This window comes from Vipera ursinii (assembly GCF_947247035.1).
Source record: "Vipera ursinii genome assembly, chromosome: 12".
NCBI classification, from domain to species: domain Eukaryota; kingdom Metazoa; phylum Chordata; class Lepidosauria; order Squamata; family Viperidae; genus Vipera; species Vipera ursinii.
The window spans coordinates 17,160,662-17,303,608 of NC_139525.1; the positions used below are offsets into that span (position 1 = coordinate 17,160,662).

The 142,947-nt window shown below is 45.7% G+C and overlaps 3 protein-coding genes across 13 annotated transcripts; all 3 read left to right on the forward strand.

Annotated features, from left to right (window-relative positions):
- Positions 1 to 5,577: 5,577 nt before the first annotated feature.
- On the forward strand, positions 5,578 to 87,840 carry EDA (ectodysplasin A; the record flags this gene model as incomplete). Its single annotated transcript, XM_083371778.1, has 7 exons — positions 5,578 to 5,943; positions 60,826 to 60,967; positions 78,361 to 78,540; positions 79,679 to 79,713; positions 80,625 to 80,676; positions 85,694 to 85,824; positions 87,517 to 87,840. The coding sequence occupies 7 exons, from the start codon at positions 5,578 to 5,580 to the stop codon at positions 87,766 to 87,768; spliced, it is 1,158 nt and encodes a 385-aa protein (XP_083227904.1). The 3' UTR covers positions 87,769 to 87,840.
- Positions 87,841 to 94,603: 6,763 nt separating this feature from the next.
- Positions 94,604 to 101,675, forward strand: IGBP1 (immunoglobulin binding protein 1). Of its 11 annotated transcripts, none has more exons than XR_014493642.1 (7): positions 94,604 to 94,817; positions 94,908 to 95,216; positions 96,054 to 96,246; positions 97,507 to 97,641; positions 97,799 to 97,911; positions 98,242 to 98,401; positions 98,672 to 98,868. XR_014493642.1 is itself a non-coding variant. In XM_083372344.1 (7 exons), exons 1-6 carry the CDS (start codon positions 94,624 to 94,626, stop codon positions 98,861 to 98,863), a joined length of 1,026 nt encoding a protein of 341 aa, XP_083228470.1. In that variant the 5' UTR covers positions 94,604 to 94,623; the 3' UTR covers positions 98,864 to 98,894; positions 101,496 to 101,675. The 11 variants fall into 11 exon arrangements, 4 of the variants coding, with proteins under 4 accessions (XP_083228470.1, XP_083228471.1, XP_083228472.1 ...); XR_014493644.1 differs by having other exon boundaries at positions 97,507 to 97,636; XR_014493646.1 differs by having other exon boundaries at positions 97,562 to 97,641.
- A 13,722-nt stretch (positions 101,676 to 115,397) lies between these two features.
- On the forward strand, positions 115,398 to 140,560 carry ARR3 (arrestin 3; the record flags this gene model as incomplete). The annotated part of the gene is made up of 15 exons (XM_083371845.1): positions 115,398 to 115,423; positions 116,880 to 116,910; positions 118,784 to 118,844; positions 123,998 to 124,042; positions 125,742 to 125,941; positions 126,743 to 126,802; positions 127,800 to 127,867; positions 130,244 to 130,379; positions 130,792 to 130,876; positions 131,791 to 131,863; positions 132,560 to 132,697; positions 133,454 to 133,537; positions 134,469 to 134,492; positions 136,383 to 136,435; positions 140,001 to 140,560. The coding sequence occupies 15 exons, from the start codon at positions 115,398 to 115,400 to the stop codon at positions 140,240 to 140,242; spliced, it is 1,326 nt and encodes a 441-aa protein (XP_083227971.1). The 3' UTR covers positions 140,243 to 140,560.
- Positions 140,561 to 142,947: the final 2,387 nt, after the last annotated feature.

Consider the following 142,947-nt stretch of genomic DNA (forward strand, 5'->3'; position numbering starts at 1 on the left):
ACGTTAAGCTCATTCTTGTATAGTTCTTCTGTGTAATTTTGCCATCTCTTCTTAATCTCTTCTGCCTCTGTTAGGTCCCTGCCATTTTGGTCCTTTATCATGCCCATTTTTGCATTGAACGTTCCCTTCATCTCTCCAATTTTCTTGAAAAGATCTCTGGTCCTCCCTATTCTATTGTTTTCTTCTATTTCTTTGCACTGTTCATTTAAGAAGGCATTCTTATCTCTTCTAGCTATTCTCTGGAATTCTGCATTCAATTGGGCGTATCTTTCTTTTTCTCCCTTGCCTTTTGCTTCCCTCCTTTCCTCAGCTATTTGCAAAGCTTCCTCAGACAGCCATTTTGCTTTCTTGCATTTCTTTTTCTTTGGGATGGTTTTGGTTGCTACCTCTTGTACAATGTTGCGAACCTCTGTCCATAGTTCTTCAGGCACTCTGTCTATCAGATCTAATTCCTTAAATCTATTTGTCACCTCTACTGTATATTCAACGGGGATATGATTTAATTCATACCTGACTGGCCTGGTGCTTTTCCCTACTTTCTTCAGTTTAAGCCTAAACTTTGCAAGGAGAAGCTCATGGTCTGAGCCACAGTCAGCTCCTGGTCTTGTTTTTACTGACTGTATAGAGCTTCTCCATCTTTGGCTGCAGAGCATATAGTCAATCTGATTTCTGTGTTGACCGTCTGGTGATGTCCATGTGTAGAGCCGTCTCTTGGGTTGTTGGAAAAGAGTGTTTGCTATGACCATCGTATTCTCTTGACAAAATTCTATCAGCCTGTGCCCTGCTTCATTTTGTACTCCAAGGCCAAACTTGCCTGTTATTCCGGTTATCTTTTGGCTTCCTACTTTAGCATTCCAATCCCCCATGATGATAAGGACATCATTTTTTGGTGTTAGTTCTATAAGGTGCTGTAGGGCTTCATAGAACCGGTCAATTTCATCCTCTTCAGCACCGGTGGTTGGGGCATAGACTTGGACTACTGTGATATTGAATGGTTTGCCTTGGATTCGAACTGAGATCATTCTGTCATTTTGAGGATTGTATCCCAGTATTGCTTTTCCTACTCTTTTATTGACTATGAAGGCTACTCCATTTCTTCTGAGGGATTCTTGCCGCAGTAGTATACCTGATGGTCATCTGAATTAAATTCACCCATTCCTGTCCATTTTAGTTCACTGATACCTAAGATGTCAATGTTCAGTCTTGTCATCTCTTGTTTGACCACGTCCAGCTTGCCTTGATTCATGGATCTTACATTCCAGGTTCCTATGGAGAAAAAATCTTTACAGCATCGGACTTTCCTTTCACCACCAGACATATCCACAGCTGAGCGTCCTTTCGGCTTTGGCCCAGTCGCTTCATTCTTTCTGGCGCTACTAGTACTAGCCCTCTGCTCTTCCCCAGTAGCATATTGGACGCCTTCCGACCTGAGGGGCTCATCTTCCAGCGTCATATCGTTTTGCCTTTTGGTACTGTCCATAGGGTTTTCATGGCAAAGATACTGGAGTGGGTTGCCATTTCCTTCTCCAGTGGATCACATTTTGTCAGAACTCTCTGCTATGACCTGTCCGTCTTGGGTGGCCCTGCACGGCATAGCTCATAGCTTCATTGAATTACGCAAGCCCCTTCGCCACGACAAGGCAGTAATCCATGAAGGGGGCCAAATGTCCTTAGGTGAGCCAATGAAGGTTTCCTTCCATACAACATGTAATATGGAGTTTCATTGATAGCAACACTTCATATCCTGTTTTTATGGCTTCTACCCAGTACGTGTTACTCATTCCTGCATCTGTCAGCAGTGAGTTCTTCATGGCCTGCAATATACCATTTCTCCGTTCAGCCACCCCATTTTCTGCTGGTGTGTATGGATTTGTGCGTCTATGCTTTATGCCTAAATTTCTCAGTCACCTTTGGAAATGGTCAGACATGAACTCTGTTCCCCTGTCTGTTTGCAGCTGGCATACTTTATGGCCATACTTTCTCTCTACAAAGTTCACCCACTGCTTAAAACGTTGTAGAACTTCAGTTTTGTTCTTTATTAAATAGCAGAACCCATACCTGGTGTAGTCATCTACTAAGACTAGGTAGTATGTACCTAGCTCCTCCAAGAGAGGGTGCCATAGGACCAATTAAATCAGCATGTACTAACTGCAAAACTTTGTTTGCCTTGTGCTTTTCTTACTTACAGGATACATGCAAATAGCACAATCTAAATATGTGTTGCATTTTTAAATTTTAAGTCCCTCAGTTAGATCTGGCATCCTCTGCAGCACTTTAAAACTTGCATGTCCTAACCTTCTGTGTAATAAATGTACACAGTTATTATGCTTGGGAGTGTTTGTGAACAACCTTCCTGCTGCTTTTTAGTACATACAAATTATCCTGTTTAATACCTTGTGCACAAATCTTCCCACCTTTCCTAATAGTGTACAGACACTTTGCAAACAGTAATTCATACCCCAGTTTATCCAAGCTTGAAATACTCAGTAAATTATAGTCTAACTCTGGCACATAAAATACATTATCCATTTCTCCTATACCAGTTACATAAACTTTACCTTCCCCTTTTACAGCAGACTGTTGTCCATTAGCCAAGCCAACAAATGCTTGTTTAGCTGATCTCAGGTTGGAAAATAATTGTGGGTCATTTGCAATATGCTGGCTGGCCCCACTGTCCAACAACCAAGTGGTTTTTTTTCCCATTAATGTCACTGCCAGGGAAAATGTCAGTTGTCTCACTGCTCCTCTGTTTCTCTTCTCAGGGCAGCATCTCTGGAGATGCTCTGTAGAACCACACGTGAAGCAGCGTTTCACCATGCAAACTTTCTCAGCTACTCTGCCGGCACCCTGGGATATAACAGTTCTAGGCTTGGGCTATATGTTGTCGTCACCCCCTCTCTGCTGCTTTTCCAGATGTTTCTGTTCCTCCTCCAGCAACCAGCCAGCCAGTCAAATAACTCATGGCTAAGTCCTTCTCCTGCGTGGACTCTAAACTGGTCACTAGGACATCCCATGAATTGTCCAATGAACTGAGCATCACATACACCTTATGTGACTCAGTACAAGTCATCCTTCTTTCCTCTAATTCTAGGATTGTCCTCCTCATGGACTGAAAATATGTAGATGTGGTCTCTCCCGGCTTCAGCTGTGCTTTATCTAGCTTTCTTGTCAGCATAAGTTTGCTGCTCGCAGTCTCTCTCACATACACACTGTGCAAAGTTTCCCAGCACTGTTTAGCAGACTGGAGACCCCTCACGTGTATCAGCTGGCTATCCTCTAAACTCAGGATTATGCTGGCCAATGCTTTCTCATTCTTTCTCTGGTCCCCATCATCTAGGACTACAGGTGGATCAGCAACTATCATCCACAACTCCTCCCTTCTCCATTTTCAGACTCCAGGAGAGGTAGTTTGTCTCATTCAGCTGAGATACTCCTCCCATTACGCTGATGGAAACCATGTTGCCTGCTTCTTTAAACCACCACAAACCTCGACTCCTCTGGCTCTGGATTAAACTCTTACTGGGTTTCTCCTCACTCTATGCCCATAACCTGTCAAAGCATGCACAGTCTTGTTGCACTGAGGTAACCCAGGAGTAAGTACAGTAAACAGTGGTTTGTATTAAATGGTGGTTTATATTACAATCATACAGTAGAAACAAAATACATTCACGTGGTAATACAGCAAACCCCAACACACAGCAATTACAGCAGGAAATGGACGAGAGAGAGAGACTCCAGCAAAGGCTTCCCTTTTATACTCAGACTCTTAAAGGGATACACACACTTGTGTCATTCCTATTGTTGCATCATCCACCTTACATTTTATTACATCATTACATAAGCTGTTTAGCCTTTAAATCCTGATATGCTGCAACAGTCATAAGTGTGAAAAAGCTCAGAAGTTACTTTTTTCAATGCTGTTGTAACTTCAGTCACTAAGCGAACTGTTGTAAGTTGAGGACGACCTGTATTTTATTACTTTTTCCCTTTTTTTGGTCATCAAGTTTTTGATACCTTGCTACGTGTCTGGTGGTACTCGAATATTGCCATATCCCGAAAGTGGTGAAATCTGTGAAAAGGTTGAAAAGCCCTAGAAACGAAGTTCTCTTGATGGCACCAACCCTTAAGCCAGTAGTTTATTTCTCAAATTGTTTTTCCCATCATTGGATGTTAATCTTTTGTTGGAAGTACAGATGAAAACTCCACCCGCTGAGCTGACGTTGCTTTTGAGTGCATTGTCATGTTGTTTGTCCCCAAATGAAAGAGAAGAAAGGGCCAGAAGAAACCCACACGGCCTGGAGCAATTCTCCCCAGCAAATCCCAGCCAGTCGCCAGGGGCAACTCTGATCCCCGGGCTGAGCATTTTCAGAAGGCAGAGGGTTCCAGGCTGCCATTGCAGCGGGAGGCCCATCCCAGTTAGGGTCCGGGCCTCTGACATGAGGAAGAGGCACCAGACATAAAGGGAAGCAGCCAACGTTGCTCTCAGGTATTTGGGTTTCAGGAGCAACTGGGCCTCCTGCAAACACAGAGGCTCTTTCCAGTTGCTATCCGGGGCAGCCCCACCCCCACCCCCCATAAGCACTCCTGGCAATGCAAGATCGTTATATGGATGGAGGTGGCCAGTTTTACAGTTTGGTGTTTTGAAGGGAACCCAAAAGGATTTGGGGTACTGACTCTAGTCTAAACGCTTCAATTTCCTTCACATGAAATGGGGGATTTCTGCCAGCAGAGCACAAGGCAGCAGAAATTCAGAAGCCCTAATTCACGCGTCTTCAAACTTGGCCCTTTTATGACTTGTGGACTTCAACTCCCAGAATTCCTCAGCCAGCGTGCCTGGCTGAGAAACTCTGGGAGTTGAAGTCTACAAGTCATAACAGGGCCAAATTTGAAGACCCCTGCTCTAATTTGTGGCGGTATCCTCCTGCCTGATGTTTTTCAGGGGCATCTTTAAGTCTGGGGTGAAAACTGAAGCTGAAACAAGCGCCTCAGTTTTGACCACGTGACCCTGGGGAAGGCTGCAAGGGTCGTTAAGTGTGAAAAACGGTCGTAAGTCCCTTTTTTCAATGCCGCGCTAACTTTGAACGGTCACTAAACAGTTGTAAGTCGTAGACCAGGGGTCTTCAAACTTGGCCCTTTTATGACTTGTGGACTTCAACTCCCAGAATTCCTCAGCCAGCAAAGCTGGCTGAGGAATTCTGGGAGTTGAAGTCCACAAGTCATAAAAGGGCCAAGTTTGAAGACCCCTGTCGTAGACCGCCTGGACCTTCCGTGGGCTCGCAGGTGGCGTGAAACCTTCCGGGCCGGAGCCGCGGGAAACGGGGCGCCCGGGACGCTGCACGGACCCCCCCAGCCGGGCAGGAGGGGCGAAGGGAGGCGGGCAGGCGCGCGCACCCAAGCGCCCCCCCCCCGCAGAGGCGGTCTCCCGCCGGCCCCGCCTCCGGGCCTCCCTTCCCGCCTCCGGGCGGGGAAACTTCCAGCGGCGGCGGCGGCAGCTGGAAGAGGCGGCGGGCGGGCGGGCGAGCAGCGCGGAGTGGGCGCGGGGCGATGGGGCGGCCGCAGTAGGGCCGGGCCGGCGCGATGGGTTCGGAGCGCGGGGCGCCGCTGCCGCTTCCCCGGGCCGGGCGGCCGCTGGAGGCGGAGCGGGGCGGCTGCGCTTGCGGCCGGCGGGGCTCGGGCGCGTGGCGGGCGGTGGCCGGCTTCTTCGCGCTCTCGCTGGCGCTGCACCTCGTCACGCTGGGCTGCTACCTGGAGCTGCGCTCGGAACTGCGCCGCGAGCGGACGGCGCCCGAGGCCGGCTGGCAGCCGCGGGGCACGGCCCGAGCCCAGGCGGACCCCGCGCCCCCCCGGCCCGCCCGGGCTCTCGCGCCCGGCTGGCGGCGGCAGCAGCAGCAGCAGCAGCGCGTGCCCGGCGAGCCCGGCAGCGGCGGCGGCGGCCCGCGGCAGGTGAGTGCGGCGGGCGAGGGCTGGGCGAGGGTGCCGGGCGGCGGGAGCCCTCCGGGGCCGGCGGCTGCTGGGAGCCCGCCCGCGGCGCGTCTCTTCCCCGGGGGCTGCCTCGGGTCGCGGGGTCTCCTCGCCGCGGGTGCTCGGGCGGGCCGCTTCTTGCGCCTCCTCGCCGCGGACTCGGCGATGTCGGGAAGCGCCTCCGCCCGGCCCGGCCCGCTCCTCCCGGGAGGATGCTCGGGCTGGACAGCCGGGGAAAGGCGCCGCTCTCCGGGTGCGCCAAGGACGAGCCGCTCCGGCGGGCGGGCGACTCCCGGGAGGCGCGGCCGGAGCGGCGGCATCCCGGGCGCCTCTCCCAGCCCGCCTCTCCCTCGGCGGCAGGTCCGGTCCGGCCGAGTCGTGCGCGGGGAGGGCTGGGCCGTCAGAGGCCGGAATCGGAGGGAGGCGATCGGCCCGGCCGGCCGGGGAGCGTTGCCAGCCTTGGAGCCAGGGCGAGATGCCCGGTTCTCGGTAACTAGTTGTGAATGGACGAACAAGCGTGGCTTCTGTGCTACTTTTCAAACTCCGGAACACTTTTTTGCAGACAGAAAACACGGTCTTGTTCCAATGGCAGACCAAGAGTGACTGTCCGTAGATGAAGCAATGAAAGCTTCCCTACATATCGGGTTATTGAGCTAGTTGGTGCCATTGAACTGCAAAGTAGCCAGATGGGCAGTCCCCCCCCCCCATCAAGTAACCGAAGCCAGCAGCAACCAAGTTTAGCATGTTGTGCAAAGTCTACAGTTATTTGGGGGTATGTTTTAGTCGTAGAACTTTGTAATGCCTGCATTAAAGAGTTTGCAATAAACAAATAAATGATGCAATCATGCATCATTGTGGACATCTGGATGGAGCCACCATGTCTGGCAACAGACCCGGTTTAAGCAAAACAAAGGTAAATAACCATGGTCCTTGTGGAGCCCAGGGACTACAGATCCCATTCTCCTGGTCTAGGCAGGGACCATGGAGTAAGGCTCCTTCAGCACCAGGCGGGGATGCCACGGAGCCCCACAGAGCTGGGCAAAGGGGAGTTACATGCTTTCCATTTAACTATGGTCCTCTGTGATAAATATCCTGGTGCAAGTTGTTTGAAGAGTATTTAATGATCGGTGCACAGGCAGAGCAGGTGCCTCCTGCAGGAGTACCATACTAGGTGCAAGTTCCACAAAGTTCTGCCTTTCCAGAGAGGCTCCACCTAGCGCATATTAGCGATAGCAAACACACTTACACTTCTATACCGTTCCATAGTGCTTTAGAGCACTCTCTGAGCGGTTTACAAATGTCAGTATATTGCCCCCAATAATCTGGGCCCTCATTTTACCAACCTCAGAAGGGTGGAAGATTGAGTCAACCTTGAGCCGGTCAGGATCGAACTCTTGGCTATGGGTAGAGTTTGCCTGCAATATTGCATTCTAACCACTGCACCACCAGGGCTCATGCTGTTGGCAAGCTTTCCATTTAACCATAGTCGGTCCAATATTGCTTTAATGGCTAAGCCCCCAGCAGCTCTGGCTAACATGGCCAACAGTGAGTGATGCTGGGAGTTGTAGTTCAGCCATTATTTTTTATTGCATCCACTGCTGCTGTATAGGGATGCCTCTGATTTGGTTGCGCATCCGATGATTGTGCCACTGCTTAGGTGGCTGTTAGGTGGTCTACAGGGGATATTAGGGTTTGACAGGTACGGCACCTGCTCTGCGGTTCACTTTTCAGTGTCCCCCTTAAGAGAGATCTGTGTGCAGCAAGCTCTTCCCATTTCCCAGTTTTTTTTTTAAACTTCGAAGAGGTGCGGGCTCTTCCAGCACCAGAATGGTTCGGTACACAGATGCCTTGTTGGCAGAAACACAATCTCCCGTTGGCTTTCCTAGTGGGTGGCTTTATCCTGGTGCATCATTGACTGGTTTCACTCTCCCTTACGGTATACCCATTTCTTGGAAGTTTCCTATATATATTCAGGTCACGCAGTGCTTTGGATTTGGTTCCAAACTGTGTTTTGGCGCATGCAGGAAAGTAAAAGCAACGTCTGCAATTCTTAAGATCAGGTGGCAGCTGGACTTGCACGCCCTTAATAGGCAGTTTCCTCCCCTTGGAATCCTCAGAATTGCATTCCACGTCACCTGTGGGCACGATTCCTGCAAACGGGATCCTTCCCCAAAGGTGAGACAAAGTCTCTTAGGGCAGGAGAAAAACAATACAGATGGTCCTCGACTTACCCAATATTTCTGTGCCAAGTGAGATGTTTGTTAAGTGAGTTTTGCCCCATTATACGAACTCTTTTGCCACAGTTGTTAAGTGAGTCACTGCACTTGTTAGGTTAATAACATGGCTGTTAAACAGATCTGGCCTCCCCATTGACTTTGCTTATCAGAAGGTTGCAAAGGGTCGTCACACAATTCTGGGACCCTGCAACCGTCATAAATATGAGTTTAGTAGCCAAGCACCTCAGTTTTGATCATGTGACCATGGGGATGCTGTAAGAGTGGGAAGTGTGGAAAAATAGTCCTGCCACTTTTTCCCCAGAGCTGTTGTATCTTGGAATGGTCACTGTTGGGAGTCCAGGAAATGAATCCTTCACCTGCATTAAGGCCAACCTTGTGTAGGTTTTAATAGTCCATCAAATGCAGGTGGACTCTGCAGATACAAAGCAGGCTGGTTTAGAGGAGGGGAGAGAAAAACTGGGACTGCATGTCATAAAGTACAAATTAATTCAATCTGGGTGAGCAGTGACCTTCCCAGTCTCGTTTATGGGCTGATATTTCTTGTCACTATATTTTAAAGGTAGCGTTAAGCTAGCTTAGTACCTGGCATTACATGTAATCTGTTCTTGAGACAAAGAATAAGAGCCAGAAAGGCAGTTTATGCTGTAGTTGTTTCTCTGTCTTGCTTTAATGGAGTGTTTTTCTAACCTTCAGTTGGAAAACCTGCACTTTTATAGTTAAATCAAAAGAATTACATCTGTGCTGTCTGGTGGACAATTAAATCAGGTACTTCCAGCTCTGGTGCTACTAAGTGTTAGGGCTGTGTAAAGGTAAAGGTTCCCCCGCACATGCGTGCTAGTCGTTTCCGACTCTAGGGGCCGGTGCTCATCTCCGTTTCCAAGCCGAAGAGCCAGCGCTTGTCCGAGGACGTCTCCGTGGTCATGTGGCCGGCATGACTGGATGCCAAAGGCGCACGGAACGCTGTTACCTTCCCACCGGAGTGGTCGCTATGTGTAGAGCCTTCAAAACTGTGTTTTAGTTTGGCAAAGTCACCATCTCTCTTTTCAGTCTGCCCTGGATGTTTCAGAAGGCGCTTCTGGGTGTGTGAATGCCCAGACGCTTCACTTCAGCAGAGAATTTGTTAGTGAATGTTAGCAAAGAGTTTCATTAGGAGGGTGTCTTGAGCGGATGATGGACTGAGTATCTCTGTGGGATTCTCTGCACTGCGTAGGTCAGGCTGACCTTAGGCACTCCTCTGTTGCAGATACAGATAGTCCTTAACTTACAACAGTTCATTTAGTGACTGTTCAAAGTTACAACAGCATTGAAAAAAGTGACTTATGACCATTTTTCACACTTACGATCGTTTTTCACACTTATGACCATTGCAGCATCCCCATGATCATGTGATTTCATTCAGACAACTGGTTCATATTTATGACGGGTCACAGCATCCCAAGGAGTCACGTGATCCCCTTTTGCGACCTTCTGAGAAGGCAAAATCGATGGGGAAGCCAGATTCTCTTAACAACCTTGTTACTCACTTAACAACTGCAGTAATCCACTTGAGAAATGTGGCAAGAAAAGTGGGTATCGGTTGTGGCCATCACAACCTGTACTTTAGTTTGGAGTCTAGAGTACGTAAGCACCTCCTGTACCTCAAAACAAGGGGGGGCTCCTCCCCTAAATAATGCTCTCTTGATGGAGGAGGGGTCTTGATAAGATGCTGTGATGACCAAGGAGGGGGAAGGAGTGCCCACTGCTGATGGGCAAGCGGGAGCCGCCCCTGGCTAGGGAATGGATGGTCCTTGGGATGGTCAGCAGGCCTTCCTCCTTTCCTCTCTTTCTTCTTGCTAGGTCCTCATCCTGCTAGGTCCAGCAGCCCCTCATCTGCCCCCTCCCCATTTCCTCTGCCTCCATTTCCCCTTTCATCTTTTCTGTGTAAAGCGGGGGGGGGGGAAGTGGGTTGGAGGTTTTGTTTTGGGGTCTGGGATGTAGAGGAGCGCTCAGTTAAAGTTTTACAAATGAGGAACTTGACTAGCAGTGAATTCCACTCAGTGACTCATCTTTCAGGTGTGAGTGCCCTGTCCCTGTCCATTTTTTGAAATTTAGCTTACATGGATGTTCATCAGAGACGGCACAAAATGACATTTTCTGCTTTCACGAGTGACTTTTCAGGGACAGAACTTTCTTATCTTGTTGGCTTTGACACGTTTGATACCTAGGTAGGTATCTCCTCCAGGAATGGAGGCTGTGTGTGTGTGATGCTGCTTCCCAGCAGTTTCCCCCCTTGTCTGGAGTCACGTGTGTTTGGCGCGGGGAAATGCCCTTTGGGGGATTCCTCAATCCTTTCCCCACTTCTTCTTAATGCCCCCTAGGAGGTCATCTGTTGGCACAGGCCCAGTTTGCAATCTCGATTGGACAGGACAGCCATTATGGCTCTGCCCTCTGCCCAGAGACTGATTCCTAAGAACACAGATGGCTTCTGATTAAAGGATGGAGACCAAGATCACCCATCTCAGTGGGGCTGAACTTTCCCCAGGGAAAAACTGTGCATAATGTGTGGGGTGAGTGTGTGTTTGTCTCCTGGATCCTAGCTGTTGCTCAGTGGCTAGAAGTGGATGGGGAGTTGTGGAAACTAACACAGGACACAAAGCAAATAATCAAGTCTTAGTGCAGTGTTTATTAGGCAGTTCATGCTTCTGGGACTCTCCAAAGAATATAGAGCAGGGGTGTCAAACTCAATTTCATTGAGGGCCGCATCAGCATTGCGGTTGCCCTCAAAGGGCCGGGTGGGTATGGCCAGAGTGGGCGTGGCCTACTGGGTGGGCGTGGCTAGTGCGCGTATGGCCTACTGGGTGGGCGTGGCCTACAGGGTGGGCATGGCTAGAGTGCGTATAGCCTACTGGGTGGGCATGGCCATGGTGGGTGTGGCCTACTGGGTGGGCGTGGCCAGCTCTCCATCGTTGGCATCAAGGGTGCCTATGGGGTCCTGGGCAGGAGTGGGACAGATCTGAGGGTCTCTGGCAGAAGGAGGGTCTCTGGGCCAGGGCCAAGGCAGTGGGGGCCGTTCCCTCACTGTTTCCAGGATGGCTTCGTGGGCCACATGAAACCGCTTCGCGGGCCGGATCCGGCCCCCGGGCCTTGTGTTTGACATGTCTGATATAGAGGGAGGGAAACATCCCCCATAACTCAAGAGAAGGGAGCAGTTGCTTTCCTTTGAGTCAGACACTCGGAAGAAAAATCTATGGGATGAGGTAACAGATTTTGCATATCTTCATAAATGATTTAGATGGGAGGACAGAAGGGGAACTCATCAAATTTGCAGATGACACTAAACTGGCAGGAACACCCAACACCCCAGAAGACAAGCTCAGGATCCAGATAGATCTTGACAGACTTGGACCCTCTCTAGAAAATGAAATTCTACATAGATAAAAGTGCGTTTTTAGGCAAGAAAAACCAAATGTACAGGTACATATTAGGTGAAATTTGGTTTATTCTCAGTAACTGTGAGAGGGATCTTGGAGTCCAAGTGGACAATCACTTAAATATGAGCCAGCATTGAGCAGCAACAGCCAAAAAAGGCCCGTGTAGTCCTAGGTTGCATTAATAGAGGCATAGAATCAAGATCCCGTGAAGTATTAGAACCGCTATATAAAACCTTAGTAAGACCACACTTAGAATACGGCATCCAGTTTTTGTCACTACAATATAAAAAGGATGTTGAGACTCTGAAAAGAGTGCAGAGAAGAGCAACAAATATGATCCGGGCACTGGAGGCTAAAACATAAGAAGAACGGTTGCTGGAATTGGGTTTGTCTAGTCTAGTGAAAAGAAGGACTAGGACAGTGATGGTGAAACTTTTAGAGACCGAGTGCCCAAACTGCAACACAAAACCCACTTATGTATTGTCAGGTGCGTGGCCAATTGGGTGGGCGTGGCCCATTGGGTGGGCGTGACTCAACGGCACAACTTTGCGAGATCTTCCCCCCCCCCCCGCGAGAAGTTGAAATTGATTGATTGAACCTTTTTTTTTCCACACGGTGGCAGAGGCCTAAAGCGAAAAGATTTTATAAAATCCAAGTGAAGGCCTAGGACTGGGGCGATGGCCTGCGTGCCCACAGAGAGGGCTCTGTGTGCCACCTGTGGCATGCGTGCCATAGGTTCGCCACCACGGGACTAGGGTTTGACATGAGAGTAGTGTTCCAATATTTGAGGAGCTGCCACAAAGAAGAGGGGGTCCAAAGCACCAGAAGACAACAGGGCAGGACAAGAAAGAATGGATAGAAACTAATCAAGGAGAGAAGCAACCTAGAACTAAGGAGAAACTTCCCATCAGTGAGAACAATCAACCAGTGGAACAACCTGCCTCCAGAAGTTGTGGGCGCTCCATCACTGGAGGCTTTCAAAAAGAGACTGGACAATCATTTATCTGAAATGGTATATGGTCTCCTGCTCCAGCAGGGGGTTGGACTAGATATCTCCAAGGTGCCTTCCAACTCTGTTATTCTATGCTTTCTATATACTAGTTTGATTCAATCACTGGTTTTCTTTGCACAGAGCCTTTGTGTGTCAATTATGGATCCTTCCTGGATCAGGAGCTCCTTACAAACAATCCCTTGTGTCCTACTCCCCTTCTCTTTGAATTACAGCAAGGAGGTTTACTTGAGCCTAATTCAGAATGTAGCGGCTGTAGCTGTAGGTGTGTCTTGGTTCGTCTCTGTGACATATTTCTACTTTCTGAGCTGCAAAAGTTGCCAGTTGGTTTCTGGGTGGAATTCATAGGATAAATTGTCATCTGTAAAGTCTACAGATCTTAGGAACATTATTCTCTATTGTTTCTGCCTGTCTGGAAAGGTCGGTCGTATCTGGCTGGCTCCTAGTCCCATCAGCAAAGCAGTGTCAATTGTGGGGGGTGGGGTGGGGTGGGTCTCCTCTGGAGAAGTCCTCCCCTTTGTAGTGCTTTTGTAAAGCCTTAGAAATTTGCCTGTTGCAGCTGGCCTGGCAGCTCTTGTCCTGAAAGGTGTTTGTGAGTTTTGCAATGGAGTTTATAGTTTTCCTGATTTGTTTTTCCCCAGTGTGAACTGTTTTATTGTTCCTGATTTTTTCCTTTCCTTTTCCTTTTAATTGTATAAGCTGCAAAGCCGCATAGAGATACAAATTGCAGTTGAGGTGACCTGAAATACTTATACATACATTTGTCATGTTAAGTGAGGAGGCCTTTTTGTAGCTTTGTTACTGGGATGGTCACACAGCTAAAGAGGAGACTCTTTTTGCATTATGCATATCCACTTTAGACCAAGCTAAAGGGTGTCCCTTATATGCTTTGATGGATAGCTTGGCTGAATAGATGCATTTCAGTTGCTAGGACACATTTATGACTGTCCAGTTTGCCCACGAGGGAATCTCCCTCACCTTTTGCAAACTGCTGGTCTCCTCTGCTACCCTTAGAAAGAAATATTCTTTGATGCGAGGCCAACATTTTTTGTGGGTTTATGGTCTCTGTGGTTTTCTAGTAAGAGAAGAAAACCTTGATGCTTTTAGGCACAGCACCTTAAAAGTCTTGTTAATTTCTATGAATAAAAGTTGCTTATTTTCCTGGCTATTCCAGTAGTAGTATTCCAGTACTACTGGAATTACTCATCTGAGAAAGAGGGAGAAGGGTTCCCCCCCTTCCATTTAGTTTTATTTTTCATGCATGGAAGAATTGTTCATAGGTCTCCTGTCAGACTTAACACAGATAGGTTCTACATTCTCCCCTAAATTAACCTAGATGCTGAATACATATTAAGTAAAGTTGGATGGAAAATAGGCTGAGTGCAGTTTTGACACTGGAGGAAAAACATTAATAGCCTGCACTGTGTCAATGGCACTATCCTGAGATATCCAAAAATGCAAAGCATCGGTAAGGTCTAATAATAAAAGTCAAGCTGCACAGTGATAAAATGGGGCTAAAATTAAATACAAAGAAAACCGAAGTAATGACCAGCCTGAGAATTGATAATGAAAATATCAAAGTGGAGAATAACTTCTGCCTTTTAGGATCAGTCATCAACAGTCAAGGAACAAGCAGTCAAGAAGTATGTTGTAGACCAGCACATAATAGAATAGCCATGAAACAGGCTAACAGAATAACTGAGCTGAAAAGGACCTTGGAGGTCATCTAGTCCAACCCCTTGCTCAGGCAGGAAACCCTATATCATTTCACAGAAGTGGCTGTCTCTTCTTAAAAGCCTCCAGTTATAGATCACCCACAACCTCTGAAGGCAAGCCGTTCCACTGGTTAATTGTTCTCACTGTTAGGAAATTTCTCCTTAGTTCTAGATGGCATCTCTCCTTGATTACTTTCCATCCGTTGGTTCTTGTCTTGCTTTCTTGAAAACTTGGTAAAGATATCCAAATGTCTTGATGTGTCTGTAACCAGAAAGATCAGAATTGTACAAGCCATGATATTCCTTGTAACATTCTATGGAAAATGAACATTCTATTTTTAAGAAGCAGATAGGAAGAGTATTGAGGCCTTTGATCATTGGTGTTGGAGAAGAGTCTTGAGAATACAATGGACACCCAAGGAAACAAACTGATGGGTCATTGGAAAATAATCAACTCAGACTTCTCCCTTGAGGCACAAATGGCCAGGGTCAAATTATTCTACTTGGACACATGATGTGAAGACTCAGCTCTCTGGGAAAAGGCTCTGATGCTGGGAAAGGTGGAAAGCAGAAGAAGTCAGAACAAGGCATTGTGATGGGGACGTGCTGGAAGATCTGAAAGACCAAGTTAAGAGTAGATTGGCATGGAGAAAATCTATGCGGTCACTAAGGATTAACAATGACTTGATGGCAGATAATTAGTCACATTACTAAGCTTGTGGATATTATTTAGGGATTTTGCAATAATCCATAAATTGTTGAAAGCAAGGAGCAGAAAATGCCAAGATAAGATGTACACAAATTTTAATAAGAAGTTAAATAACTTTTCTCTTTGTGCTTTTATAACTTAGGAACATTGTATCCTTGTATCACAATCCACAAGGTGTTTAGATGTATTGTGAGTGAACTTTGGCTTGGATAAAATTTTCAGGAATTTATTAACAGCTGGAATTGACTTCTTCAACTTCATTTATGGAACAGTTGGTAATCTGTTTTTTTCCTTCATTCTGCTTTCAACATATATAGAAGGATACTTTTTGAATCTCAACAAGCTCTGCTTAACTGTAGCTTTTCTGCACTATTTCTAGTTGTTGCTTACCTTCAACTAATTGTGTGTCTAATTAACCAATTTATATCACATGTAACAACCCTTACAGATGTTTAATTATCACATTGCTTTTCCCCCCTCTTTTTTTGTAATCGCTTTGTTTTTTTCCTTCTGTTTTACCAAAGAGATTGAATAGCCATTTTTCTGGAATATTATAGGACCTCCTTCTTGAGCAGGGGGTTGGACTAGAAGACCTCCAAGACCCCCTCCAACTCTTGCTATTCTGTATTCTTTATTCCGTAAATATCTGTTTCCATCTCTTGGTGGAATCCTGGGTTTGCTTTTGAACCTTTGCTAGATGTTTATGTAGCGTTTGAGCTTCCTTTGCCATCCTCCCCTTCCCCATCATTGAAACAAGTTATTCTTTTAGAAGGCTTTTCTTCTGTTGGAACCAGAGTCATGATAGCTGTTGGAGGTGGAATCTCAGTTCGGTTTATTTCCAATTGTAATGAAGCATACAGAAGAACAGAGGTGGAAGGGACCTTGGAGGTCTTCTAGTCCAAGCCGCTGCCCAGGGCAGGAGTTCTTATTCTATCCTGGACAAATGGCCTTGAAAATCATGGAGCACGCACAGCTTCTGAAGGCAAGCTGTTCCATTGAATATTTGTCCTTCTTGTCAGGAAATGTCTCCTTAGTTCCAACCTGGAACTAACCTTAGTTCCAGGTTAGATGTTCCTCTGATGAGCTTCCACCATTGCTTCTTGTTCTGCCCTGTGGTCCTTTGGAGTGTAGGCCCAACCCCCACTTCTCTGTGGTAGCCTTTCAAGTATTGCAAGATGCCTCTGGGTGTCCCCTAATCCTTCTCTTCCTTAGGCTAAATATAGCTAATTCCCTTAGCTGTTCATCATACGATTTAACCTCCATACCCCTTATCATCTTTATTCCTCATCTCTGCACACTTTCTAGTATCCCAGCATCTTTTTTGTATTGTGATCAGAACTGGATGCAGTTTTCCAAATCTGGCCTTACTGGTGCTGTTTAGCAGAGGTCTCCAACCTTTCTTCTGGGACCAGAGGGAAAGGGAGGGGGAAGCATTTTACGCCATGTGTGCACACAAAAACAGGTCTGCAAGCACGCGTGATGCAAACGGGGCAGTGCTAGCGCCTGCGTGACACTCGCAAGCACCGCCCCATTTTTGGCACATTGGCACCCCATTTTCGCAGTGCAGTGCCCCAATTGTATACTGGTGGCAGTGTGCGCACTGGCCAGCCTGTTCTGTGGCCTAGTGGCCAGGAGGCCACGGTCCAGTAGTGGGCCACGGCCCACAGGTTGGGAACCTCTGTTGTACAGGGTGATACTAACACTTCTCATGATCTTTATGCTATCCCTCTGTTGATGCAACCTAAGAGTGGATTGGCTTTTTTAGCAGCTGCAGAGGACTGCTAGCTCACATTGAAGCGATGGTCCATTAAAGGACAACTAGATCCCTCTCAGAGTTACTACTGTTGAGCCAGGCACTGTATCTGTTTTCTTCTGCCAAAGTGCTTACTTTTCTCACCACTGAACTGAATCTTACTGGCTAGGGCCCAATGTTCAAGTCTATCAAGATCCTTCTGAATCTTAAGTCTGTCTTCCAAAGTGTTAGCAGTTCCGCTCAGCTTGGTGTTGTCTGCAGATTTGATGAGTGCCCAATTAATCCCCTCATCTAGGTTATTTATGAAGATGGTGAAGAGTGCTGGGCCCAACACCTCACTGCATGCGTCCCTCCACATAGATGTAGTTCCATTGAGGACCACATGCAAAGTGCCGTTGCAAAGTCTATACTTACTGAACTCTCAGTATAATATACACTAGTTGATTACTTTGATCCAATACTTTAGTCACTTTAAAGAAGACAAGGTTTGTTTGGCATGACCTGCTTTTAACAATCCAATGCCGGCATCTAGTAATCACCTCTCTCTCAAATCCTCTCAAATCTGTTGCTTGATTACTTTTTCCCAGATTTTCCCAGGTATTGATGTTAAGTTGATTAGTCTGTAGTTTCTTGGATCCACCCCCCCTGCTTTTGGAAGATTGGAAGTTCTTCTCCAATCCCCTGGGAGTTCCCCTGTGCTGCAGGAGTTCTGAAAGTTTTTGATCAGTGGTTCCAAGATCTCATCTGCCTGTTCCTTCAGCACTCTGGGTAGTAAGCCATCTGGTCCTGGCAACTGGAATTTGTCTAAAGTGGATAGGTATTTCCTTACCAATTCCTTGCCTATTTTGCCTTGCATTCCTGTTCTACTCCCATACTGCTGGCTTTGATGGAGTGACACATTTCTTCCTTTTGTATAAGGACAGATGCCAAGAAGGTATTAAGCAGTTCTGCTTCCGCCCTGCTGCCTGTCACCTTTTTGCCATTTCCTCCCATTAGTGGACTTACCATTTCCTTGATTTTCTTCTTGTTCTTTATGTGTTGAAAGAAGTTTTCTTTGTTATTTTTGGCATTTCTTGCCAGTATTAGTTCATTCTGAGCCTTAACCTTCCTGTCTCCATCCTTGCAGATTTGGGCTATTCGCTAGTATTCCGTTCTAGTTATGTGCTCCTCTTTTGTTCTTTTTTACACCTTTTTCTTTTCTAAGTTCGCCTGTCCTCTGCTGTCCAGACAGCTGCTTGGCAGCAGATCAATGAAATCCCCCTGGCTGGAGACCTCCAGGGATCTTCCATTGCTTCAGTGACTAATAGAATTAATTCAGCAAATGTGAGACTCTTTATCTAAAAGGGGGCTGTTGGTCATGCCAGTTCCGAGCACGATCACTTGATGCTAAGATGTGCAGAGGCGGCACCTGCTTGGTCTAGGACAGGGGTGGGGAACCTTGGCTCTTTTATGACTCGTGGACTTCAACTCCCAGAATTCCTGAGCCAGCATGGCTCAGCTTGGAAACCTCTCCCTTTCTCCTCAGCATAGCTGGCTAAGGAATTCTGGGAGTTGAAGTCCACTAATCATAAAAGAGCCAAGGTTTCCACCCCTTCTCTAGGAGGTCTTCTTGGGCAAGACATGGTGGGTAAGGTGGAAGTGACGGCCAAGCAGATGGAGGGGAAGGGATGGGCATTTGGGGGAAGATTCCAAATTAAACTTTGCTACAAAGTGCATTAGAGGAAATGGATTATCAGGATATTTTCCATTTGGGGTTCAAGCATGGGACTAAAAACATAGTGTGGTTGTGGCTGTTGAATTGGATAGGGAATATATTCTGGTCCTGTTGGATCTCTCAATAACATTGGATACTAGTGATCATGATATCTTTCTGGGTTGGGAGTTGGAGGTGTTGTGTTGTGGTGGTTCTACCTCTTGGTGGTGGCAAAGAAAGAGGGAGCTGATGTCCCACGGGCTGAGCCATTGTGAAGTGCTGCCGGCATCTCTTTTGACACTTGCACGAAGCTGCGTAGCGAATTCCTCTATTCAGGTGAAGCACTATCAACTCACTGAGGATACTCAGTTAACAAATGGTACGTACTCAAGCCCTTGAAGTCTTGCACTGGGGTCTAGTAGTTGTAAGGATTTGAATAGCAAGAAATAAATTGAAGTTCAATCCCTTCAAAATTGCATTGCTGGTTGTCCAAAAACATCTGTCTCTGACTAGTCTAGCAGTGGCTGTCTTCAGGGTAGCGCTTATATAACAGTTGGAAGGGACTTTGGAGGTCTTCTAGTCCAACCCTATGCTCAAGCAGGAGACCCTATACCAGGGTTAGGCAACCTTGGCTCTTTTATGACTGGCTGGCTCAGGAATTCTGGGAGTTGGTCCACGAGTCATAAAAGAGCCAAGGTTGCCTACCCCTGCCCTATACCAATTCAGACAAATGGTTGTCTAATCTCTTCTTGAAAACCTCCAGTGATGGAGCAGCCACAATTCAGAAAGCTGGTTTTAACTTCTAACATCTGGTATTGCTCGTACCAAATACCTGCAGGACTGTCTGCATCAGGTATCACCTGCCTGCCCCTCGCTGTGAGCCTTGGAAGTGTGGATGAAACTCTTTGAAGATCCATAGGATTCTTTGACCTGCTGGCATTTAAGAAAAAGGTGAAAACCTCTGTACAACTTTAAAGCCTGATGGACCGAACTTTCAGTTTATTTAATTCAGTAATCCGGTTATGTATTTTTTAATTTTGAACTCTTAAACTTTTCTCTTTATGCCTTTACCACCCAGAAGGAGAGTGTAATAATATTTTATATATATAGATAATACCAGAATAGAGAACAGAATACAGAATAACACAGTTGGAAGGGACTTTGGAGGTCTTCTAGTCCAACCTCTTGCTCAAGCAGGAGACCCTATACCCGGGGTGGCGAACCTATGGCACGCGTGCCACAGGTGGCACCCAGAGCTCTCTCTGTGGGCACGTGCGGCGTCGCCCCAGTCCTAGGCCTTCAGCTGGGTTTTATAAAATCTTTTTGCTTTAGGCCTCCACCACCATGTGCAAAAAACAAAAAAAGTTTCAATCAAACAATCAATTTCAACTTCTTGCGGGGAAAAAAGATCTCGCAAAGTTGGAATTGATTGATTGAACTTTTTAGTCCCGCTCGGTTTGCCATTACCACCGTAGCCAGGCCTACCCAAAGGGCCATGCACACCCAGCACCCAACGATACATAAGTGGGCTTTGGGTTGCAGTTTGGGCACTTGGTCTCTAAAAGGTTCTCCATCACTGCCCTAGACCATTCCAGACGGGGCTGTCCAGCCTCTTCTTGAAAACCTCCAGTGACGGAGCACCCACAACTTCTGAAGGCAAAGCTTGATTGATTGTTCTAACTATTTAACTAACTCCCTTGACTGATTGTTCTAACTGCCAGGAAGTTTCTCCTTAGTTCTAGGTTGCTTCTCTCCTTGTTTAGTTTCCATCTGCTGCTTCTTGTCCTGCTTTCAGGCGCTTTGGAGAATAGCTTGACTCCCTCTTCTTTGGGGCAGCCCCTCATGACACTGCTGTCATGTCACCCCTAGTCCTTCTTTTCATTAAACTGGATACACCCAATTCCAGCAACCATTCTTTGTATGTTTTAGCCTCCAGTCCCCTAATCAATTGTTTTGGCATTGTAATTATGGTTGTTTTTCAGTCCTTTTAAATTTAAAACTTGTTGGTAAACTCCTTTAAGATTTTTAATACTAAAAAGTAGCATAAAAATATTTTAGTAAAATTATTGAGCTGATTATATGGCTTTGTCATTTTAGTTTCTCATGGCAGAAAAAGTGGAGGACCAAATGGTCAGAGGGTGTTTGATCAGCCTTGACAGCATCTCTCATCCTGTCAGAGGACAGGATGCTTTCCCCCCCCCCTTCTGCTCATTTCATTTGGGATGCATCTCATTAGCTATAGTGGGACCCAGGATGGTGATTATGTCCTTATGCTCTTAATTTCTTCCATCTCACTTTTCCCCATTTTTTTTGCTTCTGGAGTATATTTAAGAATAAAATTTTAACCACATTGTAAGTATGATCTTAATTTTGATGTGAAGTGCAATGCTGTTCTTTCAACGGAGCGCTCTAGGGGTGGAATATAGTAACACTAAATATACAAAAGTTCACCTGGTTCTTGGCACTCCTTTTCTGCCTTTGGGCTTTGTGGAAGTAGTCCAAGAAATTTTGGAATCCACACACTCTTAAACACTGCAGGTTCTACTGAAATTTGGCAGCCATCACGACTGCTAAAGAGCCTAATCTATTTTATACAGTCTTCTATCTGAACCTGTCTAAGACACGCGACATGACTGTTTTTCCAGGTGACTCAAGTTTATTTCTCCTTAAAAATCTGTTAGAATACTTTCTTGTTGTGACTCTGACTTGCTCAAAACTGCTGTTCTGCTCTTGCACTGAAGAACTAGAAAGTCTCATCATTGCGAATACATAGAATTCTCATTCCCATAGAACCCCAGAGTTTGAAGGGACCTTGCAGGTCTACCAATCCAATCACCTGCCCAAGGCAGGAGTCCTCATACCATCTCAGGCAAATGGTTTTCTTTCCTTGAAAACCTCCATGTTTCAGTTCCTTGGGATAAGCTGTTCCATGGATTAGTTCCAGGTTTGTGGAAAACTGGCTTATCTGGATTAAATTCAGTCTTATTGTTGGCCAGCTTACAAGATGGAGATAACCATAGCTATTCCAGCATACAGCGTACCGCAGGATTTCAGGGTGTCATTGTGGTGTTGAACAAGAGACCCCAGGTTCTCTTGAGTCGCTTTGTCAAAGAAGGCAATAAGGCTTGTCTGGCAAATCCATGGTGACTTCTAGTAATTGTCTCAATCTATGATGTTCATTGGTGAACTATGTACTATTAGCAGGCTAGTTAAAATATGGGTAGAATGATGCCAGAACTAAGAGGATGCAGATGATTAAAAATGGTAATCAAAGGACGTTCATGACATTTAAAAGGAGTGTCAAGTGGAGCCCTTATAAAAATCACTACTGGATCTTTGAGTCTTCAGGTTTTTTTATTAATGACTGAAGGTACAGAGAATTTCCTATTAAATTTTCATGGGCTGAAAATAACCTAATTTTATTTAATAGAGAAATACAAAATTCTTCACTGAGGAATAAAAAAATCAAACCCACAGGGTTTAGGATGGGGGACATGCAGCTTATTAACAAAATGTGTGAAATATATATTGGAGTCTTTTATGCTTTCTGAGCTTGGCTGTTTTGCCACTTGGTCTAAGAATGCAATAAGCTTTGTTTTTGTGACATGCTTTTAATGCTGGCCTCCAGTAGTCACCTTGTTCATTTGTTGTTGTTGTTGTTGTTAGCTGCGAAGTCATGTCCGACCCATCGCGACCCTATGGACAACATTCCTCCAGGCCTTCCTGTCCTCTACCATCTTCTGGAGTCCATTTAGGCTCACGCCTACTGCTTCAGTGACTCCATCCAGCCACCTCATTCTCTGTCATCCCCTTCTTCTCTTGCCCTCAATCTTTCCCAGCATTAGGCTCTTCTCCAGTGAGTCCTTCCTTCTCATTAGGTGGCCAAAGTATTTGAGTTTTAGCTTCAGGATCTGGCCTTCTAAAGAGCAGTCAGGATTGATCCCCTCTAGGACTGACCGGTTTGATCGCCTTGCAGTCCAAGGGACTCGCAGGAGTCTTCTCCAGCACCATAGTTCAAAGGCCTCAATTCTTTGGCGCTCAGCCTTTCTTATGGTCCAACTTTCACTGCCATACATTGCAACTGGGAAGACCATAGCCTTGACTATACGCACTTTTGTTGACAGGGTGATGTCTCTGCTTTTTAGTGTGCTGTCTAGATTTGCCATGACTTTCCTCCCCAGGAGCAAGCGTCTTTTAATTTCTTGGCTACAGTCCCCATCTGCAGTGATCTTGGAGCCCAGGAAAATAAAATCTGTCACTACCTCCATTTCTTCCCCATCTATTTGCCAGGAATTGAGAGGGCCAGTTGCCATGATCTTGGTTTTCTTAATGTTAAGATTCAACCCAAGTTTTGCACTCTCCTTCTTCACTCGCAACAAGAGACTCTTCAGTTCCTCTTCACAATATTGTACCTGCCCTCATGTCCTAGGACCTCAAGCCCTCCCTGTTTATTCCATGTTTTGAGGTGTATAGATGTCAGCTGTCACCTTATGCTTGCTTGTGCTTCCCTGCGCTGTCAGACTCCCGTGAACTGTGGGGAGGTGGATAAAGAGGGGAATGCTTGGGAAAATGAAAGTAGAGGCTGTACTTCCTCGAGATGCTGCCTCAAGGTCACCTAGCTGGAAGAAGGAGGGAGTCGCATAACAACCTGCACTTGAACCCACCATTAGGAAAACATCTTTCCTGAACCCGATTGGTTACATTGGGGGGAGGGGAGCAATGAGAGAGAGTTAAGGGAGGGAAGAGTAGAACTTAAGGATTTTGGCATATGATTTTCAATTCTGGCTTTGCACTACTGCAGTACACTTGATCTCTAATAAACTATACCTTTCTCAAGAAATGAAGCCAAGGAGTGTGGCAGGTCTGACATTAGGCCTCTGAGTCCTTTATGACTGACGCTGTATTTGCTTGTTACATCTCTTGTTACATGCCTGAATGCCCCTTCTCATCCCTTACTTCCTCGTTGTCTAAGAATTATCTTAAAAATTGGATTTTTCCATTTGTTCTCGTTTATTTCAGGCCACTGTTCAAATCTTTTTGGACCTTTTCTTTTGTTTCAGAAGTATGAAGCTGTTCTTCTAATTTTGTATCCTTTCCAGATTGGATAATTAACCCCCTCAGCACCATTATTTAGATCAGCGATAACACTATCGAATAGCCCAGGACCTTGAATGGAGCTCTGTGGCGGTTCACTTAGTACAACTCGCCAAACTGACATTCATTATTCATTACAATCTCTATTCAGCTACTTATGAATCCATCTACCTTATAGTTTAACTTTTTTTTTAGCAATAACGGTATTGTGAGAATTTTTGTGAGATGTTTTCCTGAAGTCAAGGTGCCACTTTGTCCATGGCATTCTTCCAATCTGTTAAGCTAGTAAGTCTATCAAAAAGGAGGAGTTAGTTTGCAATGATTTAGGTGCCGTAAGTCTGTGCTGGCTCCTATTGTAGCATGGCTGTCCAAGTGCTCAAAAACTGCTTGGTCATCTGTTTGAAGGCCTTGCCCAATATAGAGAGCAAGATGAAAGGTCTGTCATTTCTTCTTTTCCCCTCTTTTGAAGATAGGGACTTCAATAGCAATGGCAGCAGCAATAGCTCTTAGACTTATATACCAATTCTTAATGCTGTACAGCCCTCTCTAAGCGGTTTACAGAGTCAGCCTGTTGCCCCCAACAATCTGGCTCCTCATTTTATTGACCTGGGAAGGATGGAAGGCTGAGTCAACCTTGAGCCGGTCAGGATCAAACTGCTGACTTGGCAGAGTTAGCCTGCAATGCTGGATTCGGTCCACTCCTCCACCACAGTCCTTTCTTTCTTTCTTTCTTTCTTTCTTTCTTTCTTTCTTTCTTTCTTTCTTTCTTTCTTTCTTTCTTTCTTTCTTTCTTTCTTTTCTTCTGGGACCTTGGCAGGTCTCTGACGATTCCTTGATATTACAGGCCATAGTTCTGCTTTTGTTTCTCTTTACTACCGCTAATTCCTAGACTCTTCCAATTCTGGCTCTCAGATTTAAATTAATTGGAAATAAGTGGGTTTTTTTTTACCATCTCCTGAGCTGGAGCTCCCTTCTTCCACAAGTGGCCGAATAATGGTCAGCTAGGGACAGGCACAAAATGCAGTAAGGATTCAGACTGCCTTCTTGCTGTTTCCTGTTGCCAGTTCATACTTTTCTCCTAGCAACAGACCTACACTCTCTTTGTCTTTGTTTCCAATGTACCTGAAAATCCATTTTTTTGGTGCTGCTTTGTTTTAGACATTTCCACAAGTCTCAACTCGTTCTGAGCCCCAGCCTTTCTGACATAACTGTAGAGTTTCTGGTGACTGTTCTGCCTCTTTCTTCGATATGCTACCCCTTCCATTTTTATATGTCTCCCTTTATCCTTCCAGAATTTTAAAAAGCTTATCCACATAGGTCTCGTTTACATTTTTCCTTCAGGGTTTCACAGCATTCGGTCTGTTTTACCTTTCCAAAGTCTGCTGTTAAGATCAGTATGTGTCTCTGACCCTTCTGTATTCTTCTTCTGCCCCGGTATCACGAACTCAGGATTAATGTGATCACTACCTCCCAAATTAAATGCACTTTTTGAATCCATTCTTCTCTCTTGGAAAGGCTAGAGTCGGGGAAAACAGACCCCCTTGTTTCTTGGTCCACTTTTTTGACAAATGAGGTCATCAATGATGATGATGATGATGATGTGTGGATTCTCTGTCTCTTGGCTTTCCGGTAATTAGTTTCAAGGTTGTTGAAATTTCCCATTATCCTCTCTCTCTGTCTTTTTGACAGTTTGGTTTTAGCATAGAACAACCTCTTTTGCTTGTCTGAAACAAATTTCCCTGACTATCCCTTTGGATTCCTTCTCCTGTTGTGGAAATACTCAACAGCATTTCCCATTGGTCTGTCTCGCCAATTTCCACGCAGGCGTAGGCTTTCCTTATGTTTGGTAGGGTGTTGGTGATCCAAAAGTTCATGGTGACTTGTAGGCCAATCCCATGAACACACATTGCAGGAGATTCAGCTTGAAAATTCCCATGTGCCAGTGGTAGCTACAGCGGTACCTGAACCAGTCTCTTAATCTATTGATAAGGGTGGTTGTTGTTAGCTGCAAAGTCATGTCTGACCCATCGCGACCCCATGGACAATGTTCCTCCAGGCCTTCCTGTCCTCTACCATCTTCTGGAGTCCATTTAGGCTCACGCCTCCTGCTTCAGTGACTCCATCCAACCACCTCATTCTCTGTCGTCCCCTTCTTCTCTTGCCCTCAACCTTTCCCAGCATTAGTGTTGTGATTCAGGGTCAGCCTGTGGGTTCGGCAGTTGGGTCGGATGACTCAGAGGATGAGGGGGGGTGTTGAAGACCTTGCTGAGGGGGTTGAAGATCTTGCTGATGAGAGTCCTCAGCCAGGCCCTTCCCACTTGGTCACCACGGAGACCCAGCTGTGTGAGCCTGACAGCGTGAATGAAGATGACCCACAGCTGGCCCTGTTCAAGGACGCCCAACGCAGGAGGCAATCAATTAGGAGTAAACAGAGGAAGGCAATGGGGCTTCTCGGAAGGAGGCAGAGAGAAGCCACGCCCTGAACTCTATATAAGGGGAATGTGTGGGGAGGGCTGGTTTGCTGAAGGCAGGGATAGTTCGTGTTTCTTAAAGCTCCTGTTTCTTGGTTCGTGTCTTGTTTGTTTTTGTAGTAATAAATTTGGCAGGCGTAATTCCAGCCTCTTGCCATTTGTAAAGGGGTTGCCTTTTCTGCAGGGCCGGTAGCAGGCTGGTACAGAACAATTAGGCTCTTCTCCAGTGAGTCCTTCCTTCTCATTAGGTGGCCAAAGTATTTGAGTTTCTGCTTCATGATAAGGGTGGACTTAGGGCCAAAGACTGGACCTTCTCTTTCTGATAGGAGAAGGGAGGACAACCTTGCTTGATAATATACTGGATTCCCCAACCGGTTACGGGGGCTTCCTTTATCACCGTTCCTTTGTCTTGTTGGAATTCAGCTTCTGCTTATTTCAGGTGGTCCACGACTTAATGACCACAATTGAGCCCAATACTTATGTTGCCAAGCGGGACATTTGTTAAGTGACTTTTTGCCCCATTTTATGACCTTTCTTGCCACAGTTATTAAGTGAATCACTGCAGTTGATAAGTTTAGTAAAGTCAATCCGGCTTCCTCCATGGACTTTGCCTGTCAGAAGGTCGCAAGAGGGGACCCTGCAACCGTCATAAATATGGGTCAGTTGCCAAGTGCCTGGATTTTGATCAAGTGACCGTGGGGATGCTGCAACGGTCATAAGCATGAAAAATGGTCATAAGTCACTTTTTCAGTGCTGTGGTAATGTTGAACGGTCACTAAATGAGCTGTTGTAAGTTGAGAATGATCTCTAGCCATTCTTCAGGCAGCCCTGAGGCTGGCTTAGAGCTTGGACCCCCTGGCCTGGCCCCCTTGATTCAGAAGACCCCAGATCTCCTGCTTACTGTCTCCTCTGACCCCCAAATCATAACTTAAGTCCTTGCCATTGTGGAAGGGGCTCCCCTGTAGGATAGTTCTGGATTAGATAGTGATAGTTAGAGCAGACCTCCATTCTGCTTAGATTTATTTTTATTTTTTTTGCTGCTGATATATTTTCCCTATTGCTTGCTTATAATCACAAAAAAATATTGGCTTCATCTTGTGCACACCTGTGAATTTGCATCCTCTGCCAACAATTTGTTCAATCCAAGTGTTGCCTTTTGAAAATGTAGACAGTTTGTGCCATAGGCATTAATGTCTTGAGTAAGGAGTTTCTCTCGGAGTTTGCATCTCTCTCTGGTGTAATGGAAATGGGGCTTTGTTTTATCCTGCCAGGTGAACTGTTCCACTCTCAAGGGTTTACATCAACAGCCAAATATACTTGCTTAAGTCAACTTATTGGAAGGGGTTTTTCACCCCAGGGCGAATTTTTGTCCAAACTGGTCATAATAAAAAATGGTGATGTTAAGAACTGGTGCCTCAACTTCCTTTTTTACATTTTTTTTCTAAGAGTACTATAAACCTTAGTATACGTAGTTCTTGACTTAAGACCATTATTGAGCCGAAAACATATGTTGCTAAGTGAGACATTCGTTAAGTCAGTTTTGCCCCGTTTTACGACTTTTATTGCCACAGTTGTTAAGTGAATCATTGCAATTGTTAAAAGCCAAGTTGTTCGTTGAATCTGGCTCCCCAATTGGCTTTGCATCTCAGAAGGTCCCAAAAGGAGAGAAGATGACAACAGGACATTGCAACCGTCATAAGTATGAACCAGTTGCCAAGCATCTGAATTTTGGTCACTTGACCGTGGGGATGCTGCTATGGTCGTAAGTGTGAAAAACGGTCATAAGTCACTTTTTTCAGTGAAGTTATAACTTTGAATGGTCACTAAATGAACTGTGGTAAGTCAAGGACTGTCTATATGCAAAACACTGGATTAAGCTAATATTGGCTTATACAACACCTTAAACTAAACATCAACTTTAAAAAAAAACATACTGTTGGGATTCTTCAAGATTGAACCAAAATAAAACAACCATATTATCATATTTCAGAATTAAATGTCCAGCGCAATGTACAAGCAATATCATCAACGTGCTATTAAATAAAAAGCAAAGTTCTAGGACGGGGGTAGGCAACCTCAGCTCTTTTATGACTCATGGACTTCAACTGCCAGAATTCCTGAGCCAGCCAAGCTGGCTCAGGAATTCTGGGAGTTGAAGTCCATGAGTCATAAAAGAGCCGAGGTTGCCTACCCTTGTTCTAGGACAGGGGTCTTCAAACTTGGCCCTTTTATGACTTCTGGACTTCAACTCCCAGAATTCCTCAGCCAGGCATGCTGGCTGAGGAATTCTGGGAGTTGAAGTCCACAAGTCGTAAAGGGCCAAGTTTGAAGACCCCTGTTCTAGGAGGTCCAATTGAACTGTGCTGCCCTTGCGAGGGTGGGGTCTTATCTTGCCCTCTCCTTCAAATCTCCACAGGATAGTTGGTGAAAATGATCAAATAGGGAAGAAAAAGAGATTATTCCTTCGTGCAGATTCTAAATTCAGTCATTACTTGTTCTTGGTACTGCCTGCACAAACTGTGGCCCGTCATTGCTATAAAACATTTTCTGAGCCACCTTTGCCACGTACACTCTGAAGAAACGGGGGTAACTTCTTGCAGGGCTCAACTGTGATAAACTTGTGTCTGCATCATCTTAAAACAGAACGTTGTTGTAATTGGATGCCCCATTCCTTGGCACTCCTTATGAAGGGCAGGAATGATGCAAAGTTTGTTCTTAGCACTTTTTGAGGTTTGGTTGAAAAACCTCATTGAAACCACAAGAAAGCTACCGGGAGCATAACTGAACATCTGGAACAAATTTGTTAAATCTGTTATTAGGAAAACAGCTTTTAAGAAATAATTTGCTCATCCTTCATTATTCTTCAGTCTCCCATGGACTATGAGGGGGTCTAAAATTATCAGCAGTTGCAAATAAACTTCTGAACTTGCATGATTACATTACCGGTGGCTAAGATACTGAGCAATTTGAAGGGACCTTGGAGGTCTTCTAGTCTAGCCCCCTGCTCAAGCAGGAGCACCCACAACGTCTGAAGGCAAGCTGTTCCATTGGTGGATTGCTCTAACTCTTAGAAATTTTCTCCTTAGTTCCAGGGACCTTGGACGTCTTGTTTGCACCCCCTGCCCGAGGCAGGAGTCCTTTTAGCGTTCCTAACAAACAGTTATCTAAAGTGTTCTTGGAACCCTTCCGTGACGGAGCACCCACAACTCCAGGAAGCAAGCTGTTCTCTTGCCTAATTGTTCTCACTGCCAGGAAATTCCTCCTCATTTCGATCTGTGCTCATTTACTTTGGGATAGATGTGTTTCAAAGCTCCTGATTAAATTGCCATGATTGGCTCAAATACCTGATTTATCCCAAAAGGTTAAAATAAGCATGGGTGAAAATGCTTGATGGACAATAAAAAAAAAGCAAGTAATGAGCAAGCAAAGTACATATTGTGGAGATGAATTAAGTAAAGCAAATGGAAAAGCAACAGAAAACAGACAATAAAAAGCCCTTGTTAAAACACATAGGAGTGATAATCATGATAATATTATATACTATTGAGGGTACTGTTTCTAGCTGTTCAATTTCTTTGTAATGCCAGTATCAAGATTCATCCAGAAGCTACTTACTGTGTTTTTGTTTTATTTCTCAAACTTAGGCAGTCACCATCTCACTAAGTGACTCTATAGCAGGGGTCTTCAAACTTGGCCTTTTTATGACTTGTGGACTTCAACTCCCAGAATTCCTCAGCCAGGCACGCTGGCTGAGGAATTCTGGGAGCTGAAGTCCACAAGTCATAAAAGGGCCAAGTAATAAATAATAAACCTTTATTGTCAAAGTACGTGTACATTGAGATTAGCTGAGCCTCCCTTTGTGCTCCCTCCCCCCAACACACAGTGACAACAAACCCTCCATCTTACCACACCATGTGAACCAACTACACCACACACCGGCCTCCCAAGTCAATTCTGCATAAGTTCACAGAGATTATATCCCATTCAAAAGCCTAACAGCCCACGGATAAAAGCTGTTTTTCAGCCTGTTGGTACGGCTGGCTGCACTCCTATATCTCCTACCCGATGGTAGGAGAGTAAAGAGATACCGTCCAGGGTGTGAGTCATCCCTGAGAATCTTCCTCACTCTTCCAAGGCAACGGGCCCTGGCGATGTCATCCAGTGGTGTCAGGGGACAGCCCACAATGTCTTGTGCTGTGCTCACTACCCTCTGTAATACTTTCCTATCCGCGGCTGTCAGACCAGCATACCAAACCACAATACCGTACGAGAGGACGCTCTCTATAGTAGACCGGTAAAAGAGGGTCATTAGCCATTGTTCTACCCTGTTCTTCCGCAAGACCCTAAGAAAGTGAAGCCTCTGTTGGGCCTTTCTGGCCACCTGGGTTGTGTTAACTTTCCAGGTCAGATCTTCACAGAGGTAGACTCCCAGAAATGTAAAGGAGGAAACTCTCTCCACACAGTCCTCCCCGATGTAAAGTGGGGCAGGTTCCTCCTTTTTCCTATGGAAGTCTAGCACCATCTCTTTCATCTTGCCGACGTTTAGGTGCAAGTTGTTGTTACTACACCATATGGATAGTTTTTGTGCCTCCTCCCTGTATGCTGTCTCATCCCCACCTGTAATAAGACCCACCACAGTTGTATCATCTGCGAACTTGATTATCGCAGTGGATGGGTCAGATGATACACAGTCATATGTGTATAAAGAGTACAGGTAGGGGCTAAGCACACAGCCTTGTGGCGTGCCGGTGCAAAGCTTCAGGGAGGTGGACAAGTTTGAAGACCCCTGCTCTATAGTTTTACCATTCTACGGTTTTAAGTAGATTTAAGGGGCTGTATTCCTTCTTTCATATCTGGCTTTATTTGTTTCCTGGACTCCTTTACTTGTGAGAATGGTTCACAAGATTTAGCAGTCCAAAAATGGCTGCCTGCTTCTGGTATTAGGACACCCCATGGCTTCAGCAGGCTGAGATCAGAGGCCAGCTCTCCTGTCCAGTAGTAGAACTCATCCTTTTCCTCAGTCATTTGCTCCATCAATGAGTTGCACTTAATGTTAGGATTTTTTTTTCTTACATATACAGGCAGTCCTCGACTTACAACAATTCATTTAAGGACCGTTCAAAGTGACAGTGGCACTGAAAAAAGTGACATGTCCATTTTTCACAGTTACGATCATTGCAGCATCCGCAGGGTCACGTGATCAAAGTTTGGAGGCTTGGCAGTTGGTTCATATTTATGACGGTTGCAGTGTCCCCCGGGGTGTGTGTGTCATGTAATCCTCTTTTGCAACAAGCAAAGTCAAGGGGGAAGCCAGACTCATTTAAAAACTGTGTTGCTCAGTAACTGCAGTGATTCACTTAACAAATGTGGCAAGGAAGGTCGTACAATGAGGCAAAACTCACTTAACAATAGAGATGTTGGGCTCAATGGTGGCCGTAACTCAGGGACCCTCTGTAGTTATAACCTGCCTTTCTGAAACTTGAATCTACTTTTTTGCATGCATCACTTTGGAATAAGAGAAGCAGGCAAGGCCAGGAGACGGAGGTTGCGAGGAGACTTGGGATGCACCGTAACCTGGTTAGGGTGCCGTGACGGAATCCCGAAAGCCTGTCAACGCCTTCTCCGTGACCCAGTCAAGGCGGAATTGTTCTGAGTGTCTGTTGAGAAGCCTGTGTCCTCCAGCATGCCATCCGGACAAGCAAGCGGAGAAGCTGATGTTGCAGGAGGTGGCTGAGGGCGAAGGGATTTTGGATGCAACTGCCAGACCATTTCGGGTGGGTGAATGTCCTCCCCTGCTTCCCAGACTTGCTTTGCATCAGGGCTGCTCAAGACTCGCCCTCCTGAGGAATGCAAAATATCCTCCCCCCCCTTACGCTCCTCTCCCTCGCCTATGAGACTGGTAGGGAGGGGAAGTTGCTGAGCACAGGGGACAGAGGGGTCTCCTCTGCAGAAGGGGAGGACAGGGAAATTCCAGATGTTCTTTCATTGAGAAAGGCAACTGGAGATGGAAGGCCATGGCTTAATCAGAGGACAGAGGCCAAGACCCTTTGAGTCTAATATTTTGGATGGCTGGGAGGAAGGGAAGCAGGTTTTGGGAAGCCATATCAACTCCCCTGTGGCAGTTGTGGCGATTTCTTGCCTGTGCATGCATGCTGGATCTTTGTGCACAGGCCTGACCAAATCGGATGCTCTAGAGGAGCTTTAGAGGGCAGATTAGTGCTTGAAAGGGAGGCTCTTATATGCAGGTTTTGCAATTCAGAATAAATATGGCCGCTTGTCCTGTTGACAGGGATCCAGCAGTGCAGAAATTGCTCCAGCTTAGCAATTCGTCTTCTCCGTCTGTCCATTTGATTGTAGGCAGGGGGACGATGGCAGACGGGTACAGATACTGTATATGTAGTCCTCGGCTTAACAGCAGTTCATTTAGTGAGTGTTCAAAGCTACAAGGGCATTGAAAAAGTGACTTACGACTGTTTTTCACACTTGTGACTTACTTTGCTTCTCAGAAGGTTCGCAGAAGGGGATCACGTGACCTCGGCACACTGCGACCGTCATAAATACGAACCAGTAGCCAAACGTCTGAATTTTGATCACGTGACCGTGGGGGATGCTGCAACGGTCGTATGTGTGAAAAACGCTCGTATGTCACTTTATTTGGTGCCGTTCTAACTGGTCACTAAATGAATTGTTGTAAGTTGAGGATGACCTGTACGCACATCTTTTGTAGTGACCTAGTGTACTCTGTTGTACGCTGACTTAATATTTGAACAAAACGATGTACTTTCTACTGTGTTGCTTATAATACACAATGCGTCGCTGAGGGTTTCCTCCCCCTCCTTGCCTTCTGTACAGGTGAGTCCTCACCTTACAATTCTCTTGCTCATTAGCCAGCACCTGAGATGGGGGGTGGGGGTGTCTCGCCCCTCTTCTTTCTTCTGGTTTTCTTTGGTTTAAGCCGCTTTGTGGCCTGGGCCTCCTCTGCTCTGCCCACTCGCCTGCCCAGTCGCCTCCCCCTTCAGCAGGCAATTGTGGCCCCCCAGGCCTTTTGTCCGCCTGCTCCGGCTTCTTTTGTGTTTTCTTCTTTTGAAACTTGCAGGTGCTTCTGGGGAGCCCCCCCTCCCTTTGCCAAAGTTCCCCCCCCAAAAAAAAAGCAGCACAGCTGGCAAGGAAACAAACTGGGGCGCTTGATAGCTGTTTGTTTCCAGTTAGCTGCTTGTTCTATATCAGGGGTGTCAAACTCAATTTCATGGAGGGCCGCATCAGCATTGCGGTTGCCCTCAGGGGGCCGGGTGGGTGTGGCCAGGGTGGGCGTGGCCTACTGGGTGGGCGTGGCTAGAGTGCGTATGGCCTACTGGGTGGGCGTGGCCAGCTCTACATCGTTCGCATCAAGGGTGCCTATGGGGGCCTGGGAAGGAGTGGGACAGATCTGGGGGTCTCTGGCAGAAGGAGGGTCTCTGGGCCAGGGCCAAGGCAGCGGGGACCGTTCCCTCACTGTTTCCAGGATGGCTTCACGGGCCACATGAAACCACTTCACGGGCCGGATCCGGCCCCCGGGCCTTGTGTTTGACGTGTCTGTTCTATATGGAGCATCTCAACTTTCCTATTACAGATGATTAAACCATGGTCTGGTTTACTTAACAGCTCTGCCTTTTCTTACCTACCTGCTATCAGCTTTCAATCTCTCTTGAGCGGGAAGGTACAGTATCCTGATTATGCTCCTATTCTTTTGTTTCGAAAATACTCTGAGCGTGCCATTTTGTTACATACAGCAGGCCTTAGTAGCCTTTGCTTTCTGGACAATGTTCAGTTCCAGCTACCTCTCTCTCTCGTCACACTGGGTGTCTGCTTTTTGATTTTCAGATCTTTGCCAAGTTTCTTTTGTGTAGACTTAGTGGTTTATCCTGCTGTCTTTACATTTTCGTTTTCTCCCTGGAATTGTTTGCAGATGAGCTTTTAGTATTTCCTTTTAGTATTTTAGGAAATCCCATCAACCTCCATTCTCTGTTGTCTTCTCCCGCTATGGAATCTGGCTTTTTCTGCTTTTCTGAAATGCACCATTAATTCAGCTTCAGTTCCCGTAAACGGAGAATTCCAGCATTCCATGGTCACCATCCTACCCACGAAGCTGCCACCTCGACTCCTTCTTTTTTTGTAAAAGTTTTTATTGAATTTTATAAGACTGGGGAAGGGGTAGAACCAGGGTAGGATTAAGGTTAGGGGTTAGGATCGGGATTGGGGTTGGGACAGGGTTGAGAACAACATTGGGATTGCCCCCCCCCCGTAACATTTTCAAGCTTTAGTAAACAGACTGCTGTCCTGGTACACATGTTCAGTTAACGCTAATTAATATAATAGTAAATAGCTGTAGTGAATATGCTAAACTATAATCAGAGACGGTATCTGTTGTGTATGTAAATAGTTAGCAATAAGCCATAAAAGATATTGCAAACACTGTGCAGCTTTGCAAGGTTTAAGCGGGAAAATAAGGTGCAATCATTGGACGCCACAACCAAGGAGCGGGAAAACAGACAGTTTGTATTGGTTACAGTTCAAACGCTTTCTCTATAAAAGGGTTGCAACATTTGACATTTGACAGTTGACTTTGTGTATTCAATAAACTCGTTCAGTGTTAACCACTCTGAGTCCTCGTCAATTCGAACCAAACAACTGGCGACGAAGGTGGGATTGACAGAAGACCAGAGATTAGGAAGAATTGTCGTGAAGGCGGCAAAGTCTGAGCGAGTCACAGTCAACCGAGCGGCCGCGGCAGAATAGGAAAAAAATTCTCCGAATGGCGCAAATCGGGTCATTGAAGGAATTTGACCCCAACTTCCCCGAAGATTGGGAAGAATATATTGGTCAGGTCGAAGGATTCCTGTTAGTGAACGGAATCACCGACGACCGAAAAAAAGCGGTGGCACTTTTGACAATTTGCGGCACACCGGTCTACAGAGTCGCTGTCGGGCTGTGCCAGCCACAACCAGTCTCCAGCGTGCCCTATGCCGACCTCCTTGCAAAACTAAAGGTGCACTTTACTCCCCGAAGGTCCGAACTTTTTTGGCGGCGCATCTTCGAGAAGAGAAATCAGAGACCGGGGGAGTCCATACAGAAATTCGTCGCTGCCGTTAGGGAAGCCGCAGTTCGTTGCAAATACGATAATTTAGAAATTAGGATTCGGGACAGAGTTGTGCTAGGCTTACGCGATGAACAATTACAAAACAGAATAATCGCCAAACCTACTGGCGATTTACAGGAAGTGCTCGACGAACTCGTAACGTATGAGTCTACCGGGTATCGCGACCCCCCCCGCAGTAGCATGGCGACAGCACCTGAAATTAACCAAGAGGGCTATGTGGACTGCGGGGAGGTGGATCAGCAGTGGGAGGAAGAGATCGCCGAAGTCTCCAGGCGATTTGGGAAGATGGCACCCAGACAACTTAGAAGCGAAGGGCCCGAACCCGGCCGCCGGCAACAACCCGCAACACCGCAGAGACCACCGACCGGGGCACAACGACCGTGGCGGGACACCGCAACCAGACCGCGCGACAACGACACCCAGAACCGATGCGGCAGCTGTGGCGGCAACCATCCCCGCGCTTCCTGCCGATTCCGCACCGCCAAGTGCAGGGCTTGTGGCAAGACCGGCCACATCCAGGCCATCTGCAGAAACCGCGTCCGGGACTCCCGTCTGAATGAAGTCGATGTGTGGCCAGAGGGTAAGGTAACCCCCAATGCTAGTGGCAAGGAGACCCCTAGATCCCGGGCGAAATTTTCAAACCCAGGGGAGGTGGCCCGAGTCAATCGGAAAAGGCAGGGAAGGGGGCACAATTTTCCGGACGGAAAATTAAAAATCACAGTCCTTCTGCAAGGGGTTCCTTGCAGAATGGAAATCGACTCTGGGGCTTCAGTGTCGATAATTTCCACTGAAACCCTGAAAAAAATTGAACAACTAAGTGGAAAAAGAATTCCACTTAGCCCAACAAATATTCCAATTAATGGACTTCCAAAAAAGTCCAATAATCGTAAAGGGAAAGACCAGCCTTAGAGTTAATTTTAAGGGATTTAAGGGGGTCTTAGATGTGGTAGTTACGGAGGGGAATAGGACTAGCTTAATAGGGCTTAATTGGTTTCCTGCCCTGGGAATTTGGATAGGGGGAATAAATTCTGTGATTAGAAATAAGACCCTCGAATCCGTCTGCAAAGAATTTGCAGACGTATTCGATGGATCTCTAGGCAAGTACAAAGGGCCCCCCATTAATTTTAACCTAGACCCCTCAGTAAATCAATCAGGCTAAAGGCCCGGAGGGTACCTTTTGCCTTAAAGAAAAAATCGAGGCCGAGCTCGACCGGCTTGTAGGCCTCGGAGTTTTAGAACCCGTTGAGGGCGGTTTATGGGAGACGCCGATCGTCACACCCCTCAAACCCAATGGGGATGTGAGGATCTGCGCCGACTATAAAGCGACCCTCAACATTGGAATGAAAAAGCATGCTTACCCGGTCCCGACGGTGAAGCAGGTCCTCGCCACGATCCAGGACGCCGCCATCTTCGCCAAGCTCGACTTGGCGCATGCGTACTTACAGTTGACTGTTTCCAAAGAGGCTGCAGAGGCGCAAACAATTGTTACCCACAAGGGGGCGTTCCGAGTCCACAGACTGCAATTTGGGATTGCAGCTGCTCCAGGCATCTTCAAGAAGTGATGGAGAGGACCTTAAAGGGCATACCTGGAGTATGCCCTTACTGTGATGATGTCCTAATAGCTGGAAAAGATGAAGGAATGTTAGTAGAGCGGCTGGAACAGGTACTGGGTAGATTTAGAAAGGCTGGATTAAAATTAAAAAGGAAAAATGTAGCATAGGGGTTAAATCCACTGATTTTTTGGGGTTCAGGATTGACAAAAGCGGAGTCCACCCTACCCCTGAAAAAATTAAAGCAATAAAAGGGGCTCCTGAACCAAGGAACAAGGCTGAGCTACAGGCCTTCCTAGGCTTGGTAAATTTTTATCACACTTTTGTGCCACATAAGGCTGCCATTGCAGAACCACTGCACAGGCTTTTAGATAAGAAGACCCCTTGGCATTGGCAAGACAAGCACAAAGTGAGTTTCCAGACCTTAAAAGATATCCTTTCCAGTAGCTCAACTGTAACCCACTTTATAGAAAATAGACCAATCTACCTGGCGTGCGATGCTTCGCCTTATGGCGTTGGGGCAGTAATCAGCCATTTAGACACCCAGGGAATGCAAAGACCCATTGCTTACTACTCCCGCACACTAACCAAGGCAGAGCGGAACTATGCTCAAATTGACCGGGAAGCTTTAAGCCATAGTGGCAGGAGTTAAAAGTTCCACGACTACCTGTATGGCAGGAACTTTACAATACTGACAGACCACAAACCCCTGCTGGGACTGTTTACCACAGATAAACAGACTCCCCAAATTATGTCTCCCAGGATGCTGAGATGGTCCATTTTCCTCTCAGCATATTCATTTTCCCTCCAATACCGACCAGGTAAAGACATGGGTCATGCAGACGCTCTTAGCAGATTGCCCCTTAGCACAACAGAGGAGGACCCTGCCCCAGTGGGACAAGTAATGTCCCTACAAGATATTCCTGATCTGCCCCTAACTGCTAAAGACATAGCTGAGGCAACCAATAAGGACCCCATCTTAAGGAGAGTAATGGCCTGGGTCATGAGCGGTTGGCCCAACGCCAACCCAGACGTAAAATACAGTCCATTTTTCCGAAGGAAGGATGAACTATCAGTTCATATGGGTTGCTTACTTTGGGGAACTCGTGTAGTAATCCCAGGAATCCACAAATCAGCTATTCTATTTGAATTGCATGAGGGACACCCTGGAATAGTAAGGATGAAGGCCTTAGCTAGGAGTCACTTGTGGTGGCCAGGATTGGACCAAGACATTGAGGAATGCGTTGCCAATTGCCATCTGTGCCAACGTTCTAGGCCTGAACAACAACACATCCGCACACATAAATGGGAGCTAGCTAGGAATCCTTGGTCCAGGATTCATATTGACTTCGCTGGACCTTTCCAGGGGTTAACGTTCCTTGTAGTGGTCGACAGCTACTCTAGATGGCTAGAAGTAGTACCGGTCAGTTCAGTAACGGCAGGCAGAACAATACAGGCATTAAGGGGCCTCTTTGCCACTCATGGGTTGCCGGATTTAATAGTGTCTGATAACGGGCCACAATTCACATCTATTGAATTTCAGGATTTCCTCAAGGCCAACTCGATTAAGCATAAGACTTCTGCACCCTTCCACCCCTCCACCAACGGATTGGCTGAAAGGAACGTGAGGACCACGAAGGACGCGCTTAAAAGAATCATTCGAGGTGACTGGCATCAGAGACTAGCTGAGTTCTTGTTGGCTCAACACACAACCCCTTGTTCGGCTACAGGGAAAAGTCCAGCTGAAATGAGGTGGGGAAGAAAAATCTTGACCAAGTTGGACAGACTACACCCCGACCGACTCCAACCAAACATTGAATTAGACATTCCTAACAGAACATTTGAAGTGGGGGACTTGATTTGGGCCAGGAACTACGCCCAAGGGGATAAATGGATTCCTGGGGTGGTAACTGAAATCTTAGGTCCCCTATCATACATCATTGAGGGGGAAGGGAATAGGGTCTGTAAAAGACACATAGACCAGCTGAGGAAAAGATCTAGTGGGTGTGTGCCAGCTGAGGGGGACCAAAGCTCAGTTAGGGCAAACAGTACAGATAACATTAGGCCTGAAAGTGGTGTAGTGGTGGGGCAAGATGACATATTTCCTGATGCCCATCAACAACAATTCAGTCCAATTGATTGGGAAATACCCCTGCGAAGTAGGCCAGTGACAACTGAATCCCAAACACAACCTAATACACAAGGCAGTACATCTGAAGCCAGTAACCCTGAGCCCAGGTCTAGTAGTAACCAGCATAATAACCAGCAGCCAAGCAGTCAACCAGGAAAAAGGGTCCCTAGCAGCCAAAGTAACAGATACCCTTCTAGAATACATAGGCCACCAAAATACCTAATGGACTTTGTAAAGAAATGACACCAACTGGGGGGTAAGGGGTGTTGTGTATGTAAATAGTTAGCAATAAGCCATAAAAGATATTGCAAACACTGTGCAGCTTTGCAAGGTTTAAGCGGGAAAATAAGGTGCAATCATTGGACGCCACAACCAAGGAGCGGGAAAACAGACAGTTTGTATTGGTTACAGTTCAAACGCTTTCTCTATAAAAGGGTTGCAACATTTGACATTTGACAGTTGACTTTGTGTATTCAATAAACTCGTTCAGTGTTAACCACTCTGAGTCCTCGTCAATTCGAACCAAACAGTATCAGTTGATCAATACATATCATTCTCCTTACTAATCTATATTCAAAATAACATATTACATTCATTTCTCGCTAGTTCGTTTTCCTAATCATTGGTAAAATTTATCCCATGTTTTAAAATAAATTGAATCCCCTTTATTTTTAATCTCTAAGATTAATCTATCCATTTCTGCACACTCTAAAATTTTCTTGATTAAAATCTCTCCAGTTGGTAGGTTTTCATTTTTCCAGTATTGGGCAAATACTATTCTCGCTGCTGTCAATACGTGCAATATTAGATACGCATTCTCCTTCTCATACTTAGCTCCTAACATTCCGAACAAAAACCGTTCTGCTTTAAGTTCTATCTGTATTTTAGTCATCTTTTCCAGCCATGTATGTATCTTAAGCCGACCTTGATAGGTCTTCTCTGAGGAGTCGTAACAAGTTAATACAGGTATTCCTTGACTGGCAATAGTTATTGACCGAAGTTACAACAGCACTGGAAAAAGTGACTTATGATCATTTTTCACACTTACGACCGTTGCAGCTTTCCCGGGGTCCCGTGATCAAAATTCAGATAATTGGCTATTGACTCATATTTACGACGGTCGCAGTGCCCCAGGGTCATGTGATACCTTTTGTGACCTTCTGACAAGCAAAATCAATGGGGAAGCCAGATTCACTTAACAACCAGGCTAGTAAATTAACAACTGTAGTGATTCAGTTAACAGCTGTGGCAAGAAAGACAATAAAATGGGGCAAAATTCACTTAACAACAGGAATTTGGGGCTCTTTTGTCATAAGTCGAGGACTACCTGTAATAGCTAGTGCTTTCCTTCATCTAAGAGAGAACGAACCCGGCTCTCCTCTCTGCCGTGGTTAATCTCAAGATGGCTTGATCTAGCTCCCAAAGCTCCATAATTTCAGGCTCCTGAGAAGGAAATGTTTTGGATAATGGAACCAGGAGTCTGAAATTGTGGAACTTTGGGGGACCCTGGTAGACACAGAGGGCTTTTAAAACCAGAGTTCCTAGGTCAGGGGTAGGCAACCTCAGCTCTTTTATGACTCGTGGACTTCAACTCCCAGAATTCCTGAGTCAGTCTCAGGAATTCTGGGAGTTGAAGTCCACGAGTCATAAAAGAGCTGGAAGTTGAAGTCCACGAGTCATAAAAGAGCCGAGGTTGCCTACCCCTGTCTAGGTTCCTTTGCATCTTCCTTGCTCCAGCCATTTGGCTGTCTGGGAGAAATTCCTTCCTATGACTAGGGCACTTCTGGGTAAGTCTGAGCTAAATAGTTCGTTCCTTACTTTTGCATTGTATCTCCAGGTCTGAATTCTGAAATGCTTATGTTCTCTGGGCTTTGGTGTGGAGCGTTAGTTGGTTAGAACACTGAACATAGAATAATAGAGTTGGAAGGGACTTTGGAGGTCTTCTAGTCCAACCCCATGCTTTAGCAGGAGACCCTATACCATTCCAGACAAATAGCTGTCCAGTCTCTTTTGAAAGCCCCCAGTGACAGAGCACCCACAACTTCTGAAGCCAAGCTGTTCCACTGGTTGATTGCTCGCACCATTAGGAACTTTCTCCTTAGTTTTAGGTTGCTTCTCTCCTTGGTTAGTTTCCAACCATTGTTTCTTGTCCTGCCTTTTGGTGCTTTGGAAAATAGGTTGACCCCTTCCTCTTTGTAGGAGCCCCTCAAATATTGGAACAGTGCTACCGTGTCAGCCCTAGTCCTTTTTTTCATTAGACTAGACATACCCAATTCCTGTAACTGTTTTTTGTACATTTTAGCCTCCAGGTCCCTACTCATTTTTGTTGCTCTTCTCTGCATTTTTTCCAGAGTCTCAATATCTTTTTTATATTGTGGTGACCAGAACTAGATGCAGTATTCCAAGTGTGATGTGACTAAGGCTTTGCAAAGCGGTACTAGAACTTCACATGATCTTGATTCTATCCCTCTATTAACACAGCCTAGGATTGCATTCTTGGAACTATGGTGCTGGAGAAGACTCCTGCAAGTCCCTTGGACTGCAAGGCGTTCAAACCGATCAGTCCTAGAGGAGATCAACTCTGACTGCTCTTTAGAAGGCCAGATCCTGAAGTTGAAACTCAAATATTTTGGCCACCTTATGAGAAGGAAGGACTCACTGGAGAAGAGCCTAATGCTGGGAAAGATCGAGGGCAAAAGAAGAACGGGATGACAGAGAATGAGGTGGTTGGATGGAGTCACTGAAGCAGGAGGCATGAGCTTAAATAGACTCCAGAAGATGGTAGAGGACAAGGGAGGCCTGGAGGAACATTGTCCATAGGGTCGCGATGGGTTGGACACAACTTCGCAACTAACAACAACAACAAAGGATTGCATTGGCTTTTTTGTTCCTTACTTGTGTATTGTATCTCTTTGTTCCTTAGTTCCTTAGTTTTGCATTGTATCTCCAGGTCTAAATTCTGAAATACTTATGCTCTTTGTGCTTTGGTGGGTATTAGCTGCTGCTTCTGAGTGAAATGAGCAATCCTCAATCTCACTGCAAACCGAACCTGAGATTGAACTGCTAAGGTCCTGAATTTGAATTCTGCTTCAGCACATGTAGAAGCAGCTACGGGTCTGGTTATTCAGGCATACATACCTCCAGACAAGGACTCTTATCTGGGGAGAAGGTCAACAAAACAAACCCTGATGGGAAAAATGTCTCTCTTTTTTTCAAACCTTTTTAGGAGGATTATAATATCTCCAGGTAGCTCGTGCTGTTTCCTGAACGTGAAGATATTTGGTAATTTTAGCAATTGGTGGAGAACTGCAGACAAGCAGCTCTCATTGCACAGACATGATGCCCGGCAGCATGTCACAACAACTGTCTCATCAGTCTCATTTTACTGTTTCACCTACACAACTTAAGTGACTTGTTTTTTAAGCACCTGAGTGTTGGTTGACACATTCCAGTCTGCTTTACTCATATTAAGCAGTAAATACAACACCACTTTCAAATGTTTTTTGAAGAATTGCTTCATACACATTTGGTAATTATAGGCCAATAGATTAATATATTTTTGAATGCTAAAGTTAACTACAGTTTGATGACTCTTTAATGGGTCTCCAAAGAATCATCATTGGCTTTTTAACACAGGTTTAGTAGTACATAGATGAGAATATACGCAGCTCAGGATTGATGAGGTTATCTAGTCGGATAATGAAATGTTCTACAAGCCAGCAGCCAAACTCAGAGAGGACCAATGACTCCACAAAGAATATATAACAGGAATCACAGTTTGCTGATAGGCTAATTATTGCTTCATCTTTTGTCATAGAATTCTAGGGCAGTTATTACTCTGGCATTATAGAATCTCTTCTAGCATCCACTGATTCTGGTTACAAGAACAGAATTTTGCAGTAGATCCAAGAACACCTGTTCACTTTGGTTATCCAAGCACTATTCTTAAAAAAAATGTTTAGACCTATTCAATTGATGCTTTATACTGGCACTGTGCTTATGTAGTTATTTTAAAGTATTTGTAACCTACCCTAAAACTCTGGGCAGAATATATATAAAAGACTGAGGGGAAAAAACATTGTTATGCATGCTGGATAATTGACTTCTTGGGTATTCTCTGAATTTCTCAGTATGGACTTCATTGATTACATAAAGAACTAAACCTTCAGTTGTGTCCATATCAGGGTGTGGAATGTGCTTAGGAGAATTGTTCATGTATTAAAGCTCAGAATGTCTATGGAGATTCTCAGTCATCCAGGTCATGGTTGTCCCAAAGGTGCTTTTCCAAAAGGCAATTGGACCTCCTTTGTTTTTCCCCTGAAGACTTTTCGCTTTTCATCCAAGAAGCTTCTTCAGTTCTGACTGGATGGTGGAGAATGGAAGAATTCAGTCAGAAATGAAGAAGCTTCTTGACTGAGAAGGGAAATGTCTTCAAGGGGAAAAAAAAGTTCAATGGCCTTTTGAAAAAGCACCTTTGAGAGTTCATGTATTACTTGACTACTGGAGGGAATATACTACTGGTGTATTACTGGGGCTTCTTAGGAGACACAGCCGTTGCAAAATGTTTTAGAACTATAGCAGGAACTCATGAGCTATTGAGCTTTACACAGTGTTGTGCTTAGCTTTACAGCTCTGTCAAGATTAGCAGGAAGGGCTCTTGATAGGAGCTCTGTCTGTCTGTCTGTCTGTCTGTCTGTCTATCTATCTATCTATCTATCTATCTATCTATCTATCTATCTATCTATCTATCTATCTATCCATACTGTATCTGTCTGGCTGTCTAGTATATCCATCCCTCATACTCAAAGTTCGTAACTCCATCACTCAGCTAGAGGACTGTTTCAGTATTTATGTCTGGTTTTACATATTACTTGACCACCAAGAGGATTAAAAATAGAAGTTTGGTGAGTTTTCCCCCGATTCACAAGAATCCATTTTGGCTAGGGGGAGGCTGGGCACATTCAGGTTCAATCTGTTCTTAGCCTATTGGGGCTAACTCTGCTTAACCACAGAAAAACTTCCGTGACTAGCAACATTAAATAATTCTGAGTGGAATTCCACTGGAACAAGCTTAGGGTCACCCAGAGGAATATGTTGTGTAAAACACCAGTCCACAGGGGCTGTGAATGCTTGTCCTCTGCCTCCTAGGAAAACACAAACACACAGAAAGAAGCAGTAAGCAGGAGGCTGGTCCTTGAGATGCAGAAGTTGCTGGTATTCGGAGGGCTTCATCAGCTTTTTTCCCCCCTGCAGTTAACCAAGTTATCAGAAGCTCTTGTGCCTTTGAATGCCTGTTTCCAATCCTACCTGCCAGGAACAAGTGGGACTCTAATTCCAATAATTGCTGTCTCTGGTGTAAACTCTCTTTAGAGTAAAGTGGGAGTTTACATTCTGGCACCTTTTTCTCCCACCCTTGTAATGTAATGGGCTGGAAGCTGCTTTTTGGGGGTGGGTGGGTGTAAGGAATGGTTACTTGCTCTGGCAATGGTCTAAACCAGAGGTCCCCAACCCCTGGTCCGTGGACTGGTACCAGGCCGCGGCATGCCAGCAACCGGTCCGCACAAACAAGCAAAGCCCCACCCATGGGATGCAGGCAGGACACAAAACCATGCACCCTCTGGTCCACGGAAAAACCTGTCTCCACGGAACTGGTCCCTGGTGCCCAGAAGTTTGGGGACCTCTGGTCTAAATGGGTTTTAGACTATGTTCCTCTGACCTTGTGAGAGCAAGTCTGTTGAAGGCATTGTGCATTTATTTCAGTTGTATAGTTTGCATTTTGATGAACTAATGAAATCTAGAGGAATGTCTTAACATTCGATTCGTATGTAATTTGTGAAGGAAAATTACCAGTGATTGTTTTGGAGAAAAGGGGGCAGAGAGTCGCTGAAATAATCCCAGCTTCCCAAGACAACTCGATGGGGAGAGAGGGCTGTGTACTTGCAATAAGAGGGCAGTTTCTCTTCAGTGATTCATTTGCAGAATTGCTTTTTAGCAGAGACGGCTATAGATTAACCTGGAAGCATCTGAATAAAAGAGTAAAAACATCTGGTTCCTTTACTGTATTCCGCACTAAAATAACAAACTACTTAGACAAGACAGATTTTTGTCCAACATCACACTTTCTTGCTTAACACATTGAAAATAAAGTTCTTTGATTTCTGCCAGTTGTTCTCTATAACCCTGGTGCAATTTTGCAGGCTTCTGAAGTTTAAAAGGGAAGGCCTCCTCGGATTCAGACAACATGGATTTTAACCCCAGTGGTTGCTGTCCTAGCTGACTTCTTTTGGTTTAGGGTTTGCTGCCATAGCTTGAAGATCTCCTGCAATCTGAAAGGTTAATGCTAATTCCTAAGGCCAGTTTCGTCTCCTCCTCTGGCGCAATAGAATCTCCTTTCTGAAGGTCTGTTTTAAAAAATAAGTTGAAGTTGTGAGGCCTTCCTGATTAAATGAATAGATTAAAACAGATCCAGCCACAATTCCCAAAGGAGAAATGGCTCCCCCCCCCCACACACACACCCCGGTAATCCTCCTTGTGCTGGAGGAAAGAGATCCACCCTTTCGTTGCTTCTCAGACATTCAACAGAACATGGAGTGGGGGGTGGGGTGGGGTCAACCCATAAGTGCCCCCCAGCTGCAGTTCTGCAGGCTCCAGGCTTCTCTATATCATATTGCCAAAGGCTGAGGATTTTCTGCCAACTTTTATCTTGAAAATGCAGTAAACAGATCGGCTGAATCTCTGACAGACTTAGCAGGAATCTCCCCCAAATGAGCCAGAGATTAATTTACATTCCCTGACAACTTCACGTGTCACAGATTGCACCCTCCCTGCTTTCTTTTTAATCCTGAAAAATCAGTTTGTAAGAAATGTGACTGTGGTGTGAAAAAGCTATCTGTCCTGACACACAACACGAACTGAGGGATAGCATCAAGATCTTGTGAAGAGTCATCACTGCTTTAGCCTGCTTTGGTTAAGGTCATAGTTTTGGTCATACAGTAGTGATACAAAATAAAAGTACCTCAGGGAACACCTGCTGCCGGCGTCAACTTCCCTCCGCCCTGTGCGTTCCCACAGAGAGGGCCTCCTCAGGGTGCCACCGGTCAGAGAATGTAGATTGGTGGCCCCCAGGGGGAGAGCGTTCTCTGTGGGCGCCCCGGAGCTATGGAACCAGTTACCGGTTGAGCTCCGGACGGCGCCCGATCTTCGCTCCTTTCGCCGCGATCTGAAAACATACCTCTTCGAACAAGCCGGCCTGGCCTGAGGGGGGATTGGTGGGGTTTTTACTATCATTTTATTGGGGTTTTATTAATGTATTTATTGTTTTTTTATGGGCATGTATTTAATTACTTTTAATTTTTGTAGCTTTGTGTTTTATTCTTGCCCTGTACACCGCCCTGAGTCCTTCGGGAGAAGGGCGGTATAGAAATATTAATAAATTAAATTAAATTAAATTAAATTAAATTAAAAAGATGTTGAGATTCTAGACAGAGTGCAGAAAAGAGCAACAAAGATGTCGAGGGGACTGGATGCTAAAACAAGATGGCCAGTTTCAGGGACTGGGTGTGTCTTAAGAGAAGGACTACTGTAGGGGTAACATAATAGCAGCTTTCCAATATTTGAGGGGCTGTCACGGAGAAGAGGGGATTGACCTATTCTCCAAAGCAAGAGAAATCAACCTGAGGGCACGACATGAATGGAAATTATTACCAAGAAGCGATTCAACCTAGAACTAAGGAGAAATTTCTTGACAATTGAGAACAATCAACCAGTGGTATGGCTTCCCTTCAGAAGTTGCGGTGCTCCATCACTCTTTAAGAAGAGACTGGACAGCCATTTGTCTGGAATGGTATTGGACCTCCTGCTTGAGCAGAGGGTTGGACTAGAAGACCTCCAAGGTCCCTTCCAACTCTTGTCATTTTGTTACTTATTCTCTGATACTGCTGTGATAACACATGTGCGTTCACTGGAGAAGATCAAGGTTTCAGCTTGCACAGATGAGGTTGAATAACTCTTGTCTGACACTTGGAAAGCTGACAGCATGATAAGCAGACAGTGAATTCCATTTATCCAGGTGTCTTGGCATGTGATCAGTGTGCCAGATGCATTGCGATGCACTTTTGCACCATTCCAAAAAATGTGTTGGAGGGGGTTATCACAACTTCTAAACTATAAATATTCAATTTTTCCCAAAGCAGTGTTTACAGGCAATAGAATTCCAGCCTTCAAAATTGCACAGAAAGGATACAGTGTTTTGCTTATTATTTGTTTTACTTTGGTCAGAGTATACCTAGAATTATGTTTGGGCAGGGCATTTTGGGAAGGATGTTGACGGAACTTCGGCATATGCAGAGAACAGCAATGAAGCTGTTAAAAGGGCCTGGAAGGACAAATTATGAACAATGTATGGGGGGGGAGTGGTATGCTTAGCCTGGAGAAGAGAAGAATGTGAAGAGATTTGATAGCTGTCTTCTAGTATTGTGTAAAAGACAGGGTGGAATTGTTATGAACTGCTCTGCATGAGAGGACAAGAAATAATGTGTTTAAATTACAGGAAAGCAGAAGTTGATTGGACATCAGGAAGAAGTTTTGAATAAAGGATCAGCAGTGGAACAGATTGTCTCAGGAGTGTGGAGGTTTCATTTCATTCCCTGAGATTGCAGGATACTTGGGAAACATGCTTAACAAAATAAAAGAGTTAGAAGGGACCTTGAAGGTCTTCTAGTCCAAACCCCTGCCCAAGTAGGAGACCCTGGGGTAGGCAACTTTGGCTCTTTTAAGACTTGTGGAACTCCCAGAATTCCTGACCCAGCATGGCAGTTGAAGTCCACGAGTCATAAAAGAGCCAAGGTTGCCTACCCCTGTCCTATACTATTTCAGTGGCTGTCCAGTCTCTTTTTAAAAGCCTCCAATAATGGAGCATCCACAACATCTGGAGGCAAGCTGTTCCGCTGGTTAATTGTCCCCACTGTTAGGAAGTGTCTCCTTAATTCTAGGTTGCTTCTCTCCTTGATTAGTTTTCAACCATTGTTTCTTGTCTTGCCTTCTGGTAGGTTTTGGAAAATAGGTTGACAAACTGATGTTGGTTTTTGGTTATACCTTTGTTTCTTTCTAGGTGTTTGCAGATCTGTTGCTTGATTATGTTTTCTGGGATCTTCCCAGAGATTGTGAGGCTGATTGATTTGTAGTTCCCTGGATCTGTCCCCCCCCACTTTTTATGGAAGATGGGAAGCATATCAGCTCTTTTTTAGTCCTCTGGTAGTTCCCTGTGCTCCAGGATCTTTGAAAGATACAGTTCAAAGGTTCTGAGATCACATCTGCCAGCTCCTTCAGAACTGGGATGTAATCTGTGAGGTCCCGGTGAATTGAACTTGTCTAGAGTGGATAGGTGTTCTCTTACCATTTTCTTGCTCATTTTAATTTGTATTATTATTATTGTCTTTTACAGTTATGTTTTGCTAGGTTATTATCATTTTACGTGAAGACAGACACAAAGAATGAATTAAGCCGCTCTGATTTCTCTCTACTGCCCGTTACTTTCTTGGTATCTTCTCTCATTAGTGGACCAATTGTTTCCTTGACTTTTTCCTTGTTTTTTTATATGTGGAAAGACACTTTTTTATTATTATTTTTGACATTTGTTGCCAGTCTTAATTTATTCTGAGCTTTAGCTTTCCTGACTTTATCTTTGCAAGTTTGGGCTATTTGTTGGTATTCTGCCTTAATTATGTGTTCCTCTTTCCATTTTTTTGGTACTTATCCTTTTTGTCTTTCAGTTTCAATCAATCAATCAGAATAGAGCTGGAAGGGACCTTGGAGGTCTTCTAGTCCAGCCCCCTGCTCAATCAGGAGACCCTATACCATTTCAGATAGGTGGTTGTCCAGTCCCTTCTTGAAAATCTCCAGTGATGAAGCACCCACAACTTCTGAAGGCGACTTCTGTTCCACTGGTTAATTGTCCTCACTGTTAGGAAGTTTCTCTTCAATTCCAGGTTGCTTCTCTCCTTGATTAGTTTCCATCCAGTGTTTCTTGTCCTGCCCTCTGGTGCTTTGGAGAATAGTTTGACCCCCTCTTCTTTGTGGCAGCCCCTCAAATACTGGAATACTGCTATCATGTCACCCCTAGTTATTCTTTTCTCTAGACTAGCCAAACCCAAACACAAATGGTGGTGATGCTGTCTATCCCACATCTTTCTAGTTTACAAAGAAACAGGTTGTGGTTACTTTGTTGAATGCCTTGCTGAAGTCTAAGTATACTATGTTCACAGCATTTCGCTGACCTACTAATTGTATACCTGTATACCTACTAGTCACTTTGTCTAAGAACGAAATAAGATTGGTTTGACATGATCTATTATTAATAAACCTGTGCTGGCTACTAGTTATGATTTGATTTGTTTCTAGATGTTCACAGATCTGTTTTTTGATTATTTTTTTCCAATATCTTCCCAGGTATTGATGTCAGGCTGATTGGTTTCTAGTTTCCTGGGTCTGTTTTTTTCTTCTTTCCTTTTTTGAAGATGGTAACCACATCAGCTCTTTTCCAAGCCTTTGGCAGTTCCCCAGTGCTCCAGAATTTTTGAAAAGTATGGTACAATGGTTCGGAGATAACATCTGCCAGCTCTTTCAGAACTTTGAGATGTAATCCAGTTTTACAGTTATCTTTTTGGTAGATTGGATTATAGTTTCTTTTGGCGTGAAGACCGATGCAAAGATTGAGTTAAGCAGCTCTGCTTTCTCTTTGCTCACTGTTAGGTCCTTGCCATCTTGTCTCTTTAGTGGACTGACTGTTTCATTGACTTTTTCTTGTTTATATATTGGAAGAAACTTTTTTATTATACCTTGACTTTAGTTGCAAGTCTTTGTTCATTCTGAGCTTTTACTTTCCTGACTTCATTTTTGTATGTTCTGTCTGTCTGCTGATAATCAGCCTTAGTTATGTGTCCCTCTTTTCATTTTTTGTATTGATCCTTTTTGTCTGTCAGTTTGTCAGAGAGATCTTTGTGCAACCGTGCTGGTTTCTTCTTGAATTTCTTGTTTTTCTTTTTCAGTGGTATTGTGTTGGACTGAACTTTTATGATCATATTTTTCAGTGTTTCCCATGCTTCTTTTTTCCTCTTTAGGATTTTTATCCATGGAATTTTTCTTAGGCTCTGAGTTTGTTAAAATCAGCTCTTTTAAAGTTTAAGACATTGGTTGGATTATATTCTATTGCTTGTGTTTGCATTATATTGAATTCCAGTACGACGTGGTCACTCTTGCCCAAGGTTCCAGCAACTTCAACTCCCTCTTAGTAAGAGTTGGGTCCAGTATAGCTTTTCCTCTAGTTCCCTCCTCTACCTTTTAGATGAGAAAGTTGTCAGCTAAGTTGGCGAGGAATCTTGTTGATCTCCCACTTGCTGCAGAGTCTGTCTCCCAGTTGATATCAGGTTACTTAGAGTCTTCCATTATTCCTTTTGATAAGACGAGCCAGTTGTTTTCTGAATTGTTTTCTAGTTCTTGTGAGGTACAGTCCATCCTTTGCCAGTAGCCCTTCATGTAGGTAACACAGACCATGGTCTAGGACAGGGGTCAGCAACCTTCAGCACTCCAAGAGCCACTTGGACACTGGGAGCCACAAAGCCCGTTTGACATCTAAAATGAAGATAACGCTGCATATATCCTTTTTTATATTTATGCTATGTATAAAAAAACTATAGTGTATTGCAAAATGAACTGCTACAAAGAAAACAAATTTTTATGCAGGAGAAAGAGGGGGGGGGAATCTTTCTCCTTCATCTCCTTCTCTCTCTCTCTCTCTCTCTCTCTCTCTCTGGGGAGGGGGGATTTAAGGCTGCAGACTTTCTGGACCTCCGTCTTCTTGCAGGTTCCAACCAACCACTTTGTATCTTGCTGAGGTCCCTGGGCTGTAGCCAAAATAGCTGCGATCGGAATACGCAGATAAAGCAGCCTTACACTGGCATTGAAGGCAAGCGGAGGCAGCGGACGGAGCAGGCAGGGCTCACTCTCAACGTCTAGCCTGGGATCTGTGGCAGCTCCTTCAGACTAACAGACTGCCTGCTAGCTAAGCACTCCGAGCTGGAAGCCTGGCAAGCGAGTCTGACTGCACGCCGCGGCTGAGCTACTGCCAAAAAGGCCACCCCCATTTCTCCTCTGCCGCTTGCCCTTCCCGGGACAGCCTCGCACGCTCTCTCACTCGCCTCCTGCGGATGAGGTGGTGGCATCCCAACTGCGGGAGGTGGAGATGCCCCGCTGGGCAGAGGCACTGCCGAAGAAGCAGGACCCGGGCGACGGGGAACGAGGGAAAGGCAAGCGGGCCGGGGAGGGAGCAGGTGCCGTGGGCATTGCGCTGCTAGCAGAAGGTGGTTCTGCTGCAAGTGGCAGAGGAGAAATAGAGGTAGCCTTTTTGGCAGCAGCTTGACCGCGGCGTGCAGTCAGACTTGCTTGCCAGGCTGCCAGCTCCGAGTGTTTAGCGGGCAGTCTGTTAGTCCAAAGGAGCTTCTCTCTCTCTCTCTCTCTCTCTCTCTCTCTCTCCCTCTCTCTCTCTCTCTCCCTCTCTCTCCCTCTCCCTCCCTCCCTCCCTCCCTCCCTTGCTGTGTCTCCACCACCAATGTAAGCCCTGCATGCGGGGAAAACCCAGCACTGGGGACTAATTGTTTACCTCTTCTGGGCGATGGGAGAGGAGCGGGCCAATCGCCTTCCTGGCAGCCGGGACTCCAGCACACCTTCCTGGCCAGTGAGGCCAATGGTAGAGCCAGCTGGGGATCGCAGGGGCTGCGTTTCCTCGGGGCCGTGGCTTGCAGGAGGGCTGGCCCACTGAGCAGAGGCTCCGGCGGGCCGCTCCCAGGGGGGATCCTAGGGCTGCCCCGTGCAGTTCCCTGGCCCCCATGCGCCTCAGACGGGGCCAGCCTGGGAAAGGGACTTCCTAGCTGTGCTTCTCCCAGGGAGTGGGGAGCCTGGGCGCAGGGCCAATCAGGAGCCCCCAGAGACAGAGACACAGAGAGAAGGGAAGCGAAGTGCAAGTGCCTCTCTCTGTCTCTGTCTCTCTCTCTCTGCAAATGGTGAAGGAGGACTGGAACCGCATTAGAAGGCTAAATGAGCCGCATGCAGCTCCAGAGCCACAGGTTGCCGACCTGTGGTCTAGGAAGCTGAAGTACTCTTGACGACACCAGTTTTTTAAGCCAGTGGTTTGATTCTAAAATCCTTTGTTCTCTCATTGGATGTTGGCCTTTTGTTGGAAGTAGAGATGAAAACACCACTTGAGCTCCTACTTCTTTCTTCCATAGCTGCTCATAATCTCTTGTTATTGTTTTTTAGATTCATTGTTGTGTCATTGGTAGGCATGTGTAGGAGGAGAAAGGGGTAATAAATCTGTGAGGTTGATTATTTTAGTAAGTTTCTCAGTTATATCTTTGATTTTTGCTCCAGGGAGACAGGAATCTTTTCAATCTCCCATTTGATGCAGAGTTTGTCTCCCAGTTGATATCAGGGTAGTTAAAGCCCCCATTACAAGGGTCCCCAACCCCGCTCCATGGACCGGCACCAGGCTGAGGCATGCCAGAAACCAGGCCACGCAAACAAGTGAAGCCCCATCCATGGGATGCAGGTAGCATGTGAAACACGCCCCCCTCCAGTCCATAAAAAAAAACCTCTCCATGGAACTGGTCCTTGTGCCGAAAAGGTTGGAGGCCATTGCCCCATTACTACTGCCGTATGTTTCCTGTATACATTTGTTATCTAGTTAGCAAAAAGAAAATCTGGTTTTTTTTGCTTGGTTGGGTGCAGTGTCATTCTTTTTGCTATATGCAATGTCATTCTCTATGCTATGATAGTGGATTTCTACAGTGGGCAGAGGTTGGAGTAGTTTCCTTCTAAATTTTTCATTTTATGAAACGTTGCTCAGTGACAGTTTGTTTACTTTGAATATGAAAACCAAGGATCATATGAATAATGACATAGAGTACTGAATAAACTAGCTGAACCCAGGCCTTTGAGAAAGTCTGTCGAACTTCAAAACTTTCCTTCCTAAACAGAAAAAATGAAAATCCAGCAAACAATATGCTTGTCAGTCTGACACGAATATCTGGTGTAATAACCAGTGTGGTTTTTAAGCACCTACAAAACAGTATTTTAACTACCAGAAATCAGTGGGGATTTAATCAAGAACCTTTCCTCTTGCTTGTGGTGGAATCTCAGGCTAAAGTGGCAGGAGGTGTGAAGGGGGGCCTGAGCTTAGAGTCCTTGCACTGCAGGAAAGGGTGCAGATCTTACCTCCCTCGGAAACCTTGAAAGCGTTATCTGGCCATTCCCAAGAGAATTCAGTCAGTATGGTGAGATTCTTGTAAATAGGCATTCAGCAGTGAAGAAGTCGCCTTGATCAGCTCACAATATTGTTCTGGTTCCTTGTGCCTGACATGCCAGATTAGCCTAACTACCTTCGATAGTAGATTGTGGAAATTCTGTACATGTAATATATTTTGATACAAAAACATTTTTATGAATTATTTGAAGATGTGGAGAGAATACTTAGCAAGATGTTCAGATCATAACAATTTGTGCAGGATAGCTAACATTTTAGATTCAAAAGTAAAATTCAAAATTAACGTGATCAGATCTTTAAGAAAAAGGATAAAATATAACGTCTCTGTGTTCAATTCTTCATTGAGAAAACAAAAACAAACTATAAGTATATACGATGGAAGATACCTGGGTGAGTAAGGATACTTGTGATAGTAATTAAATATGAATCCATATTATGAAATGGCTGCAGAAAAAGCAGAAACAATTTTAGGCTGCATCAAGAAAAATATAATTTCCAAATTAGAGAAGTTCCTTGTTTCACTTCATCACTCAGATACAAACTCGAATGATGCATCCAGTTCAGGGCACATTTTAAACATTCCAAGAAAAGCATTGAAGATGAAGAGATTGAAGGGCATGGGTTAGGAGAAGAGATAACAGAGAAAGGGATATATTTTAGAAAAAAACTTCCTTGTATCCTCAGGAACACAATGATTTACTAATTACTTTTCTATATAAATACAAGAAGTCCAGAAAGAGTAAAAGAAAGTGAGAAATATAAGTCCTCCAGTTAGGAAGGAAAAAACAGGTGCACCGGTACAGGATAAGAAGTGTCTGGTTCAACAGTAGAGCCTGGTGGTTAGAATACAGTATTGTAGGCTAATTCTGCCCACTGCCAGGAGTTCAATCCTGACCGGCTCAAGGTTGACTTCCATCCTTCCGAGGTTGGTAAATTGAGGACCCAGACTATTGGGGGCAATATGGTGACTCTATAAACCACTTAGAAAGTCTGTAAAGCACTATGAAGCGGTATATAAATCTGAGTGCTATTGCTATTGCAGTGAAGGGGATCTGGTGGACAACTGCTTACGTAGGAGCCAGCAGTGTGCTGCAGCTGCCAAAAGGGCAACATAGTTCTAGGCTGCATCAAGATCATGGGAAGTGATAGTACCAGTCTGTACTGAACTATTGAGGCCACATTTGGAATACTTTGTCCAGTTCTGGTTGCCATAATGCAAAAAAAAAAAAGATGCTGAGGCCCCAGGAAGAGTGCAGAGAAGAGCAACAAAGAGGATAAGGGGTCTGGAGGCTAAACCATACGATGAATTGATTATGGGAGCTAGGTACATTTAGCCTCAAAAACAATGGATATGGGGAGACCAGATAGCTGTCTTCCAATACTTGAGGGGCATAAATTTATTGTCCAGAGGAGAAGAAGCAATGGGTGGAAGCTCCTCAGAGGGAGATCTAACTTAGAAATGAGGGGGAATTTCTTGACATTGGCAATAATTAATCAATGAAACCACTTGCCTTTTGGAGTTATGGGTGCTCTGTTGCTGGAGTTTTCAAGAAAAGATTTGACAGCCATTTGTCTGAAATAGTATGAGGACCCCTGCCTTGGGGAGGGGGTTGAAGACCTTCAAGGTCCCTTCCAATCCTATGATTCTGTGAGAATACTGGTTTTTATTAAATAAGCCATAATCCAGTATCTATTGAGGGTTTTCCCCATTTTTTTTGGCAAAATGGGATCTCCAATCCCTTGTTCCAGTCTGTGTTCAAAATGTACATAAATTGATATATTAATAACTGATATCTGAAATAGTATGCTCATTTGTCTGGCAAGATATAGCGATGACTTCTTAAGGGCCTGTGAAGCTGGAAATGTTGTAGTTGCAATTACTGCCAGTGGGTGGCATCAAACAAATAGTATAACTTTAAACATACAAAATGATAAAAACTTACAATTATCATCCAGCGGTTAGCTGATCTAAAAAAGAATCTTAGAATCTGCCCAGATCTTTCATATAACAGATTGTTTATTTATCTATTTATTCTATCTATTATCTATTTATTGTTTATTTTATTTATTTATCTAACAAATAAACAGATTATTTATCTGTTAAAGAGATTGCTTATCTATTTTTATCTATTTATCTTTTCATATAACAGATTATCTACTTTATCTATAACAGATTTTTTATCTGACTTGGCTTATCCAGTAAGTGTCAATTTGACATGGAAAAACTGGCCAAATTTCAGTTTTCTAAAATCAATGTGGCTAAAAGAGCAGCTTTGAAATACAAGCAGCCTCGTATTGGTGGCACAGTGAGAGAGGCAGCTTTAGATTAAATGTTGAACTTAAAGCAGTTACATTAACTAAAAGTGCTACAGGGGAAGAGTCCAACAGTGCCCACAGGGAATTTGTACTAGGATGAAGGTTCCCCAAAATGTGGTACTACAGGTAGTCTCCAGGTTTCAACAGCAACTGGGACCGAAATTTCCACTCCTCTACAAAGGTTCACGTGACTGCATCACTTAGCAATGACAATCAGAAAGGATCTCCGGTCCTTTCGCCGCGACCTCAAAAATTTCCTTTTTCATCAGGCTGACCTGGATTGACGACGGGTTTTTAAAATGTTTTAATTTTTAATTGTTTAGTTAATTTATTTTGGGGCTGTTTATTTAATTTCTTTTAACTTTTGTATTGTTGTTTTTATTGTTGTTAGCCGCCCTGAGTCCTTCGGGAGATAGGGCGGCATATAAGTCCCAAAAATAAATAAATAAAATAAATAAATAGAGGCGGTAGAGTGGATGGTGAAGGAGGACATTTGTATGAATTATGAAGACAGTACCATGTTTTCCAAGATCCATCAGGACTCGTGTCTTCTTCCTTGGCAGAATAACTAGTTTAGTGAAGAAGGGAAAAATCTTGATTGGAACAAAAGTTTCGGCAAGGAAGACTCTGCGCAAGATAGCCAATTGTGAATCCACCTTAATACAGTACTATCCAAACTATTACATAATAGCTTGTGGAGTCCTTGGTGCTCTCTGGGCTTGGTGATTTGCTTGCAAATGTTTCGTTGACAGACCGCATAACGTCTTCAGTGCTAGAAGGGAGTGAGGTTTACTCTCTGGTTATACACAGTCACTTGCCCTGCTAGTGTTGGGGGTGGGGGGGATTATGGGGGAGAGCATACTCCATCTAGTATTACAGAATGAAATTAAATCTAATCTAAATCAGTCTCACCTGGCTAGGTTAGAATACTGAATTGAGCTGGGAGGACCAAGGGAGTTATTTTACAAGGAGAAAATAATCCTGATGATAAAATGTGCACAACGTGGAACAGTATACTTATAGAAGTTGTAGGTTTCAAGCTACGAAATTTACTGTTTTTAGGATCACCGTAGTGCTTCTAGCTTGTCTACAGTTACTGGGAGAGAGGGGAGAGTTTGAGATCCACAGGTGCTCCCTATCAGCATGAGAGTCGAAGCCGTTGAAGAGATGTTTTGGCGAACCGAAGTCTCTTCTCATAAACAATTGCTGGAAGATCTATTGGACAATGTGGCCTGAATTGTCAGAGAGGGAAGAGAAAGTTTTACTCTTTTAATTATCTTATTTCGTGCCATATTCTCAGCGCTAGCTTTCCTTCTATCGTACCGGTTTGCTAATGCCTAATAAAGTTTACATTAGAGATCGCAATGTCTCTGGTGTTTTGCTTCGTTGGGCTTCTCAACCAGAATCTGACAGTAGGTACTTTATCTCTGAAAATTCTTAAGACCTTTCAGTTACCTTTCATGGATGGTTTAATTGATTTTGATGCAGAATGCAAAGTAATAGCAATAGCACTTAGACTTATATACCATTTCACGGTGCTTTAAAGCATTCTCAGTCTATGGCCCCCAACAATCTGGGTCCTCATTTTACTGACCTGGGAAGGGTGGCAGGTTGAGTCAATCTTGAGCTGGTCAGGATCGAACTCTGGCAGTCGGCAGAATTGGCTTGCAATTCTGCATTCTAGCCACTGTGCCACCATGGCTCTTGGGCTCATGCTTGCTTCCCTCTTTAGTGTATGTGATTTTATGAACCTTTTATTCGTTTATACGGTATTTAAACTCTTGTTCCTGTAGTCTTTGGATGGGTGAAACGGGCAATAGTTTTTGAGGCTGGATATCTCAACTGGGCCAACTTACAGAATATGTCCAACATCTGGAACCCATGACTCCCGTGAAAGTGAAATTTGGCAAATTTTATAAAACATGTTATGACGTAATACCGAATGTCATGAAACATTTTTCCTATGCTGATCTTTGACTGCACTAACAAGTTCAGCATGGGCTGTTTCCAAGGCAGATAGAGCGCATGAGAAGTTCTGTCACTGATGGAGGCGTTGAGGAATCTGGTAAAGAGCCATCTCTGAAAGTTGACCCAGGTCATGGATTGTCTAAAATTAAATTAAACTTTGAGTATCCAAAAGCAATCCTGAAATATCATCCCATCCAGATCTTCTACCATTAATTTAAATTCCACAAATTAGTCTGGTACTGAGCCTTGATGCAGACTTCTCATCCTTTAGGTCCGTGGTAGCGAACGTATGGCACGCGTGCCACAGGTGGCATGCAGAGCCCTCTCTGTGGGCACGTGCGCTGTCGCTCCAGTCCTAAGCCTTCAGCTGGGTTTTATAAAACCTTTTTGCTTTAGGCCTCCACCGCCATGTGAAAAAAAAAAAGTTCAATCAATTTCAACTTCTCGCGGGAGAAAAAGATCTCATAAAGTTGGAATTGATTGATTGAACTTTTTAGTCCCACCCAGTCTGCTCTTACCACTGCAGCCATGCCCACTCAATGGGCCAACACCCACCCACTTGGCCACACCCACTCAATGGGCCACGCCCACCCAGCACCCGACAATACATAAGTAGGTCTTGGATTGCAGTTTGGGCACTCGGTCTCTAAAAGATTCGCCATCACCACTTTAGGTGGTCATTCAAATGTTGGGGGATAATACACGTGAAACTGAGGTGTCTAACAAAAGACTGAAAAAGGGCTCAGTTGGAGAAGGGAAGGCATTGTCACCTGTTGTCCTGGCCTCCAGTCCTTGAACCTTCAGAATGTAGCAGAAGTTTGGTGACGATATGACACCTTCGGCTTCCTCATGGGAAGACTATTCAGCCTCATGTAGAGGGCTCTTTTTTTTTTAATCCCATTTATATCCCGCCCTTCTCCGAAGACTCAGGGCGGCTTACAATATAAAGCACAAATCAATGTGCTTAGCAATAGCCTTCATTCTATGTATATGCCTGCTTATTAGGGCTTTCACACACACACACCCAAGCAGCATTATTACAAAGTCAGCTTATTGCCCCCAACAATCTGGGTCCTCATTTTACCTACCTGGGAAGGATGGAAGGCTGAGTCAACCTTGAGCCTGGTGGGACTCGAACCTGCACTAATTGCAGGCAGCTGGTGTTACTTAAGGAGGCATTAGCCCACTGCTCCACCAAGGCTCTTTTGAGAACATGGCCTTGTTATTGTCTTCCAGCTTAAAATGTTATCTCTGCCTCCATTCTGCTGCAGACGTCAGATTGCTAAAAAGTCAGAGGGAGAAGTTTAATCTGTCACAGAGTTTCCCAGGAAAGTGGAAATGGCAGATACTGTGGTGGGTACCTACAAAAAGCCTTCCTTAGTTTTGTTCAGCTCTCAGAAAGAGCTATCCAAGGTCCTGTTTACTTGCTGCCGCCTTCTCCGGAGGTTTTCTGTCTGATTTCTTTGCTTTCTGACCAGATTTGATTGATTTGCTGTGAATGGACATTTCTTTCCTGGATTTCTGACACTCGTGGAATACAGAGATACCAAAAGAAAAGATACCTGCCTTTTGTCCAAGAGTCTTTCAGTGCATTGGTTCATTGATGAAATCTCCCTGGCATTCTACCAGAAGGCACTAAGCTTCTCATAGTTCTGAACAATTGAAGTGAGCATTGACAGAGCTGGGTTTCTGTTGAAGTTGTGTTTGTATTTACTAGATGGTTATTTCAGCCTTAAATTATGTTACTCAACAAAGGGGTTACTGGGGGAATCCATTTGCACCTTAACTTAACAGATAGCGACTGCAGGAATAGGATTCTTCTCTGAACAGGATTTTTGGGAACCTGGGCCAGGCTGATTTTGGGCACCGAGAAGGGATTTTAGTACCTTGCATACCGAGCACTGGGATTTTGGACACAAGCACATTTTGGGACTTTTGCAGTTTCTGAGTAGCATAATTAAAATTTGTGACCTTCTTTGACTCAGACGTTGGTTTTCTGTTATACAAACACAGATTTTTCTCTCGCATTACCTTGGGCATTGCAATGTGAAGGATAAAATGTGAAATCGGGTGGAATGACCTCCCTAAGGCAATTGTGCATTCCTTGGGGTTGAGGTATCATTCTCTTTTTGAAACTTTATACTAACTTCAGCACCTGTTTAATGAGCATATCACCTATGCTGAACTAAATCTGTGTCATTATGAAGAAACATGTATGCCAAAGAATCACAGTGCTGTTAGATCATTTAATGATGGGAGTCTGGCTGTAATATTCCCAGCCTTTTTGGTTCTCAAAGAACTGTCTCCAAAAGATTGATTTGTGCTATTACTAAGCTTGCAGTTAGGAAGCTGAACTATTTTGTTCATTGTTTGGAAGGCAGCAGATTTAAAGACTGAGCTGCTAATCAGTCAGCGACATTCCTTGTTGCTGTTCCTGACAGTGAGGACAATTAACCAGTTGAACAGCTTGCCCCCAGAAGTTGTAAGTGCTTCATCATTGGAGGTTTTTAAGAAGAGACTGGACAGTCACTTGTCTAAAATGGAATAAGGGTCTCCTGATTGAACAGGGGGTTGGACTAGAAGACTCCAAGGTTCCTTGCAGCTCTATTCTGATTTCATTCCGTTTGTCATCTGTTTGATGTACAGTATTACTGGTGGATACCTGTCATTGTGTTGTTGCTTGTCAGTTGTGGACTTCCCCTTTGCAGGTTGACAGTGGTTGTAATTCCAGGCGTAGGTGTGCTTCTCTCCAAAGGGGGCTTTGTGTTGGCACTCCTTGTGCAGGATTCTCCGTGTTTTGTGCCATCCTTATCTTGAATTCTCCATGGGACTCATCTCAGAAGGAGCCATTCGCTGTGGGCTGCTGTTAGATTTGAACAATGTCGTAATGTGGTCAGCATTCAAAAAGACGGAGCAGAGTATTTCTGAGTTGTCCTTTGAAGTCCAGGTCCAGCAGTTTCAAACAAACTAGAAAACCTTAAACAATAAAAATTAATATCAATAGAATACTTTAAAAATAGAAATCTGGACCCTTTATTTCAAATTTCTCAGAACGGAAGAGTTTTAATACCCTACTAAAAGGGTTTGATTCCCTTTGTGTGACTCCGTGAAAACCCCAACGGCAATAAAAGGGCCAGTTCTTCATTTTGCTTTTGTCCCCTGACCTCCCTCAGGTCTCACGATTGCTCAGCATCACTGCTGGTTCTCTGGGAACAGAGGCTTGGGGTGGTTTGGCTGCAGCTCTTGCACTTCATGGCCGATTGTAGCGTTGTGCATTATTTGCTTTTCCAAACTGCCTTAGGTGAGTTATTTGTGCGGTGCTGGCTAATGCCGACTTCTCCTGCTCTTCCTCTCTTAGGTGGCCTTGCTGAATGTCTTCTCCCCTGAGGAGAGCCCTCTCTTTAGAGAAGAAAGCCGCCGCGTGCGCAGAAACAAAAGAAGCAAGAACAACGAAGGGTCAGAAAGTGAGTCTGCATCCTTTGGACGGTGTCCCAACAAATGTGTTCCTACAGTTGTCCTCAACTTACAACCGTTCGTTTGGTGACTGTTAGAAGTTACAACGGCAATGAAAAAAGTGACTTTACGGCCATTTTTCACACTTAGGACCATTGCAGCATCTCTAGGGTCACCTGATCAAAATTCGGACGCTTGGCAACTGACTTCTATTTATGACGGTCACTGTCTCCCTGGATCACATGATCCCCTTTTGCGACTTTCTGACAAGCAAAGTCAAGAGGGGTAGCCGGGTTCACTTAACAACCCTGTTACTAACTTAACAGCTGCAATGATTCACTTAACAACTATGTCAAGGTCTTAAAATGAGACAAAACTCACTTAATAACTGTCTTGCTTAGCGACAGAAATGTTGGGTTCAGTTGCAGTTGTAAGCCAATTGTATTTGGCTTAACAGAAATTTACCAAGCCATCTGTACATATTCAAATTTTCAAGTTCCAAATTTAGGACAATAAAAGAGCCCTTGTCATATTCAAATTAGCGATATACAATTGCGGAAGAAACTAAATTAGTTCCGCATTTCAGCTCAGTTCTGCCGCGGAGCTCTCTCTGCAAGAGGTTGCTGGGAGGCAGAATCTGATCCGGAGGACCACTGGACCTCCATGGAAATCCGAGTGTGAAGTGGATGGGGAGCAATGAGTTTTAATCCTGCATTTAATCCTGCATGCTTCCTTCATTTCTGGCCCTCCATCCTGAGGTTCAGATATATGCTCCTGTCCTCACCTGTAATGGCATGTGGGAACGACCTTGGGAGATTTGGGGTGGGGGAGGCAGGGGAAGGGTCAGATAAGAGAGGGCCTAGCCCGCCGCTGTGTAACGGGCAGGGAAAGAAACTCAGAAAGGCAGTGGTTTTCTCGTCTAACAAAGTCTAACAAATGTTTCAGTGTCATTTCTTGGTAACAGTGCACTGAGGGGTGGTGCAAAAATACAAAGCAATGACTTCCCTAAAATGGAGCAGGAATTACCTACCCGTCATGTTCATAATCTTTTTTTTATTTAATGACTTTTATTGTTTTTATCAATATATAAAATACAAATACAAATAAAAATAGGAAATTAAGAGAAGGAAAAAGAGAGAGAGAAAGAAAAAAGCGTACACTTTCAATTCTTTGTAGCACAGTACAAGATAAACACATCCCAGCCTCAACATTTTTATTTTTACATATTAGTATATAACTAGCCATTTCTATTACAAGAAATCTATCTAATCAGCAAAACCAAAGTCAAGTTTCATTTTTTTTATCACAAGCACAAAATCCAGAAGTGACATCCAAATAAAAAACATAATTAAATACGTTCTCCTCTTTGAATAAATCAATTTAACTATTTCTGCTTTAGCTTCTTTGCTGTGGAAGTAATATGTATTTCAAGTTGCACTTAATAATCTTTGTAAACTACCACCATTTATTGTAACAAAATTCACTGTATTCTTTCAGATTCTTTAACCTTAAAAGGAAAAATACTAAACTTTTCTTTTAAAACATTTATGAAATCAAAACTTTCTAATATCTTTTTTAAACTTCCTCTTAACATGCATACTTTAACATGCATACTTTAAAGTTCACTATTAAATTTAGATCACTCCTTCAAAGTTACCCTCATAGAATAATTTTTTCTTCTTTTTAAAACTATAAATTTTTATTTAAGGAGAAACTTCCTGACAGTGAGGACAATTAACCAGAGAAACTGCTTGCCTCTAGAAATCATGGGCTCTTCATCACTGGAGATTTTTAAGAAGAGAGTAGACAGTCACCTGTCTGAGATGGTATAGGTTCTCCTGCTTGAGCAGGGGGCTGGACTAGAAGACCTCCAAGGTCCCTTCCAGATTCTGTTCTGATCTGTTCTGTTCTATATTCCAATATCTATTCTGTTCTCTTCTGTTCTCTTCTGTTCAGTTCTTCATTCCTCTCTATTCTAGTCTATTCTATTCTATTCTAATCTATTTAAACTAATACATCTTTTTCTTTAACTTTCTCTTAATACTCTGAAATACACTTTCAATAATATTTTAAAAACTTTAGGAATTACTTAAGCATTATGTATAAAGAAAAACTGCACTTTCAAACTTTGAATTAAGACTTTCTTTCAATTATAAATATCAAGCCAATAAAAATCCACCCTAATTCCAATTGACTCATTAAGTTTAAGTCACTCCTCCCAGCTTGTCTTCATGGAGTAAAGTCTTCTTCTTCTCTGGAATGTTTGTCAAGTAGCTATAAGCTTCTCTTTTTCTCAAGGCTTTCTCAACCTTGTTAATGTCCATAAGGAAAAAGTCCCAAACTTTTCCTTTTAAAAGTTGCAGATTTTCTTGGAGTTTTTCTTTTAATTGTGTTGGGAGGTTTATATTTAAACCATCATAATTAGAGTTGGTGTTAGGTTTATATTCCAAAATTGCAATTGACTCGTCTGCATTGTCAGTTACTTGAGAAATTGCCTTGGTAATTTGGTAATTTTCTACACATATTTGCATCTCTGAAGTAGTTTAAGAAGTTTTTTTAACATCCTTGGAGCATAGCTGATCTATGAACTGATGGATTTTATTTAAAGGTTTTTCAAATACAGCTCTAATGATTTGCTCCTCCATCTTCTTAATTCCCTCTTTAGCCATAGAGTAGCTTTTTTTGTAAATCACTTAAGAATTGCTGGCCAATCTGGAATCATGAAAATCGGTAAAGTTTTAGCTACTCACAGCAAAACAGACCAAGCTACAAATTACTAAAAATAATAAATTAAAACCACAACTTTCTGCCTTACATTTCAACTTTTTTTTAAAAAAAAGATACTCTACACTTCCTTATTTTGGCTTGCCCTAGCAGCCTTCTACCTTGTTGTTAACAATGAAGAAATCCCCAAAATGGCACAGATCTTCAAAAGGGAGTAACAGGCTGTAGCTAAAGAGAACCTCTTTTAGCTTAATAAAGATCAATCGTCCTTAAAAATGATTAAGAAATGAAAGGCACAAGTTACTGTCCATTTAAAAAATAAATTCCCAAATGACTGCTTCTTCAACAGCCAACTGATTGGAGCCCCTACCCCACGGCTTTGGGCACATAGGCTGCTTCAAAGCACAGCTCCTGAAGCTACTTGCAGACCTTTGCTGTATCAGAGGATCTTAAGCAGTGGTGGGATTCAAATAGGTGAACAACCGGTTCTCTGGGTGGATGCCACTTCTGGAAGTCCATTCTGGGCCTGGGCAACAAAAAATTAGCTACCAGTTCTGCTGAATCCCACCACTGATCTTACGGGATCATTTTAGGACTTTCCCTTACCCAGGAAAGTCATATAAAGTAAAGGAATGCCATTTTTTTCTTTTGGTAATTGAAAAATCTACAGCCCAGGGAAAAACTCTTGAAGGATCCTTCCCTGAGCGTGTAGTCAGTTGGCTATCTTTTCACCAGAAATCATATTTATAATCTTAAAAAACATCAGATATGTTCCGGTTCTGTTTGCCTGCAGTGGATCCTAGATCATGGCACTTCTTTTTAAAAAAGGTCTTTTTTTTTAAAGATTATGTTAAAAAAAAGGCCTTTTTAAAAAATGAAGTGCCATGATCTAGGATCCACTGCAGGAAAACAGAGCTGGAACACATCTAATGTTATGACCTTCATCCCCACCTCTTTTTCTTTTTTTTATTAAAAAGTTTTACAAACATTTTTAAATACAAAAAACTCCCTCCTCCCCCTCCCCTCCCCCCAACCCTCCCCTTCCCTCCCCCCTCCTCGACTTCCCAGAGCTGAATACAGGGTATAGTGATACAAGCATAGGCTAAAATATGCTAACAACAAAAGTAAAACATTAAATACTGTCGCACTTTAACTCACCATAGTCATAATATTAATAACTAATAACAGATAACTAATTATGCATCATAAAAATCCCCTACTTATTCAAATGCTAGATGAAACTTTTTAGTCCCGTATTTATTCTGAATATATTCAATCCATCTTCTCCATTCCACAATATATCTCTGTTGCGATTGTTCTTTCAAATATGCTGAAATCTTTGCCATTTCCGCCAAGTTAGAAACTTTCAAAGTCCACTCTTCTATAGTCGGCAGTTCCTCCTTCTTCCAATATTGCGCTACTAAAAGTCTTGCCGCCGTAATTAGATGCAACATAAACTTAGTGTCTATAACAGTAGTATCTGTAATAATACCCAATAAAAACAACTGCGGAGAAAACTTTATCCTTTTCTTAAATATCTTTTGCATATTCCACCAGATTTTAATCCAAAAATCTTTAACTTTTTTACAAGTCCACCATATATGAAAATACGTTGCATCCTCGCAACCACACCTCCAGCATTTGGGAGCATCCCCACCTCTTTTTCGTCTCTCTGTCTGTCTATCCATCTATCCATCTCAAATGAATCCTGTCTATTTTTGGCTCCTAAAAGATTTCAGCACTCGCTCAGATGAGTAGCATTTCTGTCAGCTGCTTTTTACTTCAACGTTTGTTAGTCGAGAGGCAAAGAAAGAAGAGACACAAGTCTTCATACCTGCAAGCTTCAACCTGCTGTAAATAGACCTAAATGCATTCAGGCATTGTGCACTGCAGTGTTTCTGACTGCGGCTGATATGCAGAAACATCTCTTTCGAAAAAACAGAACAAAAACCCAACCAGAGACTCTGCAAGTTTTGAGCTTCCTTCAGGCAGCTGCTGAATTTCTGGAATGACATCTGGATTCCTCTGCGCAGGTCCATCTTGTGTGATCTCCACAACAACTGTGGGATTTTGTCCTAACCCTAACCCTGTCAATGGGGAGTTGTCGTCATCAAACCAACCCAGATAAGAATACATGTCCTTAACTTTCTTTTCACATCAGAACATGAGGATCAATTCACTGTCCTAGAGAAGTTTCGTCCCTTTTCAGGAAAGAAGGCCAACTTAATTCCACCAAGATCTTGTGGATTTTGCTTGCTCTGGGCAGCGGTCATAAATCAGAACCAGTCATCGTACTGAAATTGATTAATAGCAATAGCACTTAGACTTATATACCGCTTCACAGTGCTTTATACCTTCTCTAAGCCGTTTACAGAGTCAGCATATTTCCCTCAACAATCTGGGTCCTCATTTTATCGACCTCGGAAGGGGCTGAGTCAATCTCAAGCCCCGTCAGCATCAGACTCCAGACTGTGGGCAGTTTGCCTGCAGTGCTGCATTCTAACCATTGCGCCATCCGGGCTTAAAGTGAAAGAATGAGTGGCATTGACCCAACCAGCTCTCCCTGGTTTTCTGGGAACCGCTGAGCAGTAGCTGGCAGAGTGCAAATGATACAACAGTTGTTGTGAAACTGACTGGGCCCATGTGCCAGCACCCCATCGCACCCCAGGTGGGGCAGTACAGGTTTCAAAGAAAGTGCCTTTTATTGTCCAGCAGAGGTTTTCAAAGTAATTCAGAGATTGCTTTCATCTGTTCCTGGAATCCCGTAATGCAGCGGTCTCCAACTTTTCCAGCTTGGCAGACTGGCAGAGGTGATGAAATGCAGCTGTGCGCACACACATGCATGCTTGCCCACCGCTTCTGTGCCCGGTTCCAAAAGGGCTGTGGACCTGCACTGGGCCATGGACTGGGGGTTGGGGGGTCCTGCCCTAATTTGAACCCTTCAGGGGTGAAATGGCTGGCTGTGCTGTTGATGATGCTTTCAGCTCTTTGTTTGTAGACTTCCTGGCCAGTTAAGTTTGATTGCTTTCCATCTTGATGGCCTCAGGGAAGGGCCAGATAATGTCTGCCTCTGACCGGCTTTTGCTCCCTTGCTCAACCTGACTTGAGGTCAGGTGAGCCGAGCGGATGTTTGAGTAGATCCAGGGAGGAGCGAGTTTGTCTCCTGCAGTGAAAGGGGGTCATCAGCCTTACAGCTTACTGGGATTTTTTGAGAGGATGCTCTCTAGATATCACATGAAGCCAGAAGCAAGGTTCCTGAAAAAATCTTCTAATGCTCAGGGAAGATTTAGAACCAAAACATTCCGGTGGGAAGAGTTTCTGTCAGAGAGGATTGTTTCGTAGAGGCATAGGCATTTGCAGAAGGAAACTTAACTGCTTTCCCTCAGAGTTCAGGGCCGGATTGGATAATGAATCAGGTTTTGGCCGCTGATGGATGGATATCTTTGGTTCTGGTAGATCTCTCTGTAGCCTTTGATACCGCTGACTCCTTCTGAATCATCCCCACAGATGGGGTAGGAGATCATGTTCTGGAGCGCTTCTATTCCTGGTAGAAGGAATAATTTCACGGGGAGGCCTAAGCGGCTGATAAATCTTTGGGCACAAAAATGGCCTCAAGGCAGCACCGTGTCCCCAGGGCTCCTTAGGTTCTACAGGGAGCTGTTGGGGCAGCCATGAAGAGTTTGGGGAGGGGTGCCATCATTCTGCTGAGAATAGCTATGTTTCTTCATAACGTCTCAACCAGGTGAGGCTGTGCGTGTCATGAACCCATGCCAAAATTCAGCAATGGGCTGGGTGAGAGCCAATAAGCTGAGGCTAAAACTGACAAGATGGAAGCTTGTGGGAGGATGCTTCCCAAACAGAGGCATCATCATGTCTGTCTGTTCTGAGAGAGGGTTGGGCTGCTTCGGAAGGAATGCAGTTTGCAGTGAGCTCATCGTGATCACTGGGGCTCGAGTAATCTCCACTGTTAGGAAGGCCTTTACCCGCCACAACGTTCCTTGCTTGGGGTCAGTCAGCTGCTGTCCCCTGTCAGCTGGGAGCAGCATTACTGTAACGTGCTCTAGATGGGCTGCTCTTCCATATGGGCAACCACGTGCAGAACCGAATGGCAGCCGTGCTGCTGAGGAGGGCCCGTGTCACCCCCGGGACAAACCGTTCTTCCAGATACGAATTCGCCACTAAGTGAATGATGCAACAACATAGGTGTTATTCAGGGGTGAACCTAATTTATGTCTTTTGAATAACTCTTTAAAAAAATAGGATTTTAAAAGCTTTTCCAGGGAGGCACAGCTCTAAATAAATTAACCTCCTGATACGTAGAGCAGCTTTCCCTTCATAAAACTGTTCCGTTATTAGGATTACCTGAGGAAGTGCTACTGCAGCCCCACAGAATCGTAGAATGAAAGAGACCCTGAAGATCACTGGGGCAACGCTTTCTCCACAGCTTCAGAACCTCTGACTGATGGCCTTCCAGTCTGTTTAAACACACATAAACACACACACACACACACACACACACACACACACACACACACACACACACTCTGAAATCTGTTCCACTGTTCAGTAGCTCTTCATGGTAAGAAATGTTTCTTAGAGTTCACAATAAGCCGATGTCCTTGAAATGTAATCCCACCATTTCTTGTTTAGTCCCCTGAAATAACTAAATAGTTCGGTCCTCTCTGCAAAATGGCAGTCCTTCAGATACTTCGAGCCAAGTGTATCAAATGCATTTTCTTTCCTGATCCCTTCTCCTCACGGCTGTTGTCCTTTGGACACCCCCTTGGAGGAGACTGTCAGAGGATCCTTCTAAATCATGGTGCCCACCTTGAGGAGTGCCGCCTCCTCCTCTCATCTTCAGAGACGGTCAACTCTTACGTTGTTTGGGTGCCAACCGGGGATCCAGCTGCCTCCTGACACCTCTTCCAATTATGTAGGTTGCATTTTCCTTCAAGAAGGGCTTCTCTAAATCAGTGACCCTCACCCCACCCCACCATTATGCAGAGGCTTTAATGTACAGGTAGTCCTCAACCTACGACCACAATTGAGCCCAAAATTTATGCTGCTAAGTGAGAAATTTGTTAAGTGAGTTTTGCCCCACTTTACAACTTTTCTTGCCACAGTTGTTAAGTGAATCTCTGCAGTTGTTAAGTTAGTAACAGGGTTGCTAAGTGAATCTGTCTTCCCCATTGACTTTGCTTGTCAGAAGGTTGCCAAAGGAGATCACGTGACCCCGGCACGCTGCAACCATCATAAATATGAATCAGTTGTCAAGAATCCGAATGTAAACCACATGACCATGGGGATGCTACCACGGCCATAAGTGTGAAAAATGGTCATAAATCACTTTTTTCAGTGCTGTTGTAACTTTCAACCATTACTAAGTGAACTGTTGTAAGTCATGGACTATCTGTATGCAAATCACTGGATTAAGCTAACTGGCCAAAGCCTGGGAAAAGTAACCGTATCAATTGAAGTTTTTGCAATCTCAGAGACACTAAAGCGAAGTGAATCGCCCACGCTTCTGCTTTCTAATGTGAACTTAATCTGCATGCCTTGCTTCCTAGTCAGCAAACTCTCTGGAATTGCACAATTGTACTCTTTTGCCAGGATATTCTATTTTTCTTCAGGCATGTTCAGACAAATTGGTTAATTGTTTAGGTAATTTTATAATTGTCTGTATCCTTCTTTTCTCTGATATTTATTGGTATTTGGGGAGGGGTGTGTGGCTTTTTTTCTTCCATTGTTTTATTCCATTGGAAAGGGCTACATTTTTACAACAGGTCTTTTCTGTTTATTTTGATTCCCAGAAGCGGATCTAAGGAGTGTGTCTGCCGCCTTGAATTATTTATTAAAATAATAAAGGTGGGATATAAACAAACAAACAAACAAATGTTTCACTTGCCCTTAAAAAAAAGTTGCTCTGAATCGGGTGGGGAAGCCCTCCCCCACCAAGCAGGGCCTGTAGGAAGACCAATTTTAGCCCTTTTTTCTTTTAATTTGAATCGGCTGGATTTTAGGCCTTCCCTGGCGGTCGGTGCTCGAGAGTAAAAAGGAAGGCAAGTTGCTGTCCCCCCTTTTTAAAAATGGAATCTCCCTCTGAAATGACCCATTTTGCCCACTGAATTTTGGCAGCAGCACATCGGGCTAGAGCAGGGGTAGGCAACCTCGGCTCTTTTATGACTCATGGACTTCAACTCCCAGAATTCCTGAGTCAGCCATGCTGAGGGGAAAGGGAGAGGTTTCCAAGCTGAGCCATGCTGGCTGAGGAATTCTGGGAGTTGAAGTCCATGAGTCATGAAGGGGCCATAGTTCCCCCATGCTGACTCAGGAATTCTGGGAGTTGAAGTCCATGAGTCATAAAAGAGCCGAGGTTGCCTACCCCTGGGCTAGAGAGACAAATGGGAACCCATTTCCGTGGTAGCTCTAGAAACACAACAGAATGGAGTCGCAGATATTTTATTTTTTTGTTGACTGCTGAATTGTCTTGGAGAAAATGGGGCTATTTTCCCCTCTTCTTTCTGTCCTGCTCTCCGGTCCAACATCCCTCAAGATCCAACTCTGACTGAAGCATCCGGAGAGTAGGAGAAGGAGAAGTGGGTACAGGGGAAGACGGTTGGCAGTGTGATTGACAAGGGGAGGCTTTCACGGAGTCTTCCGTTAAGCTGCGTGTGGATGCCACAAAGTGGAGGGTAGTTGCCTCCTGGACACCTGGGGTCTCCATCACCTCCGGGAGTGATTCCTGCCTGGCAGGAGGTTGAGGACTACACTGAACCCCAAAATATAATTATAAAAGTATTTATACTTTAGTTTTTTTAGCTCTTGTTCATATACTGAATGTATTGTGCAGGGATGGATGTTAGATTTTTATTCTTTATTCATCAGACATTACTAGATATGGGATGTAATTTCATCATCAGAAATATAAATATACGTATATATTTTTTTCTTTTGTAGGCCCAGGTCCTTCTAAAAGGAAGAAAGGTAAGCTTGTCTTTCTATTTTTACACACACACACATGACGTGACCTATAAGTATTTTCAGCTTCACCATCTATCCAAAATCCAATAGTTTGTGTTTACTTATCTGATTTAGATGGCTGCCTATCTCTTGGCAGTGACTCTGGGCGACCTACAATGTTATGTTAAACAAGCCAAATCATAACGCCACAGGTTGCAAGCCAGATGTTCAACTTAGGACAAAGCAACATTGACCAGTAGAACCGATATCCCCTTCTGGCCCAAAGCACTGGGGAACACCCAGATCTTTAAAAGTTTGCAAAAGGCTAACAGGGTCGGGACTGTTGGGATTTCCAGAGAATCTGGTTCACCAGGGGAGGAGAGGAGATAGCACACAGAGTACGTTCCCCTTGGACATGATGTAGGATACTCGCTGTCCTTCCAGGCCATTTCGTCTGCCTTGTACCCAGGAGAGCAGCAATGGATTGGGGAAGCCATCCTAAATCATGTCTACAGTGTCCACCCACGGCTGCTCCAGGCAGAAGAAATGGCCTGGAAGGTCAGGGGGAAGAGCTGCTACCAAGGCAGTGACCAAGCCCCTTCCTAGTTAGAGAGAGAGAGGGGCCAAGCACATTCAGACTTACAAAGTTCTGTTACTGTAGCTGTACAATACTGGCCTATCTGGCGATGGTTTCCTAATCTGTACTATCCTGAAGGGATTCTCACCCCTCCTCTAGGCTTCATCTGAAGGTCTGGATAGGGATGGGCAACAAGCTCTGGCCCTTCCCAGGAAAAGCTTCGAGGCGAATGCAGGCTCTCCAGGGACCTGCAGAAATGGCCAGTGAGGGTAGCTCTTTCCTGCTGGATTGTGCAGCAGCAGAGAGGTGTTGGCTAGTTTTTTAAGCAGGCACCTCACTTGGATGGAAACCTGGGTGTCCACGAGCCAGAACTTGCCTGCACGTGCCTCTCCGGATTCCATGTAATTGTGTGAGACCTGAAGTAGCAACTAATTTAGCAGCAGAAGGCCTCTGGGAAGGATTAGCAAAAGCAGCTAGAGCGTGTCTTTCCCCTGGTTCTTATTTTGGCGGGGTGGGTGGGGGTGGTGGGAAATGGTGAGATCTGGCTTAGGTGTACAGTACATCTCATCCGATAAAGTCTAGGGTGATATGAACCAGAGGAATTTTATAATACACGTACATAAGATTTTGTGAAGTTCAGGTTTAGCTTCAGACCAAAGGCAGGACAGCCGAGAGGCTGATTGGACGAAGGCTTGGCCAGCAGCCAGCCCAGGCCTGAAGAGACACAACCGTTGATCCTGAAAAGAGGATGACTTCAGTGTGCTTTGCACGGAGAATCTTCTGCTGCTCGTGATTTTTTTAAAAAGCAATTTTGCTTTTTATCGGTATTTAACACTGTATCAGTTGTCTAGAAAGTATAAAGGTATTTCAAATGAATGTGGGAAATGCAAAAGTAAAGAAGGGACCTTTTATCACTTATGGCGGACGTGTGATAAAGCAAAGAAATATTGGAGCAGGATTCACATCCCAATACAGAAGATTCTCAAAGTGAATATGAAGATAAAGCCTCAAACTTTTCTTTAACGGAATAAGACTTGGGGGGAAAAATTGGAACTTTGATGCTAGATATGATGGCAGCAAGCTTGCTTTATGCACAAAACTGGAATGACACTTTGATTCCCACAATGGATGAATGGTTGATGGGGTTAGCAGAGATGGCGAAATTGCCTGCTTTGATTAAAGGAAAAAACCAATTACTTTGGTTTCTACTTGGAAACCACTTCTGGACTTTGTGCTCAAGGTGGGAAAAAATGAAACTTTGATTTTGGGTTTTAGCAATTAGATAGGTTTGTTGTTATAGAAATGCCTAGTGTATACTATTATGTAAAAGTAAAAAGTTGAGGTTTGGACTTCCGTTTTGCTGCATGGCCACCATGGCCGCCTGGAAGATGAGCTCTGTCTTCCCCGTCCAGTTTCGCACTGCTGGGGGACCCTGAAAAGGGTCGGAAGTCGTCCTGTAGAGGCGACCAGCAAGGAAGGCCCCTTGCTGGATCGCCGGAGAATCCCTCCAAACCGGCGGACAAAAGACCGGCCATAGAAATATGGCTCGTCACTAGGCTGCTGAAGCCACACTTACTATCAGGCAACTCCAAAGCAGCGTGAAAGAGACTGGGTGAGATCTACCTCTCTTAAATCCTAATTATTTTCTGTACCTACACAAGCTGTTAAAGTATTTTCCCACCTGTTGAAAGGGAAGGGAGATTTTAGCCCTCCCTCTGGAAACTACTAAGGGAAGTTTAAAAACATTGAAAAAATAACTGGATCCTAACCGGAATTCTATTTCCTAAAATTTGTGGACTAAAAGACTTTCTATTCTTTATTTTTTAACTTTATTTTTACTGAAGATCTGGGTTTTTCTTTTTAAAATAGAAATAAAACTGAAAAAACTTTGGGGCGACATCTGATGGCTAAACTTAAGAGTTTAACTTGTTATTGTCTAAAAGAGACTTGGCTGACAGCCCAGACAATAGATAAGACACATGCAACCTTGAATATCAGCTGTGAGAAATTCAGCTGTGCTTTTTATTCAGTGGACTTCTTGATTGTACAGTAAACCTTTTAGGCAAATACAACATTATGGAAGAAAATCAGGAACAAACCCCCTTTATGATGAAAGCAATTATTCAAACTCTTCTTACAGCTGATGACAAATTAAGAAGCTACAGAAAAAAACTAGAAGGCAGCCCAGATATGCAAATTCAAACTACGACTATAACTAAAGAATTATCTATGCAGAGTACAACAGAAAAAGTGGAACAATTAAATATCACGACAGAAGATTTAACTGCTCAACAAATACAGACAATGGAAAACCCAGAAAAGAAATTGACAACATGGAAAAAGGAAAAGACTTTCTATATGAATCAGAAGAAACCTGAGGATCAAAAAGAAAAACAGATGGAAGCGAAGACAAACAGTTCAGGACAACTACATTGAGATGAAGAAATAAAGAGACGACCTGTTAGATTTGCTAGTCCTCTCAACAAAATGGCAACTGGATGGTCTTTTCAACGTCAGATAATAGATATAACAATACAAGGAGATTTGCTCGAGGATTCAAAGGCGCGGACATGGAAGACAACTTGGCAAAGAAGGAAAGCGAGAATAAGACTGAAATAGAATGGGGTTTTGATCTACCTATGACAACTTAAAGTACAATACACTTAAATAGATAAGATGTGCATTTTGAATACAAGATATTGTTATGAGTTGAGATAAAGAAAATTTTGGTCAAGTAAAATTTAGAAGTGTAAACACTAACAATTAAATTTGAATGTTGATTTGTGTATAAAGGTCCTGTAAAGGTGATTAAGACACATATAAGCTAAAACCTTATTGATGAAAGTAATAGATATATCTTTATATCTTAAAATAGAATATACTTAAATAGATAAGGCGTGTATTTGGAATATAACATGCTGTTATGAGTTGAGATAAAGAAAATTTGGTTATGTAAAATTTAGAAGTATAAATACTAACAGTTAAATTGGAATATTGTGTATAAAGATCATGTAAAGGTGATTAAGATATATATAAGTTAAACCTTTATTGATGAAAGTAATAAATATGTTTGTAGCAGTAAGGAAAAAAATATTAGTTTTAAGTATGAGATAGTAGATATAATGAGGAAGAGAGAGGAAGTGTGGACATAAAAGAAATTTCGGTTATCAAATTTAAGATTTTAAGATATTTGAGAATTATTAGAAAATAAGAATATTATATTGTACTATTAATTTGTTGATGTACGTGATGAGAACTTATATAGATAAGATGTGTATTCTGAACACCAGACTTTGGGAGGAATTGTGATAAAGGAATTGGGGTCATTTAAAATTTGGGAAGGATAAATATTAAACGTTAAATTTAAATATCAATAGAAATTAAAATAGAGAAAAATGTTATTAGGTGATTGTCTAAAAGATTGAATATTAAAACAATTAAGATATAAAAAAACTAAAAATTATTGATAAATGTTAGAAAGTTATTTTTTATTTGATTGATAGAATAAGTATTGTATTAACTTAAATATAAGACAGTATATATTAAGGGGGAAAGAGAGGGAATAGTAATAGTTTGAGATCTGCACTAATGATGTCTATATGTAATAGAATTATTGTACTCAGCTGCCACGTTGCTTTTCAAATATGTAAATGTAATATTAGAAAATTAATAAAAAAATTTTTAAAAAAAGTTGAGGTGTGATGCTATTATTCTATTCTACTATACAAAAGGAAGTTGGAAGTCAACGCTCTTTCTTTCTTTCTTTCTTTCTTTCTCTCTCTCTCTCTCTCTCTCTCTCTCCCTCTCTCTCTCTCTCTTTCTTTCTTTCTTTCTTTCTTTGCCTTTTCCCCACACTTTTCCCTTCCTGTTTCTTTCCCCTATCTTTCCTACTATTTTCTTTTGCATTTTTGTATTTTATGTTATAAATTAATAAAAACATTTTAAAAAATAAAAAGCAAGTTTGCTGCGCTCTTTATAGTAAGACAAAATTGCACTCCTTGGGACTGGGCTTGACACGGGTGGAAGAAAAAATAATGCTGTGATGTCATTCAATCAGATAAACCCAAGGAAGAAGGGCTTCCAGATCCACGCCTTGTTCCTCAGGCATAGGAGTTAAGAGCAGAAATAAAAATAGCTCTCATGATGGTAGGTTGTCCCTGTGGCTCACCTGCCAGAAGGATGGGGGCGAGTGTGGCCTGCGGGGGGTGGGGGTGGAATTCTGCAGCTTCTTCTCTGGGTGGGAAAGAGACATTCATGCCCACCGTGTCTGGGCCTGCCAAGCAGAAGACCAGCAGTCTTACCTGACCTGTAATGGGGATCCACCATTCCAGGCCACCCTACCCACTCTTGCCCAGGCCGGTCCAGAGAATGGGAATAGCCTAAATGCATGCCGGTCAAGTCTCATGTCAGTCCAATTGCTGCCCAGCAAGGACCTTGTGATTAGAAGCAGGACTAATTGGTCCAAAGGTTTGGGTTTCAGGTAGCATCCAGGCTGCTTAGTATGTCTTGATGCTGTAGGGCATGTGATGCTTTTTCAGTTAGTTAATGTCAAACTATCATCACATTCATTAACTGGGGCAAGATGAATTTGTTTTTGTTATTTTATGTTAATGAGGCACCTTGCTAATAATCTGGCTAAATCAAATCACTGCCTCTGCAGGCATTTTAAAACAATGTGATGATTATTAAAACTCAGCACTTGTAAACAATGAATGACTACTATGACTACTAAGCTCTGTCTAATATGTATGTATATTAATCCATAGAGTCTGGCTGCAGTATTAGTTATAACAGAGTTTGAAGAGACCTTGGAGGTCTTCTAGTCCAAACCCCTGCTTGAGCAGGAGACCCCATACCATTTCAGACAAATGGCTGTCCAATCTTTTCTTAAAAACCTCCAGTGTCGGAGCACCCACAACTTCTGAAGGCAAGCCGCTCAACTGGTTTATTGTTCTGTTAGGAAATTTCTCCTTAGTTCCAGGTTGCTTCTCTCCTTGATTAGTTTCTATCCATTGTTTCTTGTCCTGCCCTCTTGTCTTCTGGTGCTTTTGCACCATAGGTTGACCCCCTCTTCTTTGTGGCAGCTCCTCAAATATTGGAACACTACTATCATGTCACACCCTAGTCCTTCTTTCTACTAGATTAGACACACCCAATTTCATACCCATACGTTCTTCGTATGTTTTAGCCTCCAGCTCCCTAACCATTGTTGTTGCTCCTCTCTGCACTCTTCCCAAAATCTCAACAACTTTTTTTACATTGTGATGACCAAAACTGTAAATTAATAACAGCAAAAGTTGTTGAACCAGAGGAAGTGTATTCCTGTAATATGATGGTGATTTCCTAGCTCAACCCTCCTTGATTTCCTGCATCTGTAACGAGGGGGAAGCAGCCATCCTTTAATGTTCCAGAGTGGACAGAGGGAATCCTATCCAGCCACGCAGTCTCGTGTCATTTACGGCTTTATAGATGTTTTGTTTTGAGCCCCGAAGCGGACTGCCTACCAGCAAAATTCAAGACAATCTTAGTAGGTTACAGGCATAGAGTTACAGGCCTGGATGGGGGATGCTGGTTTAGCTACTATTTGTAAAAAGGGATTCTGGTTGATCAAAAGCTGAATATAAATGTAAGTTCTGAAGCGCAGTTTCAAAAAACAACACAAATTAGGTTGCATGAGTAGAAATCAATTGTCCAAATTACAGGATGAGCTAATTCCACACTTGGAGGGCCAGTTTGATGTAATGATTAAGGCACCAAGTTAGAAACCTGAAGACGGCCTTGGGCAGGAAGCCAGCTGGGCAGGCATAGCCTCTCAGCTTTTGAAACCTTTCTAGAAAACTGCAGGGGTTTATTCAAGCACTTGCCAGGAGTCAAGACTGACCAATAATACAGTAATTCCACAGTATGTTTTCAAGCTACTCAATTCAGATAAAACTGGAGCAAGTAGAGATTAAGGGAGATCAGAATGGTTCACTTTAGGAAGAGAAGACGGAGGGGGAAGAGGTATAGAGCTGGGAACATTCTGGGAATGTATAGAAGTATAGAGCTGGGAACCCTTAAAGCCCAACTCCGACCAGAGGGAGCCGCACGCAGTTGTCTGCAGAGCAAGGCCTCTTGAAACCCTCTGGGAATCTGGCACGACAACAACGGCAACCCAGAGTCTAGGGTGGCCCTTTCCAAGAGGGGAACAACCCGCTCCAGGCCCACCCAGGTTTCAGTAACACGGATCAGATTGTGGACAAGGTCACAATAGCTGGCCAGGGCAGCTCTCAGCCAGCGAGCCCAAAGACCCCGAGTCTGGACTGCCTTCAGGATCCCGTTATTTCCCCTCCCTGCCCATCACTCTCCCAGCGGCCACGTCTGCTCCCTCCTCTTCCCCCCCCCGGGGCCCTCCTCACCCCTGCTTCCTCCTCCCAGGCCAAGGCATCCATTCACCCCCACCGCAGTCACTCTGCCCTCACCCCCCCAGGGCTCCCAGGAGAACCCCTCCCACAAGTCACACCTGCCTCCTGGCACTCAGCTGAGAGGGGGAAGCTACTATTGGAGCCTCCAAGATGCACAGGGTCAATCCATAGCCCCCACCTATCCAGTAGTTGGGCAAACAATTCCTCCAATCCTTTTCTCCCCTTCTTTTCTAAGACTGCCCTGAGCTTGCAAATATATGCCAGATTTCTCTCAGGCAGGAATGCAAAAATGTCACAGGCCTTGCAGGAAACGAGTGCAGAGACCTGCACATGTCACTTTGTTAGCAAATAAGACTTTCCTTTTTCTTATTAATTGCCTCTGGGTCTCGGGAATTCTCCATGAACTCTCACAACAAAGTATACTGTTTAATTAATCACTGTGAATTCATCCCCTGGTTCTCTGCTTACTCAATAGGAAACGGTCACTTTTGATATCAATCAGCGGCTCTCAGGATATATTCATGGTGGTCAACAGCAGACTCGGACACTTCTTGTGGTCTTTCTCTGTTCGTTCTGTTCTTTTCATTGTCTCTTCCTTCTGCTGAACCCTGGCAAATTTCTGTTTGCATACTTCCTGTTACTTTCAAAGAACTGTATGTGGATGAGTTACTGGAAGAAGCAATGGTGTCAGTCCTGTTAACCGTCATAGCTGGGAAGCAATAGAATCTGCCTACGTAGCTTGTACAAATGAAAACTCAACCCTGTATTTTCACAGGCAAAAAAGCTGGCCCTCCTGGACCTCCTGGGCCCCAAGGCCCGCCTGGCCCACCTGGCCCCCAAGGCCCCCCCGGAATTCCAGGTATACCTGGCATTCCAGGTACCACAGTGATGGGACCTCCGGGACCTCCGGGACCTCCAGGCCCCCAGGGACCCCCTGGGTTGCAAGGGCCTACCGGTAAGTGCTTAGGAGGGCGAATAGACGTGCAAGAAAGATTAAAATTGTCACCCTACTATATAATGCTTGTCAACTGTGGGGGTTTGTAGGCACCTACGGGAATGTGAGAAACTGTCACCTCAAAAAACGCCTAGGCTCTGGCCTTGTCCCGAAGGGCACGAAATAGAGGATTGTCCAAACTACGTGTTTGACCTCCACATAACCCATGAAGAATGTCACAGAGGAGCAAAGGAATCTTCCCAGGACCTGCCTGGTCCTCGTTGACTTTTCTGTGCAGAGACTTGCAGCCGTCCTCTCTCAATGCAGTGGGGATCAGTGAATTTGCTGAGTTACAGCAAGAGCACTTATGTATCGCTTCACAGTGCTTTACAGCCCTCGCTAAGGGGTTTGCGTGCTGCCCCCAACAATCTGGGTCCTCATTTTACCAACCTTGGAAGGAAGGAAGGCTGAGTCTACCTTCAGCCGGTCAGGATCAAACTCCAGGCTGTGCGCAGAGTTTGCCTGCAATGCTGCATTCTAACCACTGCACCAGCACAGCTCTTTTTATAGTTATGCCAAAATCATGCCAAATGTAGTCTTAATTTGTAGAATTAAAACTGATGGATCTCTCTTCATTTTCCCTCTAAAAAGGGTAAAATTTAAAAATGAGTCACCATTCCTAACCTGTTTAAAAAGGTCTAAAAATACATAAAATACCCATTTGAAAATATTGAGTATAAATTGTGAAGCAAGAACTTTTTATTTTGATATCTTGAAATACCAGCTATTATTCAGGATTTTTCTGAATTATGGCTTTTTGGATTCAGGGTGACCTGTGTTTTAATAAGTGGGAATGAGCGAGGGAGGGAGGAGAATAGGGCAATAGTGGTGTAAATGTTCTGTACTAGGGTTGGGAGGGGGCTGCAATTATATAATTTAGGGGCAAGGCGCTAACTGATTTTTTTGGCTGTAAAATAGTAAATGCAATGTCACCGTAGGAAAGGTGTCTTTCCGGGATGTAGGTATCCTACAGGATATAGTGCAGATACTCAATTTCAAGGCCAATGAAATCCTAAAAGCATGGGATTTTAAAGAAGTCTTTTAAAAAAGCTTGCTCATATAAAACCATATATGACTCAATATAGAAACTATTTTGCAGGTACAGCAGAAAGAGCAGGTCCTCGGGATTCACAGGTCAGTGACTTCATTGGGGGGGAAACTTCAGTACCCTGGTCACAAATGAATTGTGCCTGCTTTTTTAATGTAAAAATGCTAATTTTCCAGCCAGACCAGATTTGTTTATCCATCCATCCATCCTTGCATATAATCTAGGCAACCTGATTAGATTTACCATCTTTTCCTCATGTTACGTTGCTAAAGGAATTATTTGCTGTAATTTCACAAATTTGTGTCAGTCTTTCACAGCTTGCATTTAGGAAATTCTTGATGACCAAATAAGTTATTCATAGAAATGGTCTTTTAGTTCCGTGTGGTCAGAAAATCATGGTCTCTTCCAGGTAGACCTCAACTTACTACCTTTTAAAATTATGATGGCCTTGGAAAGGTGTGTTATGGCCCTTAAAGCACTTCTGGCAATTATAAAAAGATGTGCCACCCTCCCCCCTCCCCCCATGACCATATGACATTTCAGGTACTTGGTAAGTGACTCGCATTTACAACCAGTTGCCAAGGGCCTCACAACCATGTGATTGCCATTTGCAATCTTCTCTGCCAGCTTTCCTCCAAAGGGGAAAGGGGAAACTGGCAGGGAGGGGTGAAAGTGGAGAACACATAGGGGACCTGAAAGCTTCTGGATTTCAGCTCCATTCCTGCAGCCCCCAAAAGGATCTCCCCTCCGTGCATGGAGGAGAGGGGAAACCCTCCAGTGGGCACTCTTTCACTCCATCCCGGGAGATGTTTTCACGAGTGTAACTGCCAGAAACAGTGACATGGGTCTCTTTGCTTAATGATCACCTGGGATTCCAGTCCTAATTGTCATAATTTGAGGACTGTGTATTGTAAATGTTCAGGATGAATTTGGGCATTTTTGGAAACTGGAAATGTACATTTGTTTCAATCTGACTCTGCTCTCTTCTGTTTTGCAGCCAGCAGTAGTTCACCTTCAAGGACAGGGCTCTGCTATCCAAGTCAAGAATGGTAAGAATGCCAAGCACTCAGCCACAACAAAGACCCACAACTCACAATGTCAGTTTCCTAGTTTCTGTTAAAGGAAATAGAATATTTTAACATTTCAACAGCATATAACACTAATTTGATTGTCTTTTTTTCTTTCTCCTTCATTTTTTTATGTTTAATTAGAATAAGTTATCACATCAGTCCAGATATTTTGTTTTCATGCTCATCACCATCTTCACTATCTCAATCTTTGTTTGCCTCTAATTGTCATGTCAAATTGAATTTTACCTCAGGTGCACCATGTAGCTACTCCTTAATCTTCTAGGCCTATTGGAAGTTGACTCTTTGGTCCCCATTTTGGTGTCTTCCATGTCACCTTCGACCCCATTTGCCTCAAATGTGATGCATATTTGCTTTAAACGTGTGTACTATTAAAACAAACCTCGATGTGCAGTCAAACCTACACTTGTGGACACTCCAGTAAAGTTCTAATTTCACAGCTCTTAGGACAGACCTTCTTTTCTGGTGGACTTTTGAAGTTCTCCTGTCTTGTCGGGGGCAATAAGCTGACTTTGTAATAATGCCGCTTGGGGGGGGGGGCGAAAGCCCAAATAAGCAGTCATATACATGGAATGAAGGCTATTGCTAAGCACATTGATTTGTGCTTCTTAGATTGTAAGCCGCTCTGAGTCTTCGGAGAAGGGCGGGATATAAATGGGATTAAAATAAAATAAAATAAATAAAAATTTTCTCAAATATCTGCTTCTCCAGATGAGTCTGCAGGCCCCCCCCTGCCTTCTTGTCTTCCTGAAAGCCCGTTGAGTTCTGTAGAGCTTTATGTGAAGGCAGGGAATTCTGAAGCTTTCTGCATTACTCTGCAACGGGAAAATAAACAGTATTTAACACGCAACTGTTCTAGCAAACACAACTTTTCTCACATAGAAAGTTTCCTTTCTTTTACATGGTGACACTTTGTGTTTGTTTTTAGTGTTGCTTTTTGTCCCTGTTGTCTCCAGCACCAACAAAAAGGCAACACTAAAAACAAACACAAAGTGTCACCACGTCAGATATTTCTATTCAGAATGCCATTCAATTCTGGCATCAATCAGATTTTCTCAAATTTTCTCAGCTTATTTAACAGCAACCCATATACCTGACCTGAAAGGTATTTTCTTAGTACAATTCAGGATGTCTTATTATTTTCCTTCTGTGATTTATCTCCAAGATAAATCTCTACTCTTAAATCAGTATACATAGCAGTCTGTCTGCCATTCCTTCCACAACATCCCCATGAGAGAGACCACCCAGTGAATTCCATAACCCCACCTTATTGTCCTGCTTCGGGTTTCAGTCACACACACGCTCAAGCGTGGTTGCTATGGAGATTAGCAGTTTTCTTTTAAGGCTGAAGAGATAACAGTAAAACAGAACAACAAAACAGAAAGTTGCCTTAAGAGTTTGCTTTTAATAGGAGCATGCAGAATAGTCCAAATCAGCAGGAGGAGGAGGAGGAGGAGGAGGAGGAGGAGGAGGAGGAGGAGGAGGAGGAGGAGCTGGAGGAGCAGAAGGCGGAGTTAAAAGAGGGATCAGCCCAGAATCCCGATGTAGCCACAAGCAGACTAAGTCCAACCCCTCCCCTTTGAATTTCATTGATCCTAGTCTAACTCCAACCAAATGCCAACTGTTAGGTGATAAGATTCCTCCTGTGCCTAGGTTTTTAGCAGCAAATCAGTTTAATTGGACCTTTGTGGGTGGACCTGGTCTTTGTTATGCCTGACAAAATCCAGTCCAGGGTTGCAGGAGCCTCATCAGGGTTGTCAGTCAAACAAAAACAAAAATTCTAAGAGGCTTCCCACATTGCTCAGAGATTCAAGGTTTCTTATACAGCAGGATCCACAGGATTGGCATACGAGAGCCAGAATTAGATGTTGTTTCCAGCAAAGGGAAGGTGGATCAGGGCTGCCTCTGAAATCAGGTTACAATCAGCTGTCATCAATCAAGAGATTTATTCACTTGCTTGGCTCCCTGGAATGTCTCTTCTCCGCTCTCCTGGCCAGGTGCAGAGGCTGGGAGGCCTTCCGTCATCCTGATCAGACTGCTCCAGTTGTCCAGGTGGTGCCTGTGCTTGATCAGCCTTATGTAATTTTGGTGTGGTGTCTCCTGAGGTTGGCATTCCACAGGATCAGCTGGAGCAGCTTCCTTAGATTCAGAATCTTAAGTCTGGGCCATGGCAGGTATCATGTAAGGCCCGGGGCTTCACAAGCAGAGGTTGAGTTCAGGAAGCAGCCTGGCCTGCTTTTAGACAAAAGGTGCTTAACCCTGATTCATTTCTGAATCTGGACTCTTGCTCAAGCAACCTGGAACTTCCCCATTAGCACTTTTCTTTTTCTTACTCTTTGGAATGAGAACACCAAGCAAGCAGAAGGCTCAGCATCTCTCTAGAGCAGGGGTAGGCAACCTTGGCTCTTTTATGACTCGTGGACTTCAACTCCCAGAATTCCTGAGCCAGCCATGCTGAGGGAAAAGAGAGGTTTCCAAGCTGAGCCATGCTGGCTCAGGAATTCTGGGAGTTGAAGTCCACGAGTCATAAAAGAGCCAAGGTGGCCTACCCCTGCTCTAGAGGAAGGATGGAGCCAAAAGGTTCCTTCCCGTGACACACATCCCTACAAGATAGAGGCTGGCTGTGAGGGGGAGGGGTCCTTCCCATGGGCCCTTATTCCACACACAGGCTGGCCACCCTTTCCATTTCCTATGTTGTCTTTCGAGTGAATTCTCAATAGCCTCTGCAGCAGCCTCAAGGCTCTCAGCAAAGTCTTCTGCGGGCACCTCTCTTTAATTACATGGTCCATATTCTCACAATGCTTGGAAGTGAGTCCGGACCCAGGCAGAAAGTATGTTGTGGGAACAGCAACAAGCGATTATTACTCGGCCTCTTTGATCTGGTTTCATCTTGCCTCAGCAGTGGCCTTCCTGAAAAATGAAGAAAAGGACTTCTCATATGTGCTTACGCAACAGTTTCAATAAAGGATGAGCCCGTTTCACTGTAATATCCATAATCGATGTTTGCAGAGAGATGACTTGTACATCACATGCAGTGTCAGGTCTCCACTGAGCAATTAGGGCCATAAATGTATTTTCCCTATCTTTAAGGCCTAGCCTCTTAGCAATTCTGTTTGGCTCTTTTTTCCCTTTTCTTTCTATTCTTTTGTCATTATGTTTAGTGAAATAAAAGCTTTTTTAACATCCTGAAAAGCGGAGTTGGGGAAGAGTGTGTGGGTGAGCCTTTGGAATTTCCCCATGTGGTCTTTCAAGAAAAAGAGCTGAAAAGCAAGCCAACACACTGGCAGGCCAGTCGCATCAGATCTCCACCTGCTGCTTGCCTGGTGGGAGGGGGCCTTGCCTGCCTCCTCGGGGGTGGGGGGACATTGGCTGTGAGTTGGTGTTCCCCAAAGGACTATTTCAGGCCAGTTGCCAAAATCACTGATAAGGCAGTCTGGCTGGGTGATGGTTCCCCAAGCGGCTAGGAAAAAAATCAGAGAGGAAAAAAGGAGCTGATTAATAACGAATTTGTGGGAGGAATTCAGTGCTAGTGTAAACTGAAAGAGGACAGTTTCAAAATTAAAGATTATAAATGTTATAAAAGTGGTAAAGAGCGGGAGGGTAAATTAACTGAAGACGGGCCAAGAACTGAGAAGGGCAATGAACACAGTGAGCGGAAGACCAGGTCGGTAGCTGTGGAAGCGCTGCCAGGGAGTGCCAGTCTCCGCCTGGGTATACAGGGGCTGACACAATGCCCGCTCCAGGGATCCTTCCCAGACAGCCCTGAGCAAGTGAGATTGGCCCAAAGCCCGGCCAGGGAGCCTCTGTGCCTGGGGGCTGGAACTACCATCACGGCTGCTACACATTTCTGTTTCCTCTCTCCACCCTCCCACCCACCCCCTGCCCAAGGGGCCTGGAGCAAGACAGATTGGAGAACCACCCATCCAACAGCCCAATTCTTCTGTTCTCCTGCCTTACCCTCCCCCTCCCCCCAAATAAGGCTTTTTAATGGCCAGTTTGGTGCTGACACTGGGTCAAATGATGGCAGAGCGCTTCTTTTCCCATAGCAGCAAAGGACCGTCCCCCAAACGGCTGCCTGTTGGCCGGGAGCTGGTTCTCCTTCAGCCACCACGTTTGCTGGAACGAGGGATGCTACCTCTGCATCAGCCGCATCGTATGAATGAAACTCGGCCGCAAGTTTTGTTTTGACCAACTCGGCAAAAAAGAAAGAAAAGAAGGAAAGTCTATGCAAACGTCCCTGTATCTCTTAGGCGTGTTTTTATTGGCCTTTTCACAATGTGATTTTTAATGGGAAAAGTGCGTACACGCCGTATGAATTTTTGCTACCCCCTTTTCTTAATGCGTGTATTCTGTATGTAGACCCGTGGAGTTGTGAACTCCGCTGCACAGCAGACTGCAGATTTCAGTCTTTAGACCTCCCAGCGAAAGGCTTGGGAGAGAGAGCGGATTCCTTCTGTGTCCTTTGGATAAATGCAGCCTTCACAGGGTACCCAGGGAGGGGAGACTTAAGGTTTGGGGTTCCCTCTGAACTTCTGGGGCCTTTCTGCATGGGAGTGGCTGGGTGGGAGCCTACTGTCTTCTAAGTTACTCCATCCCTGTCTTCCTCTTTCTGTATCTTCTCTGCCCCAACAGTTCTATTCCCAACATTTCTGCTACCTCTGGTTGTAGAGGATTTTGGGGAAATCTTCCTCTCTGTTACCAAGGCTTTGACAGCCAATAGCATGCATCTTCCTTCTTTATTTTGGCAGATTGACAGTTTCCTCCTAGGTGTGACTGTCGCTGTCCAGACTGGTGATGACTTCTGTTGAACGTGTGTCCTTGAGAGGCCACTAGCTGCCTCTCGCCATTCCTGAGACATGTCAATTTAAACCAAGCATCCCCTTTTGTATAAGATGTTCTACCCTGATCCTGTCATGTTTGTACTTTTATGTTTCTTTTCATGATGACTTTTGAGTGACTGCCATTTTCTCATGCTGAGATCTTTCAGGTGGAGTCCTTAATGACTGGTCTCGCATAACAATGAACCCGAAAGTGTTTAAGCTGCACACCCGGAGTGGCGAGCTGGAGGTACTGGCAGACGGCACGTACTTCGTCTATAGTCAGGTAGAAGTGAGTACGGTCTTAGGCCTAACTCCTTTTCCTGTATCCAAAGTGCAACATCTGTGGCATCAGAAGGGTGTTGCTGCAGAACAAAGGAAGGCAATCAAAAGTGTATGCATTAACAACAAGTCTTTTATCTTGTAGACTAGGGGTGTCTTGTAGACTAGGGGTGGAGTTGGGGTGGGTGTGGCTTCCACATGACATATCCGGCCCGTGGGCCAGCAGTTTGACATCCATGTTGTAGATGTAGACAATAGGAAATAAATTCAGGATGTAGTAGTATTGCTGAAATGCCAGCTGTCTTGCTAGATCAGGAATGCAACTTCTCCTTTTCTAGACTCTTATGTGTCTAACAGGATTTTAATGGACCCTGCAGCCCCCCACCCCACCCCACCCCCGGCCAGACTTCCTCCTGTCTCCAAGCCTGCATCTCCTTGCAGCCCTCACCACTTTGCCTGTATGGCATTTTTCAACTGTCCTCAAAATGTTGTCTTTGATGGTCAGGATCCCTTCCTCCTTAGCCCCCCCCACCCCAATCCATTTCTTGGTTGCCTCATGTACTTATTCGCTTACCTCCTCAAAGAATATGTCCTTTTCTGTCTGTCTCCTAAATTAAAAAGAAAAATGAAAACCACTTTTTCAGTGTCACAGGTGCTTTATTAAAAGGGGAATAAAACCCAAGCCACAAACACTGCAGATCACTTTGAGGGTGGAGGGGGTTACAATTTAAAAATAAAATTGTAAGTGCTCCTGCCAACTTTCAGGGTACATCCCAGCCTCTCAACCCATTGGGAGTTGCACAAGCCCCATCCTGGTGCCTTTTCACAAAACTCATTTCTTAAGCTGCCTGTTCTGACCTGCCCTTCCCTGCTTGCGGTTGACCTGTTGTCCTACTGTGTGTATATTATGAATTACTACAGAATTCGGGGGTGGGGGTGGGGTGAAAGCACCAGGTAAGGAATCTGGAAGTTCGCTGGCAGAAGACAGGCCAGGTCCTCAGGCAGAGGTGTGAAAGGCCCCCATGCAAGACAAGACAAAAGTGTTCCAAGCTTGATGGGTCATTCTGGCAGCCTGTCCATGAATGCAGCAGCCTGAAACCTTTTACATGGGTGGCATAGATTTTTTCCCCCTGGGGATCTTATAAAACTGTGACTGGAGCGTTCTGTGAAGATTATGAGGGTTGGGTGTTTGTTTGTTTTTAAACTAGCTTTCCACAAATAATTTCTTTAGGTAATAGAGCCTATGAGCATGTCTGTCCCCACAGGCCAAACCTTTCCCAATGAAGTGGTATATTTTTCTTGTGTGGATTGGCTTATTCCTCACGAGATGGCATTTCAGCCCTGCTTCTTTGATAGGCCACTAACCGTGGAAGTGGGAAATCAACTGAAGCCTTACGTTTTCTTTGAAAATAATCCGTGAACAAAATCAGACTTGTTTCAAGGATCTTTGATCATCAGTTCAACCGTCATTGTGCGTTCCATTAAATGAATTCATTTTGTTTTGTGGGACCCTGTGTGTGTGTGACAGAGACAGCCTTTCGGCTCAGTGACTGGTGTCCATGTTCTCTGCCCTCATTAAAGAGTAATATATCCTGTATTTTGAATAACAAGCATTACTATAGGCGCACTTTTACATGAATCCTGTAGGGTTTCTTCCTCCTGGTGATACTTTTTTTTCTCCAAATGTTCCATTTCCAATTAGGTATATTACATAAACTTCACAGATTTTGCCAGCTTCGAGGTGGTGGTGGATGAAAAGCCTTTTCTGCAGTGCACGCGGAGTATTGAGACGGGAAAGACCAACTTCAACACCTGCTACACAGCTGGGGTTTGTCTCCTCAAAGCTCGGCAGAAGATCGCTGTTAAAATGGTCCACGCTGACATCTCCATCAACATGAGCAAGCACACCACCTTCTTTGGGGCCATACGGCTAGGGGATGGGCCCTCTCCTTAAGGACCTTGGGACCTCAGGTGGGGGCTTCTGAAACCACCTGGCATCGCTGTTCAAAAGATTGGGAAGAGTGAAAGAAAGAACTGACGAGATATTTATTTTTTTATGTAACTATGGGAAGAAAGCCAGGTTTCCCTTGGTTCCAGCGGAGCAGTGCTAAAAAAATGGAGCACTGCTGGGGGGGGGCAGGGGGGGCAAGCCTCCAAGACCTTCCACCTGAGCTGTATATATCACATCAGAGGCAGGCGGTCAGAAGGCCACTTCCTTCCCACACCTTGCACTGATAAGAGTTACGATGGCAACCAGATGATGGAAGGCAGGCAACCGAATGCTCTCCAGGAGGATGTATGTTAACAGCAAAAGATTTTGTCCCACTCTTAATTTTTGATACCAAATATACAAGGGACCCTAGAACGTGGCCAGGACACATCCAAATTCTGATCGTAATAAGATCCATATTTTAGAAACTGGAATTACAGATGAGGGACTATTTATGAAGCTGGAAGTTGCCTTTGGCAAAAACACACTACCCAGCTCAAATAGTGAATTCGATTTTCGAAAGCAAATGTGTTGCAGGTTTTTAAAAAAGAGGTTTCTTTCTGGATTTGGTTTTGTAGTGTCTCTCTCTACCCTGACATGTTCAGAATGTGGAATTTGCTATTCAGTCTTGATACTTTAATTCCAGACCAAGATTAGCAGTGGGGCGGCAGGGGGTGGTGGCCGGGGGGGTGTCTTTCTTCAAACTTCCCAATGGGCATTTTCTTAGTCAGCTGAGTCAGAGTGGTAAAACACAACCTTGCCTTGCACAGTATGTTTGTCCTGAGATGTGGACAAGCTGTCTGTTTCCTATTAAGAAAAGAGAGGCTAAAGGAAGACAATTAGGCAATTCCGGGATTGAGTTCAGACTTGGGTGGAATCTGGGAAGCAGCTTTTTCCAATGTATACAGATCAATTTCAGCCAAACTTTAAAGCAACTGCTCCCACCTGATACTTTTAACGCTGTGAATTATAATTGCAAAGACAATATGACTGAGTACTCTTATTTTTTTGTGGAGCAATTCTGGCAAACTATTAAGTCAGCTGGCGAGGGGGATTTAGGGTTTGCCTCTGTCCTTTAGAACAGAGGTCGCAAACCTTGGCGACTTTAAGACTTGCGGACTTCAACTCCCAGAATTCCTCAGCCAGCTTTGCTTTGCTGGCTGAGGAATTCTGGGAGTTGAAGTCCACAAATCTTAAAATCGCCAAGGTCGGGGACCCCTGCTTTAGAAAGGTGATGGGAGAAAATTAAAGCAACAATTGTGATGATGTAATCTGTTTCTTCCAGCTTTCTGCCAGGGAGACAAACAATGTCACCAGTTTTGTTTCAGCCAAACCCGTTCTTAGTAACAGCCATCCTGGTAGAGTAGTTGGGGAAGCAGAAAAATGCCAGTATGGTGCTTGGTTTTAATTGGCAACTGTAAAGATGAAATTCTACTATTGTGCTATGCACAGATGTCTTGATTCTCCTGTTCTCATTTATTTGCAAAGATGAAGAAATGCTTCTGAAAAAGGTTTGTGTATTATCTGCAGGATCTGGTTTAGCAATGATTTTTAAAAGGAAGCCGCAGCGATGCCAGTCCCATCATTTCCAGTGATGTAAGGTTGTTTCATTTTGGAAATAGTGGCCCATGTTCTGTACCAGCCTACTACCGGCCCTGCAGATAAGGCAGGGACAACCCCTTTACAAGAAGGCAAGAGGCTGGAACTAAGCCTGCCAAATTTATGGACACAAAAGCAAACAGAGCAAAACAAGACACGAACCATGAAGCAGGAGCTATTCAAGCGGTTGCCTTCAGCAAACCAGCCCTCCCACACATTCCCCTTTTAAACAGTTCAGGGCGTGGCTTCTCTCTGCCTCCTTCTGAGGTGCCCCATTGCCTTCCTCTGTTTACTCCTGATTGACTGCCTGCTGTGTCGGGCGTCCTTGAACAGGGCCAGCTGTGGGTCATCTTCATCCACGCTCTCAGGCTCACACAGCTGGGTCTGTGTTGTAACCAGATGGGAGGGGCCTGGCTGAGGGCTCTGCGGAGCCTCATCAGCAAGCTCTCCAACACCCCCCTCCTCCTCCTCTGAATCATCCGACCCAACTGCCGAACCCACAGGCTGACCCTGAATCCCAACAGCCCAAGACTGAAAGCTCCCCAAAAAATGTTTAAACCTTCTCTGTTTTTGCCCTTCAGTCAGCAACATAAGGAAGGGCCAAGGCTCCAGGCCAGCGGTTCTGTTTGTCCAGTGGGACACTTACAAGTAATCCTTGACTTACAACCACAATTAAGCCCAAAATTTCTGCCGCTAAGTGAAACATTTGTGAGTTTTGCCCCATTTTACCACCTTTCTTGCCACAATTGTTAAGTAAATCACTGCAGTTGTTAACAACATGGGTGTTAAGTGAATCTGTCTTCCCCATTGACTTTGCTTGATAGAAAGTTACAAAACCTGATTACAACATCCCAGGACAATGCATCCGTCACAGATGTGAGTCAGCTGCCAAGCAGCTGGATTTTGATCATGTGACCGTGGGGCAGCTGCAATTATCTTTAAGCGTGACAAACGATAAGTTACTTTTTTTCAGTGCCGTTGTAACTTTGAACAGTCACTAAACAAACTCTTGTAAGTTGAGGACTACCTGTATTTATGGACCGTTCCACTTCAGGCTTCCTGTTTTTAATGGTCTTGAGTTGGCTTTACTAGAGTATAAAGTACAACCCACCATGATGTTTTTTAAAAGAGCAATATTAGTCAAACTCTGTTCAGACTCTCAATGACAGGAAAGCTCCAGGCACAAGCCCGGCACAAGCCTCTCTTGCCGTGAGGCTAGAGATGGCAGGTGGGGGGCAACCTTTAGGCTGCTTTGTGGGCCAGCAGATCTAGTCATGATATGATCTCTATGTATGTAGATATATAGATATACATATATATGTATATATATGGAGGGAGAGAAAGATATATAGAGAGATATATATACAGAGAGATATAAATGTATATAAACTGGGATGTAAGTTTAGTTAATTTACAGTATTTTCTTTGCAAATAAAGCTCTCGATGTGATTTCAATTGCTGGCATCCCAGCCTGTTTTTCAACCACAGAGCAGGATCAGATTCTAATTCTGAAAGTACTACCACAGCCTGGGACATCCAGTGGCTCATGAAAGAAACTCTAGGGGCCGGTGCTCATCTCCGTTTCAAAGCCGAAGAGCCAGCGCTTGTCCGAGGACGTCTCCGTGGTCATGTGGCCGGCATGACTAGACGCCAAAGGCGCACGGAACGCTGTTACCTTCCCACCGTAGTGGACCCTATTTTTCTACTTGCGTTTTTACGTGCATTCGAACTGCTAGGTTGGCAGAAGCTGGGACGAGTAACAGGCGCTCACTCTGTTATGCAGCACTCGGGATTTGACCCGCCAAACTGCCAACCTTCAGCTCAACAAGCTCAGCGTCCTAACCCACTGAGCCACCGCGTCCCTAATAATGGCTAGGTGTCCTTTTTACTTTTAGGAAGGGTAAGGAAGGGGTATCTTGGAAAGACTAGAGAAAACGAAGCTGTCTGAGAATGACAAGGCGGAGATACAGTGGGATGATGCTTACCATGGTATGCTACTCTGAGCTACAACACGACACCAGCTCAGTATTGGGAGAGGGAGGAACAGCCATTTAATTTCTTGCTACATTCACTTCTGTTCACTTTACAGCCTGCCAGTTCCCTAACACAGGGGTCCCCAGCCCCCGGGCCACAGCCTGTTTGGAACTGGGCTGCACAAGTGGCATGGCAAACGTGCGTTGCTCCATTTGCGTGAACGGTGGGTGCGTGCGCTTGTGCTCGCAGAGCAATCCCCTTTTCCCCCCTGCCATTGCCAGTCTGCAAAGCCAGAAAGGTTGGGGACCCCTGCCCTAACAGAAGTAGGAAATGCTTAGAATGTCACCAAGTAGTTCACAAGTTTGTTCCAGAAATTTCAATGAATCTGCTTAGCCCATCATTTTGCAGGATTTCAAGGTACGCTGAGGAAATGCCATTTTAGTTTTCAGAACATCAAAGAAGCAGCTATGGCAGTATGTATCTGCTGAATCAGATCCATCCTGTTGAAAGAAAAATCATCAAGTCCAGTCCCAGCTGGGAATAAATAAAATGGAGGCTGCTTGGAAAGAAGTTTATTTACTTGCCAGAACTTCAGGGACACAGCATGTTTCCGGGTGGCTGACAAAATGGAGCTGGGAGTGGTGGGCTTTTATACCTTCTTTGGGCTTTGCATTTGAGCTTCTTCCTGTCCCTGTGCAATGTGCTTTGACCTGGCTTGAGTGTGCCCTTTTTGTTTTTTTTAATCGTGGGGGGTTTAATCCTATTATGTCCTAAACGTCATGTTCCTGTCCTTGGGAGTCTTTGTCTTTCTATTCCCATCAGTTCAAATCTTCTCTGGGGCTGTGGCCGAAGGCGCTTTGCTTATGAATAGGTGGCCTCAAATCTGCATTTTTAAAAACTGGCCTCTGCCTGGGGGAAGGAGACGGGGGTGGTGGTGGTGGTGGTTGGTTTTTTTCTATTATTCCTTTGGGGAAATATAATATCCTGCCTCTTTTAATATCCCCCAAAATATTTCCTTCTCTAGGAGGGTGGGTGGGTGCTGACTTCCAACAGTCCTTGCAAACTTAACAGAACCATGAACTACAGAAGACTTGCTCAAAGCCTTGGCCTCTGTGTGAATTTTAATTCCTCCATCAAACCCATTCATAGCTACAGAACAGGGATCCTTTGCCCACTGCCAGGAGTTCGATCCTAACTGACTCAAGGTTGACTCAGCCTTCCATCCTTCTGAGGTCAGTAAAATGAGGACCCAGAGTGTTAGGGCCAAAATGCTGACTGTGTAAACTGCTTAGAGGGCTGTAAAGGACTATGAAGCAGTATATAAGTCTAAGTGCTAGTGCTATAGCCGTGAAGGGCAGGCAACTCCAGAGCAGATCCTCTTCTCCCCTTCTATCCTCATGGCTGGGTTTGCCCCTCAGACAAGGGCAGGGGCTAAGAAGCCCGGCAGGGCTTGACCTAACAGCACTTGAGCCACAGAAGGCTTCATGTTCACAGCCAGCCTCTCCAAATGGCTCTGGGAGGCTATCAGCAGTCACCACAGGGCCAGCCATGCCCTGGACAGCCAGCTTCCAGAGCCCTTCCGGCGGCAGCTCTGCAAACGGACCGATTTCTGAGCCTTCCAGCCCAAAAGGTCAGTAGTGGAAGGCCGGCTAAAGGCACCCCCTTAGGTGCAGTTCCTCAATCCTCTTGAATACTCTCAACAGAAAACTCGGGGACAGTTGGGGTGCTTCATCACTGGAGGTTTTTAAGAAGAGACTGGAAAACCATTTGTTCAGGATGGTTAGAGCATCTGCTTGAGCAAGGGGGTGGACTAGAAGACCTCCAAGGTCTGTTATTCTGTTACAAGAAGTTTGAGAGATGTACTGTTCCCTTCATCTCTTCACTTGGAGGCTTCTTCCAAGTAAAAACAGCTGGGAACTAAAAAGTAAGGATCCTAAAGGAGTTGACATTCCTTCTAAATTTTCAAAAGGACTTTCAAGCGTCTTCTTCAGAAATAAACCAAGGCAGCTCAGCAGGATTGATAGTTGTTTTCTTGCTTTGTGAGCCTATTTCTTCCCTTCCTCTGTTCTATCAGGTCTCCTGCTAAATTTTAGATGTGATAAAGAAACAAAATTAAAAATCAATTTCTATCAAAAATGCTTGGAGAAATATCTATTGGCAGCAGATATAAAATTCCACTGAATTAGGTATCAAAGATATGAGCGCATCCAATGAAAAGTCAAGAATTTCCCAAAGTTGGGTTTAGAGGGGGCTCACCCTACTGGTTTTCTTTTGATTTACTTTCCAGACTGCCCTGTAAAAAGTGCTAATATCACCTTATAAAATGCTAATAATGAAGCCTAAAGTTTAAGCAACACCATCATAGTTTCTATTTCCTTCTCTTTTACTGCCCCCCTGTAATAAAATGAATGAGTCAAACTCACTCAAACATTTGGAGGTTTCATCTCCTGGGGTCACCTGAGTGGTGCAAATGTGTGTGGAGCCTTCTTGGCTGTAGGTAGGATGCTTTTTGCCCTGTGACCGTGACCTGGATGACCGAGGACCCAGAAGTTGTGGGTGCTCCATCACTGGAGGTAGACTGGAAAACTGGTATAAGGCAGGGCTAGGCAACCTTGGCTCTTTTATGACTGGTGGACTTCAACTCCCAGAATTCCTGAGCCAGCACGGCTCAGCTTGGAAACCTCTGCCTTTCCCCTCAGCATGGCTGGCTGAGGAATTCTGGGAGTTGAAGTCCACGAGTCATAGAAGAGCCAAGGTCGCCTGCCCCTGGTCTAGGGTCTCCTGCTCAAGCAGCGGGTTGGACTAGAAGGCCTCCAAGGTCCCTTCCAGCTCTATTCTGATTGATGAAGTTAAGAATCACTCGTTTCCTCGACGCACATTTCTTTCGAGCGGATTCTTCTGCTTTACCCTCCTTCTTCATACGTTGCAGGTTTACGCTGATAAGCTCTCTTATCAAAAAAGGGCGTGTGATTTACTATTATATGCCGGAGGTTGCTGGCGCTGCCGTCCTTCCAAGGGGGGCCTTCCGGCTTCGAATCGCCCGGTTGCCCCCCTCGGCCATTCCCCGATTGCAGCCCGAGACCTTCGCGGCCCGGCCCAAAGGCCTCAGGTGGGCGGGACCGTTCGGAGACCACGCCCTCCTCAGCTGCCGCCCGGTTGCCAGCCAGCCCCGCCTCGGGGTGTGACGTCACCCGTGCGCGCCTGCTCCGCGCTTCCCTGCGACGTCACTTCCGGTCGGGCGCGGCGATGGCGGCGGCGGCGGCGGAGGGAGAGCCGGCGCGGCTCTCGGAGCTGCTGGAGTCCGGCTGGCGGCTGCTGGAGGAGGTGGAGAGCGACGCCGAGGGGTCGTCGGGGGCGCCGGCCGTCCAGCGCCGGGTGCAGCGCGGCCTGGAGCTGCTGGAGCGCGCCGCCCGCGCCGTGGCCGAGCTGGAGCTCTTCAGGTGCGGCGGCGGCGGCGGCGGGCGGGGGGGGGGGCGGCGGGGGCCCCGCGGGCGGGCGGACCGGCTCAGCCGCCTCGGCCTGTCTTGCAGCCGCAACGAGGAGCTGGAGGAGATCGCCTCGGCCGACCTGCGCTTCATGCTGGTGCCCGCCCTGCTGGCCGCGCTGACCCTGCGGCAGGTGGCCCCTGCGCGCCGGCTGGAGCACCTGCGGAGGGCGCGCGGCCTCTTCCTGGACTTCCTCCGCCTCTGCCGGGACTACGGCATGGCCCGCTTCGATCTGCCGCGCGAGGCCGTGGACGACGGCGAGGAGGAGCACGGCGGGGAGGCCGCCCCCGCCCCGCGCGACGGCCAGGCCTCCCTGCTGGCCATGGCGGCCGCCCGGCGGGTGAAAATCGAGAGGTGGGGAAGGGGCCCCGGGGACCTTTCCTCTCGGCCCCCGAGTCACCCACTCCCGGCTCTCCCCCACCCATCCCCCGGCTCGGCGCGAGCGATTTTGGGCAGCTCCTTCCCCTGGGGGAGGAAGCCCCCCCCTTTGAGTGCCTCTGGATTTCAGTCGCCCTGGTGGAAATGCCCAGCAAAGGCTGGCAGGAAACAAGTTTTGATTCTGGATTCTCCCTCTGATTTCTGGAGCAGGCCGATACCGATTTGCAGACACAAATCGGCTTTGTAAAAACCAGCTCTGTAAGATGATGGGTTTTGATAATACAGTATGCCAGCGGTTCTCAAACTGGTTCACGGAAGCTGGGGGGGGGACATGATGTCATCACGGGGTTTGCAAAGTCTTGAAGAAATATTAAATCTTGAGTGACCAGGGTCTGTGGCCGCAAAAGGTATTTAAAGGGGTCCGTGGTAAAGAAAAGGTTGAGAACCGCTGCAATATAGAATACTTGCTAGGTTTTAACAGTGGAAATTACCTACAAGTCATCTGAGCTCATATGGGTTGTCCTGAAAACATTGAAATAACAGCAGAAAACTTTTAAAATGCCTCGTGCTGGAGTTAGTTCAAGACATTAAAAAGGAACATCACGGCTGGGGGCCTGAGGCAAGAACCAAGTGAAGGATGGCAAAGTTAGGACTGACTCAATTTTTGGGCTGGGGAGATTCACTAGAAACGCAGTGCATTCCCTTCTTGGATGTGTTCAGGCAGAGCCGCAGAACTGTCTATTGCAAATGTTTCCAGTTGAATGCCTGCGGATAAGACTTGTTTTTCCCTTCCGTAAATCTTTTGGAAAACAGATACAAGCAAAAGAAAGAGGTGGAGAACCAGCTGGCTTCTTTAAAACCCTTCATTGATAGTGGTCAAGCTGAAGAAGAGCAAATACGAGAATTCTATTTGCTGCAGATCAAGAAGTGGGTCGCTATAAGCTTGGAGGAAATTGAAAGCATTGATCAGGAAATTTCAATCCTCAGTCGGCGGGGTGCTCTACAGGTGAGATAGTGACACCAATTGCACGGATCAAATTGCAAGCCTCTTTTGATAATCTTCCTCCCCATTGTTGAAAATTTAAGACCATGACTTCATAAACAAAAAAAGATATGAAAGCTATAACATATGCCTTATAACAGGATATAATTATATATCAGTGTATAAAGGCAAAAAGTTATATTGCTTTCTGGTCAAAAGTCCCTAAATCTTGGAATATCCATTAAAATCTAAAAAAACTTTAGATAACAGATAGTTAGATATTATCTCAACCATATCTTCCAAAAACAGATAGGGGGCCTTTCTGGCCAGCAAAATTCCTTACATAATTATTTATTAAACTGAATATGCATGATTCTTTATTGAATAGCTTTTAATTTAACAAATGTTTGTAAAGCTTCACATTGCAGGCAATCAAAGCATTGAATAATCTTTGTGAGGGAAATATATTTTGGGGGTTTGGGCTAGAATCTCCCTTGTTCTCGCCTTTGAAAAAGTTTGAGTTCTGGTTTTATATAAGTTAATTCAGATATGGTATCCACCATCTGTAATCTGAAATCTGAGGTGTCACTCTTATCAGATCTTAAATGCTTATGCCAAAGCTGGCAAAATAGTACGACTTAAGGTTCTGTGTGGAAAAGCAGAGAAACAGGAAGCGATTTAGCAAGAAAGAGACGGAAGGTTCTGGAAGGAAAATGAGGGGGCTTTTCTTATTTCCAAAGCGACTAACCAACTGATGCACAACATGGAACATTTAAAATCTGGTACAAAAGTAAAATATTAAAAATCCAGCTCAGGCAGCCTGACTGTTCATGCTTCTTTGAAGAATTCATATGGATTATGGGCTTGGATAGCAGGAGATTGCTGGCTTTAGTGCAGGTGGAGACCAGGCGCATTGACAAAAACACCTGAGGCGCTGCAGGCTGCTCTCCTGCCTGGAATATTTCTCAGCCTCGGTTTCCCATCTACGAAATGGCAGCCAGTCTTGCTCTGGAAGCACTTTACTCATAAAAATGTGTTCTATGCACAATTGGCATGAGGAAGACCAAAATGGCGTTAGCATTTTGATGACTGATAGATGATAAATTGAAGGATAAATCTCCTCTTTACACACACACACACACACCTGAAACCAGAACATATTCTGTGGGTGAGTAGATGCCATCTTTTGAGGAAAAATATTGTTGAGGAAATGTGCAGCTGCTTGTCCTCCGCTTCCTGGAGTTTTTTTTGTTGTTTTGTGTTTCTTGTTTTTGTTTCTTTTAGTGTGAACAGATGCTGAAAATTGCTCCTCCTCCTGTTTTTCCATCCCTTCTCCCAGGGTTCAGCCACAAGACCTTCCCAGCCACCCCGCCCTCCAGGGAGGCCCTTCATCCTTACTCGGGATACTGCCCAGGCAAAGTATATCATTGGGAGGGGAGGGTCCTTCTGCTGCTTCTGGCAGGGAGGGAGGAGGCCTTGATGGCAGATGGGCAGTTCGTGAGGGGAGAGTGGGCTCTTCCTGCTCCTGCTGCCCCGCTCAGCCTGAGGAGTCCTGGCCTGGCTCTTTTCCTTGCAGGGTGTTTGGCGCTGGCTATCCTAGCCTAGCAACGATGACGGTGGATGAATGGTACGACCAGCACCAGAAGCAAGGAGTCCTGCCCGACCAGGGTGTCTCCCAAAGAGCCCCAGGTATTTCTGAGCACAAAACCGGCAAGCCGGGAGGGAGTTGAGGAAAGGGCTCTCTTGAAGAGCAGCTCCCCGTTGGGCTGATCTGTCAGAAGCCCCGAGCTGAGGCAGTTTAGGGTCACTTGGAAAGCTAGCTGGATGGGGAAGAGGAGTAGCAGAATTTGGGAGATGCAGCATCTAACCTTTGGGGCTCGGAATGCCCCCACACTGCTGTCAAGACTTGGTCTAAAGTGTGCTCAGTTAGCTATAACGGGCTTAAAGTTTAAAACCTTTAAAGACTAAAATCCCCTTAGCAAACAATGGATGTTGTAATTCAGCTTCCATTCTTTGCAGCCCTGCATAAATAGCCACAGAACAGAGCCTGCTAAAAAACAAACAAACCTGAAATTCCTGATCACTGAGTGGGTGGTGAGGAGAACCTAGAGCAGCATGGATTGCGCTTGTGTTGCTGAGCAGAGGCTGACTTGGAGAATTGACCAAACCCCAACATCCTGTAATTCTAATAGATTCTAATAATTTGTTCACGTAGATCAAATTTTGGAACACGTGGGCTTTTGTTCAGAATGCAGAGCACTTAAATGTTTTGCTCATCCTATGTTGGTGCAATTTTTCCCTCTCATTTTATCTCTTCCCCCCATTCCCTAAGCATCAACACAACGGAAAAGGGGGTGAAATAGAGTTGGAATAAGAAGTGGGTGGCCGTGTCAATGCGCTTGACTGGGGTTGTGGTACCTGCACTCTAAAATTGTGTTGATGGACTTAGAAGCATATAGGTGGCGGCTGCTCTTAGCACAGCTCTGACTTTGGGCCTCTGGCAGGTCCTGAAGACCGGCAGAAAGAACAGGAAGAGGCCACAGAAGAGGGCGAGCAAGCCGCAGCATTGAAAGCACGGGAATGGGATGAGTGGAAGGACCTGCACCCAAGGGGCTACGGCAACCGGAAGAACATGGGCTGAGGAGAGCCCCTCGTAGCCTTCGCGAGGAAGTGTGAGTGGTTCCTCTTTGGGAAAGGAGAAACGGAATTGCCAGGTGGTGTATCAGAGGCCAAGGTTGATGGGAGTTCTAGAAATGCCAGTCTAGGAAACACGGAAAGCTTCTGGGGGCATTGCATTCCTGGTTCCTCTTTTGTCTTAAAATAGTCCTTACTAGCCAGATTACTTGGAAGTACTTTGGGCTGTTGTAACTTATTTCTTTATTTTAAAAGACAAATAAAAGGCTCCCATCAGTTCATCCAAGCCTTCCCGGAGTCTTTCTCAGCCTCTGGCTGCTTCATTCTGTCTGAAAGAGAGCGAGACTTGCTTTGGCAGTCAGACTTTTCTGGGAGGCATCTGGAAGCGGTTGTGGAGAATCCTTTGCTAACTACCAGGTTCTGTGCCTCACCTTCTTACGCCCTTTTGAGAATGGGAGATACAGGCGCTCCCTGTATTTCTGAGATGGAAGAATGTGTCTTCGTACTTTGGTCCCCTGTAGCAGCGTGCTTGTAGTCCTGCATCTACAGCTTGTGAATGACTCGGGTTGCCTCCAAAATTTGGTGGGTGGGCAAGGTCAGCGCTCTGCTTATCCAGTTGTTCCCCCTATGGAACTGTACCTCTAAGTGCTGGAAGCAGCTTTGAAGAAGAGCGCAAGGGAAGGTAGGGGGGGGAAGGGGTGGTGGGTATCTCTCCTTGTTGCGGTTTTCCATTAGGCGGTTCAGATGGGTGTCAGGACTCACCCCAAACCACATCTTAGGAAGACAAAAACTCTTGTAGTCAGTTCTAGTCCAAAAGGAATCTTTACTAGGACATGCTCGGTTATGGAAATACAAGACAGGACTTAGTATTGTTTTACAAATTGAAATTTTATAAAGGGTACCCGGTTCAACCCCCCCCCCCCTTCCCTCAACCCCATTTGGTCAGCCCCCATCCTTCTACTTCGTGTCAACCCTTTCGTGGGGAAAAAAAAGGAACTTCGAATCTTTATGGTTATTGCCTTCTTCCTCTCCAGAATTAAAAGAAAACACAAGCCAGATGCCTTCTTCCCTTTTGTTCCCCCCAGTTCAAAAGGTTGCCTTGGTCTTTGAAATAACCCAAGGCAGGCTGAATCCACATATGCTCCTCCTTCCTCGGGAGATGGCAGAATCCATATGGGGGGGGGGGAGAATAATGTTTTAAACATACATTTATGAATGTGATATAAATGGATTCTGACAATGGGTCTCTTAGAGGCAAATGTCCCCAGATCCTTTTCACTCATGGTAAACAAAGTGCTCTTGCGCCCTTCATTAGAATTAAGCTTCTGGCTATAGAGATAGTCTTGCTTAATGATGTTGCGAGTGCTGAAGGAATGGTAATTGTGACCAGGCCTTCAAACTTCAGCCATTGCAGTGCCCCTGCAGTCCTGTGATCCAAATTCGGGCAGTTGGCAGACCGTGCCCTCATTAGGCAGGGACCTCCTGCTTCTCTTGGCCCACGCAAACGGCCAGCTTCATCCCACCAACTCCTCCCCAGCCTCTGCCAGTTGCTGGCCCTTTGCGAAGGCCTTGTGAGGGTGGCATGGAGAGATCAGCAGGGGCTGGTAGCTACCTTGACTGGGCACGCCTCAGCAGCAGCAGAAGGAAGCGGGTGACGTTTGGCTGGGAGAGCAGGGGGCAGAGGGCAGGGCAGCCAAAAAGGCTGAGAGAATGGGAGAGTTGAAGTGGAGGTTAGCCTGGCAGAGCCTCATCTGCCAAGGGAGCTGGCCAGGCATGTCTGGGAAATGGCGGTCCCAGTTAGGGTTGTTAAGCAAGACCTACCTGTACAAGGCTGACTTGGCTTTGGGCTAGAGGTTTTAGCCCCTTGCCCTGGGATGACAGACGAATGGGCCATTGTCTATCCACTGCATTTGGTGGAGGGAGGTGGCAGAAGGTCAGAAAGTAAGAGCATTATTAAGAGAATTGTCAAGAGCATTTGGCTAATTACCGATGAGTAACTGCCACCATCTGTCACCAGGAGGGATCACGGCAGGGCAATGCAGGAAGGGCACTGGGAGGGAGGGAGGGGGCCGGCCCTTGCTGTGAGGGCTTCTGCCAAAGAAACCAAAGCAGGAACAAACTTTTAATATTCCTTCTGGCTTCTCCATCCAAGGCTCACACAATCCAGCCTTTGGATTCTCCTTCCAGAAGGATTCAGGCAGGCCCTGGGTTCGCTCAAGAAGGCAGCCAGGGAGGGAGTGAAGTGTGGGGCCCCCCACCAGGTCTGGGCTAAGGGACTTCCCCTCGGGGCCCATTGCTCTACTTCGCTCCCTCGGGGTTTGTATCAGCTGTAGGTTCTAACCCACCGGCGCGGACTTTGGGGGCAGGGCACTGACCTTAGGATGAGTGGGGCGCGTCTCTGACCCAACCTGCCACCTGGGCTAATTTGGCAGGTGACACAGAGGGCCCCTTGCTTTATTTCTGGCCTGGGCGTGGGTCTCTCCATGGGGGGGTGCCAAGCAGCAAAGATGCCCATCCTAGAAACGCTGCTTGAAGTAAAAATGTCAAGGCTATTATGCAGGCAGACATAAGTGATGGGTAATGTTTCCCCCCGGGATTGCTCACACATTTCCCTCCAAATCTCTATTCTGTGTCTTCAGTTGCAGCGATGACTTTGGAGAAAATGCAATTGTCAGAGATCAGCTGTTGATTTCCCCGATCTTGAAGTAGGTGTTCCTTTTAACCAACTCTGGAGACCTCTGGATAACTCTCCCTCTGGATCCTTGTGGAATAGTCCTTTGGGAGAAGGGCGGTATACAAATAAAATAAATAAATAAATATTTACAAACAGCCCCTTTACTTGATTGGACTATTTAAAATGCAGTCTCTCTTGTTACTGTTGCAGTACAGATAGTACTCAACTTACGACTTATAGCCGAGTCCAAAATTTCTGTTCAGCGACACATTTTTTAAGTGAATTTTGCCCCGTTTTGCAAATTTTCTCTTTCCAGTTGTTAAGCAAAACACTGCAGTTGTTAAGTTAGTAGCACGGTTGTCACGTGAATCTGGTTTCCCCGTTGACTTTGCTTGTCAGGAGGTTGCAAAAGGATCGTGTGACCACTGAGACCGTCATAAATATGAGTCAGTTGCCAAGAATCTGAATTTCGGTCCTGTGAGGGGAATGCTTGCGTGGTTGTAAGTGCTATTGTAACTTTGAACGGTCGCTAAATGAACTGTTGCAGTTCTTGAGGACTGCCTGTACATGGATGTGAACATGCCTTCTGTCCAGTTTCTGGAAATCTGCCTCCTTGATCCTCCTCCTCCTCCTGCCAGGCTGAAGCTGTGGAGCAGCCCGGAGCCTCCCTTGGCCGAGAGGGCTGGTCAAGGGATGGGGGGGGGGGAAATTTGGGCTTTGAGTCTCCTGCTTCAGGAGCAGGAAGGGGCTCATCCCTCTGAAGAGAGCAAGGCCATTGCTACACCACTGCCACCTGCTGGCAGCATTGACAATGACAGGCTTTGCTGACCGCTTGATTTGAATCGTTTTCCGCTTCAGAGACTCCAAGCGAAGAAACCAGCATTAAACCTCAGCAGGCAGAAAAGCCCCCTCCCCACTTCATAAATGCCTCTCGGGGAAAAGTCAGCTGGGTATGCATATTTCAAAGACTGACTGGAAGAAGGAATTGGAGATCCCTGTTTTGCCTAAACGATGTGAAACATCCTTGCCATCCACGCCCAAAATCTCAGTGCACCTTAGATTATGACCAGCCTATTCAAGTAAAGGACCTCTTGGACACCACCCCCCCCGGTACTGCACAGAAGAGGAATGTATGAGTCCCTGAGCTGTTGCAGATCCAGTGAGAATACCATTCTGAGAAGAATTCTGGGAATCCGTGGAGATCCTGTTCTGCTTCTTATGGAAGATCTTACAGAGATCAATGATTCCCAACTTGTCCACAGACCCCTGGGAAGGGGGGCATGATGTTGTTACAGGGGGTCCATGAAGGCTTGAAGAAATGATTTAAATCTTGAGTTAAGTCTTGGGGGTCCACGGACGTGGTCCATGACCACAAATGGCATTTAAAGGAGGTCTGTGGAGAAGAAAAGTTTGAGGCTATCATGAGACACTCCTCTTTTAGGGAAAGAGCTGGATAGCATTTTAAGTACGCCTGTCCCTCTGAGCGGCCCTTACCTGCAATCGTCACTGGGGCTGCACCGCTTTCTCCTCTCCTTTTCTTGTCCTTTTTGCCCAGGCTTTGCTTTTGGCCTCCTTTGCGATTACTACAGCCTTGCTCTCCATTCCCTGGGCAGAGCCAGTCTGGGGGCTGCTGCAGGGCCCGCAAAGCCAGCCAGGGGCTTTCAGAGGCAGAAACGCCCCACAGCTCAACTCAGTTCTCTGGAGTGGTGGATGAGGACTATCCCTTTGGTTCAGGGCAAAAGGAGTGTGTGTGTGTCACTCTGTGGTCTTGTGTTCTTTGACCAACAGCTTTTTATACCAAGTTTCCTTCCTTCCTCTCTGGCTCTCACCCTCCGTTAATCTGATTGCTGGCTTCACTGTTTGATTGATCATGCACAAAACATTTTCCCAAAATAAGCACCAGAGGTCATGGAAATAAAACTGTTAGCTGCCCAGTTTGGGGCAGGCTAAGCCACTGGCAGAACTCATTAGCTCTGACATTGGCTGGCGGGCATCACCCTTTTCCTCCTTGCTAAGGTAGCACAAGTACCATTTGATGGGCACTGGGGGGGAACTCCTCATTCCCAACAATTAAAATATAAGAGATGGGGCAACCCAGAGGCCAGCCAGAAACTTTATGCAAGAGGAAGAGAGGGAAGCTTTGCCTGGATGGATCAAGAGAGGATTTCCTAAGATGAGCCGGGGATTTGGGAAGAGAGGCCATGGTAGATTATTGCCTGGTTTTATAACACTTGGCTGACAAACAGACCTGTCGCCCTGACTGCCACTTAAACGGGGTCTTTGTTGACTTCCAACAGATTTTGATCCCATCTCTCGTGCCCTTCTATGGAATAAATTCAAAAATTCCCCTCTCGGTTGCTCTTGCTGACCTTTACTTATTTGTGTGTTTGATTTCTATAGCTGCCTCTCTCTCCGCATGGCTTACAATTCAAAATATATATTATTATTTAAAAAATGTAAAAAAAACATTTTAAAACAAAAACAGTTTAAAACATTAAAAAGAGTAGGTATAGAAGTTAGATGGAACAGCTGGATTTACAGTTAGGTACAGAGATGCCAGATAGCTGTCAAATTTATTCCAGTGCAGCAGGACTTGGATAAGAATGTATTCTGGCTCCTCACTTATTTAAACTTTACATAACCTTTACATAACTCAAACATTTAAAGGATCTTGATTTATGCCCTCCTTAACTAGCTGATAAACGGCTCTAAACCATAAAACGCCAGCATGCTGATGTTTTGTAACAGTACTAAGACCCATAAGCCACACATGAACAATCAAAAGTGACAAGCAAGTTGAAAGCTGCTCTCACGGAACGAGAAGGCTTAGCTTGGCCCCGGAGACCGAAGGGCTCTTCCTGAGCCCAAAATGTGTGCTCAAGATGGCCACGAAGTTCAGGCTGCCTCCAGGTCAGGCTAGACAGGCAAAGAGGACCTGGTTTACTCCTGGGGTGGGTTAACTTTCATTCTGATGGATAACTCAAGGTCAAAGTTGGGGTCAAATTTTGCAAACAAGGAATGTTCACGTGGGGAAGGCTAAGAATGCCAGCTGACCACAGAGACGGGACAAGCAATTTCAGAATGGGCTGAGCCGAACTCTCGTTCTCTTGGTCAGGAACGTTGCTTGGCAGACAGAGAAACAGTAATTGCTGAAAGAAAAACAATTACGTGCCTAATGTGATTTACTACTTTTACTACACTTTACTAAACTTTTTTTTGGTTTGCCAGAAGAAAGGTGAAAATCAGTTCATTGGTTTAAGTTAAGTGCCACTTTCATGATTAGTCTTGGAAGACTGGAAGGGAAACCAAGGCTTTCAATTTTGCAGTGTTATGAATAAAGAAAAATTAAAGTGGTTGCAGTAAGCTTTTTGTTTGCTGGGCTTTGTCTGGTTGGATCCCAGGAAACACCCCTCCCACCCCCACCCCAGTGGTGGGATTCAGCCAGTTCCCACCACTTCGGCAGAACCGGTAGCTAATTTTTTGTTGCCCAGGCCCAGAACGGACTTCCGGAAGCGGCATCCACACAGAGAACCGGTTGTTCACCTATTTGAATCCCATCACTGCTCCATCCCCACATTCCCTGACTCAGTGCCTGGCTCATGCAGGACACCTGAAATCTTGATCTCTGAACAGGTTCTTTTGTACTGTGAATTTTACTCTGATCTGAAATAAAGCCATTCTTCTAGTGATGAAAAAAAATTCCTGAGCATTTTGCAGGGAAAATTAATTCAAGTCATAAAAATTCAATGCACCAAAAGTCCAGACAAGAAACAACAGATGGAAACTAACCAAGGAGAGAAGCAACCTAGGACTAAGGAGAAACTTCCTGACAGTGAGGATAATTAATCAGTAGAACAGCTTGCCTCCAGAAATCGTGGGTGCTCCATCACTGGAGATTTTTAAAAAGAGACTAGACAGTCACTTGTCCAAAATGGTATAGGTTCTCTTGCTTGAGCAGGGGGTTGGACTAGAAGACCTCCAAGGTCCCTTCCAAGTCTATTATTTTATGTTTTAATAAATCAAGACGCAAGGAATGTGACCTTGCAGCTCACAGGACCGGTAGTAGGTTTTATAAGAATATTCCCCTAGCAACCCCTGAATCCCAAATGCAAATGTTTCTCTTAACTAAGACCATTGTTCTCTGTAGATAAGACAAGGGCAGGAAGTAGCCTAAGATCTAATTATGCTACTACTAATGAATAACTTGCCTTTGTGAAATGTATAAATATGGGTGCATCTCTTTGTTTGTAGGTGTGTGTTTCCCACTATTCTTTGGAGTAGACCCCTCCAGTGCATGCATACTGTCTAATAAAACACTTTCAGCGAGCTTTGTTTATTTGCTTTGGGTCATGGATCTTGATTCCATAATTCACACTGATTTTATATATATAGGACCTGTTGGCAGAAAGAGATTCTGAAGTCTTCACCAGATTGCAAAATTTTTCTTATCAAATAAACTGGAGAGAATCTCCACCCAGGGTGCTGCAGTTCTGCTGCCCAAGATGGCAGAGGCTCTCTTGATCGCTTTCCTGTTGTGAGGGAGGCATGTGGAGAGGAGGGCTGTTGTTGGAGGACACCGTTTCCCATAAACCAGAAGATGACTTCAAGAGGACGAATGGAAGTTTCAATATAGCAGAATAACAGAGTTGGACCTTGGAGGTCTTCTAGTTGCTGTGGACAATATACTTGGATTTAAAGTAACACATTTGACAAAGTAGACCACAATGTACTTCCTGGTATGCTAGAAAAATGTGGGATAGACAGCATCACCACCAGATGGATTGGTAACTGGCTGACAAATCGCAATGGATGTGTAATCCTTGATGGAACTACATCTCCATGGAGGGAAGTAAGGCCCTCAGTGTGAGAGCGCCCCAGTGGAAAGTGGTGATGGGTGTTCCACCTGTCACTGTGTATCAACAGTCCCCAGCAGCTGTTTTTAGAGAAAGGGGAACATACTAAGAACAGGTGAAAAAGATCTCTGTGCCTTGGGGGTGGCAGCCGGATAGGAGCAAAAAAGCAAACTCGGCCTTGGGCTGCATCAAGGGAAGAAGGGTGTCAGGACGCGGGTGAGCCCCTTCCCCTGGCTCACTGGGGCCTGTTCAGAGGACAGTAACCAAGGCAATAAGAACCTATGTGTGTGTGTGTGTATACACAATATTATAAGACAACACTCGCCATGTTTAGACTGAAGAAGAGAAGGTTGCAGCAGCCCATGAGAGCAATTGGAAAAGCCAGTGCTTTGCTGGCTGAGGAATTCTGGGAGTTTATTTATTTTTATTTTTAATTCCATTTATATCCCGCCCTTCTCCGAAGACTCAGGGTGGCTTACAAGCTTAGCAGTAACCTTCATTCTATGTATATGCCTGCTTATTAGGGCTTTCACACACACACCCCCAAGCGGCATTATTACAAAGTCAGCTTAATTGCCCCCAACAATCTGGGTCCTCATTTTACCTACCTGGGAAGGATGGAAGGCTGAGTCAACCTGGAGCCTGGTGGGACTCGAACCTGCACTAATTGCAGGCAGCTGAAGTCCACAAGTCTTAAAGTTGCCAAGGTTGAGGATCCCTGGGCTAGTGGATAAAATGATGGCCAAGGCTGGGAACCCCCCAGTGGCTCAGAATTGTTCTTGAGGCCAGGAGGAAGATTTTCCTAGTGCCAAGAGCCCTTCGCTAACGGAGCAGGTGGGCTTCCTTTGCTGAGTTGCCTTCGGGAGGGGCTGGGGGGGGTCACCTGTTGAACCCGGTGGAAATTGGTTCCTCCTGCACTGGGCAAAGTCAGATGTTTTAAAGGTGGCTAAAGCCCCTCCCGAGCGACCGGAGGGATTGTCCATCCTCCAAGGTTCTTTGGAACCATAAACAAGTACTCTCACGTTTTAATATTTATTTATTTATTTATTTATTTATTTATTTATTATTTATTTATTTATTTATTTATTTATTTGTTTGTTTTTATAAACCGCCCTTCTCCCGAGGGACTCGGGGCGGTGTACAGAATAAGGTAGGCATACAGAATGAACAATAGTGAAAAAAAAATAGTAAAATACAAACTGGGACCCCAATTAGAGCTATCAGGCCAGGCCGGACTGCTGGAACAGGTAAGTTTTTAAGTCGCGCCGGAAGGTGCGGAGGTCGGGGGCCATCCGGATTTCGGTTGGTAAGCTGTTCCAGAGGGCTGGCGCACCCACTGAGAATGCCCTCCCCCTGGGGGCCACCAGCCGACATTCCTTGAGCGGTGGCACCCTGAGGAGGCCCTCTCTGTGGGAGCGCACAGGACGGTGGGGTGCTGACATTGGCAGAAGGTGCTCCCGTAGGTAGTCCGGACCCATGCCATGTAGGGCTTTGTATGTCATTGTTAGCACCTTGAACTTCACACGGAAGGCAACTGGAAGCCAGTGCAGCGCACGGAGGAGAGGTGTGATATGGGAGTATCGGGAGGCTCCCAAGAGTGTCCGTGCCGCTGCACTTTGCACCAGTTGAAGCTTCCGAGTGGATCTCAAGGGCAGCCCCATGTAGAGAGCGTTACAGTAGTCTAGGCGAGAGGTCACAAGAGCATGGGTGACTGTACGTAAGGCATCCAGGTCCAGATAAGGCCGTAATTGGCGAACTAGTCGAACCCGGGAGAAGGCCCCCTTGGTCACAGCTCCTATGTGATCTTCCAGGGAGAGCTGCGAGTCAAGGAGGACACCCAGGTTGCGGGCCCTATCAACAGGGGGTAGTAACTTGTCCCCGATGTTAAGGGATGGGATGTTCTGAGTATCCTGGCTTGCCGGTACGTACAGCCATTCAGTCTTGTCCGGGTTCCTCCCCATCCATTCCCGGACCACTTTCAGGCAGCGGGACATCACGTTGAGGGCATCACTGATGTTGTTTGGAGTTGAGATGAAAAGCTGGGTGTCATCAGCATACTGATGGTACCCTACTCCAAAGCTGCAAATGATCTCGCCCAGCGGTTTCATGTAGATGTTGAACAGGAGAGGCGAGATGACCGACCCCTGAGGGACTTCGCAAGTGAGAGGCCTCGGGGTCGACCTCTGTCCCCCTGCCAACACCGACTGCGAGCGACCCTGGAGAAAGGAGGAGAACCAACGCAGAACCGTGCCTCCCACTCCCAGTCCCCTGAGGCGTCGCAGCAAGATACCATGGTCGATGGTATCGAAAGCCGTCGAGAGGTCTAATAAGACTAGGACAGAGGAATGGCCCCTGTCCCGGGCTCTCCAGAGATCATTTATCAGAGCGACCAATGCCGTCTCCGTGCTGTAGCCCGGCCTGAAGCCCGATTGGTACGGGTCTAGATAAACCACTTCATCCAGGATCTGAGGGAGTTGGTGCGCCACCACGCTCTCAACAACCTTCGCTAGGAAGCGAAGATTGGAGACTGGACGAAAGTTATTCAATGAGGATGGGTCCAAGGTGGGCTTCTTGAGGAGAGGTCTCACCACCGCCTCCTTCAAGGCGGTGGGGAAGTGACCCTCACTCAGAGAAGCGGAGATGACCACCAGGAACCAGCCTCGTGTCCCCTCTCGAGCTGCATATGCCAGCCAGGAAGGGCACGGGTCCAGTAAGCATGTGGAGGAGCTCAACCTCCTCATAATCCTGTCCACTTCCTTAGAAGTCACAGGATCAAATTCCTCCCAGATGACGTCGACAAGACTGTCCATGCCTTGTTCTTCCAGCTCAGCCCAGTTGGAGTCCAGGCCGGTTCGGATCCGAGCAATTTTATCCAGCAGATATTGACCGAATTCCTCGGCTCGACCCTGCAAGGGTTCCTCCCTCACCTCTTGGTTCAGTAGGGAGCGAGTCACCCTGAACAAGGCAGCCGGGCGATTATCTGCGGACGCGATGAGGGTGGAAAAGTAGTTGGATTTTGCCACCCTTATCGCAGCGAGATAAGACCTGGTGAGGATTCTTAATCGCAATCGGTCGGATTCGGATCGACTGGATCTCCAACGGCTCTCTAGGCCCCGTCTCCGACGCTTCATCTCCCGGAGCTCCGCGGTGAACCATGGGGCTCACTGGGATCTGTGCCGGGTCAGAGGCCGCAAGGGTACAACTCGGTCCAGAGCCTCCGTGGCTGCCTTTTCCCAGGCTTCCACTAAGGTATCCGCCGAGCTGTGAGCAGGGAGTGCATGTGCGTCCCCAAGCGCTGCCTGGAACCTATCAGGGTCCATTAGGTGCCTAGGGCGGTACCATCTGGTTGGCACCGCACACCCACGGCGGGGGGTGGCAAAGGGGAAGTCTAGCCGCACGAGGTGATGATCGGTCCATGACAGGGGCATAACAGTCGTGGCACCCCCACCGATATCATCGCGCCACCGTCCAGACAAGAACACCAAGTCTGGGGTGTGGCCTCTCTCATGAGTCGGTCCAGAAATTATTTGCGACAGGTCCATGGCCGCCATGGAAGCCATGAACTCCCGAGCCAGATCGGACGATCCTCCCAGGGACGGTAGGTTAAAGTCGCCCAAGACCATGAGTCTTGGGAATTCAACCACCAACCCTGAGAGGACATCGAGTAGCTCGGGCAGGGCTGCCGCTGCATGATTAGGTGGTAGGTATGCCAGCAGCAGGCCCAACTGCGCCCCCGGGCCGTATCTCAGTAGGAGAGACTCACACCCGACCATCTGAGGGACGGTGATCTCTCGTGGGCTAAGGGATTCCCTGATGATAACTGCCACTCCCCCCGCCCCTCCCATGGGTCCGAGGCTGGTGCAGCACCTGGAAACCTGGCGGGCAGAGGTCAACCAGAGGGACACCACCCTCTTGGCCCAGCCAGGTTTCCGTGATGCAAGCCAGGTCCGCGTGCTCGCTCTCCACTAGGTCACGAATAAGGTGTGCCTTGTTAGCTACGGACCTGGCATTCAGGTAGACCAGCCTTAGCATAGGAGGCTGCACACCTTCGCTCCCGGGTCCTCCGGGGAAGTACAGAGGGTCGGAGCGTCTCACCGCTTGTACAGAGCGGAGATGACACTCCCGGTGACGATACGGCCCTCTGTTTGTGCACCTTCTGCCGTTCCCCACCATCCTGGGAATAGGATGTTCGTCAGTACGCCATTGGTTATTGTCGGCGACTGGTCCTCGTTTCTCACCATCACGAATGGTCGTGGGCCTGGCCTGCGTTATGGTACCCGGAAGGCCTGCCTTCCCCGAGCAGCCATACTCTTTTCCCGCCCCCCTCCCTAACCCGACAAAAAACTTAACAAGAAACTTAACCAGGGGCCTCTTGTTGGTCTTGTGATGGAGGCCCCTGACCCTGCCTGGCCATCTGTCAGAGGCCCAATGGTCAGGCCCGTCATCGAGGTTTGATGTATTGAAGGCAGGACGAACCCAGGAGAGGGGGGAACTCCTGAGGGCGAGTAGATCTATGCAAGAATATTGAAGACGCATAGGGAGCATTGGGGAGCATTGGGAAGGTGGTCCCCTGGGTGGAGCATTAGAAGGAGGGTCTAGTCGGGTAGGTGGGTATCTGGACCGTCACCCAGCCACTGCCACTTGGTTGGGTGAACCCCAGAAGCAGGCCGCTCCTCATCCTCTCACGATGGGTTGTGATTCTGCTTCTGGGGGTGGTCCAGGACCCACTCTGGGTGAAGCATACCCCATAGAGCTCTCACCTCTATGGGGCTGCAGGTGTAGGACAGGCCACTCTGCCACCGTGGCTTGCACCCAGGCCCATCATGTCCTGTGGGGCGAGGGAGGGCAGGGGGTTCGGAGCTGGTAGAGACCAGATGTTGATGGCCTCGGTGGTCTAGTCGCCGTCATCTCCAACGGTCAGCTGCATCCTGGCGTCTTTAGGGGTGTTGATCGGCATGGAGATACCGTCGGCACCTAGGGTGCGGGCCGGGGACGCCACGCCGCATCTAGTGGTGCTGCCGTCGAGGGGTTTTCGGTGAGTTGGTTGACCGGGGCCTGGAAAAGTTTAGCGCCGCTGTCAAAGGCCCCTCGGTGGTGGTCGATCGGGTCCGCATAGCCGGTCTGCGACATCTCCTTGATCCCAGGGAGATGCCCCCGTTGTTCAGGAGCAGGCCAGGAGGTCGAAGCAGGGCAACGACTCCGGTCCTGCTCAGGGCGGTTGCTGCGGCTGTCTCTTCCGCTGCCTAGCGGATCCATTTGATCCGCGGGGTCTTTCCTGATCATCCCTGGTGCCGCTGTTGCCCAGGGAGGCATAATAGGGAGCCGAGGGTTAGCTTTTTACACTAACGGATGAATAATAATAATAATAATAATAATAATAATAATAATAATAATAATAATAATAATAATAATAATAATAATAATATGCAGTTTAGCTAGCCGGAGTCCCGCCGTGCCCCCAAGCCTCTTCTGGCTGCTTTCAAGCGAGGGGCTTAGAGGGCGTCGCGGGGCAGCCCCCTTCCCGCCCCCGGGGCTCCGTCCGGGGCTCCGTGCTTTGCCGGCCCGCGCCCTTCCAAGCGCCTAGCGGCGTCCGCGGCCCCCTCGCCGCCGCCGCCGCTCCCCCCCCCGGGCCGCCCCTCCTGACGCCGCGGCGGCTAAGAGGATTCTGGCCTCGAAGGGGCGGCCCCGCCGGCTATAAGAGGGGGGCCCGCCGGAGCTGCCCGAGGAGCGGCGGAGCGGCGCGTGGCAGGTAAGGGGGCGGCGGCTTCTCGGCTCCCCCGCCGGCCTTCCGAGGAGCTCGGCTCTCGGACGCGGAGCCTGCTCGGGGGCACGGGCGGTTCCTTCGGGGCGGGCCAGGCGCCCGCCCGACGGACGGACGGGGCTCTTGGCGGGGCTGAGCTGGGTGGTGGTGAGGGGAAGGCAGCCACCCCTGCAACGCTTTCCCCAGAAACCCTCGTCCACAGCGGCTTGCAAGACCGCCCTTGCCGTCGGGCAAAGATCCAGCGCGGCCTCGGTCGGGGGACGGAAACGCAGGAGTTGGTGGCGCGACTTTATTCGGGGAAGCGTCGGTTTTGTGAGCTCCCTGCCCCGGAGCCAAATTCGGCAGCCAAATATCTTAGTTCTGTGGAATTGCAATTTGTAAACGTGCATCTGCAAGACATTTAAATGTTTTTCCTCCCCCAAAGGAAGTTTCCGTAGACTTAGGAATTTCTGTAGTATAGAAATGTTTCAAATATTAAGGATCGCTATTACTAAAAAACATTTAAGAATTTTTTTTATTAATCACTAAATGCCTTCGTGGAAGAAATAAACAAGAATTGAAAATCTGGACCAAAATTATTCCAATAGATTGTGGGTGTCAAAGCGTAAATCCTTACAAGGCTCAATTTTAATACCTAGTGGAAATTCCAGCACAGGTTTTAAGATTCCCCCCTCCTCCCCCAAAATAAGTGTTTTGCTTTCATACAAAAACAAACAAAAAACCCCCTACGCTTTAGAATACAAAAAAATATAGACCTCCAGAAACAGGGAAGCTTTTAAATTAAATACCCCAGTTTAAAAAAAAGACACCGATAAACTGAATCAAATCCAGAATCAAGATGGAGAAAGGACTGGAAACCATAGAAGTCCAGTGAGGAATGGTGAAAGGACCCAGATATATTCAATTTCCAGAAGAGAAGGCTAAAAGGGGGCTGTTTTCAAGGATCTGGAAAGCTGTCATATTGTAGACAGTTCATTCTGATTCTCCCTTGCTCCACAGGACTAGAGACTTGAAGGATGTAGAGATTGGAGCTGAGGAAGAAGCTCTTGAGAGCTTCCAGCCAGCCTTTTAGTTAATAGAAAAGACTTCATTGCAATTCAATGAGGTTAGATATCCTCTCCAGAGACCTTCCCGCATTGGATGAGGATACTAAATGAAGGGGCATCGTTTCCATTGTGCTGCTGCACGCCCCCTCCTCTCTTTTCCTTCATCCTTCCTGGAGAGCTGCAGCCACAGTGGCCCGTCTGGCTGGGGAAGCCTCCTGTCTGGGCCTCCCTTTAGTTGGGCTGCCCCAGGGCCCTGGCAGCTGAGCCTGCCTGCTCTGCCCGCCTAGGAAGGGGTAATCTCTGCTGTGGCTCCTTTTCTCCCTTGGTAAGCCCATTTTGAAACGTGGGCTTGCTGGCCAATTTCATTACTCTACAACTTCCACTCATGTTGCCTCAACAGGGCTATCAGACATGGGCTGCAAAATTCAGGACAGCCTTTAGATGGCAGAAGAGGGTTCTTCTATTGTTGCCCTTTAGATATCTGGAATTTTGCAGCTGGAAGCGGCAGTCTGTTCTTTGAAGCAAATGCATCTATTGCCCGGGCTTAACTGGATCACAAAGTCCTTCCTTCTTCCTTGCTTTCCTTCAGGTGTGGTCAGAGTTGATCAGCCCGATTCCCTGGTTGGCCCATAAGGAGCAGAACCATCTGGGTTTGTTCATTAAATCTGCTGGCAGAAAAAGACAGGGAAGCAACTGAGTAACAACAACAACAACAAAAAAAACACTTTGGATCATTTAGTATTCTATGGAAATGCTCCCACTAAATGTTTTTTTTAAAAAAATAAAAGTTGTAGTGTGTAATATATGCTCCTTATAATTTCCGATTTCTACCTGTTTCTCAACTAGTAAGCAGCGTTCAAACCAGTGGGTTCCCATGCTTGCTCTACTCACTTTGTACAAAAGATCCCTCCCAGCTAATCTGACTTGGTTGAGTTGGAGATTGCAAACTTAAGTCACTGAGCAAATCCCTGCTAAACTGGTTGGAAACCAGCTAATTGAAACTGAATGATGTGTATAGCTTAGCACTAAGAAATAAGATTAGGTAACTAAAAATATTTTACATAGAAGGTTATAGTGAAGAGTGAGCTGAGAACGCTTTCTTGGTTTTAACAGTGAGCTGAGAACGCCATTTTGGTTTTAACAGTCCCTTCTGAAGGGACGGCAGCTGCGACACAACATTGTTTGCCCACTTCCAGGACTTCAGGTCTTCTGGAGAGGCAAATCGGTGCCCGTGTAAACCATGATAGGGAACTCCTAATGGCACAGTTCTTCTCAACATCCCCATCCTAAATAGTTGGGTCTCTGATCCTAAACTCCCAACTGGGTCTCATAACTGGAACAGTTTTGAATCCATAACCACCAAGACACAATTGTGTGTGTGTGTGTGGGGGGGGGAGATACAGTTTGACAGTGCTTGTTATACCAACGTTGTATTGTTAACTGTGTGGATATCACTGTGCAAGCCAAAGGAGTTGGCTAGCCTTTTCTAGAGCTGCAGACCCCGGGCTGTTGCCCCTGCCACCTCTGTGAAAAATCTGCCATACGGATGTCCCGTTGCCCAAAGATTCTTCTAGAAAGGAGGCGGAAGCTTGTGGCCCTGTGAGTGTGTTGCTCAAAAACATCCCCAGCATTTTCTAACCAGAGCAGGGACCCCAGGGAGCCCCCGTAGAAGAATCTGCCCCAAGGAACCTGCTTCGGATGTCTGGGGCCTTTGTGAGGAGGGCTGTTTGGCTGGGACGGGCGCCCACCACTGCACTGCTGGACTACCGCCTTCTTTTCTCCTCTCTTGCAGGAGTTCTGCTTCCGGTCCCCAAAGATGGCTGCCGGACCAAAGTAGGTCTGGCTTGGCTTCCCTGCGGTCTGTGAGGAGGGAGCGCCTCGTTTCACTGCCTCACCCCAGCCCAGCGAAAGACCCCCCCCAGAAGCCTTCCTGGAGGGGCGGGTGGGGCTTCTCTTCAGCCCGACTCTCCTAGACGAGGCCCTTTCCACTTGCGCTTGAGGCAGCTGGAGCCCGCAGACACCCCCTCGCCCCCATTGGTTGCTAAGCTGATACCCTTTGGGTTTCCCTGCTCGCATTCCGTAGTGCAGGAAGATAATGCCCCCCGCCCCTTTTCTCCATCCGCTCAGCTTCATTTCATAATTTGCTGAGGTTTCAATTACAGCACAATTTTCAGTGATATTGTTCAACTCTTACAATTTTAGCAAGAATGAGAATGGTGGAGTCCTCGGCAGTGTCTGAACTTGGTTGAGTGCGGGGGTTTGCTTCTTGCTTAGTCGCTTGACCAGGGTGTGGTTTTCTCCTGGGTAGTTGCTTGGTTAGGGTATTGTTTTCTGTGTGATGGTCTGGTATTAATCCCTGCTTATCTGGGTGTCAGTTGCTGGAGAGGACGTGCTCTAGTATTTTTGTTTGGGTTTTTTGATTGTGAATGGTATGGTTTATCTTTATGTGTCTATTCAATTCCTCAGCATTCTTTGCCATTTGGCCTGGTTTGAGATGCTCACAGTTTCCCAGTTGAAACTCTGGTTGTGAGGCTGAGGAGTTTTTGTTGTGTCCTTTGACTGCTGGTTGGTCTTCATGGATGCGCACTGCAAGTCTTCTGGCCGTCTGCCCTACATAGTGGCTGTTACAGTCCTGGTGCTTTTATGTCTGCCCTCCAGACAAATCAGCCGTTTCCTAGCCGGGACATGAAAAACCTACCAACGAAGCTCAGAGACCACCAAGGACTCCACAGTCCAGATATTCTGTTCCATTTGAACAATTAGAATGGATTGCTGTGTCACAGGAAAAGTGGCTTGTATGTTTTATAAATAATAAATATTTTAATTACAATCTCTTTTTTGTAAAATAAATAAATAAATTTGTGAACATTGGGGAGAAGAAAATGAAGGTTGGAGATGAAAGTGCTCAGGAAGATATGGGTTATTGCCGTGATGATAAGCAACCCCAGAGATGTGACTGCTTCAACCCTCCCCCCCCCCCGCCGCCTCCCCATTGACAGATCCACCCCCAGAAACAAAGGATTCCCCCTGAGCAGCCCCTCCCCTGATGGAGCCCAGGATCTCAGCAAGGAGCAATGGAAGATCTCAGCCTTTCTTCTTCTTGAGATATTTTTTTTAAAAAAATGGGGGGTGGGGGGAGGGATATCTTTTAAAATTCAAGATTCTGGAACTGGGGAAAGGAGCTAAAGTGATATTACTCCTAAAGCTCGGATTTAAATCTGTGATCTTTGAGACTCTGGAAGAATCCAGGAGGAGCGAAGTTACTGACTTTTGGACAGAGGAATCTGCTATTAGGCCTTTGATGTAAATCAGAGCCTCCTGCTTGTAGTCAGGGGTAGGCCACCTTGGCTCTTTTGTGACTCGTGGACTTCAACTCCCAGTATTCCTGAGCTAGGATGGCTCAGCTTGGAAACCTCTCCCTTTCCCCTCAGCATGGCTGGCTCAGGAATTCTGGGAGTTGAAGTCCACAAGTCATGAAAGAGCCAAGGTTGCCTACCCCTGGGCCTATACTATTCCTACTGTTTATGTTCTCTGTAGCTGTTCAGGAATGCCTCATGGGCACACTTTTAACAAAAGCATTTTAAATTTTTAACTATTTTGTGCCACCTTGAGTATTACGCCATATATAATGTATTGCCCAGCCTCTGAAATTTCTTCTCCCAGTTGTTCCTCTCTCTCTTTCTTGGCAGAGTATTTAAGAAGACTTGTTCTAATGAGAAGGTAAGATCCTGGTTTGCTGTAAACACATCATGAGGAGGCTAACTCCTGGCTAATTGGCATCCTGTGGCAGTTGTCAGGGTCTTTATGAGAATAGAATAGAATCTGGAAGGGACCTTGGAGGTCTTCTAGTCCAGCCCCCTGCTCAAGCCTTGGATGGGACAGTTCAGTTGGGTTGATTCTAACACATCCAGGTGGTTGCAGGAATTGGCCCTGAGATGGGCAATTTCTCTAAATGCAATACAGGTGGTCCTCGACTTACAAAAGTTCATTTAATGACTGTTCAAAATTACAATGGATTAAAAAAATAATAACTTATGACCATTTTCCACACTTATGACTGTTGTCACATGTTTAAAATTTGGATGCTTGGCAATTGGTTCAAATTTATGACGGTTGCCGTGTCCCAGGGTCACGTGATACACTTTTGCGACCATCTGTCAAGCAAAATCAATGGGGAATCCAGATTCACTTGACAGCTGTGGCAAGAAATGTCGTAAAATAGGGCAAGCTCAGTTAAGAAATATTTCATGTCCCAACATAAATTTTTGGGTCCCCTTGCAGTGGTAACTTGAGGACTACCTGTAACTCAAAAGAAAGGTTGTGCCCCATTTTCTGGATTAGAGCAGCCAGCCAAGAAAAGCCCAGGCCGATCTTTGTCCAAGCCATTAATCTTCTCAGCTAGAGATCTTTTTTCAAAAGGGATTCGCCTTAGAGGCCCCCCCACCAAGCAGCTTAAATTGCACCAGGTCCCTAAATAGGTGTCACAGGAGGTTCCTGCCTTCTTCCCTGGGCCTTCCCCCCCCTTTCATTGGAGGAAAGATGGGTGGGGGCCAAACCCTGCTTTTATTTCAGCTCCTGCTGTTAAGTTTCAAATTACCTAAGTAAGTTTGTCAAAACTTGGTCATTTTCGTGTCATGAATCTTTGCAGACTTTTTCCAAAGTTCTACAATTATCCGGTTATCTTAATCTCTTCTGCTGAAAATTAGTTCTCCCGGTCCTCCTCTATTGCTATTCTAATTTTTATTTTTATTCTTGAAATAGGATGCTCAGAAATGGTATGGTCGGGCTAATGCAGAATAAGTGCTCCCTTTGGTGTGGAAACTATATTTCTTATGATACCATTTGCTGATTCATATATCAAGCAATATGCTTGATCCCTTATCCCGTATAGTACCAGCTATATAATACATAGTGTACAGTATCAACCTTGTTAACTCTCAAGACTCTTTTTTCTGCAATGTATTTAAAATGGGCTGTGATTAACGTACATATGTATATGTAATGGGTGTGTGTATGTATGCATACATACATATGCATACATACACACATATCTATATATACACACACACTGTGTGTGTGTATAGTGTTTGTGTGTGTGTGTGTGCGCGCATGCGCATGTATGGTTATTTTCTTTTGAGAGGGGGTATCAGACTTTCATTTTTTAATGTGTGCCAGTGTGTTCACAGAAAACAAGTGGCAATAATCTTATTGTCTTATCACATAGTGCACTGTGTATTTCATTTATTTTTTTCCTAAAATAAATCAATAAAAGGCCAAATGTTTCATTTGTGTCTTAAACTGTATTCTGTACTTTGCAGCCCATTCTCTAATCTTTCCAACATCATTTTGAATTTATTTTCCACATCATTTTGCATTATCTGCAAATTAGAACCACTCAATGTTTCAGGCCAAACCGATGGGGGACCGTCAGGGAGGGATTTTTCAGTTCCGAGTAGTATGATGTGGAAGAGCCAACCTTTGTCATGATGCCATTGGCCAAGATTATTGAGTGAAAGATCTCTGTAAGCAAAGGTGGAGAACCAGCTCTCTCTCTCTCTCTCTCTCTCTCTCTCTCTGTCTCCTGCCTATCCAGTTATCCATCTACCTGGGAAAGCGAGACTTTGTGGATCACGTGGAATCTGTGGAACCTGTCGGTATGTGATTTGCTTTAAATCCTGTTAGTGCTGATTTCATTCTACAGATCCTGCACCCTTTTGGAAGATGGTGACATAGAGTGCCAAGCAAGTTCTGTAACAAGATAATCTGAACTTGTACAGCTACTTAATGCAGTTGTGTTAGTCTAGGGCAGGGGTGCGAGACGATATTCCAGGGGGTGCGGAAACTTGGGTTTTCAGAATTATAGTGTCTATGCATAGTTCATTGCCTTGATTTTGAACTTTTGTAAGGGGTGCGAGAATATATCAGAAGCCTTCTAGGGGCGCGGGGTATAGAAAAGGTTGGAAGCCGCTGCTCTAGGCAACCAAAAGTTAGAAGAATCTGCTAATCCCTTTTCTGATTTACCCTTTTTATTAAAAGACGTATGCTTTCAGGAGCTCACTTCATCAGACGCAAGGCGTGACTAGGCCCGATTTAGGATTTAAATTGGTATAAGATGGGGGGAGGAAGAGAAAGGAAGACGGAGCATTTTTAGCTATTCAGTTAAGACAATGTGTCAACGTTGCAACAAACTGAACTGAAGCCATTTTTCATTTTGTTGCCTTTGCCACCGTTTAGTTTAGAGATTTTAGATGAATGTTAAGTTTCTCAGTTAGCCATAACAATACTTCTGGGTGAGAATCAAGGTCAGTCCTGATAAGGGTTTTGGTGGGCTGAAAAGCTGGGAGGAAGGCCCCGTTTTGAAATAATTGGTGAATCTGATTTATGACAGCAATTTTGGGGTGGGAATTGCAGCTTGTTACTTGTATCCTGAGGGAGGGGTTTTCAGCCTTGGGTTCACCTATCTTAAGTGCTGATACTTTGTTTCCTAAATAAAAAGTTCTTTAAGGAAGAAATCTTTGCCTTGAAGTTCTTTTAAATGGTTTCATCTATCGGAACCACGACACAATGTTCTCTCAAGGTTGGCAATTTTAAGCAGTGTGGACTTCAACTCCCAGAATTCCCCAACCAGTACAGATTGAATGTGGTTGGTCAGCCAGCTTAAAAATCCATCTGATGTTGATGCTGTCTACCCTGCATTTTTTCTGTCTCATCAAGAAGCAGGTTGTGATCCACTTCAGCAAATGCCTAATTGAAGTCTAACTAAACTATGTCCACAGCATTTGACTAATTTAATCACTTTGTCAAAGAATGCAATAATAGTTTTGCTTGTTTCTAGCAAATCTGTTGCTTGATTATCTTTTCCAGGACCTTGCAAAGTACTGATGTCTGACTGGTTGGTCTGTAGTTTCCTAGGTCCATTTTTCTTCTTTTTTGAAGATGGAACCAAATCAGCTTTTTTCCCTGTCCTCCGGTAGTTTCCCAGAGGAACAGATTTGGTTCCAGAAATCCACAGATTTAGTGCTTCTACAGTCATGTCTGCCAGATCCTTCACAACCCCGGGGTGAAATCCATCTGGTCCTGGTGTTCTCAATTCATCTAGAGTAGATAAGTGTCCTCTTACCATTTTCTTGCCTATTTTGACTGGTATTCATATTCTGTCTTCTACAGAACTTTTGACAGGTTGGTCTGTTTTTTTTTCCTTTTGCGTAAAGACAAATGCAAAGAATGAATTGAATAATTCTGCTTTCTCCCTGTTACTTTCTCCCTTCTCGCATCAGTGAACCCATCACTTCCTTGACATTTTTCTTGTTTTTGCATAATAAAGTGGTTTTTTTTAAAAAGGCATTTGTTGCAAGCCTTACTTCATTCTGAGTCTTAGCTTTCCCGACTTTGTCCTAGCAGGTTTGGGCTATTTGCTGATATTCTGTTTTAGTCATGTGTTCCTCTTTCCATTTTTTATACCTTTCTTTTTTGTCTCTGAGGTTATCAGGTTATCTTTACGCTTCTTGATTCATCCTTGCACTGCATTGGCCTTTTTGGCAGCTGCAGCAGACTGCTGGATCATACTTTTTTAAAAAGGGGTGGTGGTTTTCCACCAGGACACTTGGATGCCTCTCACAGTTACTGCTGTGATTTAATTCGACTTTATTCAATTTCCTGTGCCTGCCTTATGTTGAATTCCAATGTGATACGGTCACTTTCCCCCAAAGCCCCCACAACTTCAACCCCTTCTATCATTTCATCTGTTACTAAGAATTAAGTTCAGTGTAGCTAATTCTCTAGTTCCCGCCTCTGTCTTTTGGATGACAAAGTTGTCTGCTAGGTTCATCAGGAACCTATTTGATCTCCCACTTGGTGCAGAGTGTGTCTCCCAGTTGATGCCAGGGTAGCTAAAGTCCCCTATTATTATTGTAATATACCTTTTGCTCACTTTAGTTGACTGATTAGCAAAAGGTTCATCTGTTTCCTCTGCTTGATTGGGTAGTTTGTAGTATATGCCTGTGGCAATGTTGTTCCTTTCTCCTTTTATGTGAACCCAAATGTATTCAAGGCTTAGTTTTTGGAATTTTTGTAGAGAATTTCTTACACATAATGTGACTCCAGCAGTTCCTCTTTTATTAGGTCTATTTCATTTGAACAATCTAAACCCTTCTAAGCAGTATGTTCCAAATACGGGTTTCGCCCCACCAATTTCCCTAATGACAACAGTGTTATAACTGCCATCATGTAGTAGAACTTCAAGTTCAGGCTGTTTATTACTCATGCTTTGAGTGTTAGTGTATAGGTACTCAGTTCTTTTTGGCTGTCCCTGGATTTGCTTCCTGTGTCTCCTATTTTATATCTGAGTTCCCCTTCTTTTACACCACAGCTAGTCCTCGAATTATGAGCACAATTGAGCCCAAAATTTCTATTGCTAAGCAAGACAGTTGTTAAGTGAGTTTTGATCTTTTTTGCCACAGTTGTTAAATGAATCACTGGAGTTGTTAACCATGGTTTAAAGCGAACCTGGCTTCTCTACTGACTTTGCTCATCAGAAGGTTTCAAAAAGGGGGTGACGTGACCCTGGGACTCTGCAGCCATCATAAACAGAAGCCAGTTGCCAAGCATCAGAATTCTGATCATGTGATCGCGGAGATGCTATAAGTGTGGAAAATGGTTGTTAAGTCATTTTTTTCCAGTGCCGTTGTAATTTCATATAGTCACCAAGTCAAGGCCTCCCTATACTTGACTGGTGGTCTTGAGGTTTACGCTTGGGATTAGGTCCTAAAGATTGGCCTCCTTCCCCTTTCGGGTTTGGTTTAAAGCCTTTCAGGTTAGCTGATCCAGTTGTTTTCAGAAAGCATTCTTCTTGGTTTCCCTTCCAGATGCTCTTAATAGAGGTCATTTAGACCAGATGTCTCCAATCCTTCTGGATATGGCAGCGGTGGAGTGGGGGTGGGTATGGCTTCGCATGTGTGCGCTCACCACTTTTAAAAAAATCAGCATTGCATGCACACGCACACAAGCTTTTCTGCCCACCACTTCCACTGTCAGGTTCCAAAGGGGCCCATGGCTCACCAGTGGGCGTTGGATCGGGGGTTGAGGACCCCTGATTTAGACTGTGGTCTGGGTTCTCTCCGTGGCATCCTCCTTTAAGTGTTTTATTTTAAAAGGTCTCTGTTCCCTCATTGGATGTTTACCTTCTGTTGGAAGTACAGATGAAAACATTGCCTGTACTGCCATTTCTTTGGCTTTCATTCCTAGCTGTTTGTAATCTCTTGTTATTGTTTTCAGGCTCTTTGTGGTGTTATTGATCCCCACATGAAAGAGGGGAAAGGAATGATCATCTCTGGGGTTAATTATTTTAGTAACTCTTAGTTGTATCTTTGATTTTTGCTCCTTGATGAATTGTCCACTCTACAAATTCCATTCCTTTGACTGGTGAATCTCCTAGCACCAAGAGACGCCTTTGTTTTTTGAGGCGCAGGGAAACTGAGTCTACTTTTCTTCCTGTCACTGGTACAGCTGATGATGTCCCTTCTCCAGATGCCTGCACTTTATTCCAGGGGGAAGGAAATGAAACTAATCTCTTTGGTCCAGGGAAGCTGGCTGGACTAGATTAGATTGCTTAATTTTTCCCCCTTCTGTGATGGACATGTCTCCATCAGTCTATGTCTAAGGGTTCTTCTTTTTTCTTTTGGGAGTTAGTTGTTCCTTATGTGCTCAGTTCAATTCCAGTCTTCTTCCTTTAGACCAGGGGTAGGTAGGCAACCTTGGCTCTTTTATGACTTTTATTGGCTGGCTCAGGAATTCTGGGAGTTGAAGTCCACGAGTCATAAAAGAGCCAAGGTTGCCCACCCCTGCTTTAGACGGCGTTTCTCAATTTGTTGCTTGAATCTCAGAGTCTCAGCTAAACCTACCTCTAGATGTGGCCCTAGATAGCTAGTAATATTCTTCCACAAGATATAATAAAAACGTAAAAAATAAAGGAAGTTTTTATTTATATACATTGATTATATATTTTATATGTAGCCCAAGACAATTCCTCTTCACTCAGTGCAGCTCTGGCAAGTCAAAAGGTTGGATGCCCATGGCCTAAACCTTTTATGTTCTTGATTTTTTTTATCTATACCAGTAAATGCATCCCTGATAGACAGCACCATACCACCTTCTCTGTTGTTTTTTTTCTCTCTACTCCCATCAATCCCGACTTGTTCCTTTTTGCCTTTTGGCCTTATGATGCCTGCTCATCTTGCTTGATCCCATACGCTGTGCATTCATATGGAGTCATTTAAGATCATAGATCAGAGTCTCTGCCTTCAGCCTCTCTTTTCCTCTCAGCCTGTATTTCCATTCTGTCTTTGTTGAACTCATACTTTGCAAAACCCAGGGCTTTTCTGCTGCGTTCAATCCATTCTTTGCTATAACAACCATCTTAGCACTCCTTCCCCCTTGACTCCAACCTGAAGCCCCCCTAACCAGGCCACAGTGCTCTCAAGATATACATTTGCCCTCCTTGGTGAGGTTAACGGAGTGGAATTCATCACACACCCCCACCTAAAGTTTGTAATCCAACATCTGTTGCTTGCAACCAGAACGGCACTTGTGTTGTCTCCCCTTTTTTCGTGTTGGATTTCTGGTTTCAACAGGCGGAATAGATGACAAGACCACCTGGCCTCCAGGGACCCTCACCTTCCCCTGCAGAGCCATGAAACTGGCTGTGGGGTTTTATTGCGATGCCTGGAGAGAAGCCTTCTGCACCATCTTCACGCCGGGTTTCTTTTTGTTCTGTTTTTTAAACTGGGTTCTGTTATATTTTTATTTCCAGATGGAGTTGTTTTGTTGGACCCGGAAACCGTGAATGACAGGAAAGGTACTTTTCTTGTTTTTTTTTTCCTCTCTCTCTCTCTGCCCTCTTCAGAAACCTGCTTTATTTATTTAGCAAATGTATAAGGCCAGCCATCTCACTGGACATGACTCTGGTCAGCATACAGCGAACAATTCAAGCAGCAAACATAATAAAATACCTAATCAGCAAGATTGCAAGAGAATAACAGCCATCCAAGTACCATCTAGACGTCTCTCAGCTCCCGGTGGGATCCTCATGGTTGCTAACAGGGATGTGGCTAACCTCATCTCAGCGGGAATGATAATCCGAAGGGTGGGAGCCACCTCTGAAGAGGCTAACAGCAGATGGCAGTTAGCAAACGGGACTCACACCCTTCCTGCTGGATGGGCATATGGAATTGGGGAGAAGCGGTCCCTCAAATTGCCTGGTCCCAGGCTAGAGGCCAAAGCCAGCACTTTGATTTGTACCTGGAAGTAGACTGGAAGCCAATGAAGCTCGTGGAACAGAAGTATAAGGTGTCCTAAGGCAGGGGCCCTCAACCTTGGCAACTTGAAGACTTGTGGACGTCAACTCCCAGAATTCCTTGCTGAGGAATTCTGGGAGTTGAAGTCCACAAGTCTTCAAGTTGCCAAGGTTGAGGGCCCCTGACCCCAGGGCACACGGAATTGTCCATGCAGCTGCACTCGGCACCAATCGAAACTTCCAGTTACTCTTCAAGGGCAGCCCCATGTAGAGCACATTACAGGAATCCACGCTGAAGGTGATCAGGGCACGAAGGACTGTAAGTGGAGCCTCATGGTCCAGGAAAGAGCATAACTCGCCCACAGTGTGAAGCCGTACGAGCCACAACTGTCGCCTGTTCCTCAAGCAGGAGTTGTGAGTCCACAAGGACCTCCAGATTGTGTACCAGGTTTGTCTGTGTAATGGAATGTATGGATGACCTTGGGGGATGAGGGGAAGAGAGGCTGCCTAGGAAGCAATCGGAGAAGAGAAGCAGGAGCCCCCAGTCACTTCTTAATGGTCAGGGAAAGAAGGAAGGATCTGCCCCAAGGGATCAGAGGCTTAAAATCAGGTGTGGGAAGTTGCAAGATGACGTTAACGTAGCCCTATAGTAAAGTAGAATTAGCTCATGTAGTTGAGTTCTTGTCTGGTTTACCAGTCTGAGGGAGTTCCACCACATCCAATACAAAAGATATTTGGTGTTTGCTACCAAAACCAGCAAAGATCCAGAAAGCTCCAAAACCAAGAATCCATTTTCAATTGAAGCCTCTTTCTCATCGAGAGCCCCCCCATCAAATCCCCAGGCTCCAGGACCAGACATAAACAGCATTGCCTAGTTCTCGAAAGGCAGATATATACTGTATAACTGAATATCATCAGCATAGTGATGATACTTTACCACATGGCAGTGAACAATCCCACCAAGTGTCTTCATGTAGATGTTAAATTTGTGATCCGTTGTCTTCTGGGGGTCCCAATCTTCCAAACATGACAGGTTATGAAAAAAACATCCTACTTTTTGATTTTTTACTATGTATATAGCATTCCTGGTCTCCAAAATGAAATTAACTTACTACCTTAATTAGGAAACTTTTTATTCTGAACTAAGGGGAATTGTGTTTTTCCCCCCTTCATCTCTTCACCTAAACTGCTTACAAGCACTCTCTTGTATTTTGTATTCTTCTCTGCTCTTTTTTGTGTCCTTCATCCTCTGACGGTCCAGTCTACGTGACTCTCACATGTGCATTCCGGTATGGTCGAGATGACCTGGATGTCATTGGGTTGACCTTCCGGAAGGATCTCTATCTCCTCACAACTCAGCTGTACCCACCAGTGCCGGACCAGGTTCCGAAGACCCTCACACCCTTACAGGACAAGTTGATCAAGAAGTTGGGAGAGCATGCTTACCCTTTCACCTTTGAGGTATCCGGTGATTTGTCTGGCTTCCCTTCCCCCTTTCTTCCCACAGCCACTGCTGCTGCGTGTGTGGGCTGCCCAACGGCTGCGGGTGGCATCGGAAACTTCTAAGATGTGGCTGTGGACTACCCCATCAACTCAAATTCTTCCTATGTAAAGCAAAAGACGGAGGTTGCAACTGTTTTTTGCATTCTGCTGCTTGGAAAAAAGTCAGAAGTCACTATTTTTTTTTCTTCCTTCTTCAGCTCTTTCTACACTTCTCTTCTTCCTAACTTTTTAGGAGTTCAGGAGCTTTTAAGAGCTAGATTTTAGGGGCCCTGGTGGCACAAGTGATTAGAATGCAGCGTTGCGGGCTGACTCTGCACACAGCCAGTCGTTCAATCCTGACCGGCTCAAGATTGACTTCCATCCCTCCCAAGGCTGGTAAAATGAGGAGCCAGACTGTTGGGGAGGGGGGGGCAATGTGATGACGCTATAAACCGCTTAGAGATGGCTGTAAAGCACTATGAAGCGGTATACAAGTCTAAGTGTTATTGCTATTGCTGTTTTTCAATTTTTATATCTATTTGTATTTGACCTTTAATTTAAAAGGTGAAAAACTCTTCAAGGTTTTAAAAGATTTTGAAATGCCTCTCACATTCCTTTACTCCCCTTACCCCCCTCCCCCTCCCCCAACCGCTCAGGGACCTTGCTGAAGATGTGGTACTTCCTAGTCTTTTAGGAAGGGAGAGGTTTTGGCTCTGTGTGTCCTCATTCCTGGAACTCTCTTCCGGAGGGTTACTGCATTTTGTTTTTTTGTTCCCACAGATGGCGACCAACCTGCCCTGTTCAATCACGCTGCAGCCGGGACCAGATGACGCTGGGAAGGTGGGTGGCAACTTCATGTCTGGATGTTGCTCTTCTCCCCCGTAGGGTGGGCCACCAAGCCGAGTGCCAGCCTCGGGACTCCCAGGGCCCCCCTCAGTCTTGGGAGCCCCGAGGCTTCGGTTTCCCAGGGTGACTCACTCCCCGGCCGTAGCCCCAGGCCCATCCTTCCAGCCCAGCCAGTTTCCCTGGGAGCTGCCTACCTGCTTGCCTGCTGCCTTGGCTGGATCCCTAGCTCTGCTTCCAGCTCGCCCCACTTGTCTCGTTTTTGTAAAGGTTACTCAGATGATCAGTTCTTCTCTATCTTTCTCCGTATCTGTCTCCTTGGCCTTTCTTGCACGAACTGCAGTGTCTCTGGAGCAACCGCTGCTAAGTACAAAAGGGATGAAGCAGCAGCAGAGAAAGTGGCGCCGCTCTCAGAACCCCACCGCTGGTTCTGGGTAGCAAATAGGAACCTGATCCTTTCTCTAAGTGTATTTTATCTGTGGCTGCATAGAATCGTAGAGGGCTTGTCTTGGAAGGAACTGGCCCTCTGGTCCACCGCCTTTCTAATGCAAGAATGTCTAATGTGGTTTTTCCAGAGACAGCTGGACTTTGTTTTTCTTCTAATACCTTTTGCTTCTCATCCAAGAAGCTTCTTCTCAGAACTGAAGAAGCTTCTTGGGTGAGAAGCGAAAGGTCTTCAAGGAAAAACAAACTCCGGTCCCTTTTTGTAAAAACACCTTTGGAACAACCATGGCCTGGATGACTGAGACTCTCCATAGATGTCATGCAAGAATCCTCCCCCCCCGGTGATTAGTCCATCGGTCACTGCTTCTCATCTTCCTGTGGCCCATTTTACACCATGTCAGTTGCAACCTAGAGTAAATGCTCCGTAACATGGGGGACTTTTAAGGGGCTAAAATTCCTCTTTTAGTTTTTTTTCTCATTGATAATTGTAAATAAAGGCACAATTTGCCTCCAGTCAACTTGTAACTTCTCCCCTTTGTCTCTCCCCTAGCCCTGTGGTGTGGACTTTGAGGTGAAAGCATTTTGTGCTCAAGACGTGGAAGAGAAAATTCCTAAGAAGTAAGGCCAGCATATTTTAATATTTATTGAGCTTAAAGTACAGTTATTTTGCTTTTCAACTGAAAGTAAATCCCCACCATTCATTTCTTTCTAAAGTAAACATTTTTATAGGATGTAAGAAGATAGAAGTGACAGGGCCCTTGAGAAGTTTGGGGGAGCCCTTGGCAGCTGAGTCGGACAATTCTGAAGAGGAGGAGGAGGAGGGGTTTGGAGAGCCTTTGGTATCAGAGGGAGGCTCTGATGCACTGCAGGACTCTCAGCCTGGCCCCTCCCGTCTTGTTCCTCCTCAGACCCAGCTGTGTGAGCATGAAGGATTGGAAGAAGACGATCCACAGCTGGCTCTGTTCAGGGACGCTAGGAGTAGGAGGCAATCTAGCAGAACTGAGCAAAGGAAAGCAATGAGGCAACTCGGGAGAAGGCAATGAGAAGCCACGCCTTGAGACTGCTGTTTAAAAGGGGAATGTGTGGGAGGTGCTGGTTGCTGAAGGCAACCGTTTGAAGAGCTTCTGATAAAAGTCTTGGTCTGTATTTGTTTAACTTTGGTTTGAACAGTTTCGTTTAGTTTTTGCAAATAAATTTGGTTGGATTAATTCCAGCCTATTGAATATAAAAAGGGGTTGTCCCTGACATTCCAACAGGGCCGGTCGTAGGCTGGAACAGAACACCTCTGGAGTAAAAGTAAATATGCCCTCCGCTCCTTCTCTTCCTGGAGTAGAGCTGCTCCTGCCACTGCATCTGAGGTGTCTGTTTGCACCACGGAGGAGTGGGAGGGATCAGGGTGGCAGAGGACGGGTTAGGGTCAGGGTCAAGCCCAAAGACAACAGAGTGAAATCAACTGAGTCCACTCCCTTGTTTACTTACACCTGATGGACGGAATCTGACCAAACTAGAACTCGCTACCTTACTCGATCTATCTTCAGAGGGGTGTGGCTACCGGAACCTCTTCCCCTCTCCCTCCTCCAGTTTGGGACTGTGCAGTCTTGTAATGTGGGCATCGCTTTAGTGGCATATGCCAGCTCTTCCCTGGAAAAGCTCTGAGCTGGCCCTGCCCCGCCTCTCCAAGTGCATTTTCCATCAGAGGTTGAGAAGCAAAGAGCTGTTTTAACTCTCGAAATGCCATTTGCTTTTGAGTTGACCAGGAGAATCACCAACCGTTTCTGAGGAGCTGGGACAAGGTCAGCAAAACGGGATGAATTTCCTGTAGAAGTTAGCAAAGCTGAGAAATCTCATCTTTCACACTCTGTGCATGTGGAGATTTTGTGGCCCAAATAGTCCAATTGAGACAGGTCAAATGGACATTTTTCTAGTTTGGCAAGAGCTTTTGGTCCTGTAATTTTTGCAATAGATTTCTGACATGGGTGACACGGAAAGAGATTATTCAGAATGAATAATATTGGTTATTTGTTAGCCAGACTAGCAGATTTGAGATAAGTGGGAGAGGATGATGGTCTCTAATTGTCACTCTGTTCGGGTCTTCGTAGCCGTGAATGGCTTGCATGTGGGCTCTCTTCAGAGTGATCGTTGTTTGTCCTCTTTGTTTTTGAGGACGAAAAACGTGGGTGCTGATGCTGGTCAGTTTGTAGGGCGAATGAATGCTTTTTGGACATTGACATCCTGATATTCCTTGAGGATGGCTAACTAGTGGCTAGAGATGGGATGCCATCTCTTTGCTGGGTTTTGGGCTCCTGGCTTCAAGCTGATGTTGCAATCCCATACCTGCGTGTGTCTGTTGGTGTTATGGCCTCCTCTTTCTCCCCCAAAACATCTCCAAAGTCTGTGTGTTTTTCAGGCCTCATGCGCTTTCCACACCTGAAAGTACCCCTCGTTTCCTTCAGTTTTATTCCCCCCAAAGCTGGGGAGGGCCCCTTTTGAGATGCTTTTGCGACCCCTCCTCCTTTGGAGACAAGTTTCATTGGTCTAAACTGTGTTTCTTCCTCCTGTCTCCAAAGGTCATTTCCACTTCACTCTCCAACTCCTGTCTGTGACTTCTTGCTCCTTATTCTCTACGCTGAAACATTTCTTCTCAGTGGGGTAAAAGGTGAAAGAGGAAGGCTACATGAAGTATTTCCAGCCCCTCTTTAGAGTTCCCCCCCCCCCGGCAGGGAGGGAGGGAGAGAAAGAGAGAGAAAAACTTCATGTTTCTGATTGGTTCAACAGGCTCTAATGCTCTCTGCCCTTGTCCAGGTTGCCAGGGTTAACTCTGGCTGATTTTTCCCCTCTCTCAGCCTTTTGGGGGGGGGACAGGATTGCTCCCTCACAAATCTTCTATCATAGTTCAAAAACCTGGCAAAGCTCCGAGAATAATTCCTAAGGTTTCCCTCTCCTGCCTCTCGCTGTGGCTCCGGCATGCTCATCCCTCCTTTCCTCTCCTTCCAGGAATTCGGTGCGTCTGGTGATCCGGAAGGTGCAGTTTGCCCCCGCCCTCACGGGCCTAGCACCCAAAACCCAAATAAACAGGCAGTTCATGATGTCAGACAAGCCCCTGCACCTCGAGGCGTCTATGGATAAGGAGGTCAGTGTCGCTGCGGTCTCTTCTCAGCTGGACCCGGGTGTGGTGCTAGTCGCCTCTGTCCTGGCCCCCGTCTGCTTCTCTCCTTGGAGCTCTGACTGGTCACCCCAAGCAGAGGTGGGATTGTGGGAACTCTGGCTCCTGGCTCGTTGAAATTGCAGGTCCTTCCAGAGGATAGGCACTTTTCACAGACGCTGCTTTGTCATCGACTTTTTTTTCCTGATTTTAACCATGTTTATTGTCTTCCTAAGGCTGAATTTCTTCTAATCGTAGATGGGTAGGTTTGCAGTGTAGCATCAAAAGATTAGAAGGGAAAAAAAGAAAGACGGCAGAGGTGTTTGCTGAGTGGTGCTTCTCTCCAGGATAACAGGATGCTTATTTTCTATCTGATTTTAGTAACATATTGTGATTTCAGATTTATTACCATGGGGACCCCATTGGAATTAATGTGGACATAAACAATACCACCAGCAAGATTGTAAAGAAAATTAAAATAACAGGTAAGGGAGAAATTAAACAAGCCACGGAAGCAGCCCATTCATGGTGGAATCAGCTGTTGCCTTATTGGGTCCTTTTGAGGGTGACCTCCTAGGCCAGGGGTAGGCAACCTCGGCTCTTTTATGACTCATGGACTTCAACTCCCAGAAATCCTGAGCCAGCCATGCTGAGGGAAAGAGAGAGAGGTTTCCAAGCTGAGCCATGCTGGCTAAGGAATTCTGGGAGTTGAAGTCCATGAGTCATGAAGGGGCCATAGTTCCCCCATGCTGACTCAGGAATTCTGGGAGTTGAAGTCCATGAGTCATAAAAGAGCAGAGGTTGCCTACCCCTGGCCTAGTACAAGTACAAAAGAGTGACGTTCAGAGGAGCTTTGTCACTTTTGTGTCCTTCTGATTAGGAGCGATACCAGTGAGTGATGCAGAAGAAAACCCCAAAGACCTTGTGCATCATTGCTTATTTCCCTGCTCAGTTTATATCACAGACTGAATGTTGCATGTACCTGTATTCCCAAACACGCCACTTCTATCATTCATGGTGCATGACAGCCCTAGCTCTAATCCCCAATCCCATCTTCACATTAGCGTGAACCATTTCATCACTTGAGCAGTTTATTGTACAGCAGTCAGAACACAGGAATGTGGTTTTGGAAGACGGGCGCTCCATCACTGGAAGTTTTTAAGAAGAGATTGGACAGCCTTTTGTCCAGAGTAGTATAGGGTCTCCTGCCTGAGGAGGGGGTTAGAGCAGAAGATTTCCAAGGTCCCTTCCAAATCTTGTTATTCTGAAATATTAAACTATTAGGGACACAGCTCACCTGAATGGTTTGGTAAACTTGTAATATCTGCGTAAAATCCCCCACTCCCTGCAATCTCGGAGGACCACCCCTGTGCTCCTGTGTCTCCCTCTTTCTCTCCAGTCGAACAGCTGACCGACGTGGTTCTCTTTTCCCTGGATAACTACACGAAGACGGTCTGCTCAGAGGAGTTTGTGTAAGTGGCAGGTCTTTGGTGGTGGGAGTTGAGGAGAAGAGAGGGGGGTGGTCCATTCTCAGCAGAGGATTTTCTTGGGGTAAAGGCAGCAATTGTAGGCACAGCGTCTCTGATTTTTCTTCTGTTTTGCCCCAAAACGTGTCACAGTACACGTGTTTTATTCCTGTTTGAAAATGAGAGCTTGGATTTTCAGACGTTTTTGTAAATGGAATCTTTATAGTTGCATGTCATACAGAGATCGGAAAGCCCTTGGCGAGGGAAAAGGTCACCCCCAAAGTGAAGCGGGGAATGCACTTTTCCCCCCTGAAAAATGGAGGAAATGGCTGTTTAAGCGATCTGGTTGGTTCAGAAGCAGAAGGAGATTATGAAATTGCTCGCTTTGGATGAATTTGGGATAATTCCAGTGAATTCAGGAAAGGAGGGAGCAGAAGTCCCATGAAACTGTCTGCCTTGAGGCCTCTGAGGGAGCCCGTCCCTCTTGCCTTTTCCAGCGCATATGCACACAGTGGAGCTGCTCCTTGGCGTGCACAAGGGGCCCACAGAATGGGGGTTGCAGGCCTCCCTTGATGAAAGTCTGTTTCTCTTCTGGGGAAAAATTATTTTCTCCATCGGTTCCAAGCTGGAGTTTTGACAATCATCAGCCGAACCCACCAGCTTCTCATTGACAGACCTTCCCTTCCCTTCCCTTTCCTATAGGGAGAACGTGGGTGCAAATTCCACTTTCTCCAAAACATATGAGGTGACTCCCTTGTTGAGCAAGAATCGTGAGAAGTGTGGCTTGGCTCTGGATGGCAAACTCAAGCACGGGGACACCAACCTGGCTTCCACCACCATGTAAGAGGAAGCACCTCCCCCCCTCCCTCCCTCCCTCCCTTCCTCTTTCTTCTCTGTTTCTTCTTTTTCTTCCTTCCTTCCTTCCTTCCTTCCTTCCTCTTTCTTTCTTTCTTTCTTTCTTTCTTTCTTTCTTTCTTTCTTTCTTTCTTTCTTTCTTTCTTTCTTTCTTTCTTTCTTTCTTCTCTCTCTCTCTCTCCCTCCCTTCCTTCCTTTCCTTTTTTCCTTCTCTGTTCCTTCCTTCCTCCCTTCCTCCCTCTCTTTTTTCTCTCTCCCTTTCTTTCTTTCTTTCTTTCTTTCTTTCTTTCTTTCTTTCTTTCTTTCTTTCTTTCTTTCTTTCTTTCTTTCTCTCTCCCTTTCTTTCTTTCTTTCTTTCTCTTTCTTTCTTTCTTTCTTTCTTTCTTTCTTTCTTTCTTTCTTTCTTTCTTTTTCTTTCTTTCTTTCTTTCTTTCTTTCTTTCTTTCTTTCTTTCTTTCTTTCTTTCTTTCTCTCTCTCTCTCTCTCCCTCCCTCCCTCCCTCCTTTTTTCTTTCTTTCTTTCTTTCTTTCTTTCTTTCTTTCTTTCTTTCTTTCTTTCTTTCTTTCTTTCTTTCTCTCTCTCTCTCTCTCTCTCTCTCTCTCTCTCTCTCTCTCTCTCTCTCTCTCTCTCTCTCTCTCTCTCTTTCTTTCTTGGCACAGGGTGCCCCATGGGATGGAGGGTAGCTTCACTTCTTGTCTCGCTGCTCTTGCTCTTCCAACGTCTCCCCTTCTTTCTTCTTAGTCTGCGGCCTGGGATGGACAAAGAGGTTCAGGGCATCCTGGTTTCCTACAAGGTGAAAGTCACGTTGGTGGTATCGAGAGGAGGGTGAGTCTTTTTTTTCTACAAGAACAGCATGAAAAAGCCCCCTTTGGATTCTGCCCCAATGCCTCTTTCTCCCTCTGTGCCCCCCCCCCCCGTTACTTGGGGAACTCAGCCCCAGTTGGCAGGGAGGCTGCCCAGCCATTGCCGGGTGCCGGTGGTGGAGCTTCCATGGCTGCGAGCAGATCTGAGCTGCAGTCTGCCCAGAGCGCCAGTCCAGAGCCGGGGCCCACGGCTTCAGTCGCCCTGCTCCCGACGTCTTCCTGCCTCATCGCTTGATTCTGTTTCATTCGTACGATCTGCTGGGTCAAGTTCAGGTGGTCCTTGACTTACAACCGTTCGAAGTTACAGCGGCACTGAAAAAAGCGACTTAGGACCGTTCTTCACACTTATGACCGCTGCAGCCTCCCCAGGGTCACGTGATTCGCCTTCAGACGCGTGGCAGCTGACTCACATTTATGACCATTGCAGTGTCCCGGGGTCACGTGATCCCCTTTTGTGACCATCTGACCAGCTTCACTTAACAGCCCTGTTACCAACTTAACAACGGCAGTGATTCACTTAACAACTGTGGCAAGAAAAGTCGTTAAATGGGCTAAAATTCACTTAACTCGCTTGGCTGCAGAAATTTGGGCCTCAGTTGTGGCCGTAAGTCGAGGACTCCCTGTACAGGTCTGGGTGGCCTTTGGTTTTAAAGGGTATTACAATTGCTCTAGGGCTGCCAGCAGAGGGGCTCCACCCAGCCCAGCCCAGCCCACCTCCCCGAGTTGTTGTGGGGGGAAAAAGAGAAGGAAGGAGTATTAGGGATGTTTCCCTCTTTGAGTTGCGTATAAGAATAATACAGGCATTAAACAAACCAACCAATAAAATATCTCCCCTGTCGTATGTGTGAAGTGATCTTTGTCTTTTCCTTATTGACCATTTCCTCTCCCCACAGCATCCTGGGAGATCTCACCTCAAGGTAAGGACTGACTGATGGATTAAATTGAATAAACCGGTTCCCTCCCGATCGTTTTGAAAGGCGCCTGGCTTAAGCTTTAAGGGCCGTGCTCGGAGGGAGGCCCTCACGCTGCGGTACCTTTCAGTTGCGTTATTGGGCTGCCAGTAAGTTGCCTTTCAGGGTGGCCCCTCGATTAGAGGTCCCGCTTGCACAGAAGAGTGAACAATTTGGGCTGTGATTCCAAGATGTGCCGTTCCTGTCCTTCCTGTTAGCGGGAAACAGCGCCCATGGCATCGGTGAGGTTAAGGCTGGTGACCTGGTTTAGAGTTGGCTCTTATTAAAAGGCACGACGTGAAAGCCTTGGTTGCCCACGATGGCTGGCAGAGTTTAGTCTCTGTGGGCCCATCTGCAACCACAGCCAGGGCAAAATGGCAGCTTAGAATAAGAGGAGCCAAGAACGTGACAACCGTTGCGTCTGTGGAGACTGAGAGAAAGTGAAAGGCTCAAACAATATTAGAATGAAAGTGGTTTAATTTTGTGGAGTGGACGAGGAATACATCAATACAAAACTGTTACGGTCATTTGGGTTGCTTGGATGTGTGTGGAAGGAGGCACAGCAGAGCTTCACAACTGCCTGTCGGGGGTAGCAAGTTGGTGGCCCTTGGAGCTACGCGTGAGTCCACGGCCACCACAGCGTGGGTGTGCTGTAATGCTTGGTACTCACTTGTCCAACTTACATGGAAGCCGATGGGTGAAGTGATCTGGCAGTTGGGCTTAGGGGTCACCGCTATATTGAGGGCACCCAAATTTTTATCCTCAGTCCAGGCCGACTCAGAGATGCTGTGACAGTCTGAGCCAGTGTCTGGAGAGGTGATGGGATGTGGGAATGACCTTGGGGGGGGGACAGAGGGGAAGAAGTGCTGGGTAAGGAACCATCAGACAAGGGAGGCCGGAGCCCCGAATGGATCAGTGGCCAGAAGAAGAAGCTTAGGAAGAATTTGCCCGAATTGATCAGGGGGTTAGTGGGACGTTTGAGCCTTCAGACTTGCCAGGTTCTGTTAACGTTTACAATAAAGTAGAATCGGCTCATCTAGTCCTGTTCCCTGCCTGGTTTATCCAGGAGGGCTGACAGTGTCTAGATGGGTTAAAAAAAGAAGGCTCAGATTAAATATTTTGCAGGTTAACTTGCCCTTTGTCAATAAATACTGAGCTGTGACTTTGCCTGGGGTTGCACTAACCCTGCAGGGAGCAGCTTCTGGACTCATCACTCCTGCTTCAAGAGCAGGTAGAAGCTGCCCCTGGGAGTCCTTTGCCCAGCTCTAGCCCCCCCCCTCGGTTGGATGATGGCCATGTGCCATGTCTAGGCAGCCTGAGACATCTGAAGAAGGCCCGCCGAGCATCCCTTCTCATCCAGGTTACATTGGTGGTGCAGGAGGCTCCTCCCTCCCTCCTTCCTTCCTTCCCTTCCTTCCTTCCTTCCTTCCTTCCTTCCTTCCTTCCTTCCTTCCTTCCTTCCTTTCTTTCTTTCTCTCTCTCTCTCTCTCTCTTTCTTTCTTTCTTTCTTTCTTCTTTCTTTTTTTCCCCCTATGATGGCACAGGGTGCCCATGGGATGGAAGGCAGCGTCCCTTCTTGTCGTCAGAACTGCAGAAGCCTTCTTTTCTCAACCTTCCTTCTGCCCCAGCTGATTGGGAAATGGGCTTTCCTCCAAGCATGTGTATTTCTCTTGTATATCTCATTTATTTATTTTATATGTATAATTGGGTTTCTTTTTATTCTGTTGCTTATGGCCCAAGGTCATAAGATTGACCAGTTAACAAATACTTAAATACGTATGTAAAAACTTAAATGAATCTTGCATTAAAAAAAATTCTGTGCCTCCTTTGGGCAATTCGATGTGGTTTCTTTTCCAGTGACGTCTCGGTTGAGATGCCGGTTATCCTGATGCATCCTAAGCCCCCCGAAAGTAAGTATTGCCCGGACAACACCCTGCCTCGCTGTCTCAAGACGTGGCGGCTTTGAGAAACGGCCAGACTGTGGGAAACGCTCGAGTTCCCAAAACTGGAACCAGCCACACGGCCCCCATTCAGTGCTGGGCGGAATCCAGGGGCCGCTGATGGAGGGGAGGGGGAACGAGAGGGTCCCGCCTGCCCCCAGGGCCCAAAGCAGGCAGCAAATGTCTGCCTTTGGGGAGGTTTCACGCTGCTCTTAGAGAGGGACACGGCAGCAGGGCTGCTTACAGAGGTGTCCTTTCCCATTCGTAAAACCATTAAAAAGAACGGACTGGGAAACAGTGGCCGCCCGCTTCCTTCCAGTAGGGGGGGGAATGAAGGAGACCCGAAGTGACCCCCTCGGCCTGGCCTTGTGGGGATCGGCTTCTGCCAGTAACAAGCAGGCCCTGTCAGAAAGTCCGGTTCATGCGTCCTTCAAACTCTCTGAACCATTGGATCCAAAAGATCCCTATAGATTACTTACTGGCTCTCCCTTTTCCACATCTGTTTTTTTTTATTGAAAAGTTTTATCATACATTTTATCTTTAACAAACCCCCCTACCCCTCCCCTATCCCTCCCTCCTTACCCCTCCCCCCCTCCCCCCCCCGACTTCCCAGAGCTAAGTACAAGGTATAAAAAACAAAAAAAAAGAATCATAAACAACCATATGCTAACAACCGTAAACTCTAAAATCTATCACTCTCTAGCTCATATAGGATAACTACAAACACTATTAATATAAAATATATAAAAATATATATAAAAAAAGGAAAAAAGAAAGGAAGACTTATTCAAATGCTACATGAAACTTCTTAGTCCCGTATTTGTTCTGGATATACTCAATCCATTTTCTCCACTCCATAATATAGCGTTCTTGCGAATGATCTTTCAAATAGGCCGATATCTTTGCCATCTCTGCCAGGTCAGAAACCTTTAAAGTCCATTCTTCTATAGTCGGCAGTTCCTCCTTCTTCCAATACTGACCTATTAAGAGTCTTGCTGCCGTAATTAAATTCAACATCAACTTAGTGTCCACAACTGTAGCATCTGTAATTATTCCCAACAAAAAAAGTTGCGGACAAAACTTTATCCTCTGTTTAAAAATCTTCTGCATGTTCCACCAGACTTTTATCCAAAAAGCCTTAACCTTTTTACAAGTCCACCATATGTGAAAATATGTTGCGTCTTCATCACCGCACCTCCAACATTTAGGCTGATAATTCGGATACATACTTGCAAGCTTTTTAGGATCTAAATGCCATCTATAAAACATTTTGTAAAAATTCTCTCTTAGATTTTGAGCTTGTGTAAATTTTGGATTTGGGTGAGGAACGTAAAATTTCCACATCTCTGTTAAAAACACATCTAGATGTTCAGCCTTTTAAATACACAGCAAATTTTACAGGGAAAAAAACCCCAGTATTTTGGGTAGTGAACAAAAAAAAATCAAACCCCACTTTCAAGTCTTTGGCATCTTTTCAAAAGGGCAGGGCAGGGGCCCCCCGGCCAACCCCAGCCGAGGGGGTTGCAGCAGCCAGGAGGCCGACGGGAAGGAGCAGCAGGCAGCGTCCTTCAGTTAGCAGCAACGGCTTCTCCTCCTCTCGCCCCCAGCTGCCCCCCCGGGTCTCTCTCCTTTGGGGGAAGAATATCCCAAGTCCCAAGTCAGTTGATGGCTGGATTCCTCTCCTCATGATTTAAATGCCTTTTTCATTTTATGAAAATCCGGAGAGTTGAAGTCTACCTGTCTGAAAGTTGCCAAGATTGAGAAGCCCTGGTCCTCAACCCAAGCCTGGCCTTCCAACCCCTGGACCCTGACCCTGACCCAAGGCGTGGCCCCCTCTCAACCCACTCTTCCCCCAGCAGATTCTGATCATTTTGGTGCAGTGAGGGGGGGGACCTGGCAATATATTTAAACGACACCATTGATGCTCCAGAATGGAATGGTTCTGACCACCAGCACCCAAAGCTAAACAATACCTGTCCATCAACCACCCCTCCAACAAACAAAAAAACAAAACACACACACACACACACACACACACACACACACACACACACACACACACACACACCAATAACAAGAGAGTGCATCTAAGCCCCTGAGCCCAATGCTGGCGAAGCACCAGACCTTCCAGGCCTTGCAAAAAGCTAAATTCCCTGAATAATCTCCTTTTTCTTTCCCCGGCCCCACCGACAAGGACCGTTTGGGGAGGGGCAAATGAAATCCCATCCTTTGGAGGGCTGCACCAGGCTGAAGGTTGAGTAAAGACCTTGGAGAGGGACGAGTTGGGTTTCCAGTATCTGTAACCTGCAGGCCCCCATCGGCCCCCTGGATGCCCCAGCTGTCCAGTGTTTCAAAAAGAGGCCTGGGAAGTTGGAGCTGCCTGCTTGATGTCTGTGTGTCTGTGCTTGCGTCTCTCTGTGTGTGCTGCACATGGCCAGCTAATAGACACAGGTGGGCAGGCAGTTTTTCTTGGATAACGTGGTCATGATGAATGTGACTAAATGGTGTGTGCATTTCTCTTTCATCCTCTGCCTCTTCCTGATTGACAGTAATATCCAGGTAAGAAAAGAGGGCTCCACACTAGAATTGGCAGCATGTCGTTATGGATAATTCGCTCCCCAAAATAAATTTAGCTCTGACAAAAACTGACTGTTGTTAAGGAGTGGTGATTCTTCTGACTACCACAAAAATATAATTTTAGGCAATTTTACCGAACTTCAACTTCCATGAAAAATTAATTAATTAATTGGAAAGCTTATGCTATTCTCGTGTTTCATTGCAGAAGGAAAATGTGATCATCCTCATTGTACACTTTTATTAGCTAGTTTTTAGACCAGAGTTTCTCAACCCAGGCAACTTGAAGATGGGTGAGCTAGAATTTCCCAGAATTCCCCATTGCTGACTGGTGGTTTCTAGAAGTTGAAGTCCAGGCATCTTCAAGTTGCTAAGGTTGAAAATCTCTGCTTTACGCCGGTGTTTCTCCACCCCGGCAACTTCCAGACAGGAGAATATTGTAAGCTTTCCAGTGGAGAAAGACTGCTTTAGACAAACCCATTCCCCGAAATCGTATTTATGTAGTCTTACATTTTGAATGAGTATCTGAAATCGCTGAATTTTGAAGCGGTGTCCATAGCGCTTTCCTCTCCCATCCCCTGGGGTGGTCCCATATCTCCTTCTGCCTGCCTTGTGATGTTCAGCCCCACTCCCATCCCTCCATCCCTGCTCCTCTGAGAGAACAAACTTCCATGGTGGAGCCCCCCACCCAGACCAACGAAGCAGGAAGGACGGGAGGGTGCCCCAAAGCCCAGAGATAGGGGCCTTTCAGCCCCACCTCCTTCCTGCCTCCTCCGTTCCAGGTGTTTGCTTTGGGGCTGGCTCTCTGGGCTGAGCCAAGGGCGCGTGGAACGGTGGAAAGCACGACTCACTCCGGTCCTGGGAAAAGTTTAGGGGGGAATAAAGACTAGAATGCAAGATCAGAGACGGATTCTACCATATCTTGGGCTCTCACTTTGATATATTTTCCATCGATTTTCAGCGATGACATTATGGTTGAAGACTTCGCCCGCCAGAAACTCGGAGAAGGGGAAAGTGAGGACGAGCAGGAGGAAGGAGGAGGAAAAAGCTAACGCTCAACTCTCCTCAGCAGGGGATGATACTCCAAGCCGAGATCATTTAGGGCATTTTCAAGATCATTTCCGCGCATTTACCTTAGTATCTCAGTGTCGTATTTGTAATGTGATAATTTCTTGTAAGCTTATTTTTCCCCTCTGTCTTTAATGCTTTTTGCAAAAGATTCCCGGTACGGTGAAGCTTTTCTCCCCAAGCGTGCAAACGAAGGGAATGCCATCCGTGCCCCAAGATGGCTCTTCCAACTCTTCATTTTGCCTGGTTTCTTTTCCCCAAGCCCGGCCTTCCAACCGCTGGACCCTTCCTGATCCAATGTGCACCCCCCCCTCAATCGACTCCTTCCCCAGCAGATTCTGATCGTTTTAGTACAATGGGAGCAGACCTGAAGACCCTTTCCTAAGAATTATTGCCATTATTGGAAAAAGCTGACTATCCAGATACCCTGTGATCATGTGAATAAATGTTATTCCATCAAAATACTTTGCTGGAGATGTGTTTGTGTTTCCTGAAGATTGACCCACTACCTCTGCTGGAGGTTGCTTCCAAACCTCCGCCACTCTTTCTGTGATATCATACATTACTTTTGAATTTCCCGCCTTTCAGTCTGAGGTAATGCCCCCGTGTTCTTCATTTTTGCGTAATATTAAAAAGACAGTTTCTAGAACCTTATCCACACCCTTAATATATTTAAAGATTCAGTCATGTTCCCCTTTTTCCCTTCTGCCCTCCAGGCTGCACACATACAATTTCTCCTATCTCTCCTAACATGTTTTGTTCCTCAGACGTTGCACCATTTTTGTTGCCTGTCTCTGGACTCATCAACACCTTTGAAATTGTTTTTTTTAAATACGATCCTTCTTACAGTTACCGCTGTTGAGCCGGGTACCACCCATTCTGTACCTAGGCCTTTGGTTTTTCTTGCCTAAGTGTAAAACCTTATTTTGCTCACTGCTGAATTACGTTTTGTTGGATACGGCCCAGGGTTTAAGTCTATCAAGGTCCTAGTTGATCTTGAGTCTCTCTTGTAAAGCGTTGGTTATTCCCGCCAGCTTGGTGGTGTCTGCAGATTTGATGAGTTCCCCTCATTTATTCCTTCATCTAGATCATTTATGAAAAAAAAGAATCCCTAGAGAGAGATTGATGGAGACATGTCACTCAAGGGGAAAAAAAATCCCAGGCCAGAGCAGGCCAGCTGCCCCACTGGACCTAAGCAATCAATCTCAAACTCTGGGTGCTGCATCGCTAGAGGTTTTTTAAAATAGGAGATTGGCCAGTCACTTATCTGGAATGGTATAGGGCAGGGATAGGCAACCTTGGCTCTTTTATGACCGGAATTCTGGGAGTTGCAGTCCACGAGTCATAAAAGAGCCAAGGTTGCCTACCCCTGGCCTAGGGTCTCCTACGTGAGCAGGGGGTTGGACTAGAAGACCTGCAAGGCTCTTTCCAACTCTTATTCTGCATTATATTCTGTATTCTGACCTGATTTTCCAGCAGATCCTTCAGGATTAGGAGTGAAAGTGAGAGGAGCAAATGCAAATGCGATGCAACCCAAGCCCCACGTCTCTGTCCATGCACAAAGGGCTGGGCTTCAGCTCTGCATCTGGGTGTCCAGAAAGTCTCCTGATCAGAGGAAGTACAAAACTTTTCGGATGTCTCTGTAAAGGGATTGGAAAAACAAACAAACACCTCAGAATGTTTCTAAAATACATTTTTTTAAAAGGAGATTAAAAATATTTGCAGAAATGTTTCCAAAGTATGAAAAGAAGAAGTTTTTAGATAAAAACCAGAAGTTGTGAGTGCTTCATCACTGGAGGCTTTCAAGAAGAGACTGGACAGCCACTGGTCTGAAATGGTCCAGGGTCTCCAGCTTGAGCAGGGGTTGGACTACAAGACCTCCAAGGTCCCTTCCAACTCTATTCCGATTGAAAAAGAAATGACAGTGCTCTCAGCCGGGGGGGGGGGGAAATTGCAAAATCCAAGAGACCACCAGTTGGCACTGGTCTACTAGAATTAAGAAGAAAAGTCTTTGGTAAAGAGCCTCAGAATGGGATTCCAAGAGACTTCCCAATCACAGAACATTTATTTTCATTCATGGGGTGGGCATAAAACAGTTCCAAGTTCAAACAAAGGCTGAGTTTGCGTAGAAAGATAAATGGCAGGGCTTACATACTGTAGTAGAAAGAGTTACAGTACCAAAGTTTCAATGCATCTTTCTTCCTAGACTTATTTTCGCCAGACCAATTCCTTGGACTTCTCGCTGCCCCTTATTCCCTCAGCTCAACCCTTCCTTCTCCATTCTCCACTTGCCTGGAATTTTTAAAGGGATGGAAACGTGGCTGATTCGTGGACTTGCCATAAGCTTCAGACTGCTTGCTGTCCATTATAAATCTGAAGGTGAGCAGTCCAGCTAAACAGAGGCAGCATTTCTTTAAAATAGCAGCTGACTCAGATCGCTGGATAAGTGTCAGACTGAAACCTGACAATATTTGGACACCCCAAAGAAAACTCAGCCAGATACACCCGGAAGGGAGAAAACCATCAGCAAGCATTCAGAATTCCTTTTTCCAGTGAATTAATGGAATTTGCTTTCTTTCTCCAATACCCCTGGGGGGGGAGGGTTTGTGAGTCTTTGCCCCCACTGGCTCTGTCATTTTCCCAATGGACAATTCCAAGCATAAAAGATGGTGGCCCTCTGGGGTTCTTAGGGGGCTAATTTCAGAGAAAGAATACAGGCAGTCCTCCTTTGGCAACAGCCTCCTATAACAACCATCTACAGTTAGAACAGTGATGAAAAAGCAACTTTACAAGCAATCCTGACATTTTTGACCTCCTTGTGAAGCAAGCAAGCAACTTTG

Coding starts and splice junctions, on each gene's coding strand:
- IGBP1 (XM_083372344.1), top strand. CDS start 94,624: ATGGCGGCGGCGGCGGCGGAGGGAGAGCCGGCGCGGCTCTCGGAGCTG. Junction 94,818..94,907: donor GCCGAGCTGGAGCTCTTCAG/GTGCGGCGGCGG, acceptor CCTGTCTTGCAG/CCGCAACGAGGAGCTGGAGG. Junction 97,642..97,798: donor CGGGATACTGCCCAGGCAAA/GTATATCATTGG, acceptor TTTTCCTTGCAG/GGTGTTTGGCGCTGGCTATC.